Raw genomic sequence first — 124,274 nt, 5'->3', positions numbered from 1 at the left:
TAGGAGATTCATACTCAGGTACACCACGATTGCAAGACCCCTGTGCAAGCTACTAGTAAAATTCATATGGATAGAATAATGTGAGCAGGCATTTGAAGCCCTCAAGTGGAGATTGATCACAGCTCCCATTCTAATAGCTCCAAATTAGGACATTGAATTCCATGTGCATATTGATGGTTCCAATTATTTTGTAGGAAGTGTCCTGTGTCAATTTGTTAAATACAACAAAGACTACCAAATATACTTTGTAAGAAAGCAATTGAATGATGCAGAGGTGAATCACACCACCATAGAAAGAGAAGCCCTAGCAATGGCCCAATGTGTGAAGAAATTTTGACATTATCTTTTGGCCAAAGACTTTGTATTTTACATTGATCATCAAGCCTTGTTGTATCTTGTTAATCAACCATGTACCATGGGTTGGATAACCAAGTGGCTTCTACTACTACAAGAATTCAATTTCAAGATAGTGGTGCAAAAAGGAGCTCAGCATTACATTGCAGATTACAAGAGAAAAGCTAGATGGAGTAGAAGATTATTTCATATTGATGTTGTCCTTGACTAGTGCACAAACATAATTGTGTATTTAATGACAAGAAGACCACCCTTGAATCGAAACCAGCGGAATGCTAGAAAGTTTGATCCTAAAAGCTACCCCCCATAAATTGATAGTAGGTCAATTGTACAAGATGGGTAGAGGTCAAATACTAAGAAGATGTGTTAATCCTCTTGAAATCATGCCAATCATTAAATAAGACCGTGAAGGCATAGCAAGAGGCCACTTTGTAGGTGAAGCAATAGTAAGGAAAATCCTCTTGGTAGGATATTGGTGACCCACAATGTGGACAAATGCCTGTGACTACATAAAGAGATGTGATGTATGCCAAAGAATTATTAAGCACCAACATAAGACTTCAACCCCCTGACAATAGTTATTGCACAAAAACCATTTGAAAAATGGGCAATTAATGTTGTTGGACCAATCCATCCAACTGCAAAGGGAACACATGCACGCTACATAATTTTGGCCATAGATTACTTCACAATGTGGTTGAAGCTAAAGAAATAAGAAAAGTAGATGCCAGAAGCAACACAACAAAGTTCTTGTATGAAAATGTGATTACACAAAATGGATGCCCCCTTGAATTGTGTCAGATAGAGGTACACATTTAGTAAATGAGGTAATCAAGGAACTTTTGTCTGGCTCTATGGTTATCCATAGAAAAAGCATAGCCTATTATATGCAAGGCAATGGACAAGCAGAGTATGCAACCAAAATAATATGCATTGTCCTCACCAAGATAGTGGAACCAAAGCGATCTGATTGGGATGAAAAGCTAAATGCACCCTTAAGGGCATATCAAATGATGCTCAAGGTCAGTACTTGATTTATGCCTTTTCAATTGGTGTATGGATTGGGGGTGGTACCAATTGGAATTCATCATGCCAAGCCTATCCATAGTAGTGTAAGAATGCATGGGAGATTATGAATCCCTTCAATAAAGGCTCTACTAATTGGAGAAGCATATAGAAACAAGGTTAGCATCCTACCATGCCATGATAGCAAAAAAACAAAGAACAAAGGCATGGTTTGACAGAAATCTCAAAGATAAATATATATAGGAGGGTGACCCAGTTCTAGTCTACGATGCCAAAATCCATAAGGGCAAGCTAAAATATCTAGGTCAAGGGCCTTACAAAGTAAAAAAGATGAACCATTTGGAGATGTGCTACTAGAGACATTCAATGGAGTCCAGTTCACTTTGATGATCAATGGAAGTAGACTAAAATGCTACTACATCAACACGCAAGCCTTCCATGATAAAAATGAAGATTTGGGAGTCCCAAATCTTCCTTAGTTAGCATTACATTGTATTATGATCACTCACTTGCATATGTACATTTTTTCACATATAGGTAGACCCAATTGATTTCAACCTGGGTCCTAGAGGTGTGAATGTGTCCTAGCTTCCCTATGAAATTCCTAGCAAAAATAAGCATCGAGGAGGAATTCCTACCTCACTAGTCATGCATAGAGCACTCACATGTTTTGAGCGCCACAAATAAATTGCACAAATAAAAGAACCATGAGAAAATTGCTTTTGTCCACACTCATGACACCTTCATCACGTAAAAGAGTAAAAATGCATTAGCCACTCACAAAAGAGACATGCACTATCAGCACATGATAGGATTGGCACAAGGAATTGTCAGAAAGCGTGCAAATCCAAGTATGCAAATGCTAGGCTAAACAACTCCATGGGAAAAAGACTGCCATCACTAGAGTCAAAGTGACACCGTACCCTAAAACAACCTAGGATGGTAGTTTTGGATAGTGATAGTGATGAGGAAATAAATGCAACATGCCAAGGAGATACTGCAAGCCTAGAGAACCTAGAGTCAATAGAACTAGAGCCTGAGACACCAATATGCAGCATGCAAATCAAGATCACCCTAATGCTCGAGTCAACAAGGAGCTAGTAGAAGCAAGGATAATACAACTTGTATGGATGAGAGTCTCGTTGTATAATGTTTTAAAAGATGCATGTTGCAGTCCAAGGCATTAGGAGGCTTTCTTGAGAGGTTGCAAGCTATTGTGCCTATACCCAAAATGATTACATATGTCATTGAATTCATCATGTCCTATTAAAGCAAAGAATCACATAAGCATAAATGTAATGGGAAGCCTAGATCTACCTCAATACTTCAAGAGTGTAAGGAGCCTTCACGTTTCCAAATCCAGAGGAACCTTATCCTTTGAAATAATTAAAGACACATGACTCTGACATCTCAAATTGGTTTCCACTGGCACAAAGTTAGAATACTTCAAAATGTGATAAGATATGATTTAAAATCCTATTTGCAAACAAGAAGCTAGGTTCATAGCCGAGGTCTTGAACATCAAGGGAGTACAAAAACAATTCATGCATGTAAAAACCTTAATTCTCCTCAATGAGCAAAAAGTACAAGATTGGGCTGCTCACATATACTCTCTGCTAAGAGAACTCGCTTTAGTCACCCACAATGGCAAGAGCCACATTCCCCATCTATTGGCTACCATCATTGGATTTGAGATACAGCAAGAGGAAGCACAATCTCACCACAAGAAATAGAGGACTTTGATACCTTGATTTTATCTCCAATATGGGAAATAGAGCCTCCACCTGCTCTCAATGGGAATGAAATGGAAGATAGTGAATTAGAGCAGATAATACGAATTACTGAAGTTGACAATGAGAAGTTCTATGATGGAATGTTGTAACTTAGTCCTGAATTGCTACCACAAAAGCAACCACAAATGGACTTGAGGAAACAAATATAGGAGGCAACCATGTCTCACAGAGAGTTCACTAATAGACTAGATAGTGTATTTAGATAGGAAGCACAAGTCTAAGATGTCACTAACCTTGTTCTTACATCATCACAGTAAATCTCTACAGCAAGTTGAAATTTAAAATCAAGGACAAGGTGCCACATGGGTGCATGGGAACCAATTATGTAGTCAATACAAGTAAGGCAATCCCACATTTCACATCATACATCATCATAATCAACAATTGCAACAATGGTTAGAACTATTTGCTAGTATGGCAGCAAAGGAGTAGCAATGAGAAATGGAAAGGTGGATGATCCCAATCCTCCAAAAAAAATTGTAACGTGTAAGGATGAAAATTTAAAAGCTCAAAGGAAGCATGGCAAAGAAAATAGAACAACAAATCTTTATACAAGTGCTCTCGAAGAAAGTAGGAATGATGCCATACAAATCACAGTGACCCTAAAACAAAAGCAAATGCAACTTGTAGATGCCTTGAATAATGAGAAAGAGGAGGTAGAGCATTCATTCTACCAATTGCAAGTCTCTTTGTGATGAATTGAAAAATGAAATAGTGCAATTAAAAGAAAGCATGTGTGGAAAGATGAAGAAATCCATGAAACAAAAGACACAAATACTAGGTTGCAAAAAGTCCTTAAGATTGGAAACATCGCATTCAAGCACTAGACCAAGAGTGTAAGGCACAAAGGAGCAACTCTTGAATGCCAATGTAAAAATTGATACTCAAGCACAACTGTTAGTGCAGCTACCAAGACTTGATGAATAATTGCCAGCACAAACCAAGAAAGTATAACTTGCCTATATCTCCATATATGGTAAGTAGAAAGCGAAATTCATGGAGCTACAAAGTCAAAAGGCAATAATTTCCAAACTGGAACTCTAGTTATTGAATCAAGCTGATGACGATCAAGAAGATTCAAGACAAGGTCAAATGCTCCAATGCACCGTAGCATTATACCAAGATCTTGTTGCAATACTAAAAAAAGATGATCAATTTGAGGGAAGAGATCCAATTTAATGGAGATACTTGCAGCTTAAGATGTTACAAGAATTTCCTAAACTCGATTGGGATAGGCCACTATGCAAAAATGCACTCCTAGATCTATGCAACAAGATGGATGAAGATGAGAAAAACCTGCTATGTCTCTCAGTACATGCAAACCTCTTGCAAATCAAATAGGATATAGCAAAGCTCTATGAACACTTAATGGGAAACCTTCCTCTCCGGATAGTAGCCGGACTACTACCTAAAGAATATGTGGTTTACCTCAACCCCTAGCTCACCACTCTCTCTCTAATCTCCTAACATCCTCCCTAACTCAAGTACTATACTTTGTACCTTTCTTGAAATCCAAGCTAACCAATATTCCCTACCTTGTCTCCTTGCTCATGCCTCTTGCCATGCCTCTTGCCACTTCCAACATCTAATTCAAGAATCTCAAACCTATCACACAATAACACCTAACTTTTTTCCACCGCTTGAGAACCGTTCCTTAATAGACTATCAAGAAGCTCAAGCCATTTGCCCTGCACTTTTTGCCGACCTCCCTACCCCCCCTTCTCTACTTTAGTGCTTGCTTCCACCTCCTATCTACCCCCTATAACTTCTTCCTCCCCTTTAAGACCACATATTCCTAAGACACCCATTGAATTTCCAATGGAAGGTGAAATCAATGATTACAACCATGAGCTTCATGATGTGGATTATCCAAATCCAACACCCACATGGGAGTTGGATAAGGATACGCAATACATAGACATAATTTCAATGCCTAGAAATCCCATAGAGAATTTTGGAGGCAATATCCTAGACATGCAGTCAAGAGGAGGATCTGACCTCTCAAGCGATATTCACCAAGCACGAATCACTCTAGACATAAGCAAAAAATTATAGCCATAGGAGAGCAAAGCTTCTCAGCAAAAAATACTTCCTTGAGTATTTACAGGCACCAACTTCCTTTTGAATGCATCCCACATTTGATGTGGTACCCCATCACTACAGGTGGGATGCCAGTAATAAACATGATCCAAGCAAGGAAGGCGTTGTTTTGTAATTGGCCCCTAATAAATAAATATTTGTGGTGGTTCCTTAATAGTGAAGAGCATTGGCTTGTCTTGAACAATATCTTAATTATCACCTATCACACATATCAAGGACATCCACCTCCTACCATAATGATAGGACATTATCCTATCTTGACAAAAACGCACTTTAGATTTGCATTGCTGTGGACTCAACATGGCAAGATGGAATTTTTAGCATAAGTTTATGCAAGTTGCAAGATGGATTGATGAGAGATGGAAAGAAATGCTCCCATGCAGACATAATTTTTTTATCAAGTTGTAGCCTATTTTCTTTGTCTAGCAATTGTTATGGACATTCCTCTAAATTGCATGCTCTAGTTTATGATGCACCCAAACAATAATTGTCCAATGCAACAAAACATTAGTCATTTTAGAATTTTAGTAGCTTAATTTATGTAGATCTATTTTCAAACCCCAAAGAAAATGGATATTGACTCTAGAGTAAGCCAACAAACCATTTCAAATTTGATACATGTATTTAATCCAAATGGACACTTGAGCATCATTAGGTGGACAATAACATCATTGTTGTCATCATGATCGTCATCATCATGTTGTCAACAATGGCCAAACCAATGACAATAATGATGACGATGATGACAGTAACAACAACAAAAACAACAAAAATAATAGCCATCATAAAATAAAAAAGGAGAAATAGGTTGCTAACAGCTTCTTAAGAACCTCACAAGACCACTCCTCGATGAAAACAAAAACGCCATAACAAAAATCAAAACGGAGAAACAAGTTAACATCTTCAAAAGACCCTCACAAGACCACTCTCCTAGGACAATCCATATTCCTTAACATTAGACTACAACTTGAAGAGGGGGAAGTGATGGTTAAATCATATGTTATGTACAAACGTTCACTATCCTTTATACATCTATTTTATTTTTTGCATTATCATCTTAATGATTTTTTTTTGAAAAATGTAGAATTATTTTTTTGAAAAATGTACAAACATAACATGTTGAAGCATAGATAAAGTTGCACTTAATAAGATGCAAGCTTACGAGATGTGCATGGAAAGAAGCAACCCTTGTCCAGTGAGATATATATGTAGTTGTTGTTGTAATCCTCAATCTATTAAGCATTTTACATGCCCTTCCCACCTAGTTTGTCAATATGTTGTTTATCTTATCCCTTAATGTCATTGTTGGGATAAAAAAGTAAGGTTCTATGAAGAGCCAACTAACATTCCAACATGACCTTTTGCTATTATAGAAACTATCATAGATGATTGGTTTCCAATACAAGTTGACAATCAAGCATCCACATTAGCAAATCCAAATTACTCTAGATTTTCAAATCCATAAATCTCTTGCGATTCGCCCTCTTCTTCTTCTTCTTCTTCTTCTTCTTCTCAATTATGATTGTGCATCATATGACCAAATGTGTTGTAGAAAGAATTTTGGCTGCAATTCTTACTGCATTCTCTCTCTAGATCATGATTTTGCAACTATGGATGATTAACTTCCTCCTCTCCTCCTTTTCCTCCACCTCCTCCTCTGCTTCTATTTGTGAATGTGCTTGTGCTTCTATTTCTGCTTCTCCTACTTCCCTCCTCTTCATCTGCTCTGCTTCCTTCTCCTTCTCTTCCTCTTTCTTTCTTTCACATGCTCTTTGTCTCCTTCTTTCACCTACTCCTACTCCTCCTCCTCCTTTTTCTTTTATGGAATATTCATTGGGCACTTTGCTTTGAGTATTACCATGTCACATGTCGAAAAACTATGATCTGGGGCATCATTTATTTAAAAAATGTGATTTCATTGGGAAGGTTCAAGCTCAGATTGCTACCAAACTCCTATAGTGGTTTTAAAAAAGGCCACTCCTTTCGACCTTCTTTCATGGAACTAACAACAAGGCATTACACAAGATGAACGTGCTATATTGGTGTTTGTCAATAAAGAAATGATATTTGGTAATCATGAATTATCAATGGGCACTCTAGATGAATGAATCAATGTGTTGCCACTTTCATTTTGCTAATATGCAATGCTCGTAGATATGAAGGTGACTTTGCAAACTAAATAGATTGTGCCGGGCTATAACAAATATTTGACTACCTTTATTGGGGCTTGTTGAGCTACATATGAGAGTAAATGGATTTATGATGATATACATGGAATTGATATCTTATTTGCCTGTGGCCATGCAATTGTACATGTGCGTATTGTTGATTAATTTAAGACCTTCATGGTAGCAAGAGAACTATGGCCATGCAAGTGTACATGTGAGCATTATTGATTAATTTAAGACCTTCATGGTAGTAAGAGAAGAGGCCTACTCATTGCACTTAGAACATGCCAAGGAATGGAAGAGAACTTCAAAACTCAAGTGGAGAAAGAGCACCAAAGGTTTACCTATCATCAATGGCTTGCTTGCTATTGCATCCATCAACTCTCTCATCAAATATGATTGTCCCAACTATGTGAGCTCTTGGGTCCATTTTACAAGACTTGACATAGTTTGTGGTCGATATGGTAAAACCTAATGATGTAAATCTTGATGTGAAAAATGCTCTAACTAGGAATTTCAAAATGTTGAAAAACCTCAGGATGCAACCAAATACATTGTACTATCTATCCACTTTTGATGTTGTTGAGCACTTGGTAAGCATTGGTTGTGGTGGGCATGTGGCAATGAGACATAACTCAAAAAATGGTGTTAAACATGTTTAGATCATGAAGATCAGGTAAGTGTATTGCATATGCAAAAATGAATGTCATAGCACAAAAATGTGCATAGAATTTTCTCTTCTATCAATGTGCATGTTGACAATGCATGATTTTTGTATGCATGGATGTTTCTTGATGTTAATATTGGGGCAGTGGGGATGGATGTTCTTGATGTTTATTTATAATATTGAAAACTTTATGGTTATGTATATTCTTATCAGTTGATAGTTTGCATTCAAAATTTCAATGCAATTGTTGGACATTTGAAATGGAAGGAAGTAACCAAAGGGGTTAAAATAGAGGCTTTATGTCCCATTACATGATGATGGACATTGGGTTAAGGAGCTGCCAGTGCAGTGATGAGGAGATACACATAAGTACTAAGACCATCTTAGTGGAGATAGCTTGCAACATGCCCTACTATGGTGTTTTTCCTTAATTTTTGCTCTAGAAACTATACATGCACTTTATAAAGGAGTAGAAGGTGGACTTATTGTCTCACATGTTGAATTCTTAAAAGAAGACACCATAAAGTAGCTAATGTACGTCCTCAACCTTATGCAAGGGGTGGCTATGGCCAAAGCAAGTGTTGTGGAAAACGAGAATAAACCCAAGTTTTAGGAGCAATTACATGAAAAAGAGAATGAGTCATATATCTTTGGCATGGTGTACTACTCATCATTGATTAAAGAAATGCATTTGAAAAAGTGGACAAATTATAGGGCACCTTGAAGGCACTAGGGATCAAGGTCATGAACGAGTTTCATGGTTTACAACGAGTGGTAGCTAGTCAACAAGGATGTTTTTATCGAAGCTATGCTTGTATATTAATATTAAATCTTGGCAAAAGTTTATCGAGCTAGTTTTTTTAGTTTCACTATATTTGTATAACATATTAGAAATTTATATATTTTCTTTTAAAATTTAAAGAAAAACTTGTAAATCGTGGCGAAACTTTAAATTTATTCTCATAAAGGTTTCAAATCTTGGCGAAATTTTGAAGCCTTTATTTTTATTAGGGCATACAAACTTTCGACACCAATATAAAAGTTTCACTTCTTTACGAAACTGATAGGAAATAATCATCTATGCTAGTTAAGAGTCTTTCAAATCGATGGAAGTGGATGCACAAGAGTTGTGTCTTATATGCTATGTTTTTATTGACTCGACTAAAGGAGCATACATGGTACCCTATGGAGCCCAAATTACTTTAATATATTTGGCTGAGGCACTAGAAGAATCTACAACTTTTGTATGTGTAGTTTGCATTCCTTTAAGAGATTATGGTGTTAGGCTTAGGTGACAAGTACCTAGTTGAAAATGTAACCAACATGGGTGACGTCTCAGATGCAAATGTGCTCAATTAGTTAGTGCGCTCTCCACACAATGCACTAGATATTATCTCAAGTAGGCCAATTACGTTGATTTATATCTCTTTGTTATCTTATACCAATGATACCACATGTTTGGTATTGATCCGATTGTAAGATTAAAAAGACAATCATCATAAATTCTATTAATGACAACATGTCTCATCCACTAAGGTATCTTTGTTTGTTTGTTGCTTTTCATCACTAGAAAAGTTGTGACATGTGTGCCAAAAATTATGAAGCACGTTGCATGTTGAGTCTCAAATTCAATCTCCATATTAAATTAGTGAAAAAATGAAAAAAGAAGTACATGGTGTTGAAGTTTGGCATCATCAACACCTTAATGTGAAATATATGGTGTTGAAGTTTTGGCTTCAAAAGTAGTGAAACACATGGTGTTGAAGTTTGGTATCATCAACACCTTAATGTAGAAAATATGATTAAGGTGTACAAAAGGCCATCCCTTAATGTAGGAAATATGATTAAGGTGTACAAGGGTCCCTCCTTGGTTTAGGTCTGATAAACAAGGTCTCATCGGGCAAGCGAGCAGCGAAAGTTACAACACATGAGCACTCCATTAACATCAAACGTTACACAACCATGCTAACACATGGATTTTAATACCTATACCACTACTGCAAGTATTATAAATTTGTAAGCATGTGATGCTTACTAGCATAATCACTCACAAGAGTAGACCTAAAGCACTAAGAAAATATCATAGCTTTATTAAAAAAAAAATAGTAACAACAATATCATTTTCTACCTCATCTTCCATTTCTAGATTGAGGTTGCTCCACACCTGCTCGACAATATCTTTCACATCTTGCCTTCAATACATACTATAAACAATCAAAAATATTTTCATACAAACATTGAACGTTCTTGCATTCCATTGACCTTGTCACGATGGCTTAAGGATGATCATGGTCATTGTACATCAGTCTGCTATAACTACGTACGCTTGAGTGAGGCTCATCGCAACCCACCTTGTGTGTTTTCATCATGAAGCACTACTAAGAGTGCTAGTTGCTTGTCCATACTGAGGACATGGCAACCTTTGGATGTTTACCCAACTCTGCCGCTCAGAATTTTTAAAATAACATATGGACAAGCTTCTTTTGTTCCAACTTTTTGATGTTCTGCTCCACTACTAGGTGTAGACATGAAAACCTTTATTTGGCCACCTTGTACACATGGTTCAATATGCATATCATTTTGTGCTTGTCCCTGATTGGTATAAGGATCTGATTATGATGTTTTGAATTGATGACATTGGGCCAACAAGTGTTTTGCTAAATGTAAGGGGAGTCCACCACACTGATTACTCATTCTTAGTATCATACCAAGCTTGGATGAGTATCATGTGCACCACATGGAAGCTTGAATTAACATTTGGAGTGAAGCTAACTATTTTAGAGGTTGACTGTTTGCCTTTATATGGATGCTAGCAGCTTGGGTGCACATACTCAAAGATTAGTTTTGGATGGAGTATCATGTGGAAGCTCTTGAGATGAGCATTGTAACTATTCAGAGGTTGTGTTGATGCGGCAACTGTTTACTCCTTTTATGGATGCTAGCAGTTTATGCGCATGGACTCAAAGATTACTTTCGAGGGACCTTACCTTGACCTCATCATTTCACATGCTACAGTTTATAAATAGGGGCTTGCCTTGGAGAGGGGGTCAGAAGGTGCTATGTTTTGGGTTAAACATTGGGCTTTTGTCCACATTCAACAGCAGACTCTCGACCGTTCGTGTGCACGTGGAAACCTGTCGAGTGGTCGAAAAGCACGGAGCCTGCATACTGAAACATGATTATGTGTGTGAGAGGCCCAAAGGACCATGGTTAAGAACATAATAATAATAAGAAGATAATCAAGGTGATGTGATCAACATCTTCCTTCTCTCTTCCCCTTCTTCTCAAACTTGTTCTTGTATGTGAGAAGGGGAGGGGGGAAAAAAAAAAAAACAAGCAAAAACAGGGAGAACCCTGGCAAGCCCAAATCGTTGTCTTCCTGCGCAGGAGCAGTCCTGTGGAGAGCTTGCCATGTCCGAGTCTTCGTCCCCCCACACCTACCTTCTTCCTCCAAACATCGCCGTGGATCGGATCAACCCAGCCATGGCTCTGCCTGGCTTGATTTCCTCTCCCCAAAGTATGTTTTTCCCTCCTTCCCCTTTTCTGATTCGCTTTCACCCTTGATATTTGCCTTCCCCTCCTCACATTCGCCCCAACCTTTGCTTTTAGTCTAGGTTTCCGTCGTGTTTCCCCAATTGGAGTTCGTAATCCTGGCTCTGCCTCCCTAATGAGAAAGCTCGTTTCTTGGGTGGTCATTCGTATCTCTGAAACTAGCTTAGGTAGCTGCGCTTTCATTTCGTCGGAAGCAGTGACCTTTAGGAGAAGGAGCAGCGCAATTTGCGATCGCTTCTTGTTCTTTTGAAGAGAATCGACAATCGGTAATGTATTTTGTTCCGAAGAAATAAATTCGTAGGTTTACAACTGCAAGTGCTCGGGAGTGCCCGATTGAGCCGTATTGCGAATAGGTTTGAAACGCAAGAGGTCTGTACTTTATCAAGTTCAGCAAGGCTTCGAACTTCTGAAAATAAAGCAATGATAGGCTTCTCTAAACACCATAGCTTTAGAGCCTTACTCGTCGAGAGGTGCCACGCTGTCAATGCTTTATCACGTCTGAGGTGCCCTGTTTTTACAATAAAGGGTCCTTGCTCTTATGATGCCCAATTCTATGCCATGAGTGGCTGCAAGGAAGAAACGCATACCCAAGGCACCCACTGTCAAAAAGCCTTGGCAATAGGTAGGATCAATGTTTTTGGTTTGGCTTAGTTGAATGTCTGATGGCTTAGACGTGTTTATTTCCTATTTGTCTCACAATGCAGTGAAGCACACAGCTTTTCAAAGGCTTGTGTTATAGCCTATATATGATAAATAATATTTTATTTTAATGCCATCGATACATACAGCTGTGTTTGAAGTCATTATTAGCTTAAAGATGTGTACATTTACATTTTTAGGGTGGCCATCATTTAATGAAGGCTTGTCATTAGTTATCTTGTAAGACAGAAACTGTGAATGGGCAGAAAGTACGGTTGCTCATTATGAAAGGTTCTTGAACTGCTCTGAGTTGGCAGTAACCTAAGGTGCAGATGTTGAGTTTTACATCAACTTTTAATGATGCAAAACAAAGTGGCTGTCAGAAACATTCAACAATTTTTCGTACAGACAGGCTTGTTTTGTGAGCCAGTCAATTAGGGAAGGAGAGGTCAACAGTTGCATCTCTAGGCTAGGGCCATCAATTCAACTGCTGATGTTTGATTTAGAGGAGACATGCCCATGTTGTGAGCCCCATTTCTCGGAGAGAAAAGAGGTCAGTAACTCTGTTGGTTTCAGTATTAGGATCAGCCATCTAGCCTTTAGCCAAAAGGCCAGTCCTAGGTAGCTAAAGGGCCATCTTCATGGGCCAGCCAAGGGGACATTGTGACTCTGACGATTTTGTGAGGGCCAAAATAGGCCCGACTAGCTAGTCTACTTGGGCCAGAACTTGTGGTGTCCGCTTGGCTAGAAACTGATGGGATAGGCTGCCCTCAGTACAACGGGCAGGTGCAGCAAGGAGGGTTGGGTCAGCCAGACTCTCTCCTCGTTTACGTAAAGGGGCCTTTTGAACTCATTGGAAACATCAGCCCTCAGCCGTTGTGCACACTTTGTAGAGCAATAGGAGGGGTTTATCCGCAGCCAGGTGTGAAGAGAAACGGTGGAAGGAGGGATGCTTAGTGAAAATGTAACAATGATATTTGGACTAATTCGTTGACCCACTGGGGCTCCTAACCTTGGCAATGACCTAGATCTAAGTAATCCTAAGGACACACTAATCTACTGTGTTCTCTAGTGGGTACTAGTGAACAAAGACTTGACCTAAGGGTAGGAAACTAACTGACGTAGCATGTGCCTGACTATCGTTGGACTAGGGCTCATAAAGGGGTCATGGCATATGACAAAATCACCTATAAAGGGATGTACTAAGCTCTTGATGATGTAGCCAGTGTGTCATGATGCACCCAATTGGAGGGGTGCATGTGACAAATCTACTGCTTCATGCTTGGACAAAATGCGTAAAGGCTCATTCCCACTTTGTTTGAGAAAAGATCCTCTCCAAAGAAATTAATCCTCTTTATTGTTGCACAAAGGAGAATGCATCTATATTTTCATAAAGACACTCAGCCTAGGGACACATGGATACCTTTTGAAATTGCTTGGCATTGGATATGTGCAACAGTCCAAAGTTTGGACATGGAGGAAATCAATCCCTCTAGACATTGACCCGGTTTAGATTGCTCACCTGTAAGGCCCCCAACTGAGGAGAAGCCATGAGCAGTAATATAGATGGTGGATGTATGTAGATAGCTGATGTGGCAGCAAGTCTTGATCATGTGTTACTTTAGTGCAACAATGATGTCATTATGGCATGATTACCACTCAATAGTAGCTATGGCTTAGATGGAGCATATAGCAATTGTAAATTGCTAGGTTATAACCATTAATTGTGATTATTTGTATTATTAGGACTTGTAGATTAACAATGTCAAGATGGCCTATATTATGGTCATTTCTTGAATAAGTTTTTTGATGGAGATGGGATCACTAAATCTTTGGTGTGGTGAACATTCATTGTGTTGGCCAATATAATATTAATAGACAATACATGCATATGTATTAGGCCCCTGCTATAAGAGGGTACATAGGGATCTTAATTTAGTCGTATATTGCTAAAAATGGGTTGTAAATGGGGATTAACAAAAAATCTAAATTTATATGATTGGACATATTCTAGTCTTACAAAGGTATATGTAAATGGGGATTAACAAGACCTGCCAATCGAATGGCCAAGTCATCCCTCAGTTGGATAGTGTATGGCACCCGGAGAAAAGAGATTCAGAGGGGCGAATGCTTGGGCAGCGTACTCACATCGGATGGGCACAGTGGGACAGTGGACCGGCTAGATCCTTTGGAGCATGGAGGCTGCTTCCTAAAGAGATAGAGGTCCACAGACATGCCCTCTCTCACCTCCGATGAGTAGGTACCAGGATGCTGGAGATCAAGGCAGCGATCCTAGATTCATGGTGGGAGGAATTATGGAGTCCTTGGACCCCCCACTGCTGGTCATGATAGTTCTCGCGGATAGGGGTACCGCTCTAGATACGCTTCTTTTGTGAGTCTGTCAGATTCTCTCGATTCTATAGGGTGGGACTTGGTGGCTCGTTGCAGGCAAAGTCAGAGTTGGATGACGAGGCAGAGGTGGATCTGGAGGATCTAGAGTGATGGAGGGTTAGGGTAGTCGGCCGTCTGGGAAGGACTTGGTACATTGATCCCACATAGTCTTATTGACGCTGGAGGGAGCTGTGTGGCGCCTATGGATTTGGGAGGGCAGATCCTTATGCAACATTCAGGGGGATCCAGAAGAGTGGCCCGCCTACATAGGGCATTTAGACTAGATGAAGGAGGTTTCCTTCTTTTCTTACACTACTCGCATCGGCCGTGGCGCCTATGGATTTGGGAGGGTAGATCCTTATGCAACATTCAGTGGGATCCAGAAAGTAGTTCAGGCCCGCCCGCATAGGGCATTCAGACTGGATGAAGGAGGTTTCCTTCTTTTCTTACACTACTCGCATCGGCCGCCGTTTACAGCTTGAGGCAGCAAGATGATCCACCTTGAGGGAACACTGTAAGAAATCCTAGATTTACTATATTTTGAAATGTGCTAAGGAACAGACAGGAGAGTGAGATAGCAGAGAACAAGGAATAATTGTATTGCTTGAATGTCTGTAGGGTGGATGTTGTGTGTCATCCATACAATTGGGCCTCTCTTATATAGAGAGTGAAGAGTCACACATGAAAAGGTGTGTACTCCAAAGGGTATGTGCATGAAGAGGTGTGTACCCCTTGTGAAGGGTGTGACCCTTGATGAGAGGGTACATTACAATAGAAATGTCTCTTCAATAGGATGTCTCTTGTGAAGGGTTGTGCCTCATTAGGAAGTGTCCCATCGAAAGGGCAAGTGTCTCGTCGAAAGGGCAGACCCTTCCACAAGTGTCCATTCATCAAACCATCCATAAGTCTAGAAATAGAGAAAGGAATACGTCACAGATCGTGACATCCCCTCCCACTCAAAATAAGACCCTGGTGGAGATAATGAACTGATGTAGAAAATATCACGGTAAATTTTGAAAATACTGCTGTAAAATGTCAGGGTATTGCTGCAAGTCTTCATCAGACTGCCAAGTAGCGTCGGAGTCGTCCAGATCTCGCCAAAGAACAAGGAATTCCGTGATAAGTCGATGTCGAGTCTCTCGCTGTCGATGGTCCAGAATACGCTCAGGAATAAGGAGAACATAATCGTCTTCGATTTCCGGGACATAATCACCTGCAGAAGGAATTGCTTCATCGCCTGGAATGTACGTCTTTAGCCAAGAAATATGAAATGTTGGATGGATTTTACCCCATGATGGTGGTAAGTCCAATTTGTAACTTAAAGGTGAATTTTTCTTGACGATCCGGAAAGGTCCATAGTATCTTGGTCGCAACTTAGGAAACACAGACTTAACCGTCTTATAGCGATGTGGGGCTACAAATAATAGCACCATGTCACCAGTGTCAAATTCCAAGTGACGTCTATGTTTGTTGGCAGACCGTTGATACCGCTCTTGCGCTTTTCGCATATGATCCCTGACTTGTAGTAGAATGTCTTGCATTTCTTGAACCAGTTGATCAGCTAGGGCCACTCGATGTTGAAGCACAAAATTTGTTGGTACAATCGGAGTGTGACCATAAGCTGCTTGGAATGGAGTCATGCTGATGGCACTATGGAAAGAATTATTATAAGCAAACTCAAGGAGTGGTAGATACTCTTCCCAAGCTGCTAGGCGTGACTGAACATAATGTCGAAGCATTTCTTCCAGAACTTGGTTGACTCTTTCAGTTTGGCCATCTGATTCTAGGTGGTAAGCTGAACTGAACAGTAGAGTTGTACCCAAAGATTCGAACAGTGAAATCCAAAAGTGACTGGTAAACTTCGGATCTCTGTCGGATATGATATCCTTGGGCAATCCATGGTGTCGGAAGATGTGTTGTATGAAGGGTTTGGCTATGTCCGGAGCCTGTGCACTGCTTTTGCAAGCAACAAAATGTGCCATTTTGGACAATCGATCAACAATTACCATAATCTGAGTGTTACCTCTGGAGGATCGTGGTAGTGTTGTAATGAAATCCATGGAAATACTTTCCCACCTTTCAGTTGAAACTGGAAGAGGCTGAAGAAGTCCTGTTGGAAGTCATCGGCTTGCTTTCATTTGTTGACAAGATAAGCAAGATGTAACCATTTTGATGACGTCGCTTTTCATCTAAGGCCAGTAGTATGTTGCACTGAGTAACCGATAAGTCTTGTTGATGCCTGGATGGGCAGCATAAGGAACTACATGATGCTCTTTTAACAAAAGACGTCGAACATCCTTGTCATGTGGTACACAGACGCGATCTTGATAATACAGAATGTCGTCCGTATAAGAATAGGATGAGAAAATCTTATGTTCGGAAGTCGAAGGTTGATCTTTTGAAAGAACGTGTACTGCTGTGCCGAAGTCTTTACCATTGAAATACTTTCCTTTGAATGAATTTGGAACATCCACAGATAATTTAGAGATTACCATAGCTGATGCTAGAGGTAACCTGCTGAGAGCATCTGCAACTACATTGCGTAGTCCTGGAATGTACTCAATGGTCATGTGAAAGTTGGCCAGAAACTCAACCCAGCGTGCTTGTCGAGCGTTTATGACTGGCTGAGTAAAGATGTACTTTAAAGAGTGATGGTCTGTTTTGACCACAGAGTCAGCTCCCATGAGATAATGTTTCCAAGAGCGATAAGCATGTACAACAGCAAGAAACTCCTTATCATAAACCGGGTATCGGGTTTGGATATCAGAATGTTTATGGCTGTCAAAAGCAATAACTCCTGCCTTCTTGCATCAAGACTGCTCCTGTAGCGATGTCGGAAGCGTCGGTCATGACCTCAAATGGAAGATTTGGGTCAGCAATAGCCATAACTGGTGTGGTAGTGAGTGCTTGCTTGAGTTGTTGGAAACTATACTCTGTTTCGGGAAGCCACTGAAAAATTGCTGTGCTTTTCAATAATTCGGACATAGGAGCTGCGATTTCGGAAAACTGATAGACCTTTGTATGGTAGAAGTTTGCCAATCCGAGAAAAGAGTGGACATCATGAACATTCTTAGGAGTAGGCCAGTTTCGGATTACCTTGACCTTCTTGGGATCCACAGAGATGCCTTGAGCGGAAATAACATGTCCCAAATATTCGAGTTGGGTCTTGAAGAACTCACTCTTCTCAATGTTGATGTAGAGAGAATTTGCGCGGAGAACTTCAAAAACTTGGTGAAGATGTTGTTTGTGCTCATGTAGGGATTTGTTGAAAACGAGGATGTCATCGAGGTAAACGATGACGAACTTATCGAGGAAAGGCCTGAAGATGTCGTTCATTAATGTCATGAATGTGGCCGGGGCATTGTTTAACCCAAAAGGCATGACCAAACATTCATAGTGTCCATACTTTGTTTGAAAAGCTGTCTTGTATTCATCACCTTCTCGTATGCGAATTTGATGATAACCTGAACGAAGATCAATCTTTGAGAATTGTGTTGCGTGTAGAAGTTGATCGAAGAGGTCATCGATGCGAGGCAATGGATACTTGTTTTTTATAGTGAGCTTTTTGAGGGCTCGGTAGTCGATGCAGAGGCGCATTGACTTATTCTTTTTTTCCACAAGTAGTACAGGAGATCCGAAAGGGCTGCGACTGGGCCGAATGTGACCTTTGTCGAGTAGTTCGGTGACCTGTCTTTGGATTTCTTCATTTTGAGTGTAAGAAACCCGATAAGGAGGTTTCGACGGTGGATTACTGCCGGGAATAAGTTCGATTGGGTGATCCACTGGTTGTCGAGGTGGTAACTGCTTTGGCAATTCATGTGGAAAAATATCCAGGTAAGGTTGGAAAAAAGGTTGGTTGAGGTATTCAGGAGGATCCTTTGTTGGTGTCTCCTTTGCTGCCGTATGCCGAAGGTGAGGGGTAAAATTCTCTCCAAAGATGGACAGCAAACTCGGTTCAGGATATCTTCGTGTCTCGTGGAACACAACCTGGCAATAATTTAATTTGCCAAATTGTTGCGTAGAAGAAGGCTGCAAATCGCTGTCTGGAGATCCATGTTGCAATGGTTTGCGAGGAGCGATTGATACTTGTCGGGTTCGGGCAGTCAATAGGCTGTCTTCATCGCGCGAGGAGCGGCAACTGGTGCTGATTTGGCAGGACCAAAAAAATTGCGAAACAAGGGGCTGCAGGCTGTCAATGGCGAGGCTCTTAGCATTTCCCAAGGCTGGACTGCGTAGGAAAGGCAGGAGCGAACAAAAAGGCCTGGCTGGTCAAGGACTGCGCAGGAGGGGGGGGCTGGCGAGGCCAACGATTTGCGCAGGGCTGGTCGTGCAGTATGGCGCAGGGCTGCGGGCAGGACAGCGCGGGCAGGCTGACTGTACGGCACAGGCTGTACGGCAAAGACAAGGCAGAACTGTACGGCGAGGGCAAGGGCTGGCTGCAGGGCTTGCGCAGGGCTGTACGGCAAGGGCTGCGCAGGGCTGTACGGCGAGGGCAACGGCTGGCTGCAGGGCTTGCGCAGGGCTGTACGGCAAGGACAATGGCTGGCGCAGGCTGCAGGTAAGTCCGTACGTGCAGGGCTGGTGCTGCGCAGGCTGTCAGGAATTCCGTACGGTCCAGGCCGTATGGGATAGAAAAGAAGGGCTGGCGACTTTTCGTTCAGGCTGCCTAGGTGGTTAGTTGCCCCAAAAATTAAATGGGAGGTTTAGTTAACCCTAGGTAGCTAGGGTAATCCTAGGGTAGGGGATGGGTTTATTTTTTCCCCCTTTTTACCCCTCTAGGTACCCTTTTTGTAGGTACTTGGGGCCTAAAAGGTGTGCCTATTCGAAGGGGTGTGACCCTTGGAATAGGTGCACCTTTTCATGAAGGGGTCTGTCCCTATTGTTAAAAGGGGTGTCCCTGCATGAATAGGTATGTCCTTTTGTCCACGATGGGGTGTGTCCCGTGAGTGAGGAGTCGAGACTCATCACCAAAAGGTGTGTCCCATGGTGGAAAAGGTGCGTCCCTTGGTTTTGGGACAGCCCAAGCACCTGAAAAGACACGATTTTTGTCGTGTCCATACACATCAACTTGTGATGTGTGGGGCCATAGATGACTTTAGGCAAGGTTGGCGCTTAAAATTTTTACGCTCATCCTCTCCATCTCTTCCATGCACAATGTGCACGGGATATCCTTCTAGCGAAAAAGATGTATCAGATCGGCGCTAGAAGGTGGGGGGCATTTCCTACAGGCAGGAGCGAAATTTGCTCTGATACCACTGTAAGAAATCCTAGATTTACTATATTTTGAAATGTGCTAAGGAACAGAAAGGAGAGTGAGATAGCAGAGAACAAGGAATAATTGTATTGCTTGAATGTCTGTAGGGTGGATGTTGTGTGTCATCCATACAATTGGGCCTCTCTTATATAGAGAGTGAAGAGTCACACATGAAAAGGTGTGTACTCCAAAGGGTATGTGCAAGAAGAGGTGTGTACCCCTTGTGAAGGGTGTGACCCTTGATGAGAGGGTACATTACAATAGAAATGTCTCTTCAATAGGATGTCTCTTGTGAAGGGTTGTGCCTCATTAGGAAGTGTCCCGTCGAAAGGGCATACCCTTCCACAAGTGTCCATTCATCAAACCATCCATAAGTCTAGAAATAGAGAAAGGAATACGTCACAGATCGTGACAAACACCATTGGTACAGTAGGATGTCCCGAGAGAGGTTATAGCTTGCTTCTGGCCTTGTCTTTGGATGAGCTTGCACCCACGCAAGATCTCCAATTTTTTCTGGCTGATGGCTCATGGGGGTCTTGCCCATCGGCCCCTAGCTAGAGCAGATTCGGGTAGATGGCAAATGCACTGGCTGTGCAAATGGAGTTTTGAAGACGATCCCTCACTGCCTATGGGGTTGCCCGGTCGCACAACGAATATGGTTGGCATCCTTTAGGATTGTGGCTAGCACGCAGAGGATGAGTAGGGATTCCACTTGGGGGATGGCGGCCTCGCTCATGGAAGGGAGGACACGCCTTCACGATTGACCTTTTCTCTCTGGCTTATAGGATACATGGACAGCGGGTCTCCCGGATTGAGATCCATGATGCAGTTCAGCCCTCCCGCTCACGCCCACCACCTCTACTAGAGGATGGTGTGTGGGAGACAGTTTCCAGTATTAAAGCACGCTATTTATGTAGTAAAGATAAATATGCAGTACAGACACTCATGTTGCCTTCTCCTTTAGTGCTAGCCTTCGTCATGGCTGAGTTTGCCTTTCACCTCCGAAGTGCCGACAGAAACTCAGTACGAAGACTTTGTATAAATGGATGCTCAAGTATGTGTGGGTGTGTGGATTTGTATGTGTGAGAGCATGCTTCTATACTATGGTTTACACCCACTGTTGGGCGCTGATGACATCAGTGGGGATGTCATAGTAGCTAGTCCCTGCTATGCGTGATGGAGTTTACGGTTTTCAATCTTATGAGTGACTATCGTGAGATTGAAATTGCACTATGTTGTGTTTTTAGAGGATGAGTTTGGGAATGTTCTTGAATTCATCTAGGTATATGCATAGTGGGCATTGTTTCCCTTTTGGAGGGGCAATCCAATATCAATTTCCAAAATGTGTATAAATCTTTGAATTTTCTGCAAGCATTCATTTTGCGAAAAGGTCATTTGTATTACAGATGTGGCAAAGAGCCATGAGTCGGTCGGCAATTGATGTGGCTTGTTGGCCACGTTAGTAGGTTGGCAAAATGCCATGTGGCAAGTCAAGTGGGTGCTTGTGTTGGTCAGTTGATTCCCTTGCCGCATTGGCCATATGTGTTGAAACACATCTTATTGATTAGCCATAGTTAACCTAGGGGTACAAAGCAGCTCTTTATCTACAAGCTATTTGCAAATACCAATAGAAGTTAGAACACGAACACAAGGAAACACATGGTGTAGGCTAGCACGTCTCCAACCCACCATAGATCCTCACAAGGATCATCCCAAGCTAGAGATCAAGCAACCCTGGACAGTGATCCCAAGTATTGTGTCCCATACCACACAGCCCCATTTGTGCACAGATGTCATTAGGGAATCATAGGCCTGGGCGGGCTCCATTCTAGTTGGTCTCCTTAGGATGTGAGGAATGGGGTGAGGGAGGAGAGTGGAGTGAGCAGGAGTGAAGCAAAACGATTTGTTACTAAGTACAATGAAACTTAGGGTTATGTACCCTCAAACCAAAAGCTCTAACTAGCCCAACGGGTAAAACCCCGTAAGTGGGGAATGGTATGAACCACCATAATAATAGTAAGTGTGCACGATACGAAAATGGCAAACCCTTTTACATGATGGCCATCTATTCATTAATTTTGAATGTTTTTAAATACTCCTATATATAAATGAAATGGCATTTTATGGGTAAAGCTTTGGTGAAAAGATATGCAACGTTCTGATGTGTAGGACAATAGATCAAACTGTATCTCTCGTCCATGCAATAGTGGGATATTATGTTTCAATGTGTTTTGTGCGGGCATGAAACACATGATTGTGTGTTACGACAATGGCACTCTCATAGTCAGTGAGAAAAGGGGTAGATGGCTGCACACTACCATGAAGATTTGCTGTCAATCTCTTGATCCACACATTCTACTGCAGTTGTAAAGGCTGCTCTGTACTCAGCTTCACATGATGGTGTAGCCATAGTGGATTATTTCTTGCTTGGCCAAGAAATGCATGAACTGCCGCATGAACTGCCAATAAAGAAACAATTGCCACCAATCTGAATCACTGAAAGCATGCACCCCCTTGGCATAGAACAAACCAGAGACTGAGTGCCTGCAGATATCTGAAAAGACGCTGTACAACATTCCAATGCTGTGTCTTTCAGCTGTGCATATACCTGCTCAACCGCAATGCACTGAATTTGAATATCTGGACGCGTATTGCAGAGATATACGAGGCATCCATCATGCATCGACAGCCTCAGCCTTGTCTCCATGGAAGTAACCTCTATAACAGCCCCTGTATATGCAGTCCTGAAAATTGAAGCTCTGTAACAATCCTTGTATGTACTTGGACTGTTTGAGAATAATGCCTTCATTCGATTGCATAAACTGAATGCCCAGATAGTAGTGTAACAGCCCCAGATCAGACATCTCAAATGAAGCTTCAAGATCATACTTGAAATTGGCAAATTTTTTCTCACTTGTGCCTGTGAACAGCATATCATCCACATAAAGGATGTTAGCCAATCCCTTTTGTCCTTCTTGACATAGAGGGTAGTTTCAGTTGGACTATTTTGTAGGCCCTGACTGGGAAGTCTCTCCACTCGAGCCACAGAGAGAGAGAGAGAGAGAGAGAGAGAGAGAGATTAATGTCCACGGGAGGCCTCACAGGCGTATGGGATGGAGAGAGAGAGTGAGAGTATGTTTTGCTTTATAAAGATTTCCAAAATGTACATTTATTGATTAATGCAACTTTTTTGCAGTGTGATAAGGGACTTGGAAATTAGCTTAGCAATAAAGGAAGACCCTGGATTAGGCCCAGGGTCTGAAATTTTAGTCAATGCAGAAGAAGGTTCCATGGGCGCAGGAGTTGGTGCAGTAGCTGGCATAGATAACGAGCCATCACCTCGCCGTGCAGCTATTGAGAAAGCTCAAGCAGAGCTCAGGTTATTGTACTAACTAAAAAAACTTTCCTTAGCAAATCTGGGTGCTCGTGCAGTGGTTCTGTAGTCTTATCTAATATCTTATATTTTGCATCCAGGCGGTAGTCTTATCTAATGTCTTATATTTTGCATCCAGGCGGGAGGTTGCTGTTCGTGATGAACGCCTGAGGGAGTTGGAATTTTTGGAGAGGGTATGGAACTTTTTGGCTTGTTGTTGTAACACGCGTTTCTGTTTGTATGAACATAACCCTTTTTGCCAGTGCTGAGTGGTGTATGACACAAGGATGGGCTTTCTACGTTTTCTTTTGCTGCTTTCCCAGAGTTGCAGTTTCTTTAATGTGTTTGATTGCTGTTTGAATGTGTTTTGTTGAGACTCAAAGGCTTTAAAGATTGCTTTTGGTAAAGCAGCAGTTCTCTTCTGGTGCGGTGCTTATGACTTAATTGCTTCATTTTTAAGGAACTTATTGATGATTGTAGGGCAGACTCTATCACATACTCATTGACTCTAAACAAGGCATCTGCTCCTTGACTCCTTGCAGGGTGGCAACCCTTTAGATTTTAAAGTTGGAGAAACGCCTACTGGTTTTCAGTCTCCATCACCAACGGGCCGATTTGCTGAGCAGTCATTACCCAGGTCCTTCACATACCCTTGGTTCACATCTCAAGTGATTATGCTATCTTTTTTGCTATTTAAACTATAGCATCTTTTTTAATGGTGTACGCTTTAATACATGCAAATTCTAACGGTATCTATGTTTTTTTCTGTCAGTGATGGGAAAAGTGGCCAGCTATTGAGTAACTTGGCAAATGGTGGTTCTGTAGAAAATGGTTCAGAACATGGGTTCCACTTCAAAAGGGCTTGGGATGTAGCCGGGAAGTTATGCCTTGATGAAAGTGATGCTGCTACCAATAGTAGTGAGAGCACACCCCCAGATACTTTTACAACAAATATTAGCTCTTCTATTGAGCACGACCCATCAAAGCCATCCAAGAATGACTTTGATAGCTATAAGGGCATTAGAACAGGCTTAAAAGGTCAATATGCAAGAAGAAATCGACAGAGAAGTAATCGCTTCAGCAATGGATACACGACTTCTAAGGATCAAGCAACAGTTGGGGTTGAAGATGCTTCTGCAAATTGTTCGTCTGGAGTCAGAGGGTCGCATCAATCTGATGCTGATGCAAGAGGTGCTACAAATGAGAGAGAGACACAAGTCAACGAGGGGCAAAGTAGTTTACAGTCAGGCAATACAGATGTTAAGCAGGGGCTGGTGACAGCAGTTATACGTGATGGCCATCCACATGTTGATGCAATAATGGGAGTGAGTGAGCCTTTTTTAGTTCAAACTTCACATAAAGCAAATATTACTGGCATGGCAGAATCGAAAGACGCTTCAGAAAATATAGAAAGACTTCCTTCTTCGACTCCTTGTAGAGATGAGAAGAAAAAATGTTTTCCTGCATTAGAGTCAGCAGGGGCAATTTCCTTTACAGAGGGCAACGTTTCCCAACAGGCCTCTAATGGTGATAAAGAATCTGTAAGAGACTCCTTGTATACAGAAAAAGAAAGTGCGAAGATTTCTAATGGTGGTCTTGCAGGGGTTGACAGATCTTCAAAGGTAGAGAGAGACGATAAATGCCCTGCAAATGTAACTTCAAAAATTAAGAAAGGATTTACTAAGCAGAGTAATGAGCATCTCGAGTCATGTGCTCAGCAGATCTCCAGTGGGGCAACTGGAACAACACCCAGACTCTTAGAGAGGCATGACTCGAGTATGGATTCTGAAGCTGTGGATGCCCCAAGCTCAAATCTTGAGCTGATTCCGGAGCCTGAAGTAGTGGAAGGGAAAATGGAGACTGCTGTGCCTAGTGGCTTGGCGAATAAGAGCAGCGATGATAGGCTGTTGGAAAAAGTGCAAAGGTTTGGGGAAACGAAAGTCAAAGTTGAGGAATGCCTTTCGGATCAAGCACCCAGTCTTTTGGTAGCAAGAGTGAATAAAGCGGATGGAAAATCTCTAGGTGTTTCAGGGTCACAGGAAGCAGGTGCTGTGCAGCCGCAGTCCACCGAGGTCACTGGGGCAAGCACTGCTCATGGTGAAAGTATATCTTTACAAGGCAGGGATGTTGGCACATTGGTATTATCTAGTGACAGACCTCCTGGTGTTGTACATCGTTGGGAGAAGAAGACTCCTATGACTCTCACAGAGGTGATAAAGCACAAAGCCAATCCTTCTGCTCCTGCCAAGAAGACACATGAAAAATTTAATACAGAGGAAGCTGACATGGTCAAGGTGTGGGAGAAGACTCTGCAATTGTATATTACTTGCTTTCAAAAGAACACAGTTTAACTGACGACGTTGCTGTTGATAATGTGCAGGCTTCTGTAAAACAGAGTGCAGAATGGGCTCGGAAAAGGGCTTTTCCAGAACCTCCACGTCGGAAGTCCCACTGGGATTTTGTTCTTGAGGAGATGGCTTGGTTGGCCAATGACTTCATGCAGGTATTTCATCTCACAATGAAATATTTCACCGCTATTGAGGCCCAAACTATCGTGGAGATTTGAAATATTAAGTGTGGTGTGCATGCCGACTGCGTACAGTTGAGAGGGGAATGCAAGTAGAATTGGCATACATCCGTTTCACTCAATAGATGCCAAAGATGGTCTTAAAAGCCTGTCGGTACCCAAAAAACTGGGTACACATTAGCATGATGTTTCTTCACAATAATGGAACTCGAAAGTAGCTTTTGTATTTTTGGGGTGTTAGAACCTTTACACCAACACTCCAGCATACTGACAGGGAAATGAGTCTATGGGTTTCTAATGAATAAGTGATATCTTCTCAGATTCCATTTCCAAATTTCAATAGTGGGCTATAATTTTCAGTGTCTTTGCTTGATGGAACTGTGATTGATGCCGTCTTCATTCTTCAAGTGACGACCTTGAAAGTTGAAAGTACATGCTTTAATTGTAAACAATCTAAAAACTTCATTTTGTGCCCTCTCTAGGAGCGCCTTTGGAAGACTGCTGCTGCTGCACAGGTGGCAAGGTGTATTTTAAAAGAGAAGCGGCAGGTGGAGTTTCAGGAAAGAGAACTTTGCAATAGACAGCGGAAGATTGCTCGGAGTCTGGCAAATGCTGTAACTAAATACTGGCAGTCAATTGAGGTGCTTCTTCACAAAGACATTGCAAAAATTGCTAATCGAGTGTCCCAAAATTCACCGATTGATAAAGCTGATGGTGGAGAAGTGCCCATGGAAATTGATGTTGCTGTTCCTGGTCAGGTATGTTTTGTTAATAGCTACAGTCTGTTGATGACTCCAGTTTAAGTTGGCTTCTAAAATTCATTCGCTATTATGATGGCCTTGTCTGGTTAATTAGATAGCCTGAATCTTGATGGTAGTTTCAGAAAAACTGCTGGGCACAGGTAGGTATGGTGGCGAAAAAGGGGCAGCCTGCTTGCTTGTGGCGCTGCTTGCTGCGTGCTTCCAAGGCTGATTCGCGGCAGCATGGGTAGGGATCTGGCGCTGAGAGACTGGCAGGAACCCAGGGCAGCAAACCGGCTGATGGAGGGCTGCGTATGGCATGGAAAGGGAGGCGAGCCTGCGTGATGAATTTCCGTACGGGCTTCAAACGGGAATCGTCATTTTTTTGTGTGGCTGCCTAGGTTGGGTGGTTGCCAAAAATTAAAGCGTGGGTTTAATTAACCCGTGGGTAGTCTAGGGTTAGGCCTAAGGTATGGGGCTGGGTTTTCCTTTTTAGCCCCTCTAGGTACCCTTTTATAAGGTGCTTGGTGCCAATAGGTGTGCCTATTCTAAGGGGTGTGACCCTTGGAATAGGTGTACCTTTTCATGAAGGGGTGTGACCCTGTTTTCAAAAGGGGTGTCCCCACACGAAGAGGTGTGTCCTTTTTCCCACGATGGGGTGTGTCCCTTGGGTGAGGAGTGAAAACTCTTCATCAAAAGGTGTGTCCGATGGTGGAAAAGGTGCGTCCCTTGGTTTTGGGACAGCCCAAGCACATGAAAAGACACGATTTTTGTCGTGTCCATTCACATCAACTCGTGATGTGTGGGAGATGGAGAGGCCATTGATGACTTTAGGTGGGGTTGGCGCTAAAAATTTTTACACTCATTCTCTCCATCTCTTCCATGCACAATGTGCACAAATATCCTTCTAGTAGAAAGAGATGTATCAGATAGGCGCTAGAAGGTGGGGGGCATTTCCTATAGATAGGAGCGAAATTTGCTCTGATACCACTGTAAGAAATCCTAGATTTACTATATTTAGAAATGTGCTAAGGAACAGAAAGGAGACTGAAATAGCAGAGAACAAGGAATATTTGTATTGCTTGAGTGTCTGTAGTGTCTTGCATACAATTGGGCCTCTCTTATATAGAGAGTGAAGAGTCGCACATGAAAAGGTGTGTACTCCAAAGTGTATGTGCATGAAGAGGTGTGTACCCCTTGTGAAGGGTGTGACGCTTTTGTAATTGGCACACATCAAACTCTCAAGCCAGAATTTGTGAGGCATGTGTTTGCTTTTCAGCATACATCTGTCCATCTCCATGAGAGTTCTATTTTTCCTCTCAGCTTTGCCATTTTGCTGAGGGGTCAGCCTGACTGTGAGCTGATGCACAATACCCTTGCCTTTCAGAAAAGCATCAAATTCTGCAGACAAGTATTCCCCACCTCTATCTGTGCGCAATGTCTGTATCTTGAGTCCGGTTTCATTTTCAACCATGGCTGAAAAGTGTTTAAACACCGTGAACACTTCTGATTTGCGTTTCAGCCCAAAAACCCAAGTGAAGTTGGAGTAATCATCAATAAATGTAACAAAGTAGAGATGACCACCCAACGATGGAGTCCTCATGGGACCACAGACATCACTGTGTATAAGTTGTAATTTGCGGACAGCTTTAACTGAACCATCCTTTTTGAAGGGAAATCGATGCATCTTGCCCAAAATGCACCCTTCACAGGCATGTGGAGGAGGTATCTCAAGAGGTGGCAATGCATCAACCATGGAATACTTCTGAAGTGTCATCAGGCTGTTGTAATGCATGTGGCCATATCGGGCATGCCATAATTCTGCATTTTGCATGGCAGCGGTAGGGGTAGAAACTGCAAGAGCATGGGCTGCTCTTTTCTCAAAAAGATCAAGCTGAAAAAGCCCGCGCAGGAGAGTACCAGATAACCTTAAGGCATAGTCATCTTCCCTGTCTCGGACAGCACATTTGTCATCCTCAAAGATGACCTGAAATCCAGCTCTGTTAAGAGTGGACACTGAAAGAAGTTTTTTGGTTATACCAGGCACATATAACACATCTGAAAGTCTGAAAATTGAGCCATCAATGGCAGTGAGCTCAACATCTCCTGTGCCACGTACTGAATATGATGAGTTGTTGGCACAAGTGACTTTCTTACCAACGGGAGGTGGATGCAAGGAAGTAAAAAGACATTTCTTAGAAGTGATGTGCTTGGATGCACCGCTGTCAAAATACCAAGTGTTCAGTGTTTCATTGACACTGAAAGCAGATGCATCCGTAGAAGAGTCATAACTGCAAGTCAAAAATGCATATGTATCATCACTGCAAGTGGCTGTACTATCCCAAGCATCTGGAACAGCCAGCCTAGAATCTGAAATGCAAGATAAAAAGGCATAATCTTGTCCAACAAAGTTGGCTGCAGCATCCCCACTGTCAGATGCATGAGGAGCTGAATCTGAAACAGCCATTCCGGAGCTGTTTTTCTTCTCTTTTGCAAGCCTTTTCCTGCATTCTGCAATGTGATGACCTGGCTTTTTGCAGTAGTGACAAAAACCCTTCTTCTTGGGCTTACTTGCATCATTTTTAGCCTTTTGTGAAGGCTGTCTTGACCCACTGGAAGACTGATTTACTGATGTCTTTGCCTGTCCCTTTGTTTTTGATTTAAACTTTGAGAGCATGGCTTGTTCACCTGCACGTGAAGCCAAATTTTTCCTGGTCTGCTCTTCCTGAAGCAGAAGTCCTATCAACTCATGAAAAGTGAGAGGATTTGCACCCCCCCTTAATGATAAGTTCAGTGAGGTATGAAAGCTGAGATAAGACTCAGGAAGAGAATTCAGAGTGGTTGTAATCATCTCTGAATCAGGAATAATTTCATCTATTTTTAACAATTGCTCTCTGAGATCCTGTAGCTTTGTGAGGTGGACTGACATGGAGTCACCCTCTTCCATATGTGTATGACTTAACTCTCTTTTCAAGAAAGATACCCTTGCATCATTCCGAGCTGCATACATGCTTTCTAAAATATCCCACGCTGCCTTCGAGGTCTTACACGACCGGGTATGCGGAATGATAAATTTTTTCACTGAAAGAGAGATGCATGACAAAGCTAAGGCATCCCGTGAATCCCATCTCTTCTGATCTGGAGTAGTGGCCATGGCTGCACCAACAACTTGTTCTGCAGCTGCCCCTTGTGCACGACCTCTTCCACCTCCTTGCTGAGGAGGGGTATTAGGTGCCATACCTGCTGGTCGGATCTCACTCCCATTCACATAATCCCATAAATTGCAAGAAATCAGAATATTGCGTACCATAAAACTCCAGAGGGAGTAGTTGGTACCATCCAACTTGTCTTCCTATGAAAGACCACCGAACTGGAAGTCATTCTGATTTTGCTGGGCCATATCTGAGAACGAGATTTAAGCAGATACAAAACTGAATTCCCTTACTGGGAATGAAATGCACAACTCCCAAAAAACACAGCCAAGCACCGGCTGTAAATGCAACTCAGATTTCTGTACTTGCACTGTCAGAAATCTGTCCAAGCATAAAAAACTTTTCAGAATCTGCCAAAAGTGCTGCAAAACACTCCAAGAAAGGCAGTATGAACTGAAAACTCCAAAAATTGCTCTCCCAACACAAAAGCTCCAAAATAGGCCTGAAATTGCAACCGGAAAGGGGCAAATTGATCAAAAGCCCCAAATGTTGCAAGAATTGCGCTCTGTCTGCAAAAGCCCCAAATTTCACTGCGAGATTGCAGTGTAAATACAAAATCCCCAAATTTCTTCAAGAAATTGTACTGCAAAATTGAAAGCCCCAAATTTCGAGCTTGAAATTGCAATCAGAAAGGGGCAAATTCACTAAAAGCCCCAAATTTGCAATTTCTGAACAAAGGCCCCAAATTTTAGACCAAATTTGCAGATCTATCTGCAATGTTTGCTTTGCAAGTAATTGTGAACCTGAAAATACCCCAAATTTGTGAAGTAGATCCTGCAATTTCATTGCAATCTCTGCAACAAACAAAATGCCCCAAATGTACTTCCAAAGACTGAGCCAAACAATGGCTGTCTGCAAAATGTGCCTACCAAAGATCACCTGCAGATGAAGGAAACCTTGTACGGATCTGCAGGTACAAATCTGCCACACGTGCGGATGTACGACAGAGTACTGATGACGCAGAACCATACGGCGATGACAAGGGACTGCAGGATGTACGGCGATAGCAAGCTGTACTAAAATAGAACCTGTACGAAAACAGGTACGACTACCTGCTGTACAGTGTGTACGCGCATGTAAAACAATAGCAGGTACTGCAGGTACAACTTTCATACGGAAGGTGACACAAGTACGGTTGCAACAGGTACGGTACGCGATGTACGGCGAGCAGGTATGAAGACATGTACGGTATGCGATGTATTGCACTGTACGGCGAACCGTACAGTTTGACGATGAACTATACGGTCGCGATGTACGAACGACTTCTGCGACCTGTACGGACGGTAAGGTACGGCAGGTACAGAACTAGCGCAGCTACGCAGGTACTAGAGTAGTGGATCTGTACGGACCTGTATGGAACGTACGGCGCTGTACGGACAGTTCGAGTTGTACGGACGGGTTGTTGATGCAGGAGCAGGAACGACAGGAGAAGCAGGGCTGGGTGCTAGAGCTCAACGGGGAAGTCGTAGGGAGCTGGATCTAATGCTCTGATACCAAATGTGAGAGAGTGAGAGAGAGCAAGAGAGAGAGAGCTGAAAGCTTGGAAGGTGAAAGCTTAGTTGCAATAGAAGAGTGTGTAGAGTACAACACAAAAGAAAGAGATAAGGTTTTGTCTTAGTGACAAAACCTTAGTAGTCACTAACCATAGTTAGTGAACTAACTGCGGTTAGGGGAAAAAACCTCTTAAAGAGGGAAAAGTGCCCCTAACTAGCTTATTAAAATACATTGGTCACTGCTGAATTATATCTATAATTCTAACAGGTAGGCGACTAGACTAAGATGCGGAGGTAGAGGTAGGATAGCGGGGTGGGCTGAATGGGTGGCGGGGCGAGCTGAGGGGGTGGCAGGGTGGGCTGAGGAGGTGGCGGGGTGAGCAGCAGCAGAGGCGCTGCTGCCCGGGATAGCAACAGCAGGAGGTTGGGCTGTTGCGACAAAGAGCAGCAGCAAGAGGCGTTGCTGTACGGAAGGTAGCAGCAAGGGGTGGAGGAAGGTGGGGGGGGGCAGGAGGCTGGGAGGGAGGGAGGGAGCTGGAGAGAGAGAGAGAGAGAGAGAGAGAGAGAGAGATTAATGTCCACGGAAGGCCTCGTGGGCCTATGGGACAAAGTGACACCAAAGAGAAAAGCTCATACACGCCACAAGGGGTTGAGGCAAAGGGTGCGCTAAGACCGTTTGTTGAGTACTGTGCTGAAATAAAAAGAGCTCAATGGCTCAAGCAAAAACAAGTACAAAAAATATCATATCATATCTTATCATGTGCTATCTGCTATTTGGAGCAAGCTGAGAACTGGAACTGGAAGTGGAAACTCAGAAACCGAAGCCCGGCACTGTGGTGGCTCGTCTATGAGCTATGAAAATGTCTTGAATCTGAGTCTTCTAGCTATCTCAGATTGTGGCATCGGAGGGGGGTGTGGTCTCCTCGATCTGTGAACCCGTTGAGCTATGTTCATAGTGACTCCTTGGGCGAGCACACCTACAAGTAAGGCCCTCTCTCTCTAGGTGACATCAGGAGATGTCGACCTCCAACACAATATGCACATTGCCCAAAAGCTATCAGTCATGTGCAACCCAAATTGCATGTGCTGACCCATAGTCTTGAGTATGTATGCCATATTGAGTGTAGCAGAGCACCATTGAGGAAGTCATCTCTGCCATAATCCTTAAAAACCATTAACCAAGATCCATCAAGCACTCCAATGAGTATCCCTCTTTCTCGAAGATGAGGCATGAACTTGCGTACGTTGATATTCAAAATATGCTGCAACTAAATTTGTAACAAAATTACCATTCACTGGTTTCATGCTTGTGGCCCTTTTCCCACACAACACTAGTAGGCGCATGTAACATGAACATTATGATTTGATAATGTATAATGTCTCCAGAGATGCCCATGATCTAGTGGGCTCACTTGCTTCCCATATGATGGGGGGACCAGTACAACGGACTACCTACTAGGATCCCTATTCTTTGCCTACGGATACACGACTTTACTGTGCCTCCTCCGCCACTCGGTGCTGACCACTCATACCTAGCCTTTCCGGTTTTTGCTACTATGCCAGTCATAGGGAGGGCCCTTCCCACGCCTGCTTGGGTTAAGATCCACTTCAATCGTGCCCTTGATCCAGTTTATGTGAGCCACCTAGCCTAGTAGCTCCCGGTCCTACATGGAGATGATATAGACCTCGCCCACACCTCGGACACGCTTGTCTTAGTGGTACGCCACTAGATCTTTCCCCATGACTCGATCCGCACATGTCCCAATTGGGAAGATGCTTGATTCGATGACGAGTGCAGAGCGATGAGAGCCCACCTCACATGTGAGCAAGCTTTAGGTCATTTGACGACAGCTGAGGCGCAACATATCTCACGACAATTGACACATGAGGGACTACGCATGGGGAGGAGGTCCTGGCTCTGGTTCTAGCGCAGATGTTCAACCATGTTGTATTTCCACCTGCTTGGTGCTTTACCACCATTGTACCGATACACAAAGTAGGAGAACCCATGGACATTGGGAACTATCGCACTTTCATGATTGGCCACACCTTGGCCAAAATCTATGGATCGGTACCAGAGAGGGAGATCAACGCCACATAGAGGCTCATGGACAGCGGGCTCTAGGGCAGGTAGGTTTCAGCGACAGCACTGCACCTTGGACCACATCTTCACTCTGAGAGCTACCATTGAGAAGGTGGGATCTAGATGCCAGAAAGTCTACGCTTCTTTTGTAGACTTTCGGAAGGCCTTCGTCACTGTCCCACGATCCCGCATGATCAGGAGGTCACAGGATCCCAGAGGTTACGATCTGGGGAGTGTTGAGCCTATATGAGTCCATCAGAGGGAGAATCTTGGCCCTGGGAGGCCTATCAGATTGGGTTGAGAGCATGATCAGAGTGAAGTAGGGATGCCCCCTTTCGTCGATGCTCTTTGGGCTTTGCATTGATGAGATCACCTCCTTCATAGACCACCTAGGAGGCGAGGGATCACTATTGGCTGATTTGATCATACGGATACTACTATGTGCATATGACATAGTTCTGATATCATCCTCAGCAAAGGGGCTGTAGAGGCATCTAGAGACACTAGACGTGTTCTGTAGAGAGAGAGGGATTTGACAGTAAACCTTGGGAAGACCAAGGTTATTATTTTCAACACCTCACGTGTAGTGCTTCACCGACATAGCTTACTTACCAGTGCGGTAGACTCAGATCTGAGATATCCTCGCAGCGCACCGGAGGGCCACCATGGTGCCGGGCTTTGGATTCCGAGCCTCAACTTTGGATTTGAGTTTTGAGTTTTGTTTGAGCTCTTAAGCTATGTAGTTCAAGCTTATCATAGTACTCATCAAGGGCCTTAGCAAACCCTTTGCTTTAGCCCTTCGAGGCGTGTATGAGTTTTTTTCGCTTGGTGCCATAGGCTCGTGAGGCCTCTTGAGGACGTTAATATATCTTTCTTTTTATGACGGTGCTAGAGCTGGGAGAAGAGTGCACAAAACAAGCTGAGTATGGCTGTATGGAACTGTAATGGCACACTTTGGTCAGACCCAGGTGGCTTCTCGGAGACATACACAGGCATAGACATCATCTTCTACATTGAGACACATGAGAGCCCAGAGAGAGGGCTGCCCACAGTGACAGGGTACACCTGAGAGTCTGCTCATAGGAAAGAAATGAGGAGAGAGAGTGGGGTGCGAGGCTCTGGAGGAGTAGCTGTCCTCTTCAAAACACACTTGAGACCACTCATATCTGTGGTATGGAGAGCGATACATAAGGATATCATAGAGTTCTCTAGACAGGGAGACACCCTCCTTCTGGGGGATTTCAATGCAAGGACGAGGGACAGGCAAGTGGGCTTACTTGACTTCACATATGAGAGAGATCCCCACATGATGTTAGAGTTAGATGCAGTAGAACTTAGGATTCAGAGACTCTTTGCAAATACTTCACATGTGACAGCATACGGGCCACACCTGCTTGAGTTGGGAGCTGTCCACGACCTCATCATCTACAATGGCCTTCAGAGATGGCCATCATCTGAGGGATTCACATGCTTCCCACATGGAGGCGGGACTAGCACAGTGGACTACTTACTGGGCCCACTGGCTTTTGTCTCACGGATACATGACCTCCACCATACCCCCCCCCACTTGGAGCTGACCACTCATATCTGGCCTTTTATGTTCGTGACTTAGCCAGAGAGCTTCTGGCCTTATTGGAGGCTGATCTAGATCTCGCCCGCGCTTCAGCTACCCTTGTCACAGTGATACAATATGTTGCCACCAGATCCTTTCCTACGACCCGATCTTCACGGGTACGAGATGGGAAGATGCCTCAAAACCCTTGGTTTGATGATGAGTGCAGAGAAATGCAAGCCCACCTCACACGGGAGCAAGTCTTGGGGTCAGTTGACGCCACACGAGGCACACATGATCTTATGCCGGGTTGACACGCCGCAAGAGACGAGCCTTCCACACACATAGGATGGATGAGATCATCATATCATTTCGCGGAGGAGACCCAACCACTGGGTGGGGATTCCTCGTGGAGGGAAAGCTATCCATCCCCATCACCGATCTGGGCATGTGGCACACTTATGCATGCTCCTTATAGGCAAACACGGCCAGACATGTCCACTATGCACGGGTCCACTACTTGTCATCTATTCACTACGCAGAATGTGCGGACTGCACTTTGCCGGCTCCACAATTGGAAATCACAGGATCACGAAGGCCTTCGGATAGAGCACTTCGCACATGGGCAGGAGGTCCTAGCACTGATCCTTGCACATATGTTTAACCTTGCAGTTTGCCACGGCTTCCCACCAGCATGGAGCACCACTACTATCGTACCGATACACAAAGCAAGAGACCCCATGGACACCGGGAACTATTGTACCCTCATGATTGGCCACACACTGGCCAAGATCTATGGATCGCTACTAGAGAGAGAGATCAGCAGTCATACAGAGGCACGAGGGGCAACGAGCACTAGGGCAGGTAGGATTTAGGAGGCAGCACTCTACTCTAGACCACATTTTTACTTTAAGGGCTATCATTGAGGAGGGGAGGTCCAGACATCAGAAAGTCTACACATGCTTCGTAGACTTTCGAAAGGCCTTCGACACTGTTTCACGATCCCGCATGATTAGGAGACTACAGGAGATGCAGATACCAGAGATGTTGATTTGAGGTGTGATGAGCTTTTGAGTCAGTCAGAGGCAGGGTCCGTGCCCCAGGCGGTCTATCAGATTGGGTCGAGAGTACCATTGGGGTGAAGCAAGGCTGCCCTCTCTCACCGACTCTTTTTGGACTCTACATTGATGAGATCACATCTTTCATAGATCGCCTAGGTGGCGAGGGCTCATCACTAGGGGATACAAATACTGTTATATGTTGATGATATAGTCCTTATATCCTCTTTAGCGGAGGGACTACAGAGAGATCTGGAGGCTTTAGAGGTGTTTTGCAGAGAGACAGATCTGACGGTCAACCTTGGGAAAACTAAGGTTATGATCTTCAACACCTCACGAGCAGTGACTAACCGACTCACTTTCACCTATCGTGGTGAACTAATGGAGATGGCACAATCATACACATATTTGGGAGCAGTCTTCACAGGACCCATCTTCAAGATGAAACATGCTGCTCAGGCACGACTCACTCGAGGGCGTAGTGTTGGCTAGACTAGAGTAGCAGTGTTTCCAGGCATACTTCCAGGATTCACCAACGAAGGGTTGGCTTTTCGACACACTAGTGCGGCTGACTGTCATGTATGCAATACCTTTCTGGGGGTGCGATCTTCCGAGGACAGATTGGAGGAGCTTCGAGCGGTTACAGGTGACTACGGGATCCAAGATGATCCGATGTAAGCCCTCAGTTCCACATGAGATAGTACATGCAGAGTTCGCCATGACACCTCTTCAGGTTGATGCCATCTTTCAAACAGTGACTTTCATCCATAGGGTGTGGGACTTACCCCATTGGAGCCCGAGGTTGGCCCTAGAGTTCAGACGACTTGCAGAGAGCAGGGTAGACACATGGTATGCAGGCATATCTACATGGCTTGCCAAGCACGGTATCCAGATGAATAGGCTTCCCCCCTTTCAGTATAGCATGGATGCACCTCGTGAGTTGATCCCGTGAGATGAGATCAACTGTATTATATGGTTAGACCTCCTCCAGCTTCACACATCCCGGACTTGGGGGGAGGACCAGGAACTCCCCACCAAGACCCAGTTCTATTGCGACTACTTCGTGAGAGTATTAGAGGAGGGATTCATTATCAGACCCCAGTATCTCGAGGATAGAGGAGTATCTCATGCACTGAGGATTGCCATTGGTCAGATGCGGGTTTCATTCCATCAGCTGAGGATTGAGGTAGGGAGAGCAACGGTTGTACCTAGAGTGCAGCGGATCTGCACGCTATGTACGCTGGGGGCGGTTGAGACAGAGGAGCATTTTCTTTGTGTTTGCCCAGCGTACTACGAGATTCGAGGACGCTACCATTGCCTCTACCTAGAGGGGAATGGCTTCGGTCCTTTGTCACGACTGATCCATTTCCATGACCAGGTCTGTATCGGACTCTATCTGATGGAGATGCGGCAACATAGGGAGGCGCTTCTACGGCAGATCAAAGAGCAGCAGGGGGTGGTCAGACCACTACAAGACATAGAGGATGATCGGACACAGCGGCACGTCACAACTTCTATACATTTGAGTTAGCCCCCGGACACAGTGGAGTGGAGGTAGAGGAGCTAGCCGATATGAGAGCAGTCTGGATGAGCAGCCGGCACAGTACCGCCGAGAGAGGTTCGCAGATGCCACATGTGCGACAGAGAGCCCCCAGAGTATACTCTATTGAGGTCCGACCTATCACAGCTTTCCTCAGAGGAGACCGATAGAGAGGAGGGATCACTCTAGACATAGCCCAGAGAGTCTAGAGAGCGAGGAGACCGCGCCCCCCAGTGCAGCGTGAGACAGCTCGACAGACGCAAATACGAGATATTTTCGCAGCCCACCAGAGAGCCATCATTGTACCAGGCTTCGGTTTCGTCCCAGTGCCTAGATAGATTGATTGATATGATATGATTATGATTCTATTAGCATAGATTAGTACTCAGCAAGGGTCCTAGCTTACCCTTTGCTTCAGCCCATTGAGGCTTGTATGAGTTCGCTTTTTTGTGCACTTTGTCCCATAGGTTGGCGAGGTCTCCCGTGGACGTTAAATATCTTTCTTTCTTTCTTTCTCTCTCTCTCTCTCTCTCAGGAATACATGTGTAGAAAGAAGAATTTTGAGGTGTTTGAAAGCTTTGAACAGCTTCCAAAATAAATGCAGGAATTTGTACAACAAAAATCTGAATTTGTACGATCAGATATATTCTAGCCTTACAAGGGTATATATAAGTGCAGGAAGGCACACATGTGGAATTGGGAAAATGTCACAGGCATCAGCCTTGGGCATTGCTGCCCATTTTAGTGGCCCCCACCCTTATGTTTCATTGTATTTGGTTTCTTTTCAGTCTCATAGACCCCTTGGTTTTTCGTAGACATCAATAAACTTTCTTTGTTCTCTCTTTATCTCTCCCCATACACCACCAAAGCTCCTCGTAGACCTCGGTCTTCAGACACTTTGTACTACTGTTTTGTGCTTATGTTGTAATTGTCTTGAGTGCGGATGCCTGCTTAGAGGTGAATCCCATCGCTCTTTTGAAGACTTGAATAAGCAGTGGAGCTAGACTCTAGAGATACCGTGGCTACACACGGTGCAGAGGTTGTCTAGAGCATGCACAATAGAGGTCGAGCCCATCCTTGCTCTACTTAGAGGAGGTGGTCCGAGCCCGTGTGTCACTCTTGTTATGGCCCACCGGATGCAGAGATCATGGAGACCACGTCCCTCACCACAACGAGAAACGAGTTGATAGGCACAGATACGAGACATCTTTGCAGCTCATCGGAGAGTCACGATGGGGCCTAGATATGTATTTGGAGCACTTGAGCGATTCCTTTGCTTCAGCCGCAATGGCTTGTATGAGTTACCTTCTTAATTGTACTTTGTCTCGTAGGCCCGCAGGCCTCAGGAAGATGCTAATACATCTCTCTCTCTCTCTCTCTCTCTCTCTCTCTCTCTCTTTTAGAGCACCCAAGAGGATTGTGTTTGAGAGACTAGAGGTAATGATGCTCTCTCGTATGATCCATAGGAAGATGCGCATTCTGCATGATATCATACGTGTGGAAATTTGTATGCGAGCTCTATACACATATATCTCATTCTTAATCATTACATTTGAACATAGGGTTTGAGAGTATGGCATGATATAGGTGGGTAGGTAGAGGCTACCATAGATGGCCCTCTTGACATCCATGGAGTGCACAATTGATGGGAAAGAGAGATCTTCGTATTGCTCCTGAGGCATGTCCATTGATCACCTCCCTCCATCTTGTAGTTCTTAGACGCACCCACTCTCCACTTGACATGATAGGAGATCCACCGGGTCATTACATATATGACTTATGGTAGGTCTATATCAAGGAGACTTGGGTTACGGGTATTCTCGATGCAACCACATGCGACCAAGACGATTAAGGAGAGAAGAAGAAGAAGATGTGATGTCACTCAATTGGTCGACCTTGTGCACAGGGAGAAAAGAAAGTGATCGGTCGACCTTCTACGTGCTTGGTCTTTTGATGAAAGACCGGATTCTTTGCCAACATGATAGCACTCTGACTATCACAATGCAAAACTTGCATATCTCCTGTAATGCCCAAATCTCCCACCAGCCGAGTAAGCCATATTGCTTCCTTGCAAGCCTCACTGGCTGCAACATATTCAGCTTCAGTAGTTGACAGTGCAACGCATTTCTGCAACGGAGATACCCATGATATAGCACCTCCTGCAAAAGTGAAAATATAACCGGTAGTAGACTTCCGGTTATCTACATTCCCTGCATAGTCTGAGTCTGTAAAACCGTGCACCAATGCATCCTGCCTACCATAGCATATGCACAAGTCTTTGGTACCCTTGAGATACCTCAAGACACCTTTCACTGCTTCCCAATGCCTCTTGCCTGGATTTGCCATATACCTGCTGATGACTCCCACCGCAAAAGCAATATCCGGACGAGTGGCAACCATGGCATACATCAAAGAACCAACTGCAGATGCATACGGAACCTTGGCCATTTCAGCCTTATCATCATCTGATCTGGGGCTGTCCTTACGGCTGAGTTTTAAATGTGGAGGCAACGGGGTACTAATAGACTTCCCCCCCTCCATTTTAAAGCGCTGCAGTACTTTGTCAATGTACTCCTTCTGTGACAGAAACAAAAGTCCCTTGGACCTATCACAAGTAATCCGCATGCCAAGAATATGATTTGCATCAACCAAGTCTTTCATGTCAAAAGACTTATGCAGTTGTTTCTTCAAAGCACTAATCTCATGCTGAGATTTACTGGCAATAAGCATGTCATCCACATATAGAATGAGTAGCATCAAACTGCCATCCTTTGCCCGTTTGGTGTACAAGCAATGATCGGTCTCACACCTATGATACCCTTGGGACTGCATGAAGGCATCAAACTTCTTGTACCATTCTCTTGGCGCCTGCTTGAGTCCATACAAGCTCCTCTTGAGCTTACACACAAGCTGCTCTTTCCCTTTAACAGCATATCCCTCTGGCTGACTCATATAGATCTCATCATGGAGATCTCCGTGAAGAAAAGCTGTCTTCACATCCATCTGACATAAATCCATGTCGTCATGAGCAACAAGAGCTAACATTGCTCTCAAAGTAGTCATCTTGACTACAGGGGAAAAGATCTCATCAAAGTCAATGCCCTTCTCCTGCTTAAATCCCTTGGCAACCAATCTGGCCTTATACCTCGGTAAAGCATTTGAATCCACTTTGACTTTGTAAACCCACTTGCATGGCAAAACCTTTCTGCCTGCAGGTAGCTGCACCAAGTCCCATGTATCATTTTGAAGTAGGGAGTCCATTTCTGACTGCATGGCTTTCTCCCACTTCTTTTTCTTTGTTCTTCCCATAGCTTCCTTGAAGCTGGAAGGCTCACCACAATCTGTCAGCATGATAAAATCAGCCACATTATTGGCTCCTGGAACAAACCTGGCAGGAGGCCGTTGTACACGGGTGCTCCTCCTAACAAAATGTTCCGGATTAGGCTGCTGTCCAGCTTGTTCGTCATGCATGACGGGTGGCTGTACCACCATATCTTGCTGTTCTACAGCCCCATCTGCTGGCATATCCAGTGGTGCATCATTGGCAAAATTATCTGGCTGATTTTCAGCCTGTATACCCTCTTGAACAGGGTTATCTGCAGCAGCCTGCTGCTGCATATAAATCAGCGTGAACATTGAACACAAGAGTATCAGAAATAGTGAGCATGATAGCTGCCCTTGCGGACAAATCAAGCTCTTCCCAGTCATCATTTGTCATGTCAGATGGCTTGACACCCTTCACCCTTATGGGCTTAGAAATCTTCTTTAACAGAAGTACATTCAAACACTGTTCTGCCCATAATGCATAATTGTGTGCCCCTTCCAACTTCTTTATGTTCAGAATTGATGATTCACTTCCCTTTGATGCCATATCAGATAAGGAAAATACCTGTAGTCAAGAAAGACTGAATAAAATTCTGATTTCTCAGAAAAAACCTGCTCTGTCAAGAGCCAGGAGCACTCACAATAGTGCTGTTTTTTACTGTCAAAAGAATCTGCAGCAAAACAGTAAATGTCCCTGCAATCACTGTACCTTCTGACACACTGTACCGTGCTCAAATAGGCATAAACAATAAATCCAGAATGCTGCAGCTGTTCCACAAGTGCTTTAACAATGCATCATCAGCTGACAAAACACAAAACACTGTTGTAAACACTGCTGTACTGGCTGTACTGATCACTTCTCCCACCTCAGCTGAGGTATTGCACTGAGTTAATATGCATAAACCACTTGGCATACACTGTTTTGTTCACCAAAAAAAAAATCAGACACTTCACCCTGTCACAAACCTGCAACAGAAAAATGGGACAAATCCCAGCAATCACCCTTCTGCCAAGGGGATAAAAGGCATATGAAGATCTCTGACAGTAAACCAAGTGCTCTCAAGCAAAATCTGAGCAAAAGCCCTTTGATCTGACACCTGAACTAAGTGAAGAACACCTCAACACTGAGGTAGCATACAAAATGTAAATCTCTCTGACAAAATCAACTAACAGTGTAATGCAAATACTGTCCTGTGTAGAAATGACATACACAGATCCCAACGTACAAACACTCAATGAGGAACCTTTTGAGCACTGTCAACGATGGACAGTTAGGGACCGAGTAAACTCGATGCGCCCTGGCCAAGCGTGGCTCAACTGAGGTTCTCTGAGTGTTGCACAAGAAATGTGACCTGCAAGAAAATGTCACCTCGACACTGCGGAAATCGAGACAAATGTGTGCTCTCTGGCACCACACTACCTCAAGGCATACAAAGCATCAACTGCCGGGCAAAAGCCCTATGATCTGCCCACCCGTAAACTGAGATTCAAACCCAGTAAAAGCATATGTCCTCTTCTTTCAAGAAAAAACACGGTTTTTAGAACTGAAAAGATGATCCTGAATGAAGAGCAGAGTGCTCTTTCTCCTTCTCTTTCTTCCCCAAACAAAAAGGTGTACCTGCTGTACTTTCGTGCCTGTGTACCTGTGCAAAGTACAGATCCAAGGAGAAATGTACTCCTCTGACTCAAATCCCAAAAAAAATGCACCTCCCTGACGCAAAAAAAAAATCGGAAGCAGCTCCCTGCTCAGTTCCTTGTCAGCGTCCGTACAGTAGTCCGTACTGTACGGCAGAGGGCTGTCCGTACGGATGTACGGCCGACGTACGTACTGTTGTACGGCGCCGTACAGATGTACGGCGCGAAATGGTGCGTGCGCCTGCTGCACGCCCTGCTGCCCGCCTGCGAAATGGCGCGCTGCTGCGCCCCCCCCCGCGCTGCCTGCTGCAGCCCGCGCTGCTGCCGCGACGCTGCTGCCCTGCTCCTACTGCCCGCTCTGCCTCGCTACAGCCCCGTTGCCTCGTTGCAGCGCTGCTGCCCTTGCAGAGGCTAGGTAGAAGTCGAGGGGGTGGGTAGGCTAGGGTAGGGAGTGGAGAAGGAGGGTAGGAGAGGTTGGCTCTGATACCAATTGAGTGGGAAGGAAACAGGGAGAAGAGCAAAGGGGGAGAGAGTGTGAGAGAGAGAAGACTCAAGTGTGCGGGTGTGAAGTGATGAGCCACACCACAAACTCATTAGTTTTATTAGGATTAGGTTTTACCCTATGACTGTCTTAAGACAGTCATAGGTGTCCTATCTTTAATAAAGGGGTGGCAATGTGCCTTTACCCCAACATATACATGCCAGGCCAGTATGAAGACATGGTATCAGTGAGTAGGTGCCCTGTTTGGCATACCCTCTTCGCAGACTCCTGATGCCAGGCTGCTTTAGAGCATTGTCGGGTGAGACCCAATGAGCGAGCTAGAGGATGATAGAGACATATTTTCGAGATGCTTAAGAGACATTAGGACTCCAATGTGAAATGGGATTGGCTCATCTACAGCTCTCATTGCTTGTAGCAGATTTGGGGACCACCGTCCCACGACACTTACCTCACAACAGATTGTCTCACAATGGACAACAGCGAAGACACACAGAGAAGACAATAGGGGGGCAGTCAGAGAATTTGGACATGTTCTCGAGGCTTTAGCCTATCATGGAGATATACCTTCGACATTGTCTTCACAGTGTGTCTTCTCCTTTAGTCCTAGCCTTCTTCATGGCTGAGTCTGCCCTTCACCTCCGGAGTGCTGACAGAAACTCAGTACAAGGACTTTGTATAAATGGATGCTCAAGTATGTGTGGGTGTGTGGATTTATATGTGTGAGAGCATATTTTTATACTATGGTCTACACCCACTGTTGGGCGCTGATGACGTCAGTGGGGATGTCATAGGAGCTAGTCCCTGCTATGCGTGATGGAGTTTATGGTTTTCAATCTTATGAGTGACTATCGTGAGATTGAAACTGCACTATGTTGTATTTTTAGAGGATGAGTTTGGGAATGTTCCTGGATTCATCTAGGTATATGTTAAGTTTACTTTTATGGTAGAGATATGCTAAACACCTCTAGTCCCACACACAAGCTGTATGAGCTTGACATATTTGGTTTCCTAGTTTTTTGGCGATCCATAGATCCTGGTCAGGCCCATGCAAAGCGTAGGTCACTCATGCCCGAGACATGATATATATAGGACACATGACAGGATATGACAGGAACTTCTCAACACATGGAGTTTCTTTCAGGCAGTTTCTAGTGTCATCAATAGTTCTTATTTAGAGGTATGATACACCTCTAGCTCCCCTCATTGGGGGTGTACCCTCTTGAGGATTTAAGATTCCATGGTCTCATAGGCTTTTTTCAGCATCTGCAGATGTTAATCTCTCTCTCTCTCTCTCTCTCTCTCTCTCTCTCTCCCCCCCCCCTCTTCTTCTCTTTATCTATCTATATAAGATATTGTGTGTGCATGTACATGTGTGTGCACTCACTTGTGCACACACATGTAAATACACACAGAAATTGATCAACTTTGTTGGATAGGGTGATTCTGAAATATGCAGTGGTGTTGGTTTGTTATTAGGCACTTCAAGTTGTGTAAAGGCTCTTTGTAAACTACCTTTTATTGCGTAGAAATTACCTTTTCTGTAGAATTGAGCAGCACTTCAGGTTTTCTCTGTGCCGATAAGCTTTTAGTAAGGACTAACTTTTGAGCTAGCTTTGGGAGCAGGTTCACAAAATGGAGCTGGACCCGACAATCATGAATAAGAAAACAGCACTTCCTGTTCAGGAATATGCTCTTCGATTACTGAAGAATCTCTTCGGATGCCAGTTGGTAATGCAAGCAGAAGCTCCTCCCACTCCTGATCGTGTTTCAGAGGCTGGGCTGTTTGATTTCTGGGAAGACCAGTTTCCGGAGGTTGACTTTATGATGGACTTTTTGTATATTATTTATCAAGCTTCTAATGTTTAACCCTGGATTACTTAACAATCTGAATGGATATTGTGACTTTAGTTTATAAGGCTGACTGATTGAACATCTCAATGGATAGGAAAACCTGTTCTATACTGTTCCTAATGGAGCGATGGAGGTCTATCGCCAGTCCATTGAATCACAATGGGTATGTGTGCGAGCTTACTACCCCTAGTCATCTTCGGGGGTTGGACTTACTTTTTCCAGGCTGTGGCTACCTGCTGTCAGCTGCAGCTTTTCACCTACAGTTGGTTTTTGGAGCTGCTTAACATGGAGAGTTATTTGATTAATTCTTTTGTAGCAGGAGTATGAGCAAAGACTTCAGGAGAATGAAGCAGTATTGGCAGATGCAGAGGTGCAGGCAGCTGCTGAGGTCGCTGAAGATTCTGCAGGGATATCTGATTCTGGACAAGCTTTTTTTGCTAATGACGGTCAGTGTCTAACAGGTCTGTCATATTCAGAGTCGTGAAGTTCACACAAGTTTGCAATATCTGTGCTCGATTATGGATTGTGCCAAAGCTGTGATGTCACAGATGCGTGGCTCTATTCACACCAAAATGAACTCGTCTAACCTGTGTAACTGCATACATCAGGGCTTTTATTTGTAACTTGGTCGTTCTAATGCAGATGCTGGCGGTTTACGACATTCTTCACATGTTACTGGAAAAAGAAATTCAGGAATGTCTGCCTCAAATCATGTGAATGCTAGGGGTATTCCTACAAAACGTGCGCGTACATCTACAGTTGCCGCAAGACAGAAGGCTGCAGGAGTAGCTGCTCCAAGCCTTGGTCTGATATCTGGATCATCAGGCCACCTTGCGAGGTCAGATATATCTAGTGGTGAGACTAATTCACAACAGGAGGATATGGCAAACTTGCTTGAAGGCTCTTCAATATCAGGAAGAGCAACCGATGCGGAATCAAGTGGAGCGATTGCAAGAAATATGCTTGCTGATGGGGTGGATAGTCCTTTCAAGAGCAAGAAGAAGAAGAAGACAAAGCACTTCAGTGGAGGGCTTAATACTTCATCCATGTGCAACATAGGTGGTAGTGTCTTTTCACCAGGAAAGGTACACCTTCGTTCACATTTTTTAATATAGATAATTGGGAGTACTCCATTGTGTATTTCTTTTATAAGAATTTACCCTCTACAGTGTGTGTGAACATTGCTTCCTTCAATCACTTGTAGTCTTTTGACATTATGTATTATTATCTGTAGCTACATTAAAGAAAATTGTTTGTTGCCATTCTTTTACTTAAGAGATTCTGGAATCTTTCAAAACCCAAATGACAGCTTATGCTTGGGCACTGATGAGGACATAAGCATAGCTTTGCTTACCAAGTTATTATTATTTTTAAATTTTCTCATTTTCTCTTAATTTTGTCCAAAGTCACTTACAAAACTCTCTTTGTTCCTTTGTTCCTTTGCTTATTCTATTAAAAATGTTAATTCGTAAGATTGAACGTGTTCTAGTCTTATGAAGGTATGTTTTCTTTCATTTTACACATTCGTCTGTATGCCTTAATGATCTATGTGCTGCAGATTGTTGAGTCTGAACAAATTTGGCAACAGAATCATCGTCAAAGTGAACAGGTAACCATGGTTGATGTGGTGCCCTTTATGGAACTTGTCACATGAATTAGATCCAGCTTATGATGTCCTGCTTTTGAACTGGAGAACTTACTATCCTGTTCTTTATAGAGGGAGCACACAAAATATAAAGGCGACCAGTTCCCACACATTGGCATGGGCAGTCCTGGACCTGATGGACTTGGTATTGAACCTATGTTTTGTGCAAGTTTAGTGTATTCATTATGTTCACAAATGGCACATATGGAAGCTGTGATAATGTACTTATCAATTTTTTTTTTGAAGCATAGGTTGAAACGATCCCTTGGTTTCCCTTATTAGTTGCAGTATTGTCTATCAAAGGAAAAGTACTGTCTATGTATGATGTGCATTGCATAAATGTCGGTCAGAGATTTATCTAAAACTTTGTGAAAGCCGGATTGTATTGGAAAAGCTTAAAAGTCTTTTTCTTTTATGTCCAACATGGAAGACGTGACACGATTGCTTCTGCTGCAGCATCACATTTATCAGCAGCCAACACAGGCAGTGCAAACAAGTTAATAAAACAGTTCAGCAACCGTGACCGTGGCAGGAAATATAAGGCTGGAAAGGTGAGGATAATGATAATAGAAACTATTATGAATAGTTTTCCCTCCTTCCATATTCCCCCATTCACAGTTGCTTACTCCTCTTTGGTGTAACTCGTTCCTGCATAGTGAAGTCAGAATTTTCTCTTCCCTCTTTTCTCGAATGTAGTAAATGAAGAAAAGTCAAGTCTATGGGGTCATATTAGGGAAAAACAGGAACCAGCACCCCATTAAAGTTCTACACAGAAGGAGAGAGATTTGAAAAACCATCATCTATGACATTTTCTTTTTCTACTGAGGTTGGTTCAATCACATACCACGTAACAGTTTATAAAAAGAAATAAGGCAGGGTAGACAAAACACTCTTATTTCCATGCAGACTCCCTGAAGAGGTTAATCTTTTGGTCAGCATCAGGATGCATTGCAATACTTGTTCAGGATAGGACTAGGAGTAGCAGTCAGAAAAGTTAACAATATGGGATTTAGATGCAATTTGTGAGTTGCCTTTAGCATTTATTTGTTTGTATCTTTAGGACTTCTTTCGTCTAAGGGTTGACTATCTGATTGTAAACAGTGCTTTTGAAAATATTTATGATCTCTGTGCTTGCAGGCTTCTGTGAATCAGCCAGGGATTGGTATTCCATGGTCACCTGTTGAGGATCAGGTTTGCCCAACTCGTGACTTGAATGTAACAAAATTAGTATGATTGTAATTTTAGTTGAATCTGGTTCTGCTCAAGCATTCGTTTTGTTTTCAACAGAGTACTTCTAACTTGGGCTTGATGGCACATTATTGCTGGCATATGTAAGAGAGTATGTATGAGATGCTTATCTGAGCTCCCTTGTAATGGAACCAGGCAATTCTTGGACTTGTGTATGACTTGGGGTCGAATTGGGAGCTTGTCAGTGATATATTGAGTTCCAACTCGCAGTTGAAGGTATTATGATAACTAGATGGGCCGTTATGGTGCTTCTTATAGCTTTAATTGTGCCTTTTTTGTTTGAATCTGCAATGTTGGTTACAGACTCCAATGTGCATTCAATTGTACTAGACAGTCTTCACTAGCAATTCTCTCCTATAGTCTCCTCTTTGTTTTTGGAGGGGGGGGGCTGTTGGGGGGTTTGGGAATGGGGCTATATGCTTTTTGAAGTGAACATGCCTGAAATTGAGTGCTTATTGTTGAGGGTAGGCCTTGAGTGTATGTTATTGCGAAAACCCCTGAAGAGGCTCAGTTGTAGTTCAATTGTCGTACTAGACTTGACTGTTTTGGAGTTCTGACAGATACCTGATTTGTGTGCATCTGTGAAAATGTGTCTTTAGAATGGTCTACTTGCACCACAGGCACTGCTGAAGTTGGTGGGATGGAGGAGAGGGGCCACCCTTGACCCAAACCATGGTGTCGACCTTGCTGTATGTGAACATCTTGCTTTCACGTTTTCCTCTGCAGATGGCCTTAGGCAGCGTATCCAAGCTGTCCAGTACCTCTGGCAAGGAGATTTGAAGGTCAACCTTTGTAAGGCAAGGCCATGGTCTCCAATGCTTTAAGACCACCATGAAGAGAGAGATCTTAAGATATCACGTAGAGGTAGTCGAGATAATTTTGTAATGCGTTTGCCTGGGGATCACCTTTCAAGACTATATTTTGAAATTTAAGGCCTAGGATAGACTCACTGCTGTTTTCTGCACTCCTTACCTCATTGTTTAGGGGAAATTTTACTTCAAAAGGAAATGCACAAAGGGAGGGAGTAGATAGCGTGTCCTTTTCTTAAGCATGGAATATTTAAAAACATACAAAATACATAAAAGGAAGGGAGGAGACCATGCCCTACACTCCAACACAAGATGTAGTGGATGAGATGGTGATTGAAATGCCAAGAAAGGTGAAGAGAGAAAAAATGCAGACATTATAAGGATTAAATCTTTTATGACTCTTCTATTTTCTAACCTCTCAGGCCGTTCAGATTTTTCTCTCCTTAGAGGATGAAAAGCAGGTCAAGATTGCCATTCTGTCCCTTCAAGATAGAGCACCAGTGGGCTGCATCACACCCACCCGGAGCCAGGTTTGTGATTGGATACATGCAAGTTTGGCATTAGAGGGTTAACTACATTCAAGAGGTCACCATCTATGGGAGAGTTGTTGCTCATCTCCAGCTGAGTTCCCCCGACATCACCCATGCCCTTGTGAAGTAGAGTCCCATTTTCCTTGGCCTGCATTTGTTCTTCATACTTATGGTACAATGGTTTCACAGCTGATGATATGAATCCACGAACTTCTGAAGGAGTATCGTCCTGTTTTGGCTTCCATTGAAGGTGGTTTTGTCACAATGCTGGAATCCATGCGGCACCATGCCTACAACAGCCTCGATTTTTGCAGATAATGGGGTTCCTTGGCTTAAGGTGGGGAAGCCCTCTTTGAGGCAACAGCTTTTAGGGCTCCGATCCTAGGGCGAGACCATGCACTGTCAGCTTGCCCAGCAAGGCTCTGCATTGCATCGTTGAATCAATGATACCGAGCTCTCCCTGGGCAATTATTCAATCTTGCCCATCAGAAGTTGTGCACCAAGTGCCTGAGCTGTTCCGTACAACCCTTGTGAAAACCCCAGGACGAGGCCAATAGGACCTGATTTGGCACAAGGGCTCGCTACCTTGCTAAGGATAGTATGGCCGAGCTCCAATACAGTAGCTTGCGTTGCTTGCTCTCTAGCATAGGGGATATGTGTTGCTCAGTCAAAATTTCAATGTACACTTGACATTCGAAGTACCTCGTGGCCTGGTAACCCGTGATCCAGCAGAAGCGTCTCTGCAGATCCTTTGAATCTTCACCGCTCAAGTTGCCCTCAGCGCCACCACGCCCGGGGACGCTCACTTGTGGCATCATCGACTGGGCCACAGGCTCTACAGCGACTATTGAGAGGCATGCTCGATTTTGCAAGGCTGTGCCTGCAGAAGTTTTCTACATCTTCACTCTGCGAGGGATTCACTGGTTGTATAGTCCCCCCACTTGGCTATTAGCCCCAGTACCAGAGATCCCCTAGGCAGTGAGCTGGGTTTCTCTGGAACAGGCCGGTTATTCTTTCAGCCTTTTTTGGTTTTTTTCCATACTCAGCACCTTCGGGGCTGCTGTTTTGTATGAAGTCTTGCAAGCATTAATAGAAGGTTCATTTCTTTGAAAAAAAGAAAAGAAGGGTGATAGGATGCCTTTGTTGAATGCTTGATCGGTCTCCCCCCTTGGGGATCAAACAAATCCAACCCTGATTGAGTGAGGGAGCGAAACGGAGGCAAAATCTCCTAGAAGGTCAACTATGGGAGAGTATGGATACTCCTAAAATCACTAGAAGAAGGGCAGCATTAGTTTGTCCTTGCTTGGGCACTGACGTGGTTGCTCTAAGTGCATCATGATTGGGGAATGATTTGACATTGTCGTCCCTACTAAATTGCCCTTGGCTCCACTTCTCCCAATCCCCCACGTAAAATTTGGCATGTCTCTTGAGCAGTCCATCAGTTGTTGCTGGCCGAAGGAGTAGCAGCGGCTACCTTGGAGTCTAGAGAAATCTGCCTCTTGCTAGGGGTCACCACCACTGGCCTCAAAGGTGAACTGGTCCTCAGTGCTAGTCTCAGATGAAGGCATCGTCGAGAAGGATGATCCACCTTCTTAAACTCTAGTTTGTTGAAGTCTCCAACAATCCATGAGTCAATATTCAGAAGACTCTTGGTAAGTTGTCTCCAGAAAGTAGTTGTTACCGCCTGCAAGTGGGGGCATACATATTTAGGATCCCGATCCTAGAGGTCCCCATTCTCAGATCAATCCATACTGAAGGATCTGAAGGGGGAAGAAGAGCAAGAGGGAGAGAGATTGAGAAAAGAGAGAGGACTCCAAATGTGCGGGTGTGAAGTGATGAGCCACACCACAAACTCATTAGTTTTATTAGGATTAGGTTTTATCCTATGACTGTCTTAAGACAGTCATAGATGTCTTAACTTTAATAAAGGGGTGGCAATGTGCCTAAAGGGGAGAAAAGAATAAAAATTACAGCAATATACAGTTACTGTATACAGGACCATAAAATAAGAATGGTCTCATCCTAATCCCATGATGTGGCGGCAATGTGCAAACCGCTCAGTAGGCAAGCTCTTAGTGAGCAAATCTGCAGGATTATCATCAGTATGCACTTTCACAAGCTCAAGTCGCTTGTCTTCCAGTACCTCCCTGATGAAATGATATTTCACATCTATGTGCTTGGTCTTCTGATGAAAGACCGGATTCTTTGCCAACATGATAGCACTCTGACTATCACAATGCAAAACCGGCATATCTCCTGTAATGCCCAAGTCTCCCACCAGCCGAGTAAGCCATATTGCTTCCTTGCAAGCCTCAGTGGCTGCAACATATTCAGCTTCAGTAGTTGACAGTGCAATGCATTTCTGCAACCGAGACACCCATGATATAGCACCTCCTGCAAATGTGAAAATATAACCGGTAGTAGACTTCCGGTTATCTGCATTCCCTGCATAGTCTGAATCTGTAAAACCATGCACCAATGCATCCTGCCTACCATAGCATATGCACAAGTCTTTGGTACCCTTGAGATACCTCAAGTCACCTTTCATTGCTTCCCAGTGCCTCTTGCCTGGATTTGCCATATACTTGCTGATGACTCCCACCGCAAAAGCAATATCCGGACGAGTGGCAACCATGGCATACATCAAAGATCCAACTGTAGATGCATACGGAACTTTGGCCATTTCAGCCTTATCATCATCTGATCTGGGGCTGTCTTTACTGCTGAGTTTTAAATGTGGAGGCAACGGGGTACTAATAGACTTCCCCCCCTCCATTTTAAAGCGCTGCAGTACTTTGTCAATGTACTCTTTCTGTGACAGAAACAAAAGTCCCTTGGACCTGTCACGAGTAATCCGCATGCCAAGAATATGATTTGCATCACCCAAGTCTTTCATGTCAAAAGACTTATGCAGTTGTTTCTTCAAAGCACTAATCTCATGCTGAGATTTACTGGCAATAAGCATGTCATCCACATATAGAATGAGTAGCATCAAACTGCCATCCTTTGCCCGTTTGGTGTACAAGCAATGATCGGTCTCACACCTATGATACCCTTGGGACTGCATGAAGGCATCAAACTTCTTGTACCATTCTCTTGGCGCCTGCTTGAGTCCATACAAGCTCCTCTTGAGCTTACACACAAGCTGCTCTTTCCCTTTAACAGCATATCCCTCTGGCTGACTCATATAGATCTCATCATGGAGATCTCCGTGAAGAAAAGCTGTCTTCACATCCATCTGACATAAATCCATGTCGTCATGAGCAACAAGAGCTAACATTGCTCTCAAAGTAGTCATCTTGACTACAGGGGGAAAGATCTCATCAAAGTCAATGCCCTTCTCCTGCTTAAATCCCTTGGCAACCAATCTGGCCTTATACCTCGGTAAAGCATTTGAATCCACTTTGACTTTGTAAACCCACTTGCATGGCAAAACCTTTCTGCCTGCAGGTAACTGCACCAAGTCCCATGTATCATTTTGAAGTAGGGAGTCCATTTCTGACTGCATGGCTTTCTCCCACTTCTTTTTCTCTGTTCTTTCCATAGCTTCCTTGAAGCTGGAAGGCTCACCACAATCTGTCAGCATGATAAAATCAGCCACATTATTGGCTCCTGGAACAAACCTGGCAGGAGGCCGTTGTACACGGGTGCTCCTCCTAACAAAATGTTCCGGATTAGGCTGCTGTCCAGCCTGTTCTTCATGCATGACGGGTGGCTGTACCACCATATCTGGCTGTTCTACAGCCCCATCTGCTGGCATATCTAGTGGTGCATCATTGGCAAAATTATCTGGCTGATTTTCAGCCTGTATACCCTCTTGAACAGGGTTATCTGCAGCAGCCTGCTGCTGCATATAAATGGGCATTCTTTGATGTCCAACATCATCATAAATAACCCTCCTGTATTCCACAGGTTGCACGGGTTCCTTGTGTACACTATCCTCTTTAAAGATGACATCATTGCTGCGTATAATCTTCCGTTCAATGGGATCCCATAACCTGTACCCCATTTCACCTTCGTCACCATAACCCATAAAGATGCATCTGATAGACTTTGGATCCAGTTTGGTGCGCAGTTCTTTGCGTACATGAGCAAAGCACTCGCAGCCAAATACACGTAAGTGCTTATATGAAGGTGGCTTGCCAGACCACACCTCCTCTGGCACTTTCAAATAATGTGAACTGCTGTTTGCACGGCTTCTGCCCAAAAGCCATGGGGTAATGTAGCATAAGACAACATACATCGAACCTTCTCCTGAATAGTTCGATTCATCCGCTCACTTGCACCATTTTGAGATGCATTATGAGGAGCTGTGAGTTCCTGTTTGATGCCCTTAGCTTGGCAAAACTGCACAAAAGCATGTGACACATACTCACCCCCATTATCGGATCTGAGGCATTTCAGCCTGCGACCTGTGCGATTCTCAACCTGAGCAACAAACTTCTTGAAAGCATCTAAGGCATCGCCCTTATGCTTCAAGAAAGAGACCCACACTTTGCGTGTGGCATCATCAATGAAAGTAATAAAATATTTTGCACCCCCTAGTGATAACTGTGGCATCACACAAATCAGTGTGCACTAGATCAAGTGGTGCTCTATTTTGGGGAGTTCTCCTCTTATGAGGAGTCACAGAATGCTTGCCAAATATGCAATGATCACAAGTAGGCAAATCTGAAAAAGAAAGAGACGGCAGATAACCCAAACGTGACAGTTCTTGCATTCCTTTAACAGACATGTGTCGCAACCGGCTATGCCACAATGAAACCTTTGGCAGCTCGGTTATGGCAACAACATGATTACCCACACTGGAAACATAAAGAGGGTACAAGGTATCACTCTTAAAACCCTCAGCCACTACAGCCTGGCCATCAGTAATCACCCATTTGGAATCCCCAAATGTGGTGTGGTAACCACTGTCATCCAATAAGCCAGTGCTAATCAGATTTTTCTTGATTTGCGGCACATGGCGGACACCATCAAGCATGAATATGCGTCCATCAGGAAATACTATCTGTATACTGCCAATCCCTGCAATCTGACATGCATAGTTGTTCCCAAGATGAACAACTCCATGAGTACCTGTGTAGGAAGTAAACCACTCCCTATGAGGAGTAACATGAAAAGAAGCACCTAAATCCAAGAGCCAGGTGTGCATGTCATGGCCATCAATAACCAAAGCATGTGCTATTACAGCAGAAGAGCATAAAACATCATGTATGTCACTGTCACTGTCCTCTGCTGCAACATTCACTGCATCTAAGTCATCTGCCTTGGCCTTGCCTTTGCCTTTGCTTCCATTGCCTGCATCCTTTGTTTCAGCCTTCTTCGCTTTCTGATCCCGTATGAACTTGAAGCACTTAGACTTCACATGTCCCTTCTTGCCACAATAAAAGCATTCAATATCCTTTTTGCCACGGGACTGACTGTGGGATTTGGACTTACTAGTAGATCTCCCCTTCTGCTGAGTCTTGCCTCTATCCTGTACCTGCAAGGCATTTGAAGACTTGCTGCTCGCATTATTCTTCCTGCTCATTTCCTCCATAAGGAGAGAGCTCTCTACATCAGCATAAATAAGAGTGACATTCGAATTTGACAGGGTGGTCTTGAAAGTGTCCCAACTCTCAGGGAGGGTACACAGCAAGAAAGTAGCCTTGAACTCCTCATCAAGATTCAATCCCTGTGCAATCAGCTGTGTAAAGATGGCATTGAACTCACTCAAGTGTGAGGTTATAGCTGTACCTTCCTTCATGCGAAGATCAACCAGCTTCTTCAACCAATAAACCTTACTGGCTGAGCTCTTTTGGGCATACAATTCTTCTAGCCTTTGCCATAGACCATAAGAGGTCTTTTCAGCCTGAACATTGAACACAAGAGTGTCAGAAATAGTGAGCATGATAGCTGCCCTTGCGGACAAATCAAGCTCTTCCCAGTCATCAGCTGCCATGTCAGATGGCTTGACACCCTTCACTCTTATGGGCTTAGAAATCTTCTTTAATAGAAGTACATTCAAGCACTGTTCTGCCCATAATGCATAATTGTGTGCTCCTTCCAGTTTCTTTATGTTCAGAATTGAAGAATCACTTCCCCCTGATGCCATATCAGATAAGGAAAGTATCTGACTCACTGGAAGTAAAAAGACTGAATAAAAAATTCTGATTTCTCAGAAAAAAAAAAACCTGCTCTATTAAGAGCCAGGGGCACTCACAATAGTGCTGTTTTTTACTGTCAGGAAAATCTGCAGCAAAACAGTAAATGATCCTGCAAATACTGTACCTTCTGACACACTGTACCGTGCTCAAAGAGGCATAAACAGTAATTTCAGAATGCTGCAGCTTAACAGTGCATAATCAGCTGACAAGGCACAAACACTGCTGTAAACACTGCTGTACTGGCTGTACTGATCACTTCTCCCACCTCAGATGAGGTATTGCACTGAGTTAATATGCATAAACCACTTGGCAAACACCCAAAAAAAAAATGACACTTCAGCCTGTCACAAAACCTGCAACAGAAAATGGGATAAATCCCAAGCAATCACCCTTCTGCCAAGGGGATAAAATGCATCTGAAGATCTCTGTCGGGGACCCAAGTGCTATCAAACAAAATCTGGGCAAAAGCCCCTTGATCTGACACCTGAACCAAGTGAAAAACACCTCAACACTGAGGTAGTATGCAATATGAAAGTCTCTCTGACAAAATCAACCAACAGTGTAATGCATATACTGTCCTGTGTAAAAATGACATGCATAGATCCCAACGTACAAACACTGAATGAGGAACCTTTTGAGCACTGTCAACGATGGACAGTTAGGGACCGAGTAAACTCGATGCGCCCTGGCCAAGCGTGGCTCAACTGAGGTTCTCTGAGTTTTGCACAAGAAATGTGACCTGCAAGAAAATGTCACCTCGACACTGCGGAAATCAAGACAAATGTGTGCTCTCTGGCACCACACTGCCTCAAGGCATACAAAGCATCACCTGCCGGGCAAAAGCCCTATGATCTGCTCACCTGTAAACTGAGATTCAAACCCAGTAAAAGCATATGTCCTCTTGCAAAATCAAGGCATTACCTTCCCAGAACAAAATAACTGTGCAATCAACCACACACTGTGGTTCTCTTTTCCTCAAGCACGAGGTAAATGAAGGTACTTGCTATACTTTCAAGAAAACACAGTTCTGTGAACTGAAAGATGATCCTGAATCAAGAGGAATGAAGAGCAGAGTGCTCTTTCTTCCCCAAACAAAAAATGTACTTGTTGTACTTTCGTACTTGCTGTACCTGTGCAAAAGCGAGATCCAAGGAGAAAAGTATCCTTTGACACAGATCCCGAAAAAAAATGTACCTCCCTGCTGCAAAAATCGGAAGCAGCTCCCTGCTCAGTTGAAGGGCCTGTCTGCGTACAGTACGGTAGTCTGTACTGTACGGCACAGGGCCGTCCGTACGGATGTACGGATGTACGGCCAACGTACGGATGTACGGCCGTACAGATGTACGGCGTGCAAAAGGAGCCTGCGCCTGCGCCTGCGCGATGCGCTGCCCCTTGCGAAGTGGCGCGCTGCTGCGTCGCCCTGCCTGCTCGATGCGCTGCCGCCCTGCCTGCTCGCAGCTGTAGCAGCTAGCAGCTGCTGTTGCAGCTGCTGGCGCTGTTCAGCGCCGCTTGGCCCTGCTGCAGATGCGAGGTTGAGGAGTTCGTTGAGGGGGTGGTTAGGCTAGGGTAGGGAGTGGAGTAGGGAGAGTAGGAGAGGTAGGCTCTGATACCAGTTGAAGGATCTGAAGGGGGAAGAAGAGCAAGAGGGAGAGAGAGTGAGAAAAGAGAGAGGACTCCAAATGTGCGGGTGTGAAGTGATGAGCCACACCACAAACTCATTAGTTTTATTAGGATTAGGTTTTATCCTATGACTGTCTTAAGACAGTCATAGATGTCTTAACTTTAATAAAGGGGTGGCAATGTGCCTTTACCCCAACACATACCACCTATCCTCTTATGAGCTATCTCTGATTGAATACATCGGGGGTCAAGGACTAGGCTACTCAAATACAACCCCCCTCCCCCTTCAACCCACTGCTAGGGGCCAGATCTCATCCCTCTCCTTGGGAGGAGATGGGGTCATCATGTGATGTCCGCATCTGAGTTTGTGTGCTTGATCAAGAGAATGGTCGTTTGTCCCACCAGAGCTCGTGGTTGAACATCGGTCTAACTCATTGGGGGGGGGGGGGGAGGCAAACAAGGCCCTACGTGCGGAAGCTTATGTAACGATCATAGATTTTGTGACTTCAGTGGGGGCTTGGGCGGGGAATAATCCGTATTTGTGCGACATCTCAGCAAAGGCATTATTGATTCGATACCTACCCTCAGTGCCCATTGCATCAGGAAAGAAGTCTCTACTCCTAGCCTGGTGGCACATTGATTCATTGGCCGGTGTGTGACCTGATTGAGATGCTCCTCAGATCGTTGCTATTGCTAGACCCAAACCTCCTCTGTCCCACGATGAAGCAAGCTGAAAAGTGGACGTGTGTCTATGGGCGATCCACAACTCCTTCCCTTGCTCTCCCAATAACTCCTCCATCATGTGAAACATCTACTCCCTCGTGATAAGCGGAAGAGAAGAGGGTCCACCACTACTTTCCTATGGCCTACGAAGTTGAAGCCCCAGAAAGGACAAGAAGGGCTCCCAACTGTTATAGTGGAACCCATTTTTGGGGTTGCAAAATCATGACCGACATCTCCAAATCATGGGGTAGTCGTCAGGTATGCCGAGATAGGTCCAGGGCCCCAACTGCCAAAACTCTGTGAGAGGGGATGCCTTGATGAGCCTTTGGTCTCGGAGACTGAGAGAGAAATGGGGAAGCCTCTTGTGTCGGGCTTGTGGGAGTTTTGCCTTGAGCCGGTGAAGGGGCGCGTTGGGTTTGTGAAAGATGAAGCCACAATCTAGCCAAGGGGTCATGGATCAACCCAAGGGGTTTGTGACTCATGCTGCTCTGTTTGGATTAGGGGGGGCTGTCCCTCCTGCTGTTGACGTGAAGGAGATTGGCACTGGGTGGAGGCCCGACCTGCACTGTGGGGCCAGGCTCTCCCTAGGTGTCCCATTTGTCTGCATCGAACACATTGCCTTCGGAATCGTGCAACCTTAATCCTTTGTCGGAACTTGCCCCTATCCAAGGTCTCTAGAAGGATCTCCTCGGGCAAGGTGTAACAGAGGGTTACTTTTTACTTAGGCTAAAAGTTAGTAGAAAGGCCTTTATTGGCTTGTAAGTGTTTTTTTCTTTTTTTTAGGGGATACCATAAGTTGCCACGTGGCATCCTAGGAGGTAGTCCCATAAGCAATACTGCTTTGTACTGCCTTGGGCCATACCTATATAAGGGCTCTAGTTGTACTTGGCAATTCATTCATGACTTGTAGCTCATTACTGAAATAGAATATACAGCAAGAGTTCAATACTCAGCTGAATTCTAAAAAGGATTGACTTCCTCCTGTCCTTGTGCAGCCCCTCACAAGTCTCTGTTGTAGGTCCAGCCCATGACCTTCCACTCCTACCTTTTCTTAAAACATAAGGTACTTCACTACTCTAACTTTCTTGCATATTCTACTAAATTTAGGGGTGTTTACTGTCAGTTAGGAGCAGTCCTGTTGCATTGGTATCAGAGCACTTTTCATGGGATTTTGTGGGAAATTCTTTGTCCAACTACTTTGAAATTTGGAGCATCTACTCTTGAGCCTAGGGCCTACCTCTGTGCAAAAATTCAGGGCCAGAAGTGCTCTTTGTTGTAAGCTGTAACGTGGCAGGCTCTGGGAAACCCTGATTTTCAAAGTGCATCAGATTTTATGGCTTTTTGCATCAATGGAAAGCCCCTGATCTCCCGATCGTCCCTCTGTGCTGAAGTTATGAAATTACTAAGGTTTGACCCCATATTGCACTCGAATTCCAGTCGCAGGTGGAATGCACCAAACCTTGTCATAGCTAGCTTGTTATGGTCGCCATAGCCTCTAGGTGCTGCTCCTAAACGTTCGTGGAGATATGAGCTCAAATGGAGGAGATATGAGCAAATTCGATTGGCTGGAATAGAAGAAATGCTGCGGAAATTCAGATTTATAACTCCATTTTGGGTCAGCTTTAGTGCATATGGTCGCTCAGCTCCATGGATGCAACTGATAAAGTTTGATAGTGATCTGGTTTTTTGTTACTGAGAAATTCAAAAATTCAGTGCAACAGCTAGCGCAGAATTGTTAGTTGCCAAAGGTTCTAGCAATTTCTAGCCATCCAGGTGTAATGTTATGAAATTCTACTCCTGATTGGCCCTTTGGTTCAGTCTTAGCATAAGGATCGCCTAAACAAGTGGGAAATTTCAAGTTTTCTCTCAGAAATTTGACCTACGAAATTAGGGCAAAACTAGCATTTGGGGCTTTTGGTATTGGTTTTTGATCAGGGCAAGGTAAAGTGTGTAAAGGATTGGCCTATACCTCAGAATATCACCCAGCTGAGAGGGTTGCTTGGTCTAGCATCATTTTATAGAAGGTTTATAAGGCATTTTGCCAAATTGGCAGCTCCTCTCACTGATCTTCTAAAAAAGAATGCTTTCCAATGGTCTGACAGTGCCAATAAGAGCTTTGAAGCATTAAAGGAGGCATTAACTTCAGCGCCTATCTTGGTATGTCTTGGTTTCTCTCAACCTTTTATAATTGAGGCTGATGCTAGTGGAAGGGGCATTGGAGCTGTCCTAAAGCAGAGTCATGGAGTTATTGCCTTTGAAAGTCGGAAATTGGATGACAAGGAGTCAAGTTTCCACATTTATGACCAAGAGATGTTGGCAATACTTCATGCAATCAAAAAGTGGCACCACTACATTTATGGCAGCCATTTCAAGGTCAAGACTGATCATAAGACTCTTAGATATTTTCTATCTCAGTCTTCTCTATCACCCAAGCAAAGGAGATGGCTATCCATTGTGCAAAACTATGACTTTGACATAGATTACAAGATGGGCAAAGAAAATATCGTGGCAGATTCTCTTTCCAGGATATGGGCTTGTACTTTATCATCTATTACTGAGGTTTATAAAGATTGGATCCATGGCATTCAGGAAGAGTATCTCAATGATCCTCAAGCAGCTGCTATGCTCCAAGACTTGCAAGATCCTGTCTGTCAGCAATATCCCAATTTCAAGTTGCACAATGGGCTCTTGTGGTATAATGATAGAATATTTCTTACTGAAAATTCCTCTTATAAGCTGCTAATCTTGCAGGAATTTCACTCATCTCCTATGGCTGGGCATATAGGCCTCAACAAGACGTATGATAAGGTAAAACAAAGTTTTTACTGGAAGGGGCTTTGGAAGGATGTTCTTGCTTATGTTCAAAGCTGTAAGCCCTGTCAACAAAACAGGGAGTTGAATTTGAGGCCAGCTGGTCTACTACAACCTGTACCTATACCTCAAGGTAAATGGACATATATCAGCATGGACTTTATTACAGGTCTACCAGTGACCTCTAAGGGTTGGAACAGCATCTTTGTGGTTGTTGATAGACTTACTAAAGCTGCCCACTTCATTCCTACTAAGACCCAATTTACAGCTTCCAAGGTGGCTAAGCAATTCATGGAGAATGTGTTTAAATTACATGGACTTCCTCAGGAGATTGTGAGTGATCGTGATGCTAAGTTCATGGGGCATTTTTGGCAAGAGCTTTCAGTTCTATGGGAACACTTCTTACCCCAAGTACAACAGATCACCCTCAAAGTGATGGGCAAACAGAGAGGGTTAACCGCTGGTTGGAAGAGTATCTAAGGCATTTTTGCTTTGAGACCCAAGCATCGTGGGATCAATGGTTGCATCTAGCTGAATTTTGTTATAATACCACCAAGCATACTTCAATTGGTATGAGCCCTTTTGAAGCCATGTTTGGCTGTAAAGCTCATGTCCCATCAACCATTATTGATCAAGCATTGACAAGCCAGCAAACCAAGGATGATTTGGCTCACATGCTGCTCTATTACAGCAATGTAAAGATAATATGGTAAGGGCCCAAGCAAGGATGAAGGATTATGCTGATGAGCATAGGAGAGACCTTCATTTGAAGAAGGGGATTATGTATTTCTCAGATTACATAAGTCTAGGCATGCTTCTTTGAAAGGTAATACCAATGTTAAACTTGCTCATAGGTATTATGGACCTTACAAGGTTTTGAGGAAAGTTGGGGAAGTGGCTTATGAGTTGGAGCTTCCACCATCCTCTAGAATACACAAAGTATTCCATGTATCACTGCTCAAGAAGTATTTGGGGCCTAAGGAGCGAGTTATGGAAGAGCTACCCGCTATGGATGAAGAGGGCCAAATTGAGTATATACCTGAGAAGATCCTTGGATTTAGAGATCATGTGTTGAGGAACAAGTCCTACATGGAATATCTTATCAAATGGAGAGGTCTACCTGATGAGGAGTCTTCTTGGCAGCCATCTACAATTGTGGAGCAGTTCCCTCAATTGCTTAGCTGAATTCTATGGTCAAAATTGCGTCTTTATGAGCAGATTTGATTTTCTCTTGCTATATGGCATATATGGACATGCTGCAGCCAGCATTCACTATCCTTTCTCAGATCAGCATGTCTCTCACTGGATTATATGATCAGATCTGTTATATTGGACAGCATAGCTCTTCCACCCGATTGCTTGATTTCTTGGGAATATTATATGATCCATTTACAGATCAGCATGCCTACAGGGAGGTATTTGAGTGAGAAACTTCATTGTTCAGCTGATATGACCAGAATTGATCTGTTCAGGTTTACAAGGAGCATTGTATGTCCAGGTTACAGCCTTTTCAAATTTGAGGACAAATTTCTATTTGAGGAGGGAGGATTGTAACAGAGGGTTACTTTTTACTTAGGCTAAACTTAGGCTAAAAGTTAGTAGAAAGGCCTTTATTGGCTTGTAAGTGTTTTTTTCTTTTTTTTAGGGGATACCATAGGTTGCCATGTGGCATCCTAGGAGGTATCCCATAAGCAATAGTGCTTTGTACTGCCCTGGGCCATACCTATATAAGGGCTCTAGTTGTACTTGGCAATTCATTCATGACTTATAGTTCATTACTGAAATAGAATATACAGCAAAAGTTCAATACTCAGCTGAATTCTAAAAAGGATTGACTTCCTCCTGTCCTTGTGCAGCCCCTCACAAGTCTCTGTTGTAGGTCCAGCCCATGACCTTCCACTCCTACCTTTTCCTAAAACAGAAGGTACTTCACTACTCTAACTTTCTTGCATATTCTACCAAATTGAGGGGTGTTTACTGTCAGTTAGGAGCAGTCCTGTTGCACAGGGACTCTAGGTACTCCATGATCGAGGGAGCTGTCACAAGAGCCCCTCTGGCCAAACTAGAAACAGAGTCACCACCAAGGTTTCAATCCCTAGAATCGAAACAAAAATCTTCTCCTGCTGGGCGGAAAGAAGGAAAAGGCAGCGCGGGATGAGAAAAAGGAAAAGGTGTGAACAAGAGGAAAGAAGGGGGTTTCTGAAGGGTGCGAAATCCCAAAAAATCCCCAAGCAGGGCGAATACAGCAAGGCAGTGTGCCTTGCTTCAGTCTATTGGGGACTGGCAGCGAGCCAGTATGCCTTGGTTCAGTCTATTGGGGACTGGCAGCCAGCCAAGTTAAGGGGGGAGAAAGAAGCCCCCGCAGCCAGATTTGGCAAGCATAGTTACAATCAAACGTTTGGGGGTTCCAAACGTTTGGAGTTTCCAAACGTTTGATAAGTTTGAAAAATGAGAGAGAGTTTCCAAACGTGGGTTTTTTTGATATGGTGATTTCAATAAAAAAATATGCTATGCTGCATATTTTGACAGTGTCATTACAAATAATAATACACAGCTTAACAAGCTTGTAATTTCATTAAAATTCAGACTTTTAAAGCAAAAACCAGTTACAACTTACAACTTACAAACTTACAAGTTACAAGTTACCACTGCCAAACCAGTCACATGTTGAGTTTTGACTCTCAAAGAGTTGAATTACAAAGCTTGGAAGTTGGAACTTGGCACTTAGGCCCATAAATTGAAAACAAAATTACAAAGTCAAAACCTTTTTTCTCAAAAAAAACAGCTTACAAGTTAGAACTTGCAAGCTGAAAAATATGAAACGTGATTTTGTCCCCATGTCAAGGCTAGTAACTAGTTTCTAAATAGTTGGTAGCATCTAAAAGCTTTAAACAAACAAATCTTTGCTATTGCTTCCATTGGTATGTCTTGGGTCTCTTCTTCTTCCTTATCTTCATCTTCATCCTCATCCTCATCCTCGTCCTCATTCTCATCCTCGTCATCCTCCTCGTCCATATCAAGCAACCCATCATCGACATCCACTGTGGTGATTGGCTGCTCAGCCTCTAGCTCAGCTCGCAACTTCTCCAATGTGAGTAAGCGATCCACATCACGTTCCTTCTCAAGCATAGCAAGTGTGAGCTGAAATTTGAAAGAAAGATAAGCCTTTAATCTTCTATGTTCTAGCTTGAAGAAGCTTCAAAATAGCCAAGAGAGATAGGAGATTGAAACTTGAAAGATCCAAAAGACTTCACTCAACTCCATCTTGAGAAAACCCCGTTGTTTGATGTTTCTTGTGAGACGGAGATTTGTATGCACATATACCAATCTCTCCATCTGTGCGGGCTTCAAGCGATTCCGTTTATTTGTATGGATAAGTGAGAATGTGGACCGATTTCTTTCACAAGGAGAGGCACTACTACCCTGTGAAAGGATGCAGATGGCTAGTCGTTATAGCTATGGAGTGCTAGCTCCAAAAGATTCCCACCACTTCACTCCTGTGACCATGAGTGACTTGTCCTTTGCGCCATACGTGAGAATGATCCCTCACAATCACGATACATATTCAATTGGTCTATCAATTTGGTCTGAAATGGCCAACAACAAGTCCCAAGTTCCAAGTTTCAACCAGAAATTAAAATTCAAGAAACTTTGCTACAGCTTATAGCTTGCATAAATGCATCCTAAAGCATGTGCCATATCACTTAAGCCTTACTTGCAGCTCCATATCATTTTTGCTATACAGCTCAATGGTGGTCATCCAACCACTTTGCACCTCTTGATCAGTTTCCTGACCCTTGCCTCTCCAAACTGGATGAAGGACGAATGCAGAAGCATGCAAGGGAGAGTGCATCATATTCCACCTAAGTTACAAAATATCATTGATGTATATGAGTTACTAATAACTATCAAGTATCTACTTAAAAAATGCACAAAAATGATACCACAACTTACAGTTAGAACTTACAAGTGACTCATAAAAGCCCACCTTGACACACATAAGTCGTGTACTTTGTTCACGCGATCCGCTGAAATATTCTTCATGGCATCAAGCTCCTCCACCATCTTGTCCATGAGTTCATAAACAAATCCCATGGTTGCACCCTCTCGATCCACAAGACGGAGAAGCTTCAAGATGGGAGCACACAAGTTCTTTATGATAAGGCATTGCTCCCAAAATGCATTGTCAAGGACATGCTCTTCCACTTTTTTGCCTTTTCCTGTTTTGGAGGTCCGCCATCTTGTCCATTCTTCACTTACAACCATCCTCCTCAATGCTTGCCTTACATCTATTAAATTGCCCAAAACTATGTACATGTAGGTAAACCTAGTGTCACAAGGCTTTAACAACTCATGCTCACTCAAAGAGCGGAACATATGTAAAGCTCTTTGCTTCCTTATGATGAATGTTATAATCATCTATGCTATGTCAAGCACAGGCTTCACCCAATCTAACTTGCCGATGTCCTCAAATAGCAAGTCAAGACAGTGGCAAGTACAACGAGTGAAAAAAATATGGGGATAGTCCTCCTCAAGCATATCTCCAGCAAGCACACAATTGGAAGCATTATCCATGACAACTTGGACTACATTTTCTGACCCCACCTCTTCAATAACCTCTTTTAGGATGGTGAAGATGTACTCACTTGTCTTTAAGTGGCCACTAGTGTCCACTGCTTTCATGAAAATACCCCCATGGATAGAAGTTACCATGAAATTGATAAGTGGTCACCTCCTAGTGTCTGACCAGCCACCATCAGACACTATTGTGCAACCATACTTTGGCCACTTCTCCTTCACCACTTGAAGCTCCTTCTTAATGGACTTCACCTCCTCCCTAAGTCCTTTAGTGCGGAAGGTTTCATATGAAGAAGGTTTCCATGAAGGTCCAACCTCCCCAACTGCTTTGACAAAGTCTAAGAAGAAAGGGCTACGAATTAAATTGAAAGACAAATCCTCCGCAAAAAAGAATTTCCTGCAAGCACTCATGGCCTTCTCTCTTGCAGCCACTTGCCAAGACTGTACAAGAGTATGCTGTTTGCTCCCATAGGTTGGAAGCTTATGCCGCTTGTTACTTGCTTCGTGCCCAATATCGGAAGCTCCTTCCATCTCCACAAAACTGCCATCGTCTTCTACCAAAACTGCTGCACCAGCTGTAGCATCTAACCGCTTGCATATTTCTACCACATCAGGTGGAGGAGCTAGGCAAGGGTTAACTCCTCTGGACTTAATGCCAAGAATATGCCCACGGATTCTATGTGGCCCTCCTTGGTAACCATGACCACAATACACACACTTGCATCTCTTCATTCCACTTGTCCCCTTTCCAGAATCACCTTCAATCTCAACATACTCCCACTCAGCTCCTTTGATCCTACCCATGATGAGGGCTGAAAGTTGAAACTTGAAACTGCAAGACATTGCAATTTGCAAATTACAAGTACTTAGAATTTAGAAGTTAGAATTTATAAATTAGTAGACTCAAAATAACTGCCACTTCCATGTAACCTGTATGTAATAGGTTCAAGGGGCTGATTTAAAGAAGCAAGCTGCAAAATTCAAATAGAGGTATTGAACTTTGAAGGCTGAAGCCTCTAAAAGACTAAAAGTTAAAACTACCTGAGCAGTGAGAAGGTAGAGACTTGAAAGTTGAGAGTCGAGACTCTTCACTCGAGGCTAGAGCTTGCAGCCTGCAAGGATGCTTATAACGTATATGATATATCTGCTAATTGCAATTTGCACCTTGAAAGTAATGCAAGGCTAAGGTCTGAAGCTATCTGCAAATTCCAGACTGCAAAGTTCAAACAAGAGTCAAGATAATAAAAATAATTATAACTTATAAGTGAAGCTGGAAGTTTCAACTTTCAAGTTTCAACAGGCTGTAGCATTCACTTGCCAACTTTCAAGCTTCAAAGATAGGTTCTAACAGGTTACAGCAGCAAGAAAATTACCTTACAGGAGAGAACTCAGCATGGGGGGGCTGGAGCCTGGGACTGCACAGTCCAGTAGAGCCTACAGTCTAGACTCTAGTCTTGACTCTTGAGTAGCGTGTAGAGTAGTCACCACTGACCAGTGGGCTGTAGGCTCAAGGCTGTAGAAGACTAGAGTAGGCTGCAGCCTGCAGCATGTAACCCGTTACCCTAGGGCCTGGGTCGCTTCCAATGCAGGAGGTACGGAAGTTGTCGCGTAGGTATGGGCGTCAAAACGGGCGTGGAAAAAGACGCGAATTTGCATATTTTATGACTGTAGGGTTTTTTCAAACGTGGGTTTTTCAAACGTTTTTCAAACATTTGAAATTTTCAAACTTGTGCACTAAAAGCAAAGTTTGATTGAAGTTTCCAAACGCCTGTTTTTCGAACGTTTCCAAACGTTTGGTAAGCCAATCAAACACGTTTGATAGTAACTATGGTGGCAAGAGCCGTGGGGCAAAAAGCCCTCACAGGCTGCTTCTCGAGTAGCGCAGAAAGCAGGGGGTGGAAGAATCTCCCACGAGCAGCTGCATGACAGCAGCCACAGGCCAGGGGGAGGATAAAAAATGGCCACTGCTGTTTCGTGAACAGCTGCAAACAGCAGAGAAAAACGGGGGGTTTTGGCCCTTGGGGCACAAGCAGAACGTGCGTAGGGAGGCGGGGGGGGCTTGAGCAGGGAGAGTGTCACGGGGGCGTGAAATTCTAAGTACTTTAATGTACTACAAGACTGTGACAACTTTGGTTTTAAAAGTCCAAGCGTGGGCTTAATAATGTGTAATTAAACGCGGCATGGTGCCTAGCACATAAGCGTAATTAATCCCTAGGCCCAAAGGCATTCCAAGGAATTAAAAGAGTGGTTGTTGGAAAATGATGATGTGGCATTTTTAATGGGCCCCCTAGAGGGCCATGTACCTTCAGTCCCCCCCCTAGAGTTCCAGGTGTATCTAGTGCCTTCTACATGCTCCTTTGCCATTCTTGGACCTTCCTGAGCCTTCTAAACTTCACGTGTGGTTTTCTCTCTCATCTTCTCCCTTTGTTGAGATTTTGGACTGGTTTTTCAGCCTCCTTCAGCTGAATTCTGTTTTTCTTCATAACTCCTCACCCGTTTGGATTCCTTGACTTCCGTTTGGATTTCTCGACTTCCCCTCTGCCTCCCCTTCGTAGTGATATGCTTTTCCCTCCGTGCGTTTGGTAGAACGACAGAGCTGAGCACTTCTTTTGCTGGTCGAATTTGCAAAAGTGGCTTTTTCTGGACCTTTTTGCTTCTACCGCCTCATGGGCCTTTCTGTTGAATTTCGAGTAGTCCCACGCACTGGTTGACTGGTTTTTCTCAGTTTTGGAGGACTTTCCGGCGATGAAACTTCTCTCCAAAACCTTCTCAATGCATTCCTCTCTGAAGCACACTTCTTTTGAGCCCAAGAACTCCCATTTCTTCACGACAGAAGTGCTTCTTTTCGCATTTTTCAGTGGAATTCTTGCTGGTCAGCTCTTGTAATTGCTCTTTCTTCATGCCTTTGCACTCCTCTTTGGCTGAGAATGCAATTGGGCATTGGCTACTATGTCCTCTTGGTGATTGAGGACTTGGTTTGAGTTTTCAGGGCTTGGTGAGTTGTGATTTTGCTGCTGCAATTTCTTTTTGCCATAAGCTATTGGTTGGCCTCGTGTGCCGCCTCTTTGTTGGCTCACAGGTGCCCAGGCAGTGCTACATGAGTCATTCTTTGGTTGGGTACTTTGCTGATTTTATTTTGGAGCTTTGAAAAGCTTTGTGAATGCCATCTGGAAACCACTCAAAGAGAGTGCAGCTGGGGTGCAGTGTGATTGCATCTGGACAGCCAATGGAATTGCACTCGGAAAAGAGAATGCCTTTGGGTTGAGCCTATGGGTTAAGTGCACTTATGTGATGGTGTTCTATGCTTGAAAGCCTTGCGAAGGCTTAGTGAATTGGGGCTGCGTGCTCAGTTGTAGGGAAGGTCTCCCAGATGCAACTTGTAATCATTTCATTGTGAAATATAAAGAAATACCGAAAGGGGCGCCATGGTGTTTGGGGCCAATTGGGGCACTTGTCTATGTTTGTTGAGCAGGGGCATTCTAGCCTCCATCCCTTTTTCAGTGGTTTTGTTTGTGAACAAATGGGTAAATGCCAAATGGTGATCATGCAATGGTTAATGGTTGTGATATATGCTTTGTGAGCTGTGAATAAGTGCTGAAGTGATTAAAGGTCTAGTTCCACTGCCCTCTGAGTGATTAGAGGCTGGTTTCATTGGTTCCATTGCCGGGATACCAGACACTCTTTCTCAAGAGGTGGGCCTCGGTAGTTTGGTGGAAGGATATCTTTGCTGCACTTTTTGACAGCTGAATATTACAACCATAAACATGGTGAGTACCCATGAGCAAGAGAGCTCCACAATTCCTCAAAGGAGGAGAAGGCAGGAAAGCCTTAATGATCCAGCTAGTGTACAGCTACAGGGAGCACAACAAATGCCTTTTGAGCAGGCCACACATGAAGCTACAACTGAGCTCAACGGTGATACTAGTTCTAGCAGTGAGTCAGATGATGCTACTATGTTGAATGCACATCTTACAAGTGTAGTGACTGCTTTGACTCAGCTGGCTCAAAATTTGGCTCAGATTGTGCAAACAAATGCCAAGAAGAAGAAGAAATCAACAAAGCACAAGCACAAGAAGAAGAAGAAATCAACAAAGCACAAGCACGGAAAGAGTGAGTACACACATGCATAAGCTTCTCATGGCGGGCCGCACACTCATGCATCAGTTTCCCATGAGGGACAGCCATAAAAAATGACTCAGAAAGTGACTTCCAAGAGAGGAATCACCCAAAAGAGCACTTGAGAAAGAGGTACAAAAAGTACAGCCAGTGCAACAGTATGAGCAGCCAGCACAAGGCCTTGGTTTGGGTTCTTCTACTCCTTAAAATAATAATGTGCAGTCCATAAATGTGGCTGGCCATATTTGAGGTAGCAACCTGAATATTTTGGTATAGATTCTATCTTTGATGCTATGTTGATTTCACCGCCAATTGGGCATAGAAAGCAAGCCATGTATGACAATGTGGGAATGCAGCCAGGCATGCAAGCCACAGCATATGCTCCCATGCCTAATGTTCGGCCAAGCATGGCTCTCCCTAGTGAAGGGAATGCTGCAAATATACAGCCATCTTTGGGACAGCCAATATCAAATGTATATAAAGAATTTAAGGATGGTGGTTCTCATGTCAAGTTTGATACATATAATGGAGTACATGACATGTACAAAGCCCTCACATTCCTTCAACAGTTTGATGCTGCATTTCTTGGGGGTTTGTTTACAGAAGCATCCAAGATGAGGAAGGTCGCCACATTTATGGCCAACCCTGAACTCAACACACGTGTCACTCTTATCATTGGCAAGTTGAGGATGCATATCTAGGGATATCAGGATGCAGAGGATTTCTGCATTATGCCTTTGCCAGAGTGTGATGCTTTGCTTAGGATGCCTTGGATGTACAGGGTGGGGGCTGATGTGCAGATGAGAAACAAGAAGATTTCTTTAACTCATAGAGGCAAAAATCATGTACTTCATATAAAGTTGAAAGGGGAGTCCATCCCTGTAGTTTCAGCTTCTTGTATTTCCAATGTAATAAAGCGTCATATTTCAGCGTACTTGATTCATCCCTGTAGTTTCAGCTTCTTGTATTTCCAATGTAATAAAGCATCATATTTCAGCGTACTTGATTTTTATCAAAGAGGACAGCCAACCAGTTCAGGAAGGCTCTACTCTTTCTGCTTTAGATAGAGAAAGGGCTGCTTTTATTTCAAATTTTTAGGATTGTTTCTCAGATGCACTTCCTCAAGAATTACCTTCCAAGAGGCCGGAGGATCATCTAATTGATATAATTCCATGAAGCTCACTGCCTAATATATCTCCCTATCGTGTCAGTAAGGCACAACAGGAAGAGATAATGTCACAAGTGAAGGAACTCTTGGAAAAGGAATTAATACAGCCAAGTAATTCTCCATACTGTTCCCCTGTGTTGCTTGTGCAAAAGAAGGATGGCAGTTGGAGAATGTATATTGATTATAGGGCTTTGAATAAAGTCACAATTAAGAACCGTTTTCCAATTCCACGCATTGATGATATATTGGATCGGTTGGAAGGTTCCTCAATGTTCAGTTGTATTGACCTTAAAAGTGGATACCATCAGATAAGGATACGGCCTGAAGATGTCTACAACATTGCCTTCCGCACTTCATTTGGCTTATATGAGTTCCTTGTGATGCCTTTTGGTTTGACTAATGCACCTGTCACTTTCAATAGAATGATGGACAGAATTTTTAGAGCACACAGAAAGTTTGTGGGCACTTTCTTCGATGACATCATTGTATTCTCTAAAAATGAGCAGGAGCACATGAAACATCTCACTATTGTGTTTCAAGAGTTGAAAAGACACAAGCTATTAATAAACACCAAGAAAAGTGAGTTCTTTATGCATGAAATTCATTTTCTCGGTCATATATTGTCAAAGGATGGAGTCAAGATGGATCCTACAAAAGTTGAGGCCATAAGGAGTTGGCCAATTTTGAAAAATCTGCATGAAGTCAGAAGCTTTCTTGGGTTGTGTTCATACTATCGGAGGTTTATAAAGTACTTTGCAGAAATTGCTTCTCCCTTGCATGCTTTACAAAAGAAAGCTGTACCGTTTCGGTGGGGACCAAAGGAAAATGCAGCTTTTGAAGACCTGAAGCAAAAGTTGTGTTCTGAACCCGTTATTATCTTGCCAGATCTTGCAAAACCCTTTGTTGTAACTTGTGATGCATGTGGGAACAGCATAGGAGGCACTTTGATGCAGGATGGCAGAGTGGTTGCATATGAGGATAGAGTTCTCAAAGATGCTGAATTGCACTTGTAGACATACGAGAAGGAAATGTTAGCAGTGATACATGCTTTGGCCACATGGAAACATTACCTTCTTGGAGCTGATTTTATGTGCAGACAGATCATCAGTCACTTAGATATTTTCTCACGCAGAGAAAATTATCTGAAAAGCACATGAGATGGGCTAACTTCCTCTCAATGTTCCATTTTCAAATTGTACATGTGCCGGGTAACAAAAATGTCGTGGCTGATGCACTTTCCAGGAAACCACAGTCTAAAGCAGTCTCCAAGAAACCCAGTGTTTCAGTAGTGAGCATTGCTTACAACAATGTGTTAGATGTGATGAAAGATCAATATGTTAATGATGCTGATTTTTCAACTATTTATGATCAGCTTTCTGATGGTCAAAGGCATGATCACTCTGTGTTGAAAGAGGGTTTCATTTTCTGATGGACAATCGGAGCAGGAAAACTCTACCATCTTGGATATGTTTAAATGCTATGTCTTAGACCACAAAAGCAAATGGGAGCATTATTTGCCTTTGCCGGAATATGCTTACAATAATACGGTGCACACATTCACAGGTAAAGCACCTTTTGGAATAGTGGTAGGTGCCAGGAAGATACTTCCCATTTTGCATACAAAAGAGAAAATCTTCGAAGCTGATCGTTTTGTGGAAAGCCTTGAAGAAGCTTACAAGAAGATCAAATATGCCTTGCAAAGAAATCAGGACAAGCAGAAAAGAGCAGCAGATAAGCACCGCAGGGAATTGGTATTCACAGAAGGTGATTGGGTTTTGCTGCGTTTTCAGAAGGCAAGGCTGAAAAATAAGAAAGGCAAGGAAAGGTTGTACACAAAGCTGAACATGCGTTACTATGGTCCTTTCCAGGTTTCTGAAAAGATAAACGAGGTAGCTTACAGGCTGAAGTTGCCTTCGCATTGGAAGATACATAATGCCGAAGCTTATTAAAGCAATATCATGGAGATATTCCCGAGGATTTACCTGATGAGGTGCAGCTTGAAGTGGAAGAACAGGATGAACTTCTGGTCCCAGAGCAGATTCTGGTACACAGAGATAGAAAGCTCAAGGGTAAAGTAATCCGTCGCTACTTGGTAAAATTTCAAAATTACCCATCACTTGATGCGAAATGGATGGAGGAAGGTGAACTGGCAGATTCACTTGGGATATTGCAGCTTTACCTTGATGCTTTTCAATTAGAGCTGACTGTGGTCCGGGCTCCTACAGGTAGTTCAGCAAAGCGAGCGTCTGGAGCATTACCTGGTGTTCGAGAGGGAGGTAGCACCTCCACTCCCTCAGTACAGACGGGCTAACCGTGATTTCATGAGGTCGCTTGATGACACTGTATGTTTCATCCGAGATACTGAGCTGATAGTATTTCTGCTATGAGACTTCATGATATTGATGCATCTTGACTATTGATCGTCGAGGATCACATAGATTTTGAGCAGTGTATATGGATGGATGCATGCCTCTCCTAGCCATATTTTCACTGTCTCTGTATACTATAGCTGCGGCTTTCTTGTATACTCTTTTATGCTATATTTCATGCTCACACATGTGTTTTGCGGCAGCAAACTGTGGTTTGCTGTTTCAAGAGAGGGGTATGTCACGGGGGCGTGAAATTCTAAGTACTTTAATGTACTACAAGACCGTGACAACTTTGGTTTTAAAAGTCCAAGCGTGGGCTTAATAATGTGTAATTAAACGCGGCATGGTGCCTAGCACATAAGCGTAATTAATCCCTAGGCCCAAAGGCATTCCAAGGAATTAAAAGAGTGGTTGTTGGAAAATGATAATGTGGCATTTTTAATGGGCCCCCTAGAGGGCCATGTACCTTCAGTGGTCCCCCCTAAAGTTCCAGGTGGCTCTAGTCCCTTCTACATGCTCCTTTGCCATTCCTGGACCTTCCTGGGCCTTCTAAACTTCACATGTGTGGTTTTCTCTCTCATCTTCTCCCTTTGTTGAGATTTTGGATTGGTTTTTCAGCCTCCTTCAGATGATTTCCGTTTTTCTTCATAACTCCTCATCCGTTTGGATTCCTCGACTTCCGTTTGGCCCGATGGCTTCCCCTCTGCCTCCCCTTCGTAGTGATATGCTTTTCCCTCCGTGCGTTTAGTGGAACGGCCAGAGCTGAGCACTTCTTTTGCTGGTCGAATTTGCAAAAGTGGCTCTTTCTGGACCTTTTTGCTTCTACCATCTCCTGGGCCTCTCCTCTTGCAAAGCTACAGCTTTCTGTTGAATTTTGAGTGGTTCCACGCGTTGGTTGACTGGTTTTTCTCAGTTTTGGAGGACTTTCCGGCGATGAAACTTCTCCAAAACCTTCTCAATGCATTCCTCTCTGAAGCACACTTCTTTTGAGCCCAAGAACTCCCATTTCTTCGCGACAGAAGTGCTTCTTTTTGCATTTTTTAGTGGAATTCTTACTGGCCAGCTCTTGTAAATGCTCTTTCTTCATGCCTTTGCACTCCTCTTTGGTTGAGAATGCAATCGGGCATTGGCTACTATGTCCTCTTGGCGATTGAGGACTTGGTTCGAGTTTTTAGGGCTTGGTGAGTTGTGATTTTGCTGTTGCAATTTCTTTTTGCCATAAGCTATTGGTTGGCCTCGTGTGCTGCCTCTTTGTTGGCTCACAGGTGCCCAGGCAGTGCTACATGAGTCATTCTTTGGTTGGGTACTTTGCTGATTTTATTTTGGAGCTTTGAAAAGCTCTGTGAATGCCATCTGGAAACCACTCAAAGAGAGTGCAGCTGGGGTGCAGTGTGATTGCATCTGGACAGCCAATGGAATTGCACTCGGGGAAAAGAATGCCTTTGGGTTGAGCCTATGGGTTAAGTTCACTTATGTGATGGTGTTCTATGATTGAAAGCCTTGCGGAGGCTTAGTGAATTGGGGCTGCGTGCTCAGTTGCAGGGAAGGTCTCCCAGATGCAACTTGTAATCATTTCACTATGAAATATAAAGAAATACCGAAAGGGGCGCCACGGTGTTTGGGGCCAATCGGGTGCACTTGTATATGTTTGTCGAGCAGGGGCATTCTAGCCTCCATCCCTTTTTCAGTGGTTTTGTTTGTGAACAAATGGGTAAATGCCAAATGGTGATCATGCAATGGTTAATGGTTGTGATATATGCTTTGTGAGCTGTAAATAAGTGCTGAAGTGATTAAAGGTCTAGTTCCACTGCCCTCTGAGTGATTAGAGAGCCCATCTCAGATGACAATATCAAATCTCAGCTATCTTGCCAAAGGTAAAAAAAGAACAAAGCCTATCTCATAATGCCTAGTTAGTAGTGCATGTCTAAAAGGACAAAGGTAGAGTATTAACCTATATTTAGCCTGTGTACACTCTTTGCTATAGGATCATGTGCTCTTCATGAAAAAGATAAACTTTGGGGAAGCCCTGTTAGGGCCCTTGCCTGCTCGTGTAAGCTTGACAGAGAAGCTGCCTGGCTTCGTTTACTGTGAGTTGGGTTGGAGAGAACTTGAAACATCTATGGGTTTGGCAACCTAAGGGTATAGCTTTCCCTCATGGTCTTTGCAGTGTCCTATCTGAGAAAACGTATGTTCGTAGAATGAGGTGTCTTTGTGAGTCAAACAAAGTATGCTAAGGGATTCTTGGAGAAGGTAGATAGTACCAATTCTACACCCATGGTAACATGGCCAAACAAAACAATGGTATCATTGTGAGCCAGACAAAGTATGCTAGGGGTTTCTTGGAAAAGGTACATATGCATGACAGGCTACCAATTCTACACCCATGGTGACATGGGCGAAGTTGGATGCTGACCTTGATTTGCGAGTCTATACTATCTAGGGACCTTGATGTATTTCTCTTTTCAACGTCTTGATTGGAAATCTAAAACGTGCTTCAAATTGCAGATGGTACTGTTCTGCTGGATGTTATAATAGCTTAACTCTCAGTGACTCCACCATGTTTGGTTTGAAATTGATTGTTGGCTTATGTATCTCTTAGGGCATTTTCCGCAAAGCCAAGGACTGCAAAGATCGTTACAAAATGCTGACTCCACCATGTTTGGTTTGAAATTGATTGTTGGCTAATGTATCTCTTAGGGCATTTTCCGCAAAGCCAAGGACTGCAAAGATCGGTACAAAATGCTAACAGAGAGGTCAGGAGGTGATGGTGGTGATAGCCCTGAGGATTCAAGTTCATCGACACCGCATCCCTCATTTTCAGGGAATCAAAAGGTCTATTATAATCTTATTAAATTTCTACGATCAAAGTTCTGTCCCTATTGATAATCTTGAGATCTTGGGCAAAGGAGAGTCACAAAAGGCAAAATCGGGTTTGGTTTTCGTTTTGGATAACCAGGGAAGTACAAGGTTTCTGCCTCAGCATTTGGAGGAGACATTAAAAACCCACATGGAACGTATTTTACAGTTTCATCAGCAGCTCCACAGTCGAAAGGTGCAGGTTAATGCACCCATTTTTTGCTTTTTGGTTTCCTTGTAAACTTGCTTTGTTCACTTATGTATAATCATTCTTTAGCTTGAATGTTCCCTCTGCTGGGCTTAGGCTCTCGCTCCTTGAGAGTTCTGAATTGAAATACCTACATCTTGCCCCTTGTGCAGATTGAATCTCAAGACCAAAAGCAGCTTGTTTCAGAGCATCCGTCGCATGTGGTAAAGCAGAATGGCTTAAGCGGCGGTCCATTAACGTACATTATCAAACCCATTTATTGTCTCTCTTTGATAAGGGCATAGAATACCCAGTCTTGTTTTTCCAATTTGATTTTAATTGGTACATGTGAGAATGGGGGCAAGCACGATCATGGGCATCTATGTATGTCCCCCCCCCACCGCCCCAATCTATGTATGTTAAGACATACACGATCGTGAGCATCTATATATGTTCGACACACAAAAGAAATAACCAGAAAAAAGAAGAAAGTTTCCAGTAATCATAAAATGCAGAACAAAAGTGGTATATCCAATCAACTGTAAATATAAAAGATAAAATAAATCATAGAAGCATGGAGAGTGAGGGGTGCTACTCCATGTTTGAAAAAAATCCTAGAGCATGGAGAGTGAAGGGTGCTACTCCTTTAAAAAAAGTACAAGGCAGCTCATATTCTAGAATACAGCTCATTTGCCAGGAAGGAATTGTCATGTAGTGTCATGGTTATTACAATGTGGCTTAAATTCTATTTATTTGTGAATGGCATTGAAGCAACCCCTAACCAGGTCTGGTAAGCCCAAGACCCTGGTAGGGTACAACTTCGAACCAGAGCTCAATTAAACCGCGGGACGCACCCGCAAACAACCCATAAGGGTTGGAGCTAGCAGCTCACCTCCCAGCCGTAGGTTCAGTACGTCAAGCCACCCCCGAGCCTGGTCTAGACCAGCCAACCAGCCTCGAAGTTCAGCTCTAGTGGGTACTACCAGGCCAGCATGTCTACGTCCAAACGAGTGTACTCCGCACGCTTTGCAAATTTTAGCTCAGCCATGCCACACTTTAGGAGGCCGACTCCATCCAGAGGATCTCTAGACCTCACCTATGCTAGCTGTGGTCACTTCCTTGGTTAGACTACGCTCTAACCTTAGAAATCCTAGATTCTAGGTTAGTTTGGCCTTCTCCTTAGTGCTAGCCTTCGTCATGGCTGAGTCTGTCCTTCACCTCCTGAGTGCCAACAGAAACTTAGTACGAAGACTTTGTATAAATGGGTGCTCAAGTATGTGTGGGTGTGTGGATTTGTACGTGTGAGAGCATATGTTTATACCATGGTCTGCACCCACTGTTGGGCGCTATGATGTTAGTGGGGATGTCATAGTACCTAGTCCTTGCTATGCTTGATGAAGTTTATGGTTTTCAACCTTATGAGTGATTATCATGATTGAAATTGCACTATGTTGTGTTTTTAGATTATCATGCCTTGATTACCCCATTCCATTTGGCCATTCTTGTCATCCTGCAAGTGGAAAAGAAACTTCTAGAAGTGCAAAAGCAAATCAAGTGTACCTCATTGTTTTGACCCCAAAAGAATATCAACGCCGAATTGTGGACGGAGATCCTTCCATCTACAGATTTTCGTTGCTCCAGAAAGAGCGAGATCAATGTCTCAAAGAGTGTGTTGGTGTGTAGTACTAGTCTATGTGTGTGAGTCATGTGTAAGTGCCACGTGTCATCATTGGACTTATCCCATATGCACTAGCTGCTAGTGTGTGAGTGAGTAGCCTATATAAGGCTTGTTCTTCACTGGTCTTGATATCTTGATGAATGAATGAAAGCCTTTTGTCATTTCTTCATTTGAGCATCATTTTCTCACACCCTAACCTATCTCTCTCTCCCTCACACCATGTTTCTAACATGGTATCAGATACCTGATTAGGGTTTCTGCACACCCGCCTCATTTCTGCCTCTAGCTGCCTCTCCTTGTAGTCATTTGCATTTGTTTCCATCTGTCCACAGCCTGCCGCCGCCTCCTTCACAGCTGCTGCCTTCCTTCGGTCCATTTCAGAGCACCAGGCAGTCTATTCCTTGCAGGTCAGCACAGTTTTCAAGGCTTGACAGCACGTGTGAAGGTTTTTGTCGCCAAAAATCAGCCTTTCTGAGTTGCTGCAGCAGAGCCGGCAGAAGTTGGAGATCATAGAAGGCACTTTTGAGCCATTCCAAGGCTGCTGCAGCATAGCCGCCTCTGTTCGGGTCTGTTAGGAGCAGCACGTGTGGAAATTTGAGCCATTTCAGAGCATGTTCATCCCCGTTTTTAGGGTTTCCAGGCTGCTGTAGCAGAGCAGCCCATCCACACGCACTGGTTGCAGATTTCGAGCTGTTTGGAGGGGTTTTCGTCCATTTTTGGAGCTCGTGCTTGCATTTTCAAGATGTTCTAGGGTTGCTATTGCAGAACTGCCTACAGCAGAGGCATTTCCGAGGTATTTCTGGTCTTTCAGCCTGTCCAATCCATCGATTTTGAGCGTGAGTACTTGCAGCAGCATCTTGGTGCTTTTTGAATCGCCGTTGAGCATTTTGGAGCTGTTTTGGAGACCTACTACTTCATTTCGGAATACCTAGAGAGCTGCTTCATACATTTGAAGCTATATCTTGCCATTAGGCACCCCTCCAGCTGGCCTCTTCAGGATTTCGAAGCTGCTCCAGCATCTTGAACACTCCTCTTGCCCACCAGTGGTCTTCCATTGGTTCATTCCTGCACTTCAGGGTATCTACTTGCTGTTATTTGACTTGGGTTCACTCAGTTATACCTTTCCAAGAGTTTTCTTGCTGCTTTTCCATTAGAGTTTCCATTTTGGAACCCCCGAGGGCATCCATCAGCTGCTGGACACATTTATTCAAGTATTTCTTAGGCTGCTGATTCATTTCAGAGGCCTAGACCCGCTCCTTTATTTGCTGGTTATCTATTTCAGCTTGTTGTCTTTGCTACCTCAGTTTGACATGATGGAGCCTCGTCCTTGTGGTGCAGACTCATCAACTCTACCTTCAGCTAGGGATAAGAAGCATGACAAAGCATTGTCGCTTATTGGTGCGAGGTTGGTCAACAAATTGCTTCATCAAACTTGACCTCACTACTTCAGCTAAGGAGAACCTGGACAAACTCAAGAATATTTATGCTACATCTACTGGACCTGAGCAGGAAGCTTCATCTGCTATGTTGCACGATCTATTCCTCTCTGAGGAGGTAGATGATGCTTAGCTCTATGTGTGTTTGTGTTGAGTCAAATAAAGGTTCTCAGCCTTGAGTTGTCCCTCTAATTGAATGTATTTGGAGTCAATAAGAGGTAATCTGCCCTGGGTTGTCCCCCAAAAATGAATGTATTGTCTTTTACTTTGGTTGATGGTATTGACCACCGAGTTCAGAGTAAGGGGGGATGACGAGTGATGGTTTGCCCTTGCCGGTCGCAAGCTGACTGAGAAGTCACTATCACATGGGAGGTGTTGGATGGTTGGACTTGCTCTTTGTAGTATTACGGTGGAGGGGGTATCGGTCTACTCTTGCGTGTTGGGTCTCACACTCTTTGCTTTGAAGGGGGGTGTTGGAGATATCATAGCCAAAGAGTGTGTTGGTGTGTAGTACTAGGTGATCTAGTACTAGTCTACGTGTGTGAGTCATGTGTAAGTGCCGTGTGTCATCATGGGACTTATCCCATATGCACTAGGTGCTAGTGTGTGAGTGAGTAGCCTATATCAGGCTTGTACTTCACTTGTCTTGATATACTTGATGAATGAATGAAAGCCTTTTGTCATGTCTTCATTTAAGCATCATTTTCTCACACCCTAACCTATCTCTTTCTCTCCGTCACACCATGTTTCTAACAGGACCCATGAGATCAAAGTCTGAGATACAAGTAGATTGATAATTGTTTGACAAGACACATGGAGTATACTAGAGGATGACATGCTGATCTCAAACACGTTCCAAAGCCAGTAGGGACTCTAGAGATCCATCCATTCCTTGCCACTCTCGACCCCGGATAGACAATTTCAATATTGTATTTCAGCGATCCTTCAATTACGCTACATATTATAAAGGTGTTTTGCAATGTAGTTTGGTATCATGGGTTATGAGTGAGCTTTGCTAGGGTTCCAATTCGAGTCCTAATGTCTCTATACCATGTCTGCGATTTGTTTCTGGCATCACTTGATCCGCTCCGTGGGTCTACTGCAAAGAGGGTACCCTTGCCAACTAGAGTAGGCTGTAAATCAGCAAATACATTGTTTCTAGACATGATGTGCTTGGAAGAACCACTCGGAAAATACGAGACTGTAGCTGAAGCATCACTCACAATAAGCGAAGTCATGTCATGATTGGCATCATAATTGCAACCAAGAAGGACCAATCTTCAGTCACATTTTCCAGCTTCCTTTTCCTATTCTTTCTCCCACCTCTTTATGCCCTCACTGATATTATGCCAGGCTTCTTACACTAATGGACTTACATTATCTGAATTTTTCTTAGATGGTTGTGATGAATCGGTCCTGGACTGATGGCCATCAAAATGAAGCTTGCCCTTCCCATGGCAAGTGCAGCTGGCTATTCCAAAACATGTCTCCCACGTGGATTACCTTCTTGTAAGTGTAGCAAGAAGCACTAATTGCATTTGCTAGGTGGACCTCATCATCTATGACAAAGCCCCATAGACTCTTAGCAGCTAACACATTCTTCACCATAAGAGTTGAGAAGGAATATTTGCTGCCATCCAATTTATCCTCTTGGGTGAAAACCCAAGAGGATAATTTGGATTCTAATTTTGATTCAGCCATCTTCAAAGATAAGCTTTAGGCTGAAACAACATCTCAACAAAACTCTACAAATGACACTGAAGAAGAATATGCTGCAAATCTCCGAGATTCTAATATTGATTCTCAGCCATCTTCAAAGATGAGCTTTAGGCTGAAACAACATCTCAACAAAACTCTTCAAATCACTGAATAATAATTTTCTCCTCAAACACTGCAATATAAGTCAAATCTCTGCAAATGTTCCTGAATCTGCCTGCAAAGAATGTAAGATCCTGCAAATATATGCAAATTTCATTGGATCTGCCTGCAAGAACTTAACCCAAGCTGCAAAACCTGCAAAAGACTTGATTTGAGGCGAAAGCCCCGAATTTCTCACTCAGATCCGAGTGGAGAAGTAATTGAACATGTAAAACACAGATTTGAGGCAAAAGCCCCAAATTACACACTCCGATCTGATGGCAAAGACTCAGATCTACTTTGGGTCAAAGTAGATCTTGCAAGACTCCTTCAAAGTTCAAACACCTGTACTAGGTGTATGACTGAAAATGCCGCCGTTCCAAAACTGTTGCAAACAGTATCTGAGCCAGTGAAGGTAAAGACCGAACTGGCCGAGCCAGTAGAGAGATGGAACAAGCCCAAGAACCAAGGAAGTTGCCCAAATACTGTCCCAAACTGGTTGCCCAGCTCAGGAAAACTCACAGCAAAGGTCAAACAATGGGAGCCAGGTAGAAAACAGTCAACTCAGAAAAGGAACTGTTTCAAAATGTTACTCTAGTAATCCCAAAATTTAAAGTGGCGACCAGGCCCAAAAGAGAGGCGGCCTGACTAGAAACTGTCAAAACAGTAGGCAGCCGAGCAAAAATGTGTTGTACAGCAAGGTTTCACGGAAGAGTCTTCCCAGCAAAAGTGCTTCTTGAGGCCGGGAAGGATGCGGGCAGGTGTTTGAGAGCAAGGGGCTGTCTCTCTCTCAGCTGATCCAGACTGCCCGCATATCAGTTAGCTCCTCCTCCACCCCGTTGTCCTAAAGCTGACTCAAATGCATAAAAATCAGTGATGCATCTTTATGCATGGTTAGTCTCTGTATTCTATGGTCTAGTTGTCTCCTGCTGCTCTCTAATCTATCGTAGTAGAGTCTCCTTGTGTCGGCGCATCTCAAGCAGATAGAGCCCAATGTAGACCTGATCATGAAAGTGGACCAGTCGAGAGAGTGGGCCGAAGCCGCTCCCCTCTTGGTAGAGGCTGTGGTATCATCTCCGGATCTCATAGCAGGCTGGGTAGGCACAAAGAAAATGCTCCTTTGTCTCAATCACTCTCAATGTGCATAACATATAGATCTGCTGCTCTTTGGGTATGTCTAATGGCGATCCTCAATGCATGCGAGACTCCTCTGTGCCAAGATACCGAGGTTTGATGATGAATACTCTCAAGAAGTGGTTGTGATAGAACTGGGTTTTGGTGGGGAGCTCTTGATCCCCCACCCCAAGTCCGAGATGTATGGAGCTGGAGGAGATCTAACTGTATTATACAGTTAATCTCATCTCGTGGGAGTGACTCAGGAGGTGTGTCCATGCTGTACAGAAAAGGGGGAAGCCTGTCCATCTCAATGCCGTGCTTGGCAAACCATGCAGATACACGTGCATACCATGTGTCTGCTGCTCCTCTCTCTGCGAGTCATCTAGATGACAATAGAGCTAGCCTTGGTAGTGTGCATCGAGGTAAGTCCCCAAATGCCATTGTCCGAAAGATGGCATCAACCTGTAGAGTTGTCATGGTGAACTCTGCATGTACTATCTCATGCGGGACTGAGGGCTTACTCCGAATCATCCCGAATCCCATAATCACATGTAGCCGCTCAAATATCCTCCACTCTGTCTTCGGGAGATCACTCCCTAAGAAGGGTGTTGCATACATGGCCGTCGGCCACACTAACGTGTCGAAAAGCTAGCCCTTCGTCGGTGGATCCTGAAAGTGTGTTTGGAAGCACTGTCTCTAGATGAGCCAAAGCACTCCGACCCCATGTGAGTCATGCCTGGGCTGCGTAAGTCATCGTGAAATAGGGTCCTGTGAAGACTGCTCCCATGTATGTGTAGGACTGCATTATCTCCACTGGCTCACCACAATAAGTGAAGCTGGTTGCTGAGTCGATGGGATACTGCGCGTGAGGTGTTGAAGACCATAACCTTGGTCTTCCCAGGTCGAGTGTCAGGTCTCTCTCTCTGCGAAACACCTCTAGGGCCTCCCGATGTCTCTGCAGCCCCTCAGATGAAGATGATGTATGAACTATGTCCTCAGCATATAGCAGTATCTGTATTATGAGGTCGGCGAGCGAGGATCCGTTGCCTCGTAGGCGGTCTATGAAGGATGTGATCTGATCATTGTAAAGTCTGAAGAGAGTCGGTGAGAGGGGGTAACTCCGATCGTGCTCTCTACCCAATCTGATAAACCACGTGGAGCACGAACTTTGCCTCTGACTGACTCATACTGGCCCATCATACCCCAAATCATCGTCTCCGAAATCTGCATCCCTTGTAGTCTGGTGGTCATGCAGGATCGTGGGATAGTGTCGAAGGTCTTCCGAAAGTCTACGAAGCAGGCGTAGACTGTTAGAAACATGGTGGAGAGAGAGAGAGAGAGAGAGAGTTAGGGTGTGACGAAATAGTGCTCAAATAAAGACATGAAGAAGGCTTTCATTCATTCATCAAGTGTATCAAGACTACAGAAGTACAAGCCTTATATGCGCTACTCACTCACACTAGCACCTAGTGTATATGGGATAAGTCCCATGATGACACGTGGTGTAGGCCATCTCCTGGTGGTTCTAGTGATGCCCTATAGGCCATGGTATGTGCCTTGTAGGCATTTCGTACCTACGCCGTCGTACTTTGTACTTGCGTTCTGTACAACATACATGCGTTCCGTACGTTGTACTTGATTTTGTACGCACATGTGTTGTATTTGCGCCGTACAATGTACTTGCATTCGTACATCGTACTTTCCACGCACTCGCATCCGTATTGCTGTCGTACACTTACCGTACACCGTAAGTTGTGCTCCGTACTTGCCTTATACTTGCTTTCGTACAGCAGACGTAACTGCTATGTACTGCATACCGTACTATGTTTTGTACATGCGTACAGTTGTACTTGCTCCGTACAGCTTTCGTATGTTGTACTTCTACCATACTTTGGATTCTGTATACTGTGCTCCGTACAGTTGTACTTGCATTCAGTATAGCTTTCGTACGTTGTACGTACACCGTACATTGGACACTTGTAGTGCCCGTACGTAGTAGCATTCCGTACAGATCGTACTTTTCCCAGGAGTTTTGTACAGTTTTACACGTGCAAAGCTATCATCAGGTTTCGTACTTGTTTAGGCATTGGCTGTGAACTTGCGTTGGTTTTTGCAGGACATTTGCAAAATTTTGGGGCTTTCAATACCTTTCATCTCTTCTAGTTGCAACTTCTTGCAAGAACACTAGAGATTTGGGCTTTGGTCTGCAATTTCTTTTCGATTGCAGTACATTGAGTCACTTTTGCAGGACATTGAGTCAGATTATCATACATTGGGTCACATTTGCAAAAATTTCAGCAAATTATGGGGCTTTTCTGCATTTGCCCTCTTTTTGGCCTATTTCCCTCATTAAATTTGGGGCTTTTGCCAGATTTGCTGTTTTTGCAATGAACATTGCCTGCCATAGTCACATTTGGGTCAGATTTGCATTTGCCCTTTGATTTAGGTTGGAAATTTGCAGATATTTGCTGTCATTTTTGGACAGCCAGCTCTTTGCAGTGATAGCCTTGTGGCTTTTGGGTTTTCAGGTCTCTTTCAGGGTATCACATTTGCTATGGCTGGGAACAATCAAGATCTATTTGGCGTTCTTCGTGAAGATGATAAGTTGGATGGTACCACCTATCCGATGTGGTCTTATCTCATGAAACATATTCTTGTTGCAAAGCATCTGTGGAATATTGTTTCTGGGGTTGATCTGAGGCCGGCCAATGCTACAGTGGTTGCCTCTAGTGTTGGTCCCTCTGCAGGGGGTACTTCTCCTGATGCCTCATACTCTAGCACTCTTGCTGCTGTTCTTCCAACTCGGGAACAGTCAAGATGGGATGCAAGAGATGCAAATGCACATTCATGTATTGCTTTATCATGCAAGAGAATCATTATTCCACACATCCGGTCTTGCAGGACAGCAAAGGATGCTTGGGATAAATTGGCTTCTCTCTATCAGATTCGCAATGAAGCTTGTGTTGCATATTTGAGAAGGCAATTACAGGAAGTCAGTATGAATGAAGGTGACTCTATGGATGCATACCTGACAAAGGTCAAGGACCTCATGGAACAACTTGCCAACATTGATGAGGTGGTGCCAAATTCACAGCTTGTCAGTACCACATTGAATGGACTGCTTGATACATATCAAGGGTTTTCTACAACCCTTCGATTAGTGGCCATGGGTAATCCAGACCACTATTCTTTTGATCAGCTAGTTACTTTGCTTTTGCAGGAAGAGCAAAGTCGAGCTAATAGACAAGCCATTATTCCTGATCATGCATTTGCTTCACAGCAGACAGGAAGAGGCAAGGCTTCCAAGCCTATGGGCAAGCCTAATTCCTCCCATGCATCTAAAAAATACACTAGATAAGTCAAAGAAGAAAAGATGCAACTATTGTCGCAAGCCTAGACATGACATTTCAGAATGTAGGAAGCGCATTGCTTCGGAAAAAAAGAAAGCCACCTGCTATTGACAGCAGATGCTTAACATGCACATGCTCTTCAGGATGATTGGGCATGGGCTGTCCATTGCTCATTTGATCCCTCCAAAGCTGATGCACTCTTTACTGCTAATGACGCTCAGTCTTGGTATTTTGATAGTGGTGCCTCCAAGCACGTCACATCTTGTAGACAATTGTTTCACTCTTTCGTTGATGCACCTCGAGGGGGGACTATCACATGTGCTAATAATGCTTCATATGCTGTAAAAGGAATTGGAGATGTGCAGCTCACATCTATTTCAAGTCATTTTGTCACTTTAACATATATTATCTTTGTGTCTGGAATTGAAGTCGACCTGATCTCAATTTCAGCAATTGCTACTTCAGGTTTCAGAGTGATTCTTGATGGCTACAGATGCCTAGTTTATGATCTTCGTGATGACAATGCCATAGTTCTCACTGGCACTTTGCAAAAGGGGCTTTATCACCTTGATCATCACTCAGCTGCACTTTCTATTGAAGCATTTGCTATTTCAGATTCACAGCTTGCTGAAACTCATCTTTGGCATGAGAGAATGGGTCATCTCAATTATAGAGCTCTTGCAAAGCTATATTCACAGCAGATGGCAAATGATGTATCTCAAACTCACAGAGTTTCCAAACATGTGTGTGAGGGTTGTCTTTTGGGTAAGATGCATCGGTTTCCTTTTCAAAAGAATTGTCCAAAACTCTCACAAAGGAAATTGCAGCTAGTGCGCAGTGATGTCTGTGGCCCAATGAGGACAAATGCCATTGGAGGGTACAAATATTTAATGACTCTCATTGATGATTTCACAAGATATTGCTGGGTATATCCTTTAAAAGCCAAATCTGAAGTTTTCTCATGCTTTCAGAGGTGGCTGAATATGGTTGAGAATGAATCAGGATGCAAGCTTGTCACCCTCAACACAGATAGGGGGGAGAGTATATGTCAAAGGAGTTTGATGCATTTCTGTTATGTCACACCAGACCTGACTTACAGTATGCAGTATCTCAGCTTAGCAGATTCCTGCACATGCCCAGTTCACAGCATTGGCAGGCAGTGAAGAGAGTCTTCAGATATCTCAGAGGCACTCAGGATTTAGCCCTCTTCTATGGTGATCAGGGTTCACTTATCATGCATGCTTACACGGATAGTGACTAGGCAGGATGTTCCGACACCAGAGTGTCACATACCGGCAATTGTTTTTTGCTTGGCAATTCATGTATCTCTTGGCCTAGTAAGAAGCAACCAACAGCTGCCACATCTTGCTGTGAGACTGAGTACAGGGGTAGCTTTCACCGCTACAGTAGAGTGTGTTTGGCTTCGACAGTTACTTACAGATCTTAGTATATGTCAGACATCCTTCACTATGGTCTACACTGACAGCCAGAGTGCTTTGGCCATTGCGCGTAACCTAGTGTTTCATACGTGTACCAAGCATATTGAAGTTCACTATCATTATCTTCGGGAGTGATTGTCAGTAGGAGACATAGAGTTGTCCTATCTTCCCACAGAGGACAACATAGCAGATATGTTTACAAAGGCACTTCCTCGTCCCAAGTTCGAAGTCTTCCGACATGCTTTACACTTGGTTCCCTTTGTTACATGATCTGACATCCCTTGTACATTCATAAGTGGCTATATCCTTTTGGATGAACATGTGCCACCATGACAAGATACCAGGTATTCTGAAACGTTTCCAGAGTACTTCAGCCCATCCCATGGAGGGGGGTTTGTAGGCCATCTCCTGGTGGTTCTAGTGATGCCCTATAGGCCATGGTATGTGCCTTGTAGGCATAAATATAGGCACTTGTAGTGTAAGTGCCTTTTAGGCCACATAGGACACTTAGTCCTATGTGACACCTAGGACACTTAGTCCTAGGTCTAGGTACAAGTACCTTGTACTTCTTTTTCATCTATCCTAGTTGACGTGACGGCTAAGACTCATGCGACTCTTTGCTACCTGCACTCTCTCTTTCATTCGATCCTACATGTGGCACTCACACAAGACTCACACACATCCAGTGCATTCTCATAAATTTACAAGATGGGAAGTCTCCAAAATGGAGAGTATCCCAAAGATCAGAAGCATAAAAAGAAAAGCTCTATGCAAGAAGCATGTAGATCACCCTCATGGCAGGCATCATATAAGGATTGCCGCAATGAGGCTCGGAAAGATTCATATGACTTGTGAATCTGCCGGCCCAAGTATGCCAAATTATGCTCATTCCAGATTGTCCAAAGAGCCCAATATCTCACCCATGAGAGAAATAGTGAGTATTGAGACAAAGACCTCATAAATCTGCCAAATAACCAAAAATGTTTCCCAAATCTGTGACTCGGGAAACGGAGCCGAAGATGATCTGAAATTCTCCCAAGGAGGTTCCTAGAAGACGGGCAGTGCCAAAGCAAATGAGGGACAGTCTCTGAAGGAGCCTCACACTGTAAACATGTGGATGGTGCAATGTGACGTTTGGCAAGTGTGATTCCCACTGACAATGTGCCGGTCATGCATCTCCAATGAAAAAGTCTTTGTTTCAGAGGCATTTTACACCTTCATAATATTCGGAGATTCTTCCGCCACCATGAGAGGGGCTTCCGGATATGCCACAGAGTATTAGCATATTGCTGAATCCATGGAGCAAGCTGAAGAAGCTTGTAGGCTTTGATGGAGGTCAAAGCAGGCAGAGGAACAGGATGAGAGCATGTAGCAGAGGGTTGCAATTGCCAATCCATAAGCCTGTCTGTGTCAGCCACAGGAGGAACAGGTAGAAGAGGATGTAACAGATCAGCAATTTTCTTCCATATCGACCTATGATGCATTCCCAATGCATAGGAGGCAGTGGCCTGAGGAAAAGATAAGACAACCCTGATCATCTACCACATCATTGATGTATCTAATTTCATGAGATTATATGCCCGAACAGGTTCCTGTAAAGCAAGTGGAATGTCAAAGATGGCACTCCAATGAAGACTTTCTTTCCTCATTGAGTTTGTCCCCGAGCAATTATCAGGAGCCCATTTGACCTTGGAAAGTACTTGTTTCCAGTCAAGTATCAGAGCAGTAGAGAAAGGGCAGCCAGGAATCTTCCCTACAAAACTCCCAATGACAACCTCCCAATGATCAGTATTCCAATGGCCATAAGCAGATGTCCTCATGTTGACACACATGGATGCTATCATACAAGTCCATGGCTGTTGTTGACGGAAAAAAGTATGGAGCATAGTCGCCTTCCTTGCAAGTACATGATATCTTATATGAGAGAACATTGAGTCCCCCATGCATCCTAGGAGAGCACACCATTTCCATCTTCATCAGTCTCAATGCTTTCACAGCAGTTTTTGTCCTCCATAACAGCTCCATAGCTTGAGACATAAAGGTTGAAATATCTCTGGAGGACCAATGTAGCAAAGGCAAAAAGAACTGAACATAGGACATTACAATGGACTGTACTATTCTGAGCCGGACATGAAGTGGCCAAGTAGAAATTTTCCAATATTCCAGTTTATGTTGAAGTCTTTGGAAGATCCATTTTAACTACTGCTTCCTGGTGATATGCCATCCTATAGGATTCCCCAAATGCCTGACTACATCTTTGGAATGCACTACCTGACCTGGCCAGAGAATAGAATGCCAGTCACATTGTTTCAGGGGAAGCAATTTAGATTTGTCAATGTTGACATGCAATCCCGCTGCTAATCCATACAATGATAGTGTGGTCATTAGCATGTGAACTTCCCGGGGAGAGTTCTGTGGCATAAAGAAGGAATCATCAGCATATGCTTGTGCCAAAAAAGATGCAGCCCCAGGGATTTTAAGACCAGTCATCTGTCCTATGTTTGTAAGATGATCAAGATATATCAAGAGGGGATGGGTCGCAATGGCATAGAAGAGAGCACTAAGAGGGCAGCCCTGTCTAACTGATCTACCCAATTTCCATGACCGAGATAGATGACCCCCAAGAATGCACTGAGAAGTAGAGCCAGAATAAAGCCAATAAATTGCATTTGCTATCTTGGGACCAAAGCCCAACTTTGTCATGATTTGAGAGATAAAATCCCATTGAACAGTGTCAAATGCCTTAGTGATATCTACCTGCAATATGAGCACATCTTGATGCGAGTACTTAGCATATTCAATTGCAGTCAATGCATTGGAGATATTGTCATGGATTTGTCTTCGCGGCACAAACCCATACTGATGAGGATGAAGGCCCGCATTCAGTATCCCATGAAGCCTATACACAATCATTTTGGCAATGAGTTTGTAAACTACAGGCATCAAAGTAATAGGCCTCCAATCTGACATATGGTCACACAGATGTTTTTTGGGCACAAGTTTGATTATGCCATGCTTCCAAAGGTGCGGCAAGTGATTTTCTGTCCGTACGCCCGTACGGTTTTTCCGGACGGCCGTACCAGCAGCTACGGTAGGGTCGACATCTCTGCGCAGATCTGCGCGCAGGCCCGTACAGCTCTCTGACCTCTGTTTTTCCGTATGCACGTACGGTTTCTGTCAGTCCCTCCATACAACGCAGTCTTTTCAGCGCCCGTCAGCTTCCCCGTACAACCCAACCTCTTCCGTACAATTCCGTTGATATTTCCGTGCAGTCCATCTTTGTCCGTACAGTCTCCTTGCTGTCCCGTACAGTCTATCCCGTACCATCTCTTCCGTACAGTCTCTGTCGTACAGTTTTGGGTTTTTTCCCCTGTGCTTTTCCGTACAGTTTCTCTGTCTAGTTTATCTTTCACTCTATTTCTCTCCGTACAGCTCTTTCTTGCCTTGCCATATTTCAATCATGGCTTCAGGTTCCGATGTCTGTACATATGCTAGAAAAGAAAGACCCGCAGATGCCAAGCGCCGTCCTTCACAGCCCGCATCACAAGATGATGAGCTTACTATGGAAGCTCAATATGTGTTTGATACACTTAAGGATGACTTTCAGCAGTCACGATTGGAATGGGGCAAACCAGTTCCAGAGGTCACATACAAATTGAAATTGCCATCCCTCGTGAATCCTCTCAGGAAGCTATCTCAAACCGCGGTAATAATTTTCTTTCCAGGAAGAATCCCAGCAGCCAGTGATGTTGCACACAGTGGATCAAGTCCATCCTTGGAGGATGCTTTGTAGAGGGTGTCTATTTTGCATCTAGAGGCTTTTATGAGGTGCACTTATCAGATGCCTTGTGCAAGCAGAGGCTACTTGAGCTTTCTCCCCTCTTCTATGGGAAGCAGATGGTACATGCTATGCCTTGGTCCCCAAATAAGGATTACCAAAGTCTTATACGACATCATTGTCCTGTATGGGTTGAGGTTGTTAACTTCCTGGATTATATGCATGAAGAATTGCCTGGACTGGCTGCTTCTTTGGGACAGGTCATTTGTCCTTCACGTCCCATGGGAAATCGTAACAGATTCTGCATCCTATGGGACACTGACACACCTACCCCTCCTTCTATTGCAGTGGAAGTTGAGGGTGTGCAATTGGGGAAAAAGTATTTTGAATTGAAATGGGGTGTGTTTGCAGGAGCTTGCTTTGCCTGCCACAAGTTTGGGCATCTAGCCTCTGAATGCCCAATGGTTCTGCATCAACCCCCTCCTAATGCCTTGCCGCCCCAGACACGGGAAAAGAATGAGAATTTGCAAGTTAAGGCAACAAATAGAAACAGAGCAAAGAATGCTAAACCAATTAATCAGGTGCAATCACTTGCTGGAAAAGGAAAAGGAAAGGAAAAGAGAAGATAAAGGAATCTGGGGGAACAGATCGGGATGGGTTTCAACAGCCTAAGAAGGTGGTTGTATTGAAGCAACGCCCCTTTCAATCTCGTCAATGGGATGCTTCTTCTCCCTCACCAGGACAGGCTTCCACTTCAGCTCCTGTCCTTCAAAATTGGGTGGGGGTTTTGAAGAAGGGCATCCCCATATGTGATTCTGAAGAAGGGGAGAATGCTATATCTTTCATGGATCAAGAAGGCATGCAGCCCATGCAGGTAGAGGCTTTGCCTCTCTGATATCTTGTTTCATACTTATACTTTTCTGTATATATCTCTTTCATGCATCAAACACTTAAGTGCTTTACATACAATGTACAAAGCCTCTGCAATGTCTCAAAGTGGAGGCTTTTTTGGAATTATGTACATAAAAAGCAGCCAGATATTGTTTGTTTGCAAGAGCATAATCAACACTCTAAGGCTGGTCATCATGATTACTTTGGCGGCTATGATATATATTATGCTGGTACCACTACCTACTCAGGTGTATGCATAATGGTTAGACGTGAGCTGGAGCCTCAGTTAGCTTTCAATGATAGCAGTGGCAAATGGATGGTCATACAATGTAATGTCAATGGTGATATTCTTGAGTTAGCATCAATCTATGCCTCTCAGACCTCTGCCATGAGGGCTTCTTTATGGGATTCTTTAAGCAAATATCCATGGAGATCTAATGCATTTATCTGTGGAGATTTTAATAATTCCCCTCTGCCGAGAGATAATTCTATCATCGGAAAGGCAAAAATGGGATAGCATGCTTCTTTCTGTGCAGGCTGAAGATTTATGGCTGCTTCTCCAAGGGTCAATGCCTGGATATACTTTTCATCATAATGCATTTACAACACACTGGGCAAGGCTTGACAGATGGTATTTGTTTTATCCACAACAATATGCAGATTTTAGCCCTCATCTCCTCATAGATTTCTCATTGGGCTTGTCAGATCATGCCCCATTATGGATAAATCTGCAACTTGGTATGCCACTGGATGATTTGCCAACTCTTTCCAGCAGATTGCTGCATGTTAATCAGGCTTATCTCCGACATCAATATTTCCAGCAAATGATCAGACTTGCAATGCATCCCTTGCCTTTGCATGCCCAGGAGGACATGGATTATGCTTGGGACAGTTTTGTCTCTCGTATACAGAATGTCATTAGGGAGTATGGAAACTGGCATATGGCTAAATGGAGGAATGAGGTCAAATGGGCAAAAAGGACAGCACAACAATTGACTGAATTTTCACATTTAAGGCCTCTCTCTGAATCAGAAAATGATTCCCTTTCACATGCTCGGATCAAACTGACTGATAATGATCAGAGGAAATTGCACAAATGGCAGATTAGAGCAAGAATGAAGCCCCTCATGGATAAGGGCTGCTCATCAAAAGCCTTCTTCCAGGGCCTGCATGCTACTTGAAAGAAAAACTCATGTCTAAGGGTAAGGAAGCTAGATGGCTCTTGGACGCACTCTTTCTCTGATCTCCAAGATGAATGCCAAAATTACTTCCAGAAATTGTTCTCTACCCCTGGCTCCCCATCAAATCAAATGACTGATGCGAGGACTGAATTTCTTCAATATGTTTCTGAGATAGTGGAAAGGGATGATGCTCTTACATTGGAGAGACCTTTTACTGACACACAAGACTCACACACACATACTAGTACTAGATTACCTAGTACTACACATCAACACACTGTTTGAGTGAATTCTGTGTTCATGCTTAACAACTACCTAGCTTGTGTTTGTGCTCTATCCAATATTGGTATTTGGTAGTTCAAGACGTCCTTGAAGCTCCTGCGAACTCCCTCCCTCCTCCGCTCCCCGTCTACCCCCCCCTCGCGTTGCGCGGCCCTCCCCTCTACCTCCTCCCTCTCTGCCGCTGCCGCGTGGCCATCCGCCCCCTCTCCTCCCCCTCCGCCCGTCGATCCTCTCCTCCCCCCTCGCCACACTCCGCTCACCCCGCTTCCCCACTCCACCCCCCCTCTCCCCGCCCGTCGCTCCCCCCTCGCTCCGCTCCCGCTTTCCTCTCCGCTCCTCCCCTCTCCGCATTTGGCCCCCCCCCCCACACCCGCCTCCCCCCCCTCACGTGGCGCTACGAACCCCCCCGCCCCCTCCTGCCCCTCCCCGCTAAGGCACCACGCTGCCCCCCCCCCTTCCCTCCCCTCCTCACCTCTCCTCCCCACCCCCCTCGTGCGGCACTGCCACACCTCCCCTTCCCCTTCCTCTCACCCCCCAGCGTTGCGCTTCCCCCCCCGCCCCCTCTCTTTCTCCTTCTCCTTCCTCCGCCACCCCCATTCGTCACCACCCTCTCCTCTCCCCCCCGCTTCCTCATACCTCTCCATCCCTCCTTCTTCCCTCCCCCACCTTAATCCCCCATCCCCGCCTCTTCCGTTTCCCTCCCCTTCCCCCGCCTCGGAGCGTTCGCAGTTAGTCAATACGATATGGCGGCCACGTGCCCGGAACCAGTGGCCCAGACGGACCTCCCCCTCCATCAGCCTATCGCGTAACATTGACAGAGCACCAGGTCTCCTTGGTGAAGCAGGCCGCCACGGACTTCTCCCAGACATCCGCTTATGGGAGAGTCATTGGCTACTTCCCTTCACGAACAGACATTAGGGACTGGTTGCAGTCCACCCTCTACCTCGAGGACAGTTTCATCGAGGAGGTTGCACTCATGGGACGTGGCATCTTCTGGCTCAAGCTCTCCTCAGCACAGACTGCGAGCGATATGGTCAGGCGATCCCCTACTTCTGTGGGTGGGAAGATCATCCTCATGGTCCCATGGTACAGGGGTTTCAGTGTAGCGGACTTCAATGCCCGCTTTCGCATTTCTCGCCATTCAGTTACCCTTATCTTCCCAGGTCTCGCAACCGAGCTTCGCCCGATCATCAAGGACCTGGGGGCGCACTTTGGTTGGCCTATGCAAGACACCTACGTTGATGCGGCGGCAGCCCAAGGGGTGCCACGTGTCAAAGTGGCAGTCCTCGATCCACAGAGCATCCCCTCGGAGTTCGAGATCGAGACAGACACAGGTGTGGTGACGCAGCGCATTCTGGTCACTGGTCGCCCAAATCAGTGTCTGAGATGCCATGGCTTCGGGCACTAGGCGCGCTCATGTCCTCGCTTCACGGGTACCGAATCTCAGAAGACCCCCGTTCAGGCAACTCAGGATCCTCCCCACCAGTCAGCGACATCCCCACCCGAAGGGGAACGCTGGACGGAGGTCAAAAGAAAACGGAAGGGATACAAAGCAGGCCCCAAAAAACCTGCCCATCTACAGCAAGAGCCCCCCCCCCCCGGTGGTCCCTACTCATCAGCAGCCCGGTAAGGGGAAGGAGAAGGGAAAGGAGAAGATCAGCCAGCCTCCCCCTCATCCTTCACCCCGCCCTCCTCCCCCTCCCCCCTCCTCCTCGATTCTCCGACTCCCACCCCCTCTAGGATCTGCCTCCGCACCGGTGGTTTCCACTCCACTCTCGTCCTCGAGCATGATCCAGAGGGAAACCCCCCCTCCGCTTGCGCCACCTGCAGCCCCGAAGCCAGCACAGACCTCACCCCCGCCTATCCCTCCTGGCCCGACGGAGGGGAGGGGCCCTTCCCCGCAAGTGGCTAGCACCCCTCTCTCTGGTTCAGGCTCCTCATCTTCGTCCCCACGCCCAAGGGCTGCTCCTAGAGCGCTTCCATTGGAGTTTTATCGAGCAAGTCCTTGGGATTACTTGGATGCAGTGGGTATTGGCTCCTTCCCTGCATGCCTAGACATCAGCATCTTCTTCCTCCGCAAGGGGGCGGAGGGTAAGGTGTCCGTCCTTGCCCCACACGATGGTCCTAGCTATTCCTTCACTATCTCCAGTGAAGGGAATGAGCAATGGACGAATGAGAATGTTTGGGAGACGATACGAGATCAGTCACAGGAGCAAGTGCAGGACTGGATCGGTAGTAGAGCAGCGGATCTTCTTCAGCAGCAGTGGCAGGAGAGTGATGTTCGTCTGCGATGGCACCACAGCGCCAAACGTTTCCGACTCCTAGTCATTATTAGGCCACCTCTGGAGTGGGCCTACGCGGAAGGGCTCCGCCCATGGAGGACCTCAGAGGTAGCGGGCTTCTACAGCATTTCCCTGGCAGAGGCGTCGAGCTGGTTAGAGAGAGCCTACCACCACGGGACGAAGGGCCTCTCCCCTCTGCTGAAGGTTTTAGAGGATGGGTCCGATGATCCGGCCTCTCCTTGGAAACCTTCACAGAAGCGCCTTCGTCTCCACACAGGACATCCTCCGACCACTTCAACATCGACCGCAAGCAGACAGCTGTTTGTGGCCCACCTTCCCTTCTCATGAATTTACATATTATCTCTTGGAACGTCAACGAGTTCCACTCATCAGGAACCCGTGGCCCCAGGAAGATGGTGCTCAGACAGGAGCTCCAGCCAGCCTTGGTGGGAAGGGTATGAAGCTTTCGGCTTCTCAGGCCAATATTTGTGGGAAGGTCCTCACAGGACGCTCCCACACCTACTGGGAACCTTCGATTGGCGAGCAGGGGAGGAGCGGGGGTGTCTGTACCTCCATCGACGCTTCTCTAGTTCAGCATGTGTGTGGTTTTGGCACTCTGATCCCAGGACGTGCGCTTTGGGTGGGCTTGCATATTGAGGGATCCCGTATCGGCATCCTCAATATCTATGCCCCGACCGATCTCAGACGGAGAGCCGTTTTTTGGAGGTCCTTGACAGAGTTGTTGCCAGAGATGGACTCTTGGATTGTAGGAGGGGACTTCAACAACCTTGAGACCCTAGAGGATCAGCAGGGACGGGACCTAGAGTTCCTCGGTATAGCTCAGGCAGAGCAGGCAGATTGGGGCTCCTTCCTCTTCGTAGTGGGAGGTCGGGACAGCTGGAGGGAGCCTTCCTTTCGCAGATGGTGAGGGAGTCTGGACTTCTCTTGGGGTTACAGGAGGGAGGGAGGCAGACTTCTGGAGCGGCTGAACCGTTTCTATGTCAGTGATTGGGCGCTTGGCAGAGGAGGAGAGTCAGGAGTGGTTCCAGGGATGACACTCTCAGACCATGCCCGAGTCATCCTAGTCCTGGACTCAGCCTCTCACTCCTCACCTCCACGCTCATGCCGGATCCCAGACTCCATCTACTCCAAAGCAGCGGTTCACAGCAAGATAGTGTACCTGTGGGAGCAGGATTGGGACCCCACCAGGGATATGGCAGCACAGGTAGCTCAGGCGCTTGCTGAGTCTAGCCTCATCTATCAGCAGGAGGCGATTCAGGTTAGGCAGCAGTGTTGGGCGCGGGAGAGGGGTTTCAGACGTGATCTCGCTTCGATTCAGCGGATGCAGCAGTCTTCCCCAGGCTCTGAGGAGCTCAGACAGCAGGAGGTTCGGGCCTGAGCCATGCTAGAGGAGATCACCCAGCGTCGCTCAGAGTTCTCATTTCATGCTTCCAAGTCCTTCTGGGCTAGGAAAGGCGACAGGATGTGCACAGAGTTCTTCAGGACTCATGGATAGAGGTCAGCAGGGGAACAGCTCCGTTCTCTTAGGGCGCAGGATGGTAGTGTCAGGACAGATCCAGACGAGGTCTGGGACTTGGCGACAGATTTCTATAGATCATTGTTCTAGCAGGAGCCCCCAGACCCTCGTGGCCGCCTATGCAGGCAGGGAGGAGGTGTGGAGATCTACACCGCGGCTCGTGCAGCTCAGCATGAGTGACGCCCTTCTCGCCCCTTTCACCGTGGCGGAGATGCAGGATGCGGTGAGCGCTATTGATGGGCAGAAATGCCCAGGTGAGGATGGCCTCTCCAGAGCTTTCTTCACCACCTTTTGGGAGCAGATCCACCGGCCTTTGCTCGCAGCCTTCCAGCATATCTTCTCCAGCGGGCAGATGCCAGAGAGCCTTGCGACAGGCCTGATTTGCCTCATCCCCAAAGGGGGGGGACCGTCAGGAGATCAGACAGTGGCGCCCTATCACCCTCCTCCCGACTGCCTACAAAATCCTCGCCAAGATGATCAGTAGCCGCATCCGCCCCCTGCTACACGACTTGATTCATGACACCCAGACTGGTTTTGTCCAAGATCACAGCATTTTGGACAACATCTTCACTTTCTCAGAGGTGACGGAATGGGCCCAGCATAGTGGCCAGCACCTTGCCATACTCCTCCTCGACTTTGAGAAGGCGTACGACAGGGTAGACTGGTTCTTCTTGGAAGGTACACTCTCTCGGTTTGGTTTCCCGGATGAGTGGATCAGAGGTATTGCTAGCCTTTACAGGTCGGCCTCCAGTCGGGTTATCATCAGCGGCAGGATGGGGGAGAGATTCACACTTGAGCGCTCGATGCATCAGGGCTGTCCGTTAGCGCCCTACCTCTTCCTATTTTTGGCGGAGGCCATGACCCACTTCCTTCAAGCTCGTACCACTGGTCTTCGCGGGATGCGTCTCCCTATTCGAGATGATGCAGAGCTTCTGGAGTCCGAGTATGCAGACGACACAGCCCTATATGTGCAGGATGATGTCGAGTCACTGGAGCGAGTGAGACTGTCCCTAGAGATTTTCTGTCTTGCGGCTGGGGCGAAAATCAACTGACATAAGTGAGTTGGTTTTCTTACGGATCCGGGAGCCAGCTCACAGTGGGGTATTTTCCTGGGGTTTCGTTGGATCCCTAGAGGACAGACGACACGCTACCTGGGATTCCAGGTAGGCCTGGACATCACACCGGCTCAGCAGTTCTTGCCGGTCCTAGCCTCCATACGACGGAAGCTTGCTTTCTAGAGCACGGCTCGGCTTTCCTTGGCAGGCAGGGCCCTTGTGGTCAACCAGGTCCTTCTTGCCACTGCTTGGTATGTGGCCTCTTGCTTGTGTTTCTCGAGATCATGTGTAGCCCAGCTGAGGAGACTGGTGCAGAACTTCCTATGGTCTGGTTCAGACGGTTCCGGCACCACCAGAGCCAGGGTCGCCTGGCAGACGGTCATTCTCCCCCAGATAGAGGGTGGCCTCGGCATCATAGATCCAGAACTGCAGAGTCAGGCACTTCTTGGCAAGTTAGTCATCTGCGGTCTGACCCCAGGAGGGCAGACGTGGAAGCTCTTGCTACTATATGGTCTCAGCGCGTGTACTCCCCAGAGAGGGGTGTTTGGCAGCCTTCTATCCGATGGATCTTCACTTCTGCTCCTTTGACTCAGCCCCGTTCCCCCTTCCTCCGTAGCCTCATCTTGGTCTGGAGGAAGTTGCGACACAGCCTCTCCCAAGTTCCCCTAGCTGCCGAGAGGAGATAGACAGACAGCACCTGATCTGGAGCAGCTAGGTGACAGATGTTACAGGTCGCCAGCTTGGAGAGAGATCCCATATCCCTTGGGCGCTCTGGGCGCGTGGGCCCGCGCGCTCGCTCCGGGTTTGGAGGGACGTCTACAGCCAGCTGAGCCCAGGCGAGCTGGTAGTAGCAGTAGGTACGGCACGTGGGCTCCAGGCTCGACGAGCGGAGATTGATGCTGCCATTCCTGCAGGTTGGAGGATTCCCATAGTCACCGGACAGCTCTTCCCGGGAGATGAGAGGTGGCTAGGACAGTTCACTCCACGAGGCATTCCTTTGGTGGTCGCAGGCCTTTTCTCGGACTCCTCGGTACACTTCTTCTCCGTCACTGATGATAGCCGCCTATAGAGCAAAGTGGCCGTGATCGACCCCCAGCTTCCCTGGCAGCGCCTTCGCATTGTAGGGTTGCAAGGGAAGACGTGGCATATAGACCCCCTGATTATGCAGGACCAGGATTGGAGACTCTGGATATGGGAGGGCCGTTCCTTGACAGAGGTGGAGTGGGACCCAGGAGAGTGGCGATGGCCACCATCGGAGACCTCAGAGAACCCTACCCCCTTCTTTTCTTATAGTGCGCGCATGGGTAGGCGTGCTCTTGGGGCTCTCCAGCGCGGGCTACCCACACAGGCACATAGGTGGTATGCCCAGGGGATATCTCTGGTCTTTCTTCGCACTTTCTGGAAGACTCTTTGGGCTAGCTGGAGGCCGAGGAAGATCTCCTACTTCCTCTGGATGGTGGCACACAAGGGGCTACCAGTTGGCAGCTAGCTGAGGCAGATGGTGTAGGAGGGGCATTGCTAGATGTGCTTTCAGGAGGAGGAGTCCCTGAAGCACTGCCTTTGGAGCTGCTCGCATGCGCAGACGGTTTGGAAGGGAGTCATGGGGATCTTAGCGAGGGCTACACCCGAGCTAGGACCGATCACTTGGGGAGCCGTTTGCTGGTGCAGCACTGAGACAGGACATCACTTGGCTTATGAGTTCTCTAGACAGGATCCCGTCTTTTTCATCACGCAGGCCACCTGGGCATACATGGACAGCTTCCCTTGGCATCTGACAGAGACAGATGCAGGAGCGATGCCTCGGTACCCAGTTTGGGAGATCATAGGAAGCATTGCAGGCTGGCATATCTGGACTTCCAGATGCGCGCAGACTGTAGGAGCTTAGACTTCTTCTGCTACCTAGACCCTAGCATACATTTGGAGCACGATCGTTCACACACTCAAGGGTCAGTGGGATCAGATTCAGGGAGAGTCCCGGGCAGGGAAGGAAAAGAGACGATGCTTCCTTCGCGACTGGGACCACCGGGAGTTGTTTCTTCCAGCACTCTACTCAGAGTCTTCAGTGGCATTACGCCCTTCCACCGTGGCTGTTTGTCCACTCTCCGATGATTATGCCATGAGAGGCTTCTATTTAGCATTTTGACTCCTCGGGCTGAATCCGTTTTGTGATTGCAGCCCGCTGGCCTTTAGGCCTTCTTGTACTCTCGTTTTCAAGTAATATAACTAGCACTACTTTTTGTGAAATAAAAAAACACACTGTTTGACTATGATATATTCAACACCCCCTTTCAGAGCAAAGAGTGTGAGACCCAACATGCAAAGAGTAGACCAATCCCCCCTCCACCACAATATTACAAAGAGCAAGTCCAACTATCCAACACCTCCCGCGTGATAGTGACTTCTCAGTTAGCTTGTGACCGGCAAGGGTAAACCATCACTCGTCATCTCCCCTTACTCTGAACTGTGTGGTCAATACCATCAACCAAAGTAAAAGACAATACATTCATTTATGGGGGACAACCTAGGGCAGAGTACCTCTTATTGACTCCAAATACATTCAATTTAGAGGGACAATTCAAAGCTGAGAACCTTTATTGACTCAACACAAACACACATAGAGCTAAGCATCATCTACCTCCTCAAAGAGGAATAGATCATGCAACATAGCAATTGAAGCTTCCTGCTCAGGTTCAGTAGATGTAGCACAAATATTCTTGAGCTTGTCCAGGTTCTCCTTAGTTGAAGTAGTGAGGTCAAGTTGATGAAGCAATTTGTTGACCAACCTCACACCAAGATGCGCCAATGCTTTGTCATGTTGCTCATCCCTAGATGCAAGTGGTGCTGATGAATCTTTACCACAAGGACTAGGCTCCATAGTAGCAAACTGCGGTAATAGATTTCGCAACAGGAAATGAAGAGCCAGCAAGCTGAATCGAATAACCAGCAAGTAGAGGGGCTGGCCTAGGGCTTTGAAATGGATCAGCAGTGTTCACAAATGCGAGGCGGTTGAAGAAATGCGTGAATAAATGTTTCCAGCAGCTGGTTGACGACCTCGGAGGCTCTAAAATGCAAACCCTAATGAAAACACAGCAGGAATATGCACCGAGATGTAGAACTGAACCAGAAGAGGAGCTGTTGAGGTCGTTATAACTGTTCGAAGTGCTGGAGCAGACGTGTAGGTGTTCCAAAGCGCGACAGCAGGTCCGAAGTCCGAAATCAACAAAGCAGTAGCTGTAGATGCTCCAAGTGCGAAGGTAGGTCTCAACATTTTGTAAAGCGGCTCAGCAAGACAGCTCCAAAATGCAAAGGCGGCTGCAGCAGGTCTTCAAGGAGAGAATTGGCTGATGTAGATGTGCTGGAAGGCCAGAAACAGCCCCGAAATGCCTCTATTGAAGGCGGCTATGCAGCAGTGGCTCAGAAACACTCGGAAATGCCTTCAATGACCTCAAACTTCTACAAGTGATGTGCACAGATGGTCGGCTCTGCTGCAGCAGCTTAGAAACCCTAGATTCGGTGATGCTCCAAAACAGCCTTGGGAACCACACGTGCATGCGCCTTTTGCAGGAACTGCCGACCAGCAAGCTATAAAGGCCATGACAGCACCTAAAGCTCCAAAAGGTCTCGTATGAAGGTGGGCTGTGGATAGGCAGAAATGGAAGCAAACGGCTGAGGGAAGGAGGCAGCTAGGGGCGGAAATGGGCAGGCTGCATAGGAGAGGCGGCTGAGCAGAGTTAGGGTTTAGGGTTTGTTGGAGAGGATGATGACATGAGAGAGAGAGAGAGAGAGAGAGAGAGAGAGAGAGAGAGCGAGAGTTAGGGTGTGAGGAAATAATGCTCAAATAAAGACATGAAGAAGGTTTCATTCATTCATCAAGTGTATCAAGACAAGTGAAGTACAAGCCTTATAAAGGCTACTCACTCACACACTAGCACCTAGTGCATATGGGATAAGTCCCATGATGACACGTGGCACTCACACATAGACTAGTTCTAGATCACCCAGTACTACACACCAACACACTCTTTGACTATGATATCTCCAACATAGACTTTCTGGTGTTTGGACCTCGCCTCCTCAATGATAGCCCTCAGAGTGAAGATGTGATCTAGAGTAGAATGTTGCCTCTGGAATCGTGCTTGTCCTAGTGCCCGCTGTCCTCAAGCCTTTGTATACTACTGAGCTCCCTCTCTAATACCGACCCATAAATCTTGACCAAAGTGTGGCCAATCATGAGGGTGCGATAATTCCCAGTATCCATAGGGTCCCCAGCTTTGTGTATTGGCACAATAGTGGTGGTGCTCCAAGCAGGTGTGAAGCCGTGCCATACTTCCTGGTTGAACATTTGTGCTAGGACCGGAGCTAAGACCTCCAACCCATGTGCAAGTGCTCAGTCCATAGGCCCTCATGATCCTGTGCTCTCAGGTTGTGTAGCCAATGGAGTGCAGCCCGGCACCATTATGGATCATGGCAGTGAAAATGTCTCGGATCTGCATTTGTCGGTCTGTGTGATTCTGTGGTGGCGAGGGGGATGTGGTCTCCTCGATCTTTGAACGAGAGAGAGAGAGAGAGAGAGAGAGAGAGAGAGAGAGAGATGTGTGCTTCGATTGCAATTTTCACCTACTTGTATTATGGGTAACACTGTCTTGGTTCCATGTGAAGGCCACTAGAATTGTGTGAGCAGTCGTCATCAACTGGGGATTTGGTTCCACATGGTTATCCTCTTCAGCCTGCGCATGGGAATGGACTCGGCATGCCAGGTATGCTGGCATCAGGGTCAGGAATGCGCCCCGCATCCTCTGGGATGTCTTTCTTACATGGAGCAAACGGTTTGCAATTGAGCCCTGGAATGACGCCTGCTGCCATAAGTGCTGCTGCTACAAGGTAATTACATATATGGTTTGATCTTTTTCTGTGTGGGCTTTGATATCATTGTTTCGATGCTAATTATTGAATGACGTTTCTGCAATTGTGACTGCATTACTTCTGTATTTGTTGGATCGCTGCAATACATTACTCTAGTACAATAACACAAGTGTATGCACGTTTGAAGTTACTATTGGTACTGAGCATATGTACATTGTAATGAGTAAGGCCTCTATCAGCTTTGTTTGATTTTCAAGCAAACTTACTGATGGTGGTTCTATTTTTATGTAAAGCTATAGTTTGGATGATTTCTTGTTTGTTTCATGATTGCTGATGGGGTGAGTTGGCAAGGAACACCTTTGGGACAGTGAAACATAGTCTGCATGGTGAATTGAAACACATTGCCTTAAACTATAACATCTTTCTATAAAGAACTCAAAGCAAGGTTGAACATGATCTTTGTGATTTAGGTCAGCTTAGCCCATTCCTGCTGCTTATCAACCCTATTGGAGGGCATTACGGAATGAGATCACAGTGCAGGGTATATTAGAAATGCTGTAGGCCAACCTTTGTCCTGAGTGCCATCCTTAAGCTAACTGAGTCTGCCCGTCTTGCTTGGAGCCTTGACAAACATTTAGTACTCAGAATTTGCATAAATATACACTCATATACATGCATAGTGTGAACATGCGGAGATGTGTGCATGTTTGAGAGCATGTGCTATACATATATTAACACCTCCAGTTGTGCATTTTGGTGAAGTTGGTGTATATGATAGTAGCTAGCGTTTATGGTTTCTAAACTTGTGAGTGATTAGTTAGTGGTCGCAAAAACTACACTTTCTGTTTGCTGTTACTATCAATGTTTCAGGATATACATGTGTGTGAATGGATTATGTATTATATAGGATTTCATCCTGATTGGTAACTGAAACAAAGGGCAACATAGCAAGTCACCGTGAAGCAAATAGAGACAACACATAAATTGGTCATGTGGCTGTGTCTGCATTTTTCACCAGGTTATTCTTTGTGGAAGGCTATTACCAAATTGTTAAGGTTTTCATTGTACTATGTGCTATTGTTTGCCTTGAGTTGAAGCATCGTATTCAAAACGTTTATGTATGTTCTACTTAGGACCTTATTATAAAGCCTAGTAATTGTGCTTCATGGCTGATTAAAATTCAAAGTTCTTTCTGGACGTAACATAGCAAGGTGGTATGCATCAAATGTTCTGTTCCAGTGTCCATGGTAGTTAATCGAAGTTTGTATGTTTTTGTGGGATATACCATGAAATCAGATTTACCAATCATGTTGAGAGTTTGGTGGCACTTGCTAACTCTCCATAAAATGAGCTGTTATCATATCTTATCATTCAGTGTTTTTACAACCATGTCAAAATCTGTTTGTACAGAGTAAGTCTCTTTTCAAAGGGTAGGTTTGCATTGGATTTTCTTGACACACAAAGGACTTCTAAAACATTGAACTTTTGCAATACCTTTATCACTCTTAACTTGTTCCGTATGTCCTGTGACAAGATGTGATGGGCAAGATGTTACATACATGTTCAGTGATGCTTGTTTTTACGTCAAATCCTTTGTCTGACTGCATGCCTTGTGTATGCTGTGGAATGAAACTGCAATGGGTTGAAATTTCCTTTAAAGACCATTTTCTTGACTTTGCATTTACTGACTTCCTTTGTTGGAATGAATTTTTTGAATAGGGATGCTCAGCGCATGGCAGCTTCAATGAGGCCACTTACAGAGGAACAGCGGTTGCGCTACAACAGGATGGTAGCCGGTCATGGCTTACAAGCACAGGCTTTATCTGTCACATCAGGCTTGCCTCTTGTGGGTTTGCCTAGTCCAACTGATTGTGCGGCAGTTCCTATGCTGGCTTCAGGAAACAGTGCTGGAATGATGTGTGGTTTAAGCAGAGGTATGCCTCTTCCCACCAGGACTGGGCTTCCTGGAATGGGCTCACCTGGTGTTTCGAATCTCTCTGCTGGCATGAACAATATACTCCCCTCTGCTGGAGTTGGATTACCCGGCTCAGGTTCTATCACTCCTGGTGCTACACCTGGTCCCATGAATATGATGGGGAGACCAAGAGAGGCCATGCCCATGGTTCGAGTGAGACCCTTCAGACTTGTTTTGTAATTGCTTGTTCTTTTAGTTTTCTATGAAGGTGATTATATTTTTGTATATACCACTATTTTTCCATGCTTTGAGAAAGGAATGCATTTGGATTGCAGTCAGGGCAACAGATGTTTATACAAGAGCTTCAACAACAGGCTGTTCAGGGTCATCCTCAGGCAGCAGCTGCTTTGAATAATCTGAACAGTAATTTAGCCAATGCTGTAGTTTCATCACCAAGTCAAAATTTTACTGCACAACAGCAGCCTCAGCAGTTACCGCAACATAATCATCTACATCAGCAGCAGCAGAATCTGAGTGCAAACCAGCAGCAGGCTTATAACATGATGCGCATTGCAAAAGAACGGCAGCAGTTGCAGCACCAACATCAAAAACGGATGCTCCAGCAACAACAATTTTCTCCAAACTCCCTACAATCGTCATTGCAACCCTCACAATCTCATCCAATTTCTCAGCAGCAGCATCTTCTGTCTCCTCATGCGCATCTGCTGTCCCAGCAGCATCAACAATCTCACCTCTTATCACAGCAGCATGCATTACCAACACAGCCACATCAGCAGAGGGGGCCTCCACAGCAACAGGCAGTCTTAGCATCATCAACTCTCCAACAGTCAGTACAGTCACCTTCTGCTTCTTCTCTCAATAGTAACAGTCAAAGCCCTCAACAGCAGCAATCTCTGTCGCAAGCACAACCGCCCCCACCTTCAACTTCATCAGCACAGGTTCAAAACCAGACCAAGCCACAGGTTCAAAACCAACCAGCCAAGCAGCAGCAGCAACAACAACAGCAACAGCAACAACAGCAGCTGCAGGGAAAGAACTCCAAGGGAATAGGAAGAGGATCTGTGCCATTACAAAGTATTTCAGGACAACAGGGCCAATCAAATATGTCACCTGGTCAGCTATCTGCACAACAAAAGGTGTCTCATTCCATGCCAGGGCAACGTGCGTTCCCAGCTCAGGGGCCAGTCACATCCGGGCAGGACCTGTCTGGTGTACCCCAAGCTCCTATTGGAGGGCAGCCAAACCATATGCAAGTTCAAGCTGTTGAAAATCTAGCAATAAATTTGTCTCAAATACCCACTTCTGTAGCTCAACATCAAAAAAGTTTTTCTCAACATATTCCAGGTAAACAACTTCCTCAACAGCAGCCACCCCAAATCCCCACATCTTCATCTACATCTTCTGTTCAGCCTGCATCTCCACCTCCAGGATCAAGTGTAGCGCAGCAGACTCAAATATCTGTCTCTCCACAACAGCAGCCCTCATCTCCCACAATTTCTTCAATGACGTCATCGCACCAGCAGCAGCGTCGTTCAAATCAGCAGTCACAGCCCCAGCAACGCAGACCTCCACAACGGCAGGCAGGTTCCAATGTGAGCATGCCGCTGCCGTCACAGGCTGGAAAGAGTGGATTGCAGCCAAGCCCTGTACCTCCAACTTTGTCCGGGCAGCCTGGGCATATAGCCTTCCAGCTTGGAAGTAACATGAACAATCCTTTGAGTATGGCATCACCACCTCCTGGCATTCCTCTTTCATCTCCTATTATGACCAGCAGCGGAGGTGTCCCGTCACCTCAATGGAAATCGGGTCAGAATTTTTCTCCAATGGCAGCTGGATCGTATAACCTGAGTCGTGGTAATAGTGCGGCAGCATCCCAGGCACCTCACCTTTCCACAGTGGCTGCAAATGGCAATGCAGTCGTTGCCAATGCAACCCATTTAACACATGGCAACGGTGCAGGCAGCTTGCAGCAGCAACAGGGTGCAGCACAGATTGGTGGAGTGCATTCTCAGAAGCCAAGTGTGGGTCCTATTGCAAGGGCAATGTCAGCATCCCAGCAGAATTTACATTCTCAGCGGCAGCAATCACATCAGCAGCAACCTAGCTGTGTTCAATCAATGCAGCTGACTAACAGCACAGGATCTTCACAAGTCAGGCCCCCTGTAGCCACTTCGTCTGGAATAGCAACTGCTCCAGCGTTAGGCTTGGATGGAGGATCTCAGTCCCGTGCCAACATGGCCTTTCAAACCAATGCAGTGGCAACATCAAGTCAGACTGTTTCTGGATCTGTGCTTATGTATAATGGTGCACAGGTAGTGAAAATAAAGCCATTGGATTCAGCCTTACTTCGCAAGTCTCTTGGGTCTCTTCTAATGTTTTTTGTATTTTGATGTGCCACCTTATTTTAGTCTGCTGACTTTGGCAACCTTGTGGGTTCTTGGTCATTCTTATACAGCACCGTCAGACTCACCAGCCTGCTGTAGCTACGCAAGGACATGCACTGTCTACCACTTCATCTCCTATTGTGTCAGCTTCAGGCTCTGTGCCTTCCAACGTAGCTGGGACACCCATGGTTTCTACAATTCCAAAATCTCCCAAGTAAATAGTGGGAATTTTGCAATTTGTACCCCCCGATTCTTTGTATTTTGTTCTGTAGTCTGGTCCCAGGCTACCTGGTTAGATGGTTAACATTTTCTGGGCTTCCGGGGAGCAGTTGAAAGAAGGTGCTCGAAGTTTGTGTGGTCTGACTCAGACTCTCAGCAGAAAATTGGCTTTGTATATTCTTGGAGTCGAAAATTTCGATCTTACTAACTTCCAGGCCCAAAAATCTCATTGGGCTTTTCGAGGTAATAAATGCAGCTTTTTGGCACATGTTCTGATTAGGTCTACCGGGTATAGTGGAAATCCTGGAAGTGTATATTCAATGTTAAAGACACAGACGTTTGTACAGAATGTACTATGTGAGGTTCAATCAGTCCTTTTCTTCCCTGAAAAATGAGTATGTTTTTGCCCTGATTCAGTGTTGGCAACTGTTGTCCTTGCAACAGCATTTGCCCTGATTATCTGAGATTGTCTGGTGTAGTCTATGGTTTTTTTTTAAACTGTTAAAGCAAACAATGCTTTAGCTTAAGCTTTACTCTTTCTTGTTTTTTGCAGTCAGAATTAAGGGAAGGGATTGGGATTTGTGAGTATAGGGTATGCTAATATGCTTTCCAGATTTTGTCCTTGCATACAAAACCTGTAGTTTGTTAAGTGTTTGCCATGTATAGGCCAGCACACTTCAAAGAGTAGAAGGCAAATCAGCTTCTGTCACATCCTGGCATGCTTTGTACCGGATGTGTTTCCTCTGCTACTTGTCCTTGCTTGTGCTTCCTTGTTACCATTAGAATGGTGGTGGTTTGGAGTACCTAGTTATTTCTATGTAGGTGGTAAGTTCATGGCTTGCTGCGTTTGTTATCAGGGAATCGGTCAATTTGAGCTTATAAATTCAGTTTTCAGGTTTACCTCTTCTAAAGGAAGTTGTATATGACTGCTGCTTTCTTGTGTTTGTATAAATCTTGCACACTTGCATAAATAGGTTTTGTAGTGTTTGTACGATGCTTGTCATGGTTGTCCACAAAGGCTTGCCGTTAGAGAACTGGTTACAGTTGCAATGATCGTCAAGAGGGGTTTCCTTTATGGCTTGGGTCTTAGCTCATACTGCCATTAGAATGATGGTATATGCTAATGATGCAGATACATGATGTATTTGATTTATGCATCTTGATCCAAGCATAACATAAGAATATCAGCTTGTGCCTACGCTAGGTATTTGATTTATGCATGAGTCTCGTGAGTGCGTGTGCGAGCATATGTCAGTGATGCAAGCTGTGATATGTGAGCGCGTGTGAGTTGGATAACGGATGGGGGTGCAAAGTCCCAGGCAGATGGTTAGGCAAGAAGAGAACAAGACAAAGGCTCCAAGAGGATTTACGGATTAAGCAACGTGAAGATTCTCGAAGCATATGAGAACCACACAATACCTTATGAGCTTGGCAAAATTGTGTATGTCTCACGGCACACTTGTATAAGCTATCATCCAGCAATAGTATATTAGCACAACCAACATATCTGAAAGTCACCTCCAATAATATAGTAGAGAATGCTTCTTATGACTAAGTTGCAACATGCAAAATAACCAATACTATGTCCATATGTAAAGTAACAAGGGGATCCCACTAGGGCCTTGCCTTTTGGAATGTTGTTGTGGGTTAAATGTTGTGCATTATGTGCAAATGTATGCAATGGAATGTATGTCCAGTATGTGAATGAGGTATGTGCTTGTTTGTTAGGGTTGTAAAAGTGCTCCATATATGGTCTAAATGAGAGATGTAAGTTGTTAATTCTTTGAATTCTATGTTAAAGCGAAAGTATTTTGTCACGGTTAAATTTGTTGGTTGTTGAGAGGTATCTATGCTCAAGTTACAACTATGGCCTTGCTTTCAACAAGGTGGCACAATCACTTAGTCCCATTTAGAGAAAATGTGAAGTAACTCAGATAAATATTATGAAAAAAAATATATTCCAATAACTTGTAGAAGGAGATGAAAGATACAAATTGGAAGGAAAGAAAAAGAGAAAAACATAAGTGAAGGCGAATAGATATGGGGAAAGGTAGATGAGTGAAAAGAGAGTATGAGTGGGGATGGGGTCATTTTGGTAAGGGATCCTCATTTAAATACTATTACATGCTTTTAATAAAGGTGGTGTCATACAAGCTAAATGATAAAATAACTCACCATCCCTCGTGTAAGGCCAAAAACTTATCCACACAGAGAGACAAAGTCATTTAGATCTTCGCGAAGAGAGATTTTCCTAAGACTCATTACAATGGCCTAAACTATCACTAATCCTAGCATTAGGCACAAAATAAACTAGTCAACTTGACCAAATGCATTGCAAAAAGTGGGATGGACTTGATTAGCACAAACTAATCAAGTCTATCCCTTAGGACCCTTACAGGGTTGAAAAGTCTACAAAGTCTTGATCCAAGCATACTATGAACATGAAAACAATAAGAGACTCTTAGTAGTGCATAGAGCAAGGTTTTTAAAAGCGATACGACAAGGTTGTGATTGTACTCAAGGACACCCGTTGAATTCAAAATCTTAAGAAATGAGCATATTTCATACATCATTAAGATCGATGATACACCTTTTGTGTTATAACTAGAGTTGAATTGGATTTTTATGTGGATAGGTTCATACAAATGCTTGAAAAGTGCACACATTGATATACTTGTAAGAACTTTGCTTATATTTGAACATGCATATGCAACATGGAAAAATAATATTAGTGAACCTGGATTATCTCATTTCTTTCAAAAGATACTCCATGAAGCCTTTAATATACGCAAAGGTCTCATGGGATTACTAACGGGTGCTTTGTTTTTGCATTCGGTCATAATAGAAACTTGTAAATTGTTAGGATATTAGATAGAGCTAAAAAGAATACTTTGCTTAGAAGACATCCACGTGTAAAAAACTTATTTTCATGATTTTTTTAAATTACAAAAGATTTTAATATACCACAATAATTAAGTGAACGTGACACTTTAAGGAAGCCCACTACATTCCTTATCTAGCTTATTGATAGCTAAATCTAAGCATGTACTCTCATTCCTCTCTCTATGGCAAGCCTTTCTGAACAAGCATCTGGCAAACACACTAAGCAACCTTTTCATGCAAGGGTACACGATTTCTACAAACATAGGAAGCTAATAGCTATACACATTTGCCATTAGGAGAGGTAAACATGAAGATTATTTTTAAGCTGAAAAGACAATTCTTGATAACAAATCTTTCCTAAATGCTGACAAATGTGGCAAACAACCTTATCACCCATGAATAGAAATAACAAGTGAAAGGTATGTGTTTGATTATAAATAGGTCCTTGGTGTTTCTCTACCCTCCACATCATATTAAGGTTGATAAATTGAAGTTAAGTTAGCTTTCTCGCTCATTAAAATATTTTGGTAGATGTTTAGTAAACTTCTAGTTGTGATATTAAGTGTTCATAAAGCCCAAAGACCTCACGTACAACTAATGTGCCAACTCGAGAGATTTTATGTATTCTCTACCATGCATAAGTTGTTGTATCTATGGACTATCCTCTACATTGCATGATTTTCTCTTTTGTGTTGGATGAGCTTTGATTCAATTGAAATAAGTGATTGTATATTTCAAGGTATGCAACATGATTTTATGTTTTCTCTACCATGCATATAATTGTTGAGTCTATGGACTATTTGACACCTCAGAGAATGTAGGAGAGCAAGAATTCTTCCACATCTTGGAGGAGATCACTCCCTTGGCAAAGAGTGGAAGGTGAGGGCTATCTTCTTTTTTGCATAATTCCATCTTTTGTTTTGAATGACCTTCGATTCAATTCCAAACAAGCATTGTTGATATTTGGTTGTATAAGTCTTCAACATACATTGTAAGTTCTTGAAATGCACGTTTTTTCTTGTTGTGTTGAGGTTTATAAGGCTTGTCTAGCCCTTACACATGGAGTACGAACTACACACATCACATTCAGTGAAGGTTTTTGGTACGGTTTGCCCAAAATTGTGGCTTTGGTGCCATCATCTCTCAAATCAAGTTTGGAGCATCTCATCATCAAGGATGTGGAACTTTTATCATAATACTTCAATATTGAAAAGGCAATTCTCTTTTTATTTCTTTTTAAAGTTACAACTAGTTGCATGCATTTCAAGTTTGGACCCTTGATTTTCTTGCTTGTAAACAAATATGAGCAAAGGCTGTTAACATTTAATGATGTTTTAAGATTGTAAAATACTCTTGAGCAATAAGGTTGATCAACATTCAATGCATTTTAAGCTAGCAAACTTTGTGGCATCTTTGTTATAGTAATTAGTACGATTCCATGTCATTAAGGTGGCATCATAATCTAGATATTATGCACCGTCTACCTTACTTAAATCTTTATCACATGTCATGATTGCTAGAATTTGTTGCTCAATACGATCACAACACAAGTAGGCATACGACTAAAGCTAATTTTGTAGGAGTTACATGTAACATGTCACTATGCTTGATGTGAAGAGATGGTCCAAGCTGGCTTAGTAGAGTTGACGTATCGTGAGACCATCACACTAAGCACATGGCATCCTTTGGAGTTCCTTCAATTGGTGCCAAAGTAGGGTTTTAGATATTTTTCCCCATGATGTGTATGTCCATTTATTAATTTGTGGCATGCAATTGTTATTGGCAAGCTACTGTTAATAGCATTTTGGATGCATTGATGAACGGAAGTTGGTTAGCTCATAGTACATAGGGTTATTTGGATGAGCAATAATAGATTTTCCTACAGTATATGTGGGTGCTCTAAGCATAGGGCACATGATATGTGGGTGCTCTAAGCATAGGGCACCAGCTTAGAGAAAGCTAGTGCCTCAACCACTTGGTATCCTCTAGGGTTCCTTCAATGGGTATCAAATTAGGTTGTAGATGTTTTCCACAATAATAATAGAAGTTGGTTAGCTCATAGTACATAGGGTGGTTGGATGGGCAATGTGAGAGTGCTCTCAACGGAAGCAAGAATGGAAGAGGGAGCGAGAGAAACAGAGAGCCACACAAGTTTTAGTGGATGCAGAACCACCCTAATCTTCTTTTTCATTCATTTATATATGTGTTTGAGTATTGTACATAACCGAGGTAAAGGCACAGTGACCTTTAACCCCCACAACCTCCCACTTAAAGGACAATGTGCCTTTAAGGGAGAACAACCAGTGAGCATACTATCCAATGCCCATCAATACACGACAATACTCAAACTGCTGACTAGGTAGACTCTTCGTCAGCATATCTGCAGGGTTATCATCTGTATGAACCTTGACAAGCTCTATGCACTTGTCCTCAAGTACCTCCCTGATGGAATGGTACCTGACCTCAATGTGTTTGGTCTTTGCATGAAAGACCGAATTCCGTGCTAGCTGAATAGCACTCATGGGATCACTATGCAATGTCGGTACACCTGTATGAATCCCCAAATCTCCCACTAGTCGATCAAGCCATATAGCCTCCTTGCAACCCTCTGTGGTTGCAACATACTTAGCCTCTGTGGTAGACAAAGCAACGGACTTCTGTGCACGAGACATCCACGACACTGCACCACCTTCAAAGGTGAACACATAACCAGAAGTGGATCTCCTACTATCCACATGCCCTGCATAGTCTGAATCTGTGTACCCAAGTACACACATGTCTCCTCTACCAAAGCAGATGTACATCTCCTTGGTACCCTTCATGTACCTCATGATGCACTTAACTGCCTCCCAATGCCTCTTTCCTGGATTAGCCATATACCGGCTAACAACTCCCATTGCAAATGCAATGTTTGGTCTAGTAGCTATCATAGCATACATAAGACTCCCAACTGCTTATGCATAAGGAACCTTGGCCATCATGGCCCTTTCCTCATCTGATTTGGGACTATCTGTATGACTCAGTTTCATATATGGAGGCAATGGAGTACTCACTGCCTTCCCTCCCTCCATATTGAAACGCTGTAATACTTTTGTAACATACTCTTTTTGTGAAAGCCAAAGGAGTTTCCTACTCCGATCACGCGTGATGCGCATACCAAGAATATGACTTGCAAAGCCCAAATCCTTCATATCAAAGGCCTCATGCAACTTGGCCTTTAATGCATCTAGCTCATAAGTATTCTTGCTAGCCAATAGCATATCATCCACATATAGTGTCAAGATTATCAGGCTATTATCCTTAGCCCTTTTAGTATAGAGGCAGTGATCACTTCACACTTTCTAAAACCCTGGGACTGAATGAAAGCATCAAACTTTTGATACCATTCTCTAGGCACTTGCTTAAGACCATAAAGACTCTTCTTTAGCTTGCAAACTAAATGCTCTTTGCCCTTTTCTTCAAAGCCTTCCGGCTGCACCATGTAAATTTCCTCATGCAAATCCCCATGCAAGAAAGTTGTCTTGACATCCATCTACATAAGCTCCATATCGTCTGCTGCCACTAGTCCAAGCATGCATCTAAGTATGGTCATCTTCACAACCAGAGAGAATATCTCATCAAAGTCCACACCCTTCTCTTGCTTGAACCCTTTAGCGACCAAACGGGCCTTGTACCTAGGCACATCATCACCTATGACCTTCATCTTGTAGACCCATTTACATATGGCAACTCTTTCTTTCCATGTGGCAAAGAAACCAAGTCCCAAGTCTATTCTTCATAAGTGAACTCATCTCTGATTGCATAGCATACTCCCACTTGCATTGATCCTCACGCATCATAGCCTCTCTGTAGCAAGAAGGCTCCCCGCAATCAGTAAGCATCACATAGTCTACCCCTGGAACAAACTTATCAGGCGGTCTAGACACTCTAGATGATCTTCTCAAGGGCATTTCAGCTTGCTGTCCCACCTGCATATCAGCCACATTTGGCTCATCATTGCCACCAATAGATGATCCATCATCTACCCTTGATTGTATCCTGTGGGAGTATTTGGTGGTACCATTTCTTGCACATTTGGTGCATGGACAGCTTGCTGTCTATCAACATATGCAGGTGGATTCACATCCTGGAAAGTGATTCTCCTCATTTCCACATCCCTCATGGGTGCCTTATGCATCTTCTTCTCATTGAAGACTACATCATGGTTGCGTATGTTCTTCTTTGCTTCTGGATCCCAAAGACGATAGCCCATCTCTCCACTTTCACCATAACCCAGAAAGATGCATTTCCTAGACTTAGGATCTAGCTTCTTTCGAAGCTCTTTTAGCACATGTGCATATGCCTCACACCCAAATATACGCAAATGAGAGTAAGAGGGCTTCTTGCCACTCCATGCCTCTTCAAGAATACCACCATCCAAACTCTTACTAGGTGATCTATTGATCACATGCACTGCAAGGCTTCATTGCCTCAGCCCAAAAACCACCAGAAAGACTTGCATTGGAAAGCATGCATTGCAAACTTTCTTGAATGGTATGGTTCATCTTTTCTGCAATTGGATTTTGCTCTGGAGTACGAGGGGATGTGAGCTCCCTCTTAATCCCACGTGTATCACAGAAATGCTGAAAGTCATGAGAGAGATACTCTCCACCATTGTCAGTCCGTAGGCATTTAAGCGTTCTACCTGACTGATTCTCAACCAAGGCCAGCCATTTCTGAAATACCTGGAACACATCACTCTTCCGAGCTATAGCATAAGCCCACACTTTCCTAGTTGCATCATCAATGAATGTCACATAGTATTCAACCCCGCCTAATGACCGTGTAGGCATGGGACCACATACGTCTGAATGCACCAAATTAAGCTTTTCAAACTCTTTCTTTCCCCTTCTTTTATGGGCTGATTTAGTCTGCTTCCCATAGAGACAATGCTCACAAAATTCAAAATCAGAGAAACTCAAATGTGGTACATAACCCAAACGGCATAAAAGTTTCATTCCATTCTGGCTCATGTGTCCCAACCTGCAATGCCACAAAGAAGTGCTTGGCTACTCGGTTATTGCAACAACATGATCGAATACCCCTGATACATGTAAGGGATACAAAGTCCCACACTTGGCACCCCTGGCCAAAAGCATAGAGCCCTTCGGAATTTTCCAAGTCTGAAAGCCAAAAGTGGTGTGAAAACCAGCATCATCTAGCTGACCCACTGAAATAAGACTCTTGATCAACTTAGGCACATGTCTCACATGTTTCAAAACAAATGCAGACCCATTTGCAAAAGAAAACTTTGTCACCTGCTCCCACTATGTCACATGCATAGTCATTTTCAAGATGCACACAACATGTCTTTTCATTGTCATAAGTGGAGAACCATTCCCTATGGGATGAAGCACCAGAATCCAAAATCCAATCCTGAGAATACGCATCATCTGAAGTGGTAAGCAACTCTACAGATAAACTAGACATGAAGAGAATGTCATTGTCACTATCATGTGTGACTGCATTGATCTTCTCAATCTTCACTTTTCCTTTGTCCTCCCTTGGACTCTCTTCCTTTTGATTTGCACCCCAATTTGCATTCTTATCCTTTTGCTCTCTTTTCAGCTTGTAGCAATCCTTTTTCATATGGCCCTTCTTGCCACAGTGGTAACACTCAATGTTCCGTGCCCTGGATTTGCTACGCGACTCCCCTCTTTCTTGGGACTTCCCCCCTGAACTGTGATTTGCCCCTTTGCACATTTAAGGCTGCATCCTGCTTGTTGTCCTCCATAGACTTCCGTCTAATCTCCTCGACCAACAAGCTACCCACAACATCATCAAATTTCAGTACTCCACTAGGTGCAGAGTTACTAACAGCTGTACGGAAGGTATCCCATGAGGATGGCAATGAACATAAGAGAAATATTGCCTTAGTCTCCGCATCAAAATTCATCTTTTGAGCCTGAAGCTGGCTGAAAATAATATTGAATTCATTCAAGTGAGAAGCAATGGAGACCCCCTCCTTCATCTGCAGCTCAAACAACCTCTTCATGAGGTAAACTTTATTAGAGGCAGTTTCCTTTTCATAAGTGGCACACAGTTTCTTCGACAAATCTTCTGTAGTCTGCTCATTTACTACTGTGAAATAAATTGACTCTGCAAGATGAAGTCTAATAGTAGATTTTGCTAATGCATCCAACTCATTCCAATCATCTTCAGACATATTTGCAGGCTTAGCTTCAATCCCTGCCAAGGGTTTAATCTGCTTCTTTTGAATAAGCACATCTCTTATTTGTTCTTTCCACAAAGAAAAGTTTGTCCCATCAAACTTTTTAATGCTGAAAAACTCCTTTTCAGACATGGAAGAGGATGCCATAATGCAAATAAAGCAAAATCCCAAATGCTAGTGCCTATAAGAGAGAATCACACCGAATACCAAGTGCACCCAAATGTGTATGCCACAATCGAGTGAAATATCACCAAAACTCATGTCTCAAAGCATCTGACTCATGTGCATATACTATGCATCCATATGAGTAAATCTAGCCCAAAAGAAAATGCCAACTGCAATGGTAATCCAAAATGCCAATAAGTGCCAAATGACTCAAGCATAAACACCGTCCACTGGCATATGCATTAATAATATCTCATCCAAGAGAGCATAGCACTATCAGTGCATCACCTGCAATGTGTCAAAGCTGTCCCTCAGCATAAAATAGCATCCATGTGCAAAGCGTCCATAAAAAATAGCATCCCACAAGGCAATTTGGGCCTATCAGCGCATCCAATAAGGATCGCAATGCATCCAAATGGCCTATAAATCATCCACTGCAACCCAATGCACACCACGAATGAGCGCACACTGTAAACAGAGTGATCTGCATAAGGTATGCTCAAGAAATCATAGTCCCACAGTAATGACCGCTACTGAAAATAGAACCTGAGATACCTCAAAACATGGGTGCCATTACATAACCGGACTCAGCAAGAAAATCTACAAATATCTCTCTTCTGCTGGAACTCCAAAATCCCAACCGATGAGTGAGAAATGGGAGTCAACACTTATTCACTGCCATGTGGCATAAATCTAAGGTTTCAAAACCTTAGAATGAAAAATGCATAACAGAGAGACGAAATCGAATACACAGAGATCTAAAACTCTGAAAATACTCCACCAAATCGTGCAAGAACTGATAAGTAGGTGTTTTTTGGGCGTCCGGAACGCAATGGGACAGACAGTTTTGAAAACCGTGGTCTCAATCACTAGGTCCAACACACGGGCTGAAAAACGTTTTTTGAAACAGAGCTGTTTGTAAACTCTACCAGAGTGCGAATGATGATGAGTAACATAGAAGTTTTAGGACCTCCTGAGTCCATCGGAACTAACAGATCTGCAAATGGTTGCTCCAAACTTGAGTTTCAACACCCGGATAGAAAAACGTAGGAACTGACACAGTGAGTCAGAAATCCAATGAAATGATCCCAGATTCATTATTTTCCCTCCTTGATGGCAACATCCCGCTGCTGGAGAGTGTTTTGTGGTTGCAAAGAGCAAGACGTTTTTCCATCGAGGTTGCATTGGTATCAGAGCGTAGGCTCTTTGTCTTCCCACGCAAAGACAATCTGAGCAAAAGAAAATGTTGCAAAAGAGTTATACGATCGTCGGTTCTAGGTGGATGGGAAGGAAATGGACTGCTTGTATTGTAGCATAGCATAGGACTTGTAAGATTGGGAAGGCTTTCTCGTGCAATGGGCATGAGCAAGCGTGATGGCGATCTGTTGAGCGATGCTCAGGGCCCGATGATGTGGACGGAGCCCGGTGACGTGGACGGAGCGCTAGAGGATAGCTCGACTGAACCGTGCGTCAAATACGGGGTTCTCAAGTGGCGTAAGAGCAAACAGGGCACCCTTTTTCTGGATTGTGTGGGTGGTCCCGTCATACATCTGTGCAACGATTGGCGAGGCTTTCATGCAGGCATACATGGTGTAGGTCCGTGGCTCGACGGAAGGTTCATCACATAAATTAGTTGGGCCGACTACGTTGAGCACTGACGGGATGTTTCTTTTTTTCTCGTCGGATGTGAAGGTGCGATGCGCAAAGCTATAGAGAATTCCGTCCCCTACGCCCAAGGTTTCTAACCTTAGGCTGACGTGGCAAGGTGATAGGCACGTGCACACAGATGACGTGGCACACACGTGTGGTGCTAATGTGGCAGTACACGTGGCAGCCAGCTCAGATGCTGATGTGGCAGACAGGTGGCTGACGTGGCGACCAGACTGTACATACTGACATGGCAGATAGCTGAGGTGGACAAATTTGCTGATGTGGCAGATCTTGAATTAAGCTAACCTAACCTTAGTTAGTGAACTGGTTAGAGTTCTAGTTAACTTGACCCAACTAGACTGTGACCAGTCCAGTTAGTCTAGCTGCAGACTAACCAGACCAGAAGCAATCAATCTGGTTAGTGTAACCAGCCAGTTACTGTTCCCAAAAAAAAAAAAAAGTTGCAGAGACTGTTTCTGCTAGCAGTTTTCACCTACCTGTCAGACTTTTACTGTCAGAAAAGCAGCAGAAACACAGTAAAATCAGATATTTGCAGAAAATAAAAAGAACATGCATGCCTTTGAGCAGTGAAAAAGGGGAAAAATAGATGCTTTTTAAAGTCATTTGCAGTAGCCAGAAAAGGGGCACATAGCTTTGAGTTTATGCCTTGAGTTGACAGCCCAGCACTAGCACAAGTTGTGAATGCAAGACACCTCTTATTGAGGTAATTTTCTCTTTGAAAAGCAAAGGCTGCGTGCATCAGTTGCATACACAATGTGTGTGTGAGAGCTTGCAGATCTCAGACAAGTTGTAGGAAAATGGCTCAATCACCTATCCAACGGGGTTCACAAGATAGGGATGCACATCCAAGACAAAGAAGTGTGCAGCAAACTCAGCAAGAATTTGAGCAGATGGTACGCATTCGTGTGCAGGAGATGGAAAAGCTCAAAAGGGATCCAAGAGCTCAGCATCTGTTTCAAGCAGCTATGCCAAATGCAGCTTATAATGTGCCAACGCCAGAGGCACACTCTCGTGTACAGCCTGAGAGAGAGGGATCTCATAGGGGACGGTCTCATAGCAAGAAAAGATCGAGGCATCATCACCCATCTCCAAGCCCTTCACCGTCTACCTCAAGCTCAACTTTTGTATCTTCTTCTTCATCAAATAAACCATCTAGGAAAAGAAGGAAACACAAGAAGTCTAGGAAGAACAAGTCTTCCAGGACCAAGGAATTCAAAGATGGAGGTAAATATGTCAGGTTTATGACCTATAATGGACAATATGGTCATACAGACAAAGCACTTCAGTTCATTAGGTAGTTTGATGATGCATTCGGTACAAAAAACTTTTCAGAATCCTCCAAGTTGAGAATGGTCAATTTGCACTTGACAGGGACAGCTAGTGCATGGTGGACTGCACAGACCACAGATGGATCAGCCCCAAAGAGGTGGAAGGGCTTCAAGAAATCCTTCTACCAGTAGTTCAAGATTGGGACAGTTTACATATGGATGCAAGGGATACAGTGGAGGTGTAGAATCAAAAGTTTTGAGATGCTTATTTGCAGGTTGCACCTTTCAAAAAGATCTCCAAAAGAACCCAAATGAGAAAGTACAGAACACGTCTCAGTTCAAAAATTCGGGCAGTGATGAATGCTCTGAGGGCAAAGAACATTCAAGACATTATGCATTCAGCTTCAGTAGCCAGTCTCGTGCAGATACAAGATCCAACCACAGTGCCATCCTTGCAAACAGGAGGTACTGAAAGGAAGAAACCTGATTTTTCAAAATCAGAAAAGAAAGAGTATCCCGAGGTTGAGAAGAAAGGGTTTCAGCCTCAAAAGCCGAGGGGTACTTAGCTTTCAAAGACGTATAAAGGCAAATCCCCATTCACTCCTGAGCAGATAGCTGAATTCCGCAGAGATGGGAAATGCTTAAGCTTTTTCTGCAAGTTACTCCTTTGATTGGAAAGCTTCATGTCCATGTGCAGACTTATATAGATCAGGAGGACGTCTTAATTTCTCCTCTCAAGTAGCATGATGTTGTACTTGGTACACCGTGGTTCCATGAAAAGGGAGTAAAGATAGAATACCCTGAGAGGGTGCTGAGTTTTATCCATAGGGGGAAAAACCAGCGTTTAGTTGCTAGGAATAAAAGGGAAACTATTCCCATTATATCTGATGTTACATGTGGTAAAGCAATAAAGTCTGCAATTTCTGCATACATGGTTTTTGTAAAAGAAAAAGAGAATGATATGCATGCTGAAATGAATGATGCAGACAAAGATAAATTTTAGTTTCTTGTGAACTTCAAAGCTTGTTATTCAGATGCTTTGCCAAGGAAGTTACCCCTAGAGAGACCAGAGGATCATCAGATAGAGTTAATGCCTGGTAGTGAGCCACCAAATAGACCACCTTATAGAGTCAATGCGACTCAGAGAGAGGAGATTATGGCTCAGGTGCAGGACTTGCTGTCCAAAGGGTTGATTCAGCCCAGCCCATCTCCTTTTTGCTCACCAGTACTTTTAGTACAGAAGAAATATGGTTCTTTTCGAATGTGCACTGATTACCGTGCATTAAAGAAGATGACCATCAAAAATAGATTTTCGATACCACGCATAGATGATGTGCTTGACCAGCTCAGAGGGCAACAGTTTTCAGCAGGATAGACTTGAAGAGTGGTTATCATCAAGTCAGAATACAACCACAAGATGTGCATAAGATAGCTTTTCGCACTACATTTGGGTTGTATGAATACTTAGTGATGCCTTTTGGGTTGACAAATGCTCCAGCCACATTCAATAGAATGATGGATCGCATCTTCCGAAAGTACAGGCACTTCACAAGTGCTTTCTTTGATGATATCCTAGTCTTTTCAAAGACAAAAGAAGAGCACAAAAAACATCTTGCTTTAGTGTTTTAAGAACTTCGAAATCATCAGCTTCTTGCCAATAGCAAGAAAAGTGAATTCTTTTTAGAAGAGATCCATTATCTGGGGCACATAATATCCAAGAATGGGATACAAATAGATCCTGCAAAGATCCGAGCCATCCAAGAATGGCCTGAGCTGAAAACTGTGCATGAAGTCCGTAGTTTTTTGGGACTTTGCTCCTATTACAGGAGATTCATCAGGCATTTTGCTGATATTGCAGCTCCACTACATGACCTTACCAAGAAAAATGCAGCCTTCACATGGGGAATGTCACAAAAGAAAGCATTCAATACACTCAAGGAGAAGTTGACTACAGAGCCTATTCTTGTAGTCCCGGATCTTTATCAACCTTTTGATGTTGATTGCGATGCCTGTGGAGAGTGTGTGGGGCTACATTACATCAGAATGGACATGTAGTAGCATACGAAAGCCAAAGATTGCGTGATGCTGAGAGATATCTGGGAATCTATGAAAAAGAATTGCTAGCTGTAGTTTATGCTGTGAATACATGGAAGCATTATCTCTTGGGTGTAGATTTTACTATTAAAACAGATCACCAAAGTCTGAGATATTTCCTAACTCAAACAAAACTTTCCGAGAAGCATATGAAATGGGCAAATATGCTGTCAATGTATGTGACTATTGCTTATCATCACGACCTGGAAGGCATGAGGGAGCAATTTGCTAATGATGCAGATTTTGGTGAGATTTTACAGCAAATGCAAGAGGGGTAGTCCACCAGTCACTATTCCCTGAAAGATGGGTATCTAATGAAAGATGACTGCCTAAGCATCACCCAGGAGATGAGGAAAAAGATTTTGGAAGAATGCCATGCACCTCCCTATGTTGGACATAAAGAAATTACAGCAGCAACTCTAGCACTTATTTCTTTTGACCAAGGATGCGGAAAGATATACATCAGTTTGTTACTGAATGCCTTACGTGTCAGAAAGTAAAGTTTGATAGATGGAAGGCACCTGGCCTACTTATGCCTCTTCCCGTGCCTCAGGCACCGTGGGAAAGTATTACAATGGACTTCATTTTTTATTTGCCAAGATCAAAGTCAGGGAATGATGGGATTTGGACTATCATTGATAGATTCAGCAAGCAAGCTCATTTCATTCCAGTTCGCAAAACCATAAAGGCAGATCATATGGCTAAGCTTTTCATGACACAAATCTTTAAACACCATGGTATGCCTAAGTCCATTGTCAGTGATCGAGATCCCAGAATGACCAGTCTATTCTAGAGAGCTTTATTTGATAATATGGGGACGAATCTGAATTTTTCTTCTTTCCATCCCCAGACAGATGGTCAAAGTGAAGTAGCAAATTCTACAGCATTGGATATGCTGAAATGCTATGTGAGTGACCAAGGTTCAGACTGGGAAAAGTACCTACCATTGGTAGAGTTTGCTTACAATAATCCAGTACACAGCTCTACAAGTAAAGCCCCCTTTGAGGTCATCTATGGGAAGGTAATTCTGCCACCTATTTTAAGGACCAAAGACGAAATATTTACCGCTGATCAGTTTGTGAGAGACCTCTAGACAGCTTACAACCAAGTCTGGACAGCAATTGAAAGGTCTCAAGAGAAGCATAAAAGAGTTGCAGATAAGCATAGGAGACAGTTAGATTTCAAAGAATGGGATTGGGTACTTTTAAAGTTCGGCTCCGCAAGTTTAAAGCCAAACAGAAAGTGTATGCAAAGTTATCTCCCAGGTACTACGGCCCTTTCAGGGTTACAAAAAGAATAAATGAGGCTGCATACAGATTAGCATTGCTAGAGCATTGAAGGATTCACAATTCATTCCATGTGAGTCTTCTAAAGAAATTCCAGGGGCCAAAGCCTACAGAGCCAATATCAAAGGATCCACCAGAAGTGGATGAGCTGGAGGAGGTCCTTCAGCCAGAGCAGATTGTGTACCATATTGTACGGGAGAGACTTGACTATAATTAAGGTGCCTCGGCCCTTGGTCAAAGCTTCTTAAGTATGATCAAGAGTGTTGACTCCGGTCAACTAGAGAATAAATATATTTATATATTTGTTATGTGTGCACATGTGTTCGGTGGGGATGCCCACCATGACTAGAATTAGTCCACAGTTTATTCTTTGCATGCAAAGCGCTAACAATTAATGGGTGCCATGGTGGTGCACTTTAATTAATTGTTGCAGATACTAGGAAGGATTATTATTCCCAAGCGCTATGGAGCCTAACAAGCATCTAGGAGGCTGTTCGCGTGACCAAGTGCTTCGAAGTTGCCCTTAGTGGCATGTAATTAGGAAAGTAATTTAGAATTTGACAAGTGGCTTATTGCCAAGAAAGAGAGCCTAAGAGCTCATGTAATTTATTCACGTTTTGGAATTTGTAACAACAGCTTCCACGCTGAACGACGACTGTCCTGGGCCCTAGTGTGCTTGTAGAGAGAGGGAGTGAAGGAGAGCACGAGAGAGTGTTTTGTGGTTGCAAAGAGCAGGACGTTTTTCCATCGAGGTTGCACCTTGTACATTTATGAGTGTCTAGACTGTTCTCTAATGAAAGGAGCTTGCTGATGATTACAGGGAAGAACTTAGCCTGCATCTGCCCTTTATAAAAAGGTTTAAATTTGTTCAACTTGTGGGTTCAATAGCAACGTGATCAGCATCTGTGCTCCTCTGTGGCTGTTGGGAGTCTCAAGTAAGCGGGCCAGATTCGGCATTATTAGAGTAGCTGTGTTGCCCCAAATGTCTGGTTGGTTTGAAAAGTGGCCCAAGCTGTCTTTGGCCTGATTCTATATATACCTTTGTAAGACTAGAACAAGTCCAATCATACAAATTTAGATTTTTTGTTGTTCTAAAGATAAAAAATCTACACAGAAAATAAAAGAGAAAATAAAAGAGAATATGAAAGAGAAGAAAAAAGAGGTAAACAAAAACTTTTATGAAAAACAAAAGGAAGACATACTTAGCAAGCAAAGCAACGCTTATGTCGTCATCAGTGCCCAAGCATAAACAGCTATACTGGGTTTCTAAAGACCCGTGGAGTCTCTTGGGCCTGATTCTAGGCTGGTTGCCTGGCTGTGTTAGAAATATTCTCATTCCATTTTGCCATAGTGTCGCCTTGCATCCCAATTTGTGATTGCGTCACAGTGGCTGAATTACACATCAGGATCCCATGTACTGGGATTTTGAGTTAATAGTGTTCACCCTCATGAGAGTTGTATAAATACTTTATTCAAAATGTTAGTTTTTCCTCCTTCCAAAAAAAGCAGCAAGTGTATTAGGCCTTCAGAAGACAATGTTCAGCTATCCTTTAGAGAGCTGAAAGGTACACCAACTCCTTGAAGTCTGCTTCTCAGGTCTAGCTCTGTAGAAACACCATAAATTGGCCTAATTTACGAGTGTTCAGACGGTTCTTCAAAGCAAGGAGCTTGCTGATGATTGCAGGCGAGATCTCAACTTGTATCTGCCCTTTTTGAAGGTTTAAATTTGTTCGACATGCAGTAGCAATGTGCTCACCAGCTGTGCTTAG

At 44.3% G+C, this 124,274-nt stretch overlaps 1 protein-coding gene and 1 pseudogene across 7 annotated transcripts; one reads left to right on the top strand and one right to left on the bottom strand.

Annotated features, from left to right (window-relative positions):
• Nucleotides 1-11,493: 11,493 nt before the first annotated feature.
• On the top strand, nt 11,494-107,501 carry LOC147903789 (chromatin modification-related protein EAF1 B-like). 7 transcript variants are annotated; one of them, XM_087401293.1, is made up of 23 exons: nt 11,494-11,625; nt 23,141-23,323; nt 23,457-23,511; nt 23,860-23,954; nt 24,090-25,527; nt 25,698-25,820; nt 26,327-26,602; nt 44,595-44,795; nt 44,929-44,997; nt 45,151-45,295; nt 45,477-45,919; nt 46,393-46,443; nt 46,552-46,624; nt 46,936-47,030; nt 47,617-47,670; nt 47,863-47,943; nt 75,298-75,432; nt 75,557-75,658; nt 75,817-75,902; nt 102,185-102,406; nt 104,108-104,516; nt 104,639-106,636; nt 106,780-107,501. In XM_087401293.1, the coding sequence occupies exons 2-23, from the start codon at nt 23,235-23,237 to the stop codon at nt 106,924-106,926; spliced, it is 6,387 nt and encodes a 2,128-aa protein (XP_087257419.1). In that variant the 5' UTR covers nt 11,494-11,625; nt 23,141-23,234; the 3' UTR covers nt 106,927-107,501. The 7 variants fall into 7 exon arrangements, with proteins under 7 accessions (XP_087257419.1, XP_087257412.1, XP_087257396.1 ...); XM_087401286.1 differs by having other exon boundaries at nt 24,090-25,611; nt 45,151-45,280; XM_087401270.1 differs by having other exon boundaries at nt 24,090-25,611; nt 104,108-104,510.
• Nucleotides 64,070-65,751, bottom strand: LOC147903790 (uncharacterized; annotated as a pseudogene).
• Nucleotides 107,502-124,274: the final 16,773 nt, after the last annotated feature.

This window comes from Dipteris shenzhenensis, chromosome 3 (genome assembly GCF_047967505.1).
Source record: "Dipteris shenzhenensis isolate YYH24624 ecotype China chromosome 3, Dip_SZ_1.0, whole genome shotgun sequence".
NCBI classification, from domain to species: domain Eukaryota; kingdom Viridiplantae; phylum Streptophyta; class Polypodiopsida; order Gleicheniales; family Dipteridaceae; genus Dipteris; species Dipteris shenzhenensis.
This window is presented reverse-complemented; position numbering and strand designations above follow the sequence as displayed.

Bases quoted from the DNA above. Each gene is read 5' to 3' on its own strand.
- LOC147903789 (XM_087401247.1), top strand. From the start codon at position 23,235: ATGGGCGCAGGAGTTGGTGCAGTAGCTGGCATAGATAACGAGCCATCA. The intron at 23,512-23,859 runs GTATGGAACTTT...GACTCCTTGCAG, and splicing joins AGTTGGAATTTTTGGAGAGG to GGTGGCAACCCTTTAGATTT. The intron at 75,903-102,184 runs GTACATTATCAA...TTCCATGTGAAG, and splicing joins TTAAGCGGCGGTCCATTAAC to GCCACTAGAATTGTGTGAGC.